We start from the raw sequence: 144,179 nt of genomic DNA, 5'->3' as shown, positions 1-144,179 counted from the left end.
TGCACGTATCTGATAGGCACCAAAAATTCATCAGGACAAAAAGTTTATTGAAGATTTATACCTCCTTCCCTGTTCTTGCTTCAGAGCTTTGCATTTCACAAAGGCACCACTATCACCCAGTTACTCAAGTCAGAAAACCAGGAGTCAATTTCAAACTCACAGTCTTTCTTCTGCCATTAGTTAATAACCATATCCTATTGATTCTGCCTCCGACGTCTCCCTCAAATCTGTCCACTTCTCTCCATCTCCATTGCCAGGACTGTAGGGCAAACCAACAGGTATCACTGCGCCTACCTCTAGCCTTGCCTAGCTCTCTGATCCATTTTGCACACTATCCACCTAGTGACCTTTTAAACACATAAATAAGATTGTGTCATTCTTGAACATGAAAACCATTCAGTGATTTCCTATGACTCTTAGGGTAAAGCCCAAGAGCCTTTACTCACTATCCTTGAACTATTCTGGCCTTCTTTTACATCCTTCAACGTGCCAAGTTCCTTACCAAGTCAGATCCTCTGCACGTGCTGTTCTTTTTGGAATATCCTTCAACACCCTCTCCTTCCACTCGCAGTTTAGTTTTCAAATGAACAAATGAAGGAATGAATGCCACTAGAATTGATACTATGTAAACTATGAATGTTGGCAATTAGGAAATCTTTGGTTCACCTAATAGCAAACACATCAAACAGAAAAATATAGAAGCGCTATAGGAAGTTCTTCTTCCTGTTAGGGCCTGACTTAGTATGAATTAATATTGTCAAACTTGGCTTGTTGCTCTTGTTGGTACAGCAATAATCTCTTCTATACAAAGAAATTAATAACTTTAAAAAGATGTTTTTGCAGCGTCCACATGGTTACAGCAAAAATGTTGCGTGAAAAATGGAAATTTTATTCTGTCATCATGTAGACATAAATCCAGATTTTTGACTGAATGTTTCCATTTTTATCTAAATATTTGTGGTTGTCTGTATATATTATCTGCTTTATTAAACTATCCGCTTACTCTCAGAAATCTTTAGAATATGGTACTTACATTATCAAACTAGATTCCTGTGGATCTAAACCATCTGTGAGGCTAAAGATGAAAGAATTATTTTAACAATAACATCTGGATAATAAGATTTCCCCAAATTCTATTTAGTGGCAAGATAGGACATCAGAAAAGGTTAACAGTGAGATCACATTTGAGTTGGATGGTTAGTGGCTCAATAATTTTCTTTTTCTTATATTGTTTACATTTTACACATGTATTTTCAAAGATAAATTGCCTTTGCTTTGTGTTTATATATATATATATATTTCTTTGTTCAGTAATACAGAAAGGATATTGCCAATAGGAAATGTTAGAACAATGCCCCATCTTAGTCCAATTTTATCCCTAGATTGCTCAGAGTTTAAAATAAATAAGAGGCAAATTGTCCTAGGCATGTAACCGGATACTGTCCAAGGCCTGTCTCCTACTATAACAGGTGTGCTTTCAATGGCCTTTTATTGCTCTTTTTATCCCCCTCTTGTTCTGTTGTCCCATAGAGTCAACAGCTGTGACTACTGTTTGGTCTCTATAGCACCCAGATTCCTTTCTCCTTTAGTCTTTCAGCAACCTCATTTTCCTAATGTCTTCATTTACTGCTATTGATTATGCTGCAGTGTGTACTGCAGTGGCTATTAGACTCTGAATCTCTATTTAATTTAGTTTTAATGCAAATAACTACATAAATTTGTGTAGATTATATGGAAGCTAACCCTTTCTGGACATAGCCTAGAAAACCCCTGGCTCCCTACATCATGCTCTAAAGCCCCATGGCCTCTTCGTTGGGAATGACCCAGAACCCCAAAGTAAAATAGATACCCTAAGCCTACCCTAGGCCAGACATACATTCTCCTCCCAAACATTCATCCCTCATTTGTTGTTCAAAAACTAGTTATTGGGCTTCCCTGGTGGCGCAGTGGTTGAGAGTCTGCCTGCCGATGCAGGGGACGCGGGTTCGTGCCCCAGTCCGGGAAGATCCTGCATACCGTGGAGCGGCTGGACCCGTGAGCCATGGCCACTGAGCCTGCATGTCCAGAGCCTGTGCTCCGCAATGGGAGAGGCCACAACAGTGAGAGGCCCACGTACCGCAAAAAAAAAAAAACCTAGTTATTGAAAACTACTTTGTGCAAGGCGTTATACTAGGAAATGGAGCAACAGAGATAATGAAGATACAGTCCCTGCCCTTAAGACTGACAAGACTTATGCTCTGCTTGAGGAAAGCATCCTAGGAACTTGTTTGGAAAACAATGATTTTTGAGGAATGCACTAACCAACTCTGTCTCTAGACTGAGTTTCCAGCCTGCTATTTGAATCTACAGACCCCAGACTTGAGCTACAACATCCAGCTGGATTTCCAGCCTCCAGCCAGCCGTGCTCACTTTGTGGCCGGCCGCCACAATCCGAACTGGCATGAGCGAATTCCTTAATCTGTCCTGTTGCTAATGTCTCTCCTGACAAACAGGGATTTTGTACAAATCAGTGGTTTGTGTATACTGACAAAGACTTCTTAGTTTGTCTAAAGTGTGAAGTCAAGAGGAGATTCTCTCAGCAACCAAGGACCTCTCAGTTCAGTCCTGAATGGATTTTTCCTCTAATTGCAACCCAAAGTTTTACATGTCTTCTTGTCCCGATAGTGTTTACTAGTGCCACTAAATGTGTAAATGTATATAGGCAGAAATTTACCACCCCCTGGATTCTCTAATTGTTTAATGTATTCTGCAGTGTCTAATATATTACATCCTTAAAGCCATCCATCCAATTATCTTTACATCTCAAAAATCTGGACATAAGGCCAGCATATACTTATGCACGTATTTAATGGTGAAATTTAAATGTAAGTACAATAAAACATGAAAACTGTATACCCCCTCAAAAAAGACTTAAGAGTCTTATGGTAGAGACAAACACAAACACAGACAATTACTTTGAAATGTGGTAAATAAGGGTGGAGGAGAACTATGTGATCACAAAAGAAAATACCTTTAGTGTCAGAAAAGCTTCCCAGAAGAAGTAACGTCTAAGTGGGGATATAAAGGATCTGCAGGAATTAAGCTCACTAAATACTAGAGAACAGCTATCTCAGGTAGAGAGGGCAGTGTTTATAAAGGCACAAAACCTTGAGAAAACATGGCTTTCTGGTTGAATCATCAGTAATTCTGCACGACTACAACTTAGGATTCACAGGTAAGGTAAGGAGAATAGTGAAAGAAGCCTGAGGAGGAAAAAAGGACAAGTTAGCTAGACTCAGAATCATGGGGTCTGTCATTTAGGGCAATAAGATATGCAAAATGTTGTAAGTAAGGGCATGATATGATCAGAATATGGTCTTAGATGGGTCACCTTTGTGGCAGTATGGAAAAATAGATAGGAAGAGTCACGACCGGATGCTGTTGCCATGATCGAGATGAGAGATGATGATAAACTGAACTAAAGCATTGGTAGAGGGAATGGAGAAGAGAGGACATATTCAAGAGATATTTAGAAAGTTGAATTGCCAGTACATGTAATAATAGAGTTATGGTACAGTATGGGAAGTGCTGTAAGAATAGTAAATACAAAAGACTATCTAAAAGAGAAAGAAAACATCTTTTGTCTGGAAGGGTTGGGTGAGAAGATGAGCTTTGTTTATCCCAGGCAGAAGAAATAACATGTGCTAGGACACAAATAAGGAATGAAAGTAATTGCATGTTCAGTGAATGGCTTGGGTGCATGTATGTGTGTGTGTGTGTGTGTGTGTGTGTGTGTTTTCAGCAACAGAACACTTTTTCCCAACGAAATCTTTCTCTAAACCTTAATGTTTAAAATAGAAGTGATGAAACAATTCCTCAGGAAGTTTAAATATTTTGGCAAAATATGCCATTGTTTGCAGAACTCTGGAGCACTCTGCCCTGAGGGTCCCTTGGAACACAGTTGAAAACATGCTGGGGTAGAACTTTATCTACTCAAGTCCAAATCACTAAGCCAGGCTAGAAGTGGATCGTTAGATCACTTAAAGAGAAATTACATGAGCTGCCTCTGATAGGTCGGTTGTTCCCTGAATCTAAGCTGTGTGCCATATACTACCTAAAGCATTTCAAAGAGATTTATTTAACCCGTGCAGTTAAGGAGAATCTGTGAAACCAGGTAAATGGGTAACTTTATTTGTTGTTCTCACCCTCCCTTTTCTATACTGAGCTCCTTGGTCCAAAGGGCCAATGGCATTTCTGCAACCATCTCCCCCTCCCACCTCTGTACCATCTTCTATACTTGAGTCTGAATATAAGTAAATGAATCCTAGTCCCAAGGACATGAGCAATGTGTGCATGTTGTGTTCTAGATTGAGTATATGAGTTTTGGGGTCCCCTATCGCAATGACTCAAGACTGACTTCTTTAAAAAAATCATATTATAGTGTCTTGATGGAGTCAGTAGGGATACTGCCTTCCTCCTTACTCCAGTCCCCTGCTTTTCACATTATTCTGTTCTGTGGGTCAATGTTGTTCCAACTGGGTACACATACTTCTAGGATACATGAAGACTTTAAAGAACTACGTAGGCAGGTTTTGTTTGCGTCTCTGTTTGTTTTTAACCAATTTCCAGATTTTCAACTTCCGTGTGTACTCTTTCCTGAACTTCATCTGCATGAGAACATACCTGATGGTCCTACTTCCCCACCTTCCCTTTTCCCACTTTATAAGAGAACAGCATGTCTCTAACTCAGGTCAAGGCTTACCTTGGTGCCTGGTCCCAAGGTATAAAAACCTCCTGGACACCAAACAAAGAGACCATTGAAAATATTGGTGTTGATATTGAGAAAATATATTACTTTAAAGATGCAATAACAAATCCTTTTGTAAACCAAGTATAGCTGGCCCTCTCTAGCCACAGATGCGGAACCCGCAGGATATGGAGGGCTGACTGTAGTTTTTAATGCCTTGCTTTCAGCAAAATCAGAGGAGAGTCTAACTATGTTGTCATTTGATAGGTCATTACATATAATTTTGATGATAGATCATTATGTAATTTTTTGAGATAGTATTCAGATAGTGCTCAACTGAACGATATTATTTTTTTATTATTATTATTTTTTGCGGTACGCGGGCTTCTCACTGTTGTGGCCTCTCCTGTTGCGGATCACAGGCTCCGGACGCGCAGGCTCAGCGACCATGGCTCACGGGCCCAGCCGCTCCGCGGCATGTGGGATCTTCCCGGACTGGGGCACGAACCCGTGTCCCCTGCATTGGCAGGCGGACTCTCAACCACTGCGCCACCAGGGAAGCCCACGATATTGTTTTAACTAAACTCTGTTCATTCCCATCCACTTACTTATGTAAACAAGATTTCTCAACACTTAAATGTATTGAAAATGCTGAGCTTGGTCTCATTCTAACAGTAAGTAACATTCATCCACAGAGAAAAGAGCTACTTTTTAAAAAAATCCCCTTCGGGGACATCCCTGGTGGTCCAGTGGTTAAGACTCCACCCTTCCACTGCAGGGGGCGTGGGTTTGATCCCTGGTCGGTAAATAAGATCCTGCGTGCTGCACGGTGAGGCAATAAAATAAAATAAAATAAAATAAAAATCCCCTTCCAGCATATCGAGATATATCCCCAATAATAGTCTATTTTATGTTTATTAATTATAAAGTTTTATCATGTATTTGTGTTATTTTAATTATGTACTAATGATTATAATGAAAACAGTCCCAAAGACTCAGAGCCTTACAGTCACAGGAAATAAGTATTTTTTTTACAATGTAAGTTTATGTATGTTTCTATAACAGAGATTAGGATGCGATGATCAAAGACTTTCATGACTAAAAATATATTACATAAGGATACAATTCTGTGGAGTGAGTAGAATGAAAATAAGAGTTCAAGAGAAAAAGGTATACAATTTCTGACTATGCAGAAGGAGTTTGTTCATGTATCTTTTGAATGGATAATTGTGGATATTAAACGCGATGGGATTTGGTTCCACCTAAAAGAGGGATGCAGCAGTTTCTTTTTGAATATCAATATTTGCAATATGCCAGAAATCGCATTATTGGCAGTATGTAAACTTTCATAAATCCCTCCATAAAAAGTTGGTAGGCGTCAACTTTAAGATATGTTATGGGGCATATAGTTTTTCCAAAATTCTTTTAGAGGCTATGCAAGTAAAAACGCTTGAAGGTGACTGTCATAGGTGGAGAATTAGGTAGGGGCCGTTTTAATGCACCTGCAGTGTGGGGTTCTTTGGTCCCGAGAGTTGCCAAGAATGAAGCAACGTGGAGCCATTGTGTCACAGATGTATTCGCTTTGCAAGCCAGAGACAGAGAATCTTCCCAGGCCAGCCACAGGACCATCTTTCCCACTTACTTTTCCAATGTCTCTACCTTGAATCCCCCTCCCTGCTGCCCTGCCAGCCCACCCCCAAACCTTGTGCCTTCACTCCCATTCAGCCCTCTCTTAGCTATCCTGGCCTCTCTCTCCCAACTCAAACTCTTCCACCAGGGCCTCTCTCCTCCCATTGCCTAAATACAAATACTCCTACAATTAAGGAGAGGATAAATTCAAAAGAGCTATATATAAGTCGATGTGTACAGAAGTCCAAAGGGAGAGTTTTAAGGTTACAGTCCCTGGAAACATTTACGAGCAGCTGCTATGAGTGTCTGTCGGCTGCTGAGGGCTCACAGTTGCCCCTCTTCTCTGGAGACCTGGCCTGGGCTGATAGGAGCTGCCCACTAAGAAGGGTACACTCCAGTCTGGAAGGGCCAGATAACCAGAGATTGAGTGATAAGAGCTTCAAAAGGCTGGTCACCAAGGAGCAGCACCGCTGTGCAGTTTCTGCCATCAATCAATCAGTGTGGGGCTGTCCTTTCCAGCTCTAAAACCAAGCACACCCGTCTCCTCCTTGTTGATCTGTTCTATCAAGCATCTCTTCCTCCAAACAGACCAGTTTCGAATATACTGAAAATCTGTTCAGGTAAATACCCGCTCCCAACACCAGCCCCTATCTTGCACAGTAACTGGTGTCATAGAGAATCCTGTAGCAATCATTAAACTTTCACCACCTGATCTCAATTTCCTGACTAGATTCAAATGACCCTGAACTCGGGGAACCTAGAGCATAGGGAATAAGCCATTGCTTGTGAAGCATTCATTCATCTCTTCATTCATCAGAAATACATATTGAGTACTTAGTACGTGTCAGAGACTGTTCTAGGTTCTCAGGATAGGTGTATCAGTGAACCAAATAAAGATCCTTGCCCTCATGGAGCTTACATTTTAGCAGGGGGGAAACAGGCAATAAGCATAGTACATAGGTAAATTATATATTGGAAGGAAATAACTGCTGTAGAAAAAGAAAAGATAGAGCAGGGAGAGAGGTGAGAGAAAGAGGCTGCAGTATTAAATAAAAAGGGTCATCATATTAAATTAATGCAAAATATCTTCATTCACAGCATGTTTATCGGGCTTAGCTTTTGAGGTTTTGAACTTCTAAACTAGCCTTCTAAATTAATAGTACCCTAACAGGCATAGGACACTGATCCTGGGCCCTCAGTACCACATTCAAAAGCTTTCCATTTCCTCAATAGATTTCCATGTCCTCTCCCTGATTATCGTGGATTGCAAAGGCACAGAACTTTTTATATCTGTCATTATTTGCTATTTGTCATTCACAGTTGTTTCTGTCACAGAAGGAGTTAGTCCATCAAATACTGGTCATTTCCCACCAATTTCAATTTTTTTATTCTCTACTTTTATTTTCGTCATGAATACACTGATCTCGTGACACAACACTTTCTCTACATTTGTACTCATGATGATGCAGGATTAGAGTTGCCAGCTTTAGCTAATACATTTAAATTTAAATGGGAATTTCAGAGAAACAACAATTTTTTGTATAAATATGCCCCATGCAATATTTGGGACATATTTATGCTTTGCATTTATATTTATATTACATATAAACATATATTTGTATATGGAGTATATGATAGAATAGTTGTATTTATACTAAAAATGATCTGTGGCTTACATGAAATTCAAATTTAACTGGGCATCCTATATTTTATCTGGCAGTCCTATGCAGGATTCAATTAAATTCATCAAGGTTGATTGAATATCTATGATGAGATGTTATTCTGTATAAAGCACTGGTTCCCAAAGTATGATCCTGAAACCAGCAACCTCAGCATTACCTGGGAACTTGTTATGAATGCAAATTCCTGGGTTTACCTCAGGCAAAACAAATGAATCAGAAACTCTGAGCTTGGGGCCCAGCAATCTTTTTTAACAAGCCCACCAGGTAATCCTGGTGTATACTAAAATTTGAAAACAACCGCTATACGTATGATATCGCTTATATGCGGAATCTTAAAAAATGATACAAATGAACTTCTTTACAGAAGAGAAACAGACTCACAGACTTAGAGAACAGAATTTATGGTTACCAGGGGGGAAGGGTGGGGGCGAGGGATAGTTAGGGAGTTTGGGAATTGACATGTACACACTGCTATATTTAAAATAGATAACCAACAAGGACGTACTGTATAGCACAGGGAATTCTGCTCAATATTCTGTAATAACCTAAATGGGAAAAGAATATGAAAAAGAATAGATACTTGTATACATATAACTGAATCCCTTTGCTGTACACCTGCAACTAACAACACTGTTAATCAACTATACTCCAATATAAAATAAAAAAATTTTAATTAAAAAAAAGAAAACAAGTGATATAGCCAGCTCTGTTAGTGTCCTGCCCAGATCTCACCAGTGCACCCACCAAGCAGCTGCTAAAGTCTCACAGTTGTCCCCCTTTCTCGGGGGAATTGCCCTCAGCTGTCAGAGCCGCCTCTCCCGGGCAGTTGTGCCCCAGGTTGGGGGTGGCCCATAACTTCTGAACCACTGATAGAGGTGTGAAAGGCTGACTTCTTGACAAAAATGGGAACAACTCTGCAGTGTGGTTTATGCTCCAGAATCCTAATCCCATGGATCAGATCAAGGTTTGACTTTAATCTGAGACCACAGCTTTTCCTGGTTCTTTTCCCTTTTATCATGCTTCTCTCACTCACTGATAGGTGTTTCCTAAAGAGCATTCCCTCAACATATTATTTACAACCAAATCCCTGCTTCTGCAGAATCTGACACAAGACGGATAGGGCTGAGAATATTCATAAAAGACTGTAATGTTAGGCCTAAACACAGCAAATTCAGCGGGTAGACTAAATAACAAGACTAAAATGATCACATGTAACCATGAATACTCTTTGAAGACAAGGAAAAACTGCTGCAATATTTTAAGCATCAGGTTTTAAGAGTTAGGATTTAGATAGTAAGAAGGAGAGAAGAGGAGAGAACTAAAAGAATTAATGGAAAAAAATCAAAGACAATTAAAAAGAATTGATGGGAAAAGGAGAGAAGAGGATGAATCCAACACATTAAAAAAACAACACTGGCAATATTAAAATAAGAGCAGCCAACATTCATTGTTTTCTATATGCCTTCGTGTAAATCAGGTAACAATTCAACTCAGTTACAATCTGAAAATAGAACTTGAGAGCTGACACCATACCCCAGCACTTTGCATGGGACCTGGCTCACAGTAGATGCTCAATAAATGTCTGTTAATGGAGGAAAGGTGGGTATTCAAGGTGACACCAAGATTTCTAGGTTGGAAGCATAGATGAACAATAACAAGAGAAACAGAAAGCTGGGGAAATCATGAGTTTATTTTTAAATAAAGGGTTTGAGGAGACCCAAATTTGAGAAACTCAAATGAAGATAACTATAGATAGCTGAAAACATAGGTGTGGCCAAAAAAAGGTGAGAGGTCAGGGCCAAACATGTATATTAGGGAGTAGGTTTCTATGGTTACAATGTCATTCACATAAGCTCAGTCTTCATAATTTGGCACAAAGCCTAGCCATCTGATCATGGTTTTAAAAATCTAAAAAGAAAATTGCTAAACACAAGTGTCTAGCTGCTCTTTCTTCTGCATGATCTTTTAGAAATTTTATTTAAAGAAAACTTTTTGGTCAAGGACTCACAATTTAACAAAAGATGCTTCTGTGTAGCAAGTTATTGTGGAACAAAGTTATTCTCACCAGGCAGCAGCTTTAAGAACATTGGAACCATCAAGATAAGATATCATTGGTATTTAACTTTTACCTTGGGAGAACTTTGCGTTTCAATTAGCTTGTGGGTTTTCTCATATTTTTTGGCAACTTAGGTTCCCCAAAAGAGATCTGAACTGATACTTTATGAACCAGCTGCTCCTGAATCTTTGCACTGAAAAATAAGATCTTCAGTTCACTGCTTGAGATTTTTTTTTTAATGCTGCTTTTAAGGCTGAGTTAAAAAACAGACATTTCCTGTGGACTTCCGTGGTGATCCAGTGGGTAAGACTCCATGCTCCCAATGCAGGGGGCCTGGGTTTGGTCCCTAGTCGGGGAACTAGGTCCCACATGCCGCAACTAAAGATCCCGTATGCCGCAACTAAACATGCTGCAATGAAGAGCCCACGTGCCACAACTAAGACCAGGTGCAGCCAAAATAAATAAATAAATAAAATATATTTTTTTAAAAAAACAGACATTTCCTGTAAGAGTCCTCCTCTCCTCTCTGGGTTTTGGTATACATATAATGGTCTGAGACCTTGGAGGCGTGTTTCTTTGATATTATGCACCAATTACATTATGTACTGAAGATATGATGACACACGCCTCCCAAGAACAATCTGTATTATCTATGTAGCTCCATTTTATTTTAAGAAAAGCAATGTTATGTATGTTGAAGAAAATTCAGGCAGCATGGATGCTGGCTCATGAGAGAGAAAATACAAATGTGCAGACAACCGAGAATTTAAGATGACTCTGAGTCAAATATAAACCATATGATGACAAGAAGAGAAAGGACTGAAGTGACAAGAAGAGCACACTAGAGAAAAAGTAAGATACAGAAACTGGGTGACTGATTCATGAACAGCTCGTGTAACCTGACCTAGGTCAAGTGTCCAAGCTAAGGTTTTATTCAGGGGATTTGAAGGAGAGTGGTCCATCTGGGCTGTCAGGGCAATTGCTATTTTATCATTGGTCTAGAATCTTAGGCTTATGCCTAAAGTCCAGTCACAAAGACCTATTTTTCTGTAGTTACCATGGGCTTAATAGTTGTCCTGGTTGGCGTAAAGATGAAGGAGGCTGAAACTAAGAAGACAAATGTAGTCTTGGCTCAAGCCTTATCTAGGCAATTATCATTTGTTTTCCTGGGTATGGTTTGGAACCTGAGGTTTTTCACGGTGTGGCTGTTCATGCATCCTTCATGGTGGGGCGTAAAGGTCAATTCTGAAGGGGTACTGACATCCAAAAGGAGAATATCTTCATCCTCTGAGGAATGGGGATGGGAAGCCAATGACAATAATGGCGAATGTTCTGTTACTTGAGTAGTCCTGACATTTTTGGCCAAAGAAAGTGTGTTAAAAGAAAAGTCTCAGACACTTTTCTAGTGAACATCTCCAACACTCTGCTCTTTTAAAACTGTGGAGATCTCAAGTTTTGTGAAGGAAATTGAAAACAGAATGATTAAAATACATTTGTTTTTCAAAGAACAGTTTCTGGAAGTAATCAAAAGTACATCCTGAAGAACAGCAATTCTCTTTCCTTTCTTGTATTAGGTGCTGATAGCAAATAATGCATCATTTGGTATCAACTGATGCTTTTCCCCCCACAGTTTTAGATATATCATCTTTAATGATGTATTTTTATTATTTGTGCTGCTTTTTATTTATTTATTTACTTACCATCTTTATTGGAGTATAATTGCTTTACAATGGTGTGTTAGTTTCTGCTGTATAACAAAGTGAAACAGCTATACGTATACATATATACCCATATCCCCTCCCTCTTGGGCCTCCCTCCCACGCTCCCTATCCCACCCCTCTAGGTGGTCACAAAGCATGAGGTGGTCTCCCTGTGCTATGCAGCTGCTTCCCACTAGCTATTTTACATCTGGTAGTGTATGACAATCTCAATAGATGCAGAAAAAGCTTTCGACAAAATTCAACACCCATTTATGATTAAAACTCTCTAGAAAGTTGTTCGAGGGTCAACTATATTTTGTTTTAATTGCATCTTTTTCTTTTTTTTAACATCTTTATTGGAGTATAGTTGATTTACAATGTTGTATTGGTTGCTGCTGTATAACAAGGTGAATCAGCTATACATATACATACATCCCCATATCTCCTCCCTCTTGCGTCTCCCTCCCACCCTCCCTATCCACCCCTCTAGGTGGTCACAGAGCACCGAGCTGATCTCCCTGTGCTATGCGGCTGCTTCCCACTGGCTATCGATTTTACGTTTGGTAGTGTATATATGTCCATGCCACGGTCTCATTTATGCTTCTTTTTAAAATGTGTCATTTTCTTTTATAGTTGGCGGGCATTGTACCAGGCATTTTATTTCACGTATTAGGCTAACTTGCTATAAATAATGAAGAGACTCAGAAACAGAGTGGCTGAAACAAAATAGAAATTAGCGGCTCCCGTGTAACAGTCTGGAGGTAGATGGCTTTGCTCCACAAGGTCATCCAAGTCCTTGGCGTTCTTCTATCTTTGTTTTCCTTGCTCACATGATTGACACTCACTCAATTCTCATGAGAAAAGGAACAAGGAAGTGAAGGGCAAGGAGTTTCCTTTCAAGTATGTGACCTGGAGGCTGCACTTGCCACTTACACGTGCCAGATGGTGGCATGGCCAAACCTAGCTGCAAAGCAGATTGGGATACGTAGTCTTTGGCTGAGTCAAACTCAGGTAGTTCTGTTACTAATAGAAAGAAGGGAAGAATGAATATTGAGGGACAAATAGAAATCACAGATATCACTCATTTTATGTATCCAGAGTAAACAAACATTTTTCCAGTTTGACTTTCCCCTTTTGATTTTTTTTATGTACCTTAAAAAATCTGAATAATCTTTGAGAACACTCCAATTGGCCATCTATCCATCATTAACATCATCCTCATCATCACAAAAGTAATAGCTACCTCTTACTCATTGCTTACAGTGGGGTGTTGGTCAGTATTAGGGTGGTGTTAAGGGCATTTAAGTATTCAGTGATTCCCCACAAAAGTATTGGGGTTTATAGTCATAGTTGACCCCAAATTTTAAAATTTTACTGCCTACTTTCTATGCAATCTCCTTTTCTGTTAAACAAACCACTTAATCCCAAAATGTGTCAGCATTCCTCCCTAGTGGATGTCTAAGATCTATACTAATTTCGAGTACTTGATCTGCTAAACCTGGAGCCGGGTGAAGGCTGAAGCTCTAAGACATCTAGTAAGGAACTAAAGCGGGAAGAAAAGTCATCCCAGAGAAACATATGTGAGGTAAACCAGAATTGACACAGTGGCAAGATGAAAGGAAAGGTTTTTAACTTTCTCATATAAGCATTTCAGAATATCGATTTTGAAGCAAGATTAGAGACATTCATGCTCTGTTCTCCATGTGTCCTATCCATTCCAGATATCACTAAAATGGTAGTATGGATGGCAGACTGGATGGCAGACTGGCCTATCTTCACATGTCCCCAAGCCTCTGAAGTACCTTAGAGTCTTTGCAATGTCACTGGTGATAGTGTATAAGTTCTCACAGTAGTTCTATGATGGGAATATCATCAACTGATGCTTTTAAATGAAGCTCAGAGAGAGAAAGAAGTGCAGCTAATTACTATAAATCATCCCGAGGGACAAAAAAGACCATGTTACTATGGTGTGCAAAAGAATATTCATGGACTATTCGGGGGAATGCACGTATTCATCAGCTTATTTTCTGTGCTCAAATCCATATTCTAGAGGCTGTATTTAATATTGCCCACTTGTCACATAGGCATGTTTTCTATTAGCAAAATTGTTCATAAGGAGAGACAGTAGATGCATTAGTTACAATCACAAACTTTGAAGTCCAGAGTGCAAATCCTGGTTGTCACTTCCTGGTCGTGTGACCCGGGGCAAGTGTCTGAATATCTCTGAGCCTACATCTTCACATGGCACACAGCGCACATGGTTATAGTCACAGGCAAATAAGGTCATGCACGTACAGAGGTTTGCAGAGTGCTTGGTACATAGTAAGTGCTGCCAATGACAGGTGCTGTGATACAGCTATTACTTCATTCTCATGGAACCAAATGAAAAAATATTATTTGTTAAAGTCCCACAAAGAGCACCATGACTTTCAAGTACTCTAACACTTGAGCAAGTTTGAGAATGACTTCCCTAGTAAAGCATAGCCTGTGCCTGAATCCACCATACTATACCTTAGAAGAAAATTGGACTAAAAGTGAACCTTGGGATGATCAAAAGACATGAAGAGGAGGCTTCAGGGAGGAAAACCACAAGAGAAGAGATAGTACTAGAGGAAAAAACCCACATGCAAAGGGCAGAGGGTTATGAATCACTTTGCTATATAGCAGAAATTAACACAACATTGTAAATCAACTGTACTTCAAGTAAAGAAAGAAAAAGGGCTTTCCTGGTGGCGCAGTGGTTAAGAATCCGCCTGCCAATGCAGGAGACACGGGTTTGAGCCCTGGTCCCAGAAGATCCCGCATGCCGCAGAGCAACTAAGCCCGTGCGCCACAACTACTGAGCCTGCGCTCTAGAGCCTGTGCTCTAGAGCCCTCGAGCCACAACTACTGAAGCCCACGTGCCTAGAGCACGAACTCTGCAACAAGAGAAGCCACCGCAATGAGAAGCCCGCGCACGGCAACGAAGAGTAGCCCCCGCTCCCCGCAACTAGAGAAAAGCCCACGCGCAGCAACGAAGACCCGATGCAGCCAAAAATAAATAAATAAATAACTTAAAAAAAGAAAAAGAGGGTTATGAAGTACACAATCTTCAGGAAGAGTAAACATTACTACTTTGCACCTGAGTTTCCATGATCGCACTAGGTTTGCAAGAAAGCGGGAAATCACAAGTCAGTGTTTTTCTGGCTCCATTCCTATGTAATCTCTAGGAGCTTCACTCCCCATTCCGTACCCGTACATTCCCATATGTCCTCTCTCTCACCCTTCCCCACCGCCCTCCCCACCCCCTCCCCGCCAAAAAAAAGGAAAAAAAAACCCACCTCTGTCAAACCAAGACAATATCTCACAAGTTCTCTGGGAACTGGTACTCATGGCCACCATGTATCTCCCATTTCTCTTCTTTTCTTCTGGGACTTGCTCTGGGTACATATACTGTCTTGGCCAATGGCCATCAAAAGCAAGACCTCTACTGGTGCCTGCCAAGGGCAAGACTGGTGGCCAGGAGTATCCATGTCCAGGCTGTCAGTGCCCAATAAGGAAGGTGCTATCTTCCAACGCTGCAGAAGCCAGTGCTACAGTCTCCCAGGGTGCCACAAAAGCTAGCACTGAGGATGCTGACATATTACAGTAAAGCTCTTTTCCTTTACATTTGTTCTGTATTGGAGATCCTTTGACGTTAGATTCGGGCCCGGGTTCAAGGGGGCTGGGCCAGATGGTATCTGTGACAGACACCGTGCTGGGCTCATAATCTAGCCAAGCTCCTAACATGAGCCCAACTACCCGTGAATCAAGTTATGTGTCACCCTTTAACTTTGGATGATTTATTTCCCAAGAGGTTTCTTTTTTTTTTCCTTTTTTTGGCTGCACCGTGGGGCATATGGGATCTTAATTCCCCGAGCCCCAGGGATCCAACCCGTGCTCCCTGCAGTGGAAGCACGGAGTCTTAACCACTGAACCTCCAGGGAAGTCCCTCCCAGAAGGTTTCTTGATGCTCATGTCTTATCAAACCTCCTGATGTGACTAACCAGTCGCACATGACTTTTAGAGTAACCGCCACTAAATTTGATGATGGGGTTCTTTATTATGACGGGATGGTCAGAAGAAAGGAAATAGGGACAGGGAGGTGAAATTCATTGAGCGGTTCAGTTTATCAGGCATCACCGGATACCCACTGTGTGCTTCACAACAACCGTGCAAGGCTGGCATTATTACACTCATTTTCCTGGTCTTATACTGTTTTACTGATGCTCAAAGTAACAGGATCAAGGTCACACAGACAGTAAATGACAGAATTTGAAACCAGGTCTTCCTACTCCAATTGTCCCTACCTGCAGTAATATTCTGCATTTTTATCACAAGGAGTAATGTATTTCGCCCTAGGGGTTTAGGGATAAGTGTATAAAGGGATACAAATGCACACATTCGACTCTATAGCATTATATCTTTACAACAGACTGTGGCCACTCTGACCTGGGGTCAGCAAATTATGACCTGAAGGCCCACAGCCTGGTTTTGTAGATGAAGTGTTATTGGAACACAGCTGTGCTCATTCATTCACTTACATATAGTCTACAACTGCAGAGATGAGTAGTTGTCACAGAGACTATATTCCTGCAAGCCTAAAATATTTATTTTCTGGCCCTTTAACAAAAAAGTTACGGAACCCCTGCTGACCCATCAAAATGTCCTATAGGCTCAGGAGATGCCTTCATTAGTAAATGAAATTCCCTGCCACCCCACCCCCACCCCAGCCTTTAGAACCATAAGGAATCTGAAGATCTAGTCTTGTATCTGGGGAGAAATCATCAACCCAAATTACCCACAGAGCCGTAGCTCATGCTGAAGAACAGTGCCACAGCACAGCGGTTCTTAAACTGGGGCTGGTATGTATTTGCATAATTAATTTTTCTGGAGAGAAGATCCATAACTTTTATCATATCAAAAGTTAGGAATCATCAATGTAATTCTTATCAGACAGATATAGGTTTAAGTCTTAACTCAGGCACTGACCAGCGGTGTGATTTTAGCTAATTAGATAAACCCTTGGAGCTTCTCTTTTCTTATTTGAAAAAATGGCGCATATAGATGATCTCCTAGAACCAGGTCATCCCCTGAATATGTGAATCTACCTGTAACTTTAGATCACTAAGGGATTCCTAACCTTTGTCCTCTCCCTGTTCCCTTAAACTGAATGTGACCACTACTCATATTCTTAGATTACATTTGTGACTGGACCATCTCATCCGGTGAAACAAACTATGATATAACCATACAATGAAATGCTACCTACCCCACAATAGAAAGGAACTATTTATCCATGCAATGTGTGGATAGCCAGACTCAAAGACTATATACTGTATAATCCTATTTATATGACACTCTGGAAAAAACAACCTATAGGGGCAGAAATCAGATCAGAGGTTGCCAGAAGCTAGAATGGAGCAAAGGGATTGATACAAAAGGTAAGGGTAGCAGAATTTTGACCCCTGTGACCTTCAACCCTGGTTTTATGCCCATGAATATGTTATAATATGTTACGTGGCAAAAGGAACTTTGTAGATATAATTAAGGTTATTAGTCAGTTAACCTTAAAATGACAAGATCAACCTGGATTATCTAGGTAGGCCCAATGTAATCACATGAGCTCTTGAAGCAGAAGAGGCAGGCAGAGAGGTATGAGGCCCAAGAAGGATTCAACTTGGCCGTTGCTGGCTTGAGGATGGAGGGGCCAAATGTCAAAAAAATGGGGAACCTCAGTCCTACAGCCACACAGAACTGAATTATACCAACCACGTGAAGGAGCTTGAAAGCAGATTTTCACTCAGATCTCCAAAAGGAGATCTGGGCAACACTTTGATTTCAGCCTTGTGAGACCTTGAGCAGAGAACCCAACACACTGTGCCTGGACTTCTGAGATACAGAATTGTGAGATAAGTGGGTGTTGTTTTAAACCACTAAGTTTGTCGTAATTTGTTTTGGCAGCAATAGAAAACTAATACAATAGGGCATGAAGGAAGTCTTTTAGGTAGAGGAAATACCGTATCTTTTGTTTTAGACTTTTTTTTCCAGCTTTATTGAGATATAATTGACATATAACGTGTAAGTTTCAAGTGTACAACATGGAGATTTGATAATACGTATAGATTGCGAGATGATTATCACAATAAGGTTAGTTAACTTATCCATCACCTTACATAGTTACCTTTTGTTTTGTGGTGAGAACTTTTAAGATCTACTCTCTTAGCACTTTCAAATACTCTATATCTTGATTGTGGTGGTAGTTACACGACTGAGTAAGTTTGTCGAAATGCATAGAACTGTACACCTAAAAAGGTTAAAGTTTATGTAAATTTTACCTCAATAAATCTATAAAAATAAAATAAATTAAAACTCATCAAATTGATTTTAAATGGATATATGGCTAAATTTTTATCGTATGTAAACTATACCCCAATAAAATGGATTTTAAAAGTCAAATTCAAGGGTCATCTATTAGAGAGCTTTGCCCTTACTCTCATCTTCCCCCCACTAGAGATAATCAACCACTTTCTTTCTTACTACAGCTGCACTTTATTATTTACTTCCGTTTTTCTCCTAACACTATATTGTTATTTTGGACTATATCTGTATTACTAGTAGACTCTAAGTACTGGGACAGTGTCCTCAAGTCTGGATCATGAGTGCCCAAAATACAGAAGGTGTTTTATCATCTTTATTTGATTTACATTTTTATACATGAATATTTCTAGAACTTTTAAAACATTTTTTTCAAAAATGTTCTGGCTGGATCTTTTCCTGGAGGTAATAAATTCCATATGTTTATTACTGCATTAAGCATTTCAATTTTTTTAAATTCAAAATCACTTCCTTAAATTTCAAGGGAGTACTCCCTATTTCTGGTATTTTTGAATACAGTGAAATAGTCCAGGTATATCTTATTTGTAGACTCTGATAATCTATTCCTTTTACATACAGTTTTTCTAGAAAATAATCAAGTTGAAAATGCCCTTTCAACAATATCTATGTCCATCATAGGTAGGGTTGCCAGATAAAATACATAATGCCTCAGTAAATCAGAATTTCAGAAATACAACAAATAATACTTAGTATAAGTATGTTCCATGCAATATTTAACTGGGTGCTACTGGAATGGGCTGCAAGACGTGCCCAAAAGTTGTACAGTAACAGAAGTAAGAGATTGCCACTTAGGAAAACACATTCAGGCAGATAGGTCTTTGAGAAGAAATATTTGATAAGGAGTAGCCAGAAGGATTCCACAGGAAGGTAAAAGTTTGAGAGTTAGGCAGATGGCTTCTAAGAAAGAAGTTTTAATTCCTTAATTTGAACAAAAATTATTGAGCACCTAATATGTGCCACACTCTGTTCAAGAGGCACCATTCAAGGTACAGAGAAAAGCTCCTATCCCCAAGAAATTTACATTTCAGTTGGGGAACAGGGATACACAGGGTGTACAAATCAATAAGGAAAGCATACAGTATATCACTTGATCAGTGCTATGGAGAAAAATGAAGCAAGGAAGGAAGATAGGAAACGTGGATGGGAGAAACTTAGAGTACCCAGAGAAAGCCTCACTGACAGTGACATTTGAGCAGAGACCTTAAATAGGCGAGGAAAAGGGTCATGCTTCTATCTGGTGTAAAAGTATTCCAGCAAAGAGAACATCTATGTAAAAGCCCGGCTTTGTCTAGGAGAAGCAAGGAGGTCAATGTGGCTGAAGCCCAGTGGAACTAGTAGGAGAGGAATAAGGGAGGGAGATGCAGAGCCTTCCTATGGGGCCTTATTGGATAGTGTAAGGACCCGGTCTTTTACTGTGAGTATTAGCTGCTGGAGATTTTTGAGCAAAAGAATAACTCATTAAAAGGGTCACTCTGGCTGCAGCGTAGAGTATAGAATGTAAAAGGACAAAGGACAGAAACAATATGACCAGTTTTAAGACCAAATGAGGTGCACGTATAACTGATTCACTTTGCTGTACACATGAAACTAACACAACATTGTAAATCAACTATACTCCAATAAAAAATTTTTAATAACAAAAAATAAAATACCCTAAATAAAAAAACCAAATGAGGAAGGGATTGAAGCTTCCTTCTTTGAATTATAGCTAAAAGTGGTGAAAATAAGTTTTGGGGTTTTTTTTAGAAGATGTTGGGGGTAGGAGTTTATTAATAAATTTATTTATTTTTGGCTGTGTTGGGTCTTTGTTTCTGTGCGAGGGCTTTCTCTAGTTGCGGCAAGCGGGGGCCACTCTTCATCGCGGTGCGCGGGCCTCTCACTATCGCGGCCTCTCTTATTGCCGAGCACAGGCTCCAGACGCGCAGGCTCAGTAGTTGTGGCTCACGGGCCTAGTTGCTCCGCGGCATGTGGGATCCTCCCAGACCAGGGCTCGAACCCGTGTCCCCTGCATTAGCAGGCAGATTCTCAACCACTGCGCCACCAGGGAAGCCCGAAAGTAAGTTTTTATTAAACAGTAAAATGACACCGAGGTGCTATTCTTTAAGTAAGAGATAGTTTTGTGTAGCAGAGTCCTCTAGCTCAGCTAGGTGCTTTGTTAGAGACCTGAAGAAGTAGGATTGATACGTTGCCTTACAAGGGTATTGTAAGCTAATAGTCTATAAATTATATAACTTGTCTGGGCCCACATTTTACTTCAACTTCTGTCTATCCCAAGCCTCCTTCAGGACAGGCTGATAAGGTTACTGTGAAAATGGTCTAACTAAGGTAGATGTTGTAGAGAGCCATAGAAACTGAATTGTAGAGAACAGGACTTGGCCTGGACTAATGGAGATGCTTATGTAAGTGATTATTTGCCTCTGCTCTTGGCAACTAACTAAAGCCAACCTTGGCTTCTGAGCGTGTTCAACGTTGCATGCCTTTCTATTTGAGAAACAAATACAACATAAAACTAAAAGCAGTTTTCTATTTACCAATGCGTTTTCATTGTTTAGTTATGTTCTATATTGAAGAAACACACATATGACATTACGAATTTACACAATAGGTAAATCAAGTGCTGAATGATTTATAGCACCACAGTTCCCCTAGGTGATTCCGATGTACACAATTTGGTTGAGACACATGGAATCTAAAGAGTAAGTCAATTGGCCTGGAGGGGGATTCAAACCAGAACCTTTATGAACCGGCTTTCAAACTCATTAAATAAGACTGTTCACCTGCCCTTTGGCAGAATATAAGGACATCCTGACATTCCCCATACTGTAATGAGAAGCTCCTTCTAAGTGAGGTTGTATTGGACTAAGGAAGTTTCAACTGAAAGAACATAGAGAAAATGGAAGAGCAAAACTTCAGCCCCAAGGCCGAGGCCATTTGGAGGAGAATCTGTTTAGCTCGCATGCTCTGGCAAGACACCAGTAACAAAGACTGCCAGCCACATGGCTCTCTGATGATGTTTACCCTTACCCAGTTTCATTAAGAAGAGTTGTCATGTGCTTCCCTGGTGGTGCAGTGGTTGAGAGTCCGCCTGCCGATGCAGGGGACACGGGTTCGTGCCCCGGTCCGGGAAGATCCCACATGCTGCGGAGTGGCTGGGCCGGTGAGCCATGGCCGCTGAGCCTGCGCATCCGGAGCCTGTGCTCCGCAACGGGAGAGGCCACAACAGTGAGAGGCCCACATACTGCAAAAAAAAAAAAAAAGAGTTGTCATTTTATATACAGTTTTCCCTTGGTATCCAGGGGGGATTGGTTCCACAACCCCCACGGATACCAAAATCCATGGATGCTGAATTTCCTTATATAAAATGGCATAGTATTTGCATATAACCTAGGCACATCCTCCCATATACTTTAAATCATTTCTAGATTATTTATAATACCTAATATAATGTCAGTGCTATGTATATAGCTGTAAATACAATGTACATTCTCTGTAAGTAGTTGCATGTGTCTGGAAAATTCAAGTTTTGCTTTTTGGAACTTGCTGGCATTTTTTTTGCATATTTTTGATCCGTGATTGGTTGAATCTGAGGATGAAGAACCTATGGATACGGAGGACCCGACTATATATGTAGCCTTATCCCTATCCCCCCACCTGCCTTGCTTTCTGTAATCCTCTTCATCATTTGAGTTGCTTTTCTCTGCATCTACTCCAACACTATTATTCCTGTCTTGTACACAAACCAGGACTACCAAAAAAAAAAAAAAAAAAAAAAACGGCCCAGGTGCAGACACCCCAAGGATTTATGAAAAAGTAGGATGACTACTTACTGGTTTTTTTTCTCCTATTTTTCTTAACGATATTCAACTTTTTTCTGATTATTTTAGCCAAAGCAACATTTGGGCAGCTGTCTTCAGGGAACAAGCTATTAAAGACTTTTGGCTCCCTTTCCTAGGATGCAATAGGTCAGAACTCATCATGTTAAAACATGCTTGAAGAGGTGGAGAAGTGAGGAGATTGGAAAGGTGGAAATATAGATGTAATTTGAAAAACCAATTTGAATGGAGATAAGTTGTTGGCAACGTTAACTTGGGTGGCTTTTCGGAGAAAACACTTCATATTTGTATAGTGCTTTATAGTTTAAAGGGTCTTTCGCATATATTTGCCCTTAACCGTCACAATAACTCTGATGAGAAAGATGAATGGACTTTTCCAATACTACATAGTAATTGTGCAATGAAGCTGCTATTAGAACCAAAGTCTGGCTCCTTATTTCATGCTAAAAATAGAATTACCATATGATCCAACGATCCCACAATATTGACATCACAAAACAAATGGTATATTTAGAAAATTTTTTATTTGAAAAAAATATCTAAAAGTTTATAAGGTAAATTTGTAAAGAATTTTATGAGGTTGAAGGTAATTAATCATGTTTCAGGCTCTAAAACATTAGTAGTCAAAGACAGTACAAGGGACCCAAGGAGAATTTTATCTAAGATCATCAACTGTCGAAAGCAGCTACAGCTGGAGGACTTCTAGAATTCTACTTCATTCTTGGTGAAAGATATTTTCATTTCATGCTGGAAGCTGTTCTTTCTCCATCACTCAGATTACTTTATGAGCCATTTGCTTTGCAAGTAAGTATTTTTTTTCTCTTTTAATGGAATGAAATGATACACGGTGAAGGCTCATTATCAAATTGGAATGCAGAAACAACCTTGGCTCATAATTTAAATGTGCCACTGTAGAAACTCTAAAGAAGAAAAAATATATACTATATAAAATGAAGTTTGTTACCCATTGAAAAACTCTGCAGAGACCAAGGCTTTCAACTTTAGTGAAATATTCAAATCATGAAAAACATGCAAATGAAGCAAGACATTTCATATTTCTTGAAATTTGAACTGTTCAAAAGGCTTTGAACTCTCAGACAATCTCCCTATCTATAGATGTCTATGAATATGAAATCACTTAGCAATCTAATAAATATAAACCAAACTTTACTACTGGATATGAGTAGGTGAATGGAACAAATGAACTGGTATCAGCGAGTAGGAAAAGAGGCTGATTCTAAAGAAGTAAGAAAAAGACAATTGTGTAGCACATCACCAATTCTAAGGTTCGTATTCTATATAGAACGATGCATACATCACTTTTAGTTCTTTTGAAAACAATATATTCAAAGAAAGTGACTATAACATCTGAATGTGTTAAAGAAAACATAGCAGGGAAATAAAAATAACATTGTTGGTAAGGCGTGTAACCTGACAACTTGGCTATCTACTTGGTTGAGTATAAAGCTTTATGTGTCCTCCAAACAGGGCCCAAATATATAGCGTAAGAACAAAACTGCTGGTACTTTTTAAAAAAATGTTACTTTAAGGCCTTTGTAATTATTTGTAGTCTGCCCTGTGAATGCCTTGAAAGTCTAAATCATAAGACCATAAAAAAACCTTGTTGTTTGCTTGTTCCTAATCATCTGATTTGGGAAAGTACAAAATTCTGGGGATTTTATTTGATTTTTTTAATATTACTAGCACACTGTGGATGGATCTTTAATGCCAATTGATAAGTAATCAATTATCTGAAATGAGCCAGGCAAAAAGCTCGCTCTCGCCTGCATTTATAAAGCATTTTTCTCTGCTCGTCAATGCTCAAGGTGCAGCAGTGAGGCGGTGTCTTAAAATTGTTGATGATAATAAATTTGATGTTAAACTCACTATGTCTTAGATAATAAGTATTAGAAGCGGGACAGGAGTAAGCATCTATTAATCACCTGATTGGAGATGTAAGTTGGTGCAGCCACTGTGGAAAACAGTATGGAGGTTCCTCAGAAAACTAAAAATAGAATTACCATATGATCCAACAATCCCACTCCTGGGCATGTATCCACACAAAACTATAATTCAAAAAGATACATGCACCCCTTTGTTCATAGCAGCACTATTCACAATAGCCAAGACATGGAAACAACATAAATGTCCATCAACAGATGAATGAAGAAGATGTATATATAATGGAATATTACTCAGCCATAAAAAATGAAATAATGCCATTTGCAGCAACATGGGTGAATCTAGAGATTATCATACTAAGTAAACCAGACAGAGAAAGACAAATAGCATATGACATCACTTATATGTGGAACCTAAAATATGACACAAATGAACCTATCTATGAAACAGAAACAGAATCATGGACACAGAGAACAGACTGGTGGTTGCCAAGGGGAAGAGGTTTGGGGGAGAGATGGAGTGGGAGGTTGAGGTTAGCAGATATAAGCTATTATATATGGAATGGATAGACAACAAGGTCCTACTGCATAGCACAGAGAACTATATCCAATATCCTATGATAAACCATAATGGAAAAGAGTATTTTTTAAAAAGAATGTATGTATGTATATATATATATATATATATATATATATATATATATATATATATACTTTTTTTTTTTTTTTTTTTTTTTTTTTGCGGTACACGGGCCTCTCACTGTTGTGGCCTCTCCCATTGCAGAGCACAGGCTCCAGACGCGCAGGCTCAGCGGCCATGGCTCATGGGCCCAGCCTCTCCACGGCATGTGGGATCTTCCCGGACCAGGGCACAAACCCGTGTCCCCTGCATCGGCAGGTGGACTCTCAACCACTGCGCCACCAGGGAAGCCCAAGAATGTATATATATTAACCACCTGATTTCATAAGAGAGGAACTCAAGCCTAGAGAGGTGAAACAATGTGCCTGATATTACAAAAGTAAATGCTGGCACAGTGGGAATACAACTAGGTCTCCAGTTTTCCATTGTAGTGTACTTGTGACTTCAAGAGACTGTCTCAAGTTTTAATTGGTTACCACCAAAAGTCTATAATGATTTCTGTTTTATAGAACTTTCTTATTTTAAAGTGATAACAAGAGTAACGATTCACTGACCACCTGGTAGATGCCCCCTCTCTGTGCTAGCCACCTTATATTATTTGGAAGAATTGACGTCATTGACAATACTGTGTCTTCTGAACAATGAACACGGTATATCTCTCCATCTTTCATTTCAGACAATATTTAACTTCTTTTGCCAGCTAAGTAAAATCACTTCTATCTGATAACACTGTTTTCTTGGCCTCAATTATTCCAGTTTTTCGGAACAGTTGCTAGGCCATTCTGCTCTCATTTTTAAGATGAGATGATAATTCAGGAAAGTACAATGCGTTCATTCAGAGGAGGCCTGTCATTTGGCTCTAAGTTAACATAGAAATGCCAGCAAGACGCTTATATGACATTCACTATGAAAGCTTTTCAGGAAAAAAGTATTATAAGCTAATATTTAATTTTTAACAGCTTTATTAGGATATAATTTTACATTTCATAAACTGAATATAATTAAATTGTACAATTGGTAAGTTCTGACACGTGCGTATACACATGAACTCATCACCATAATCAACATAGTGGACAAATATACCACCCCCGAAAAGTTTCCTTGGCGCCCCTTTGTAATCCTTTCTTCACACTCAATCCCTACCTTCCACGTTCCCAGGCAACCACTGATCTGCTTTTGTTCACTGCAGACTCATTTGCATGTTCTAATATTTTATATAAACATGGAATCATACAGTCTGAACTCTTTTTTTAGCTAGCTCATTTCACTCAGCATAATTATTTTGAGTTTCATTCAAGTTTTTGCATGTATCAAAAGTTAATTTCTTTTTAGTACTGAGTAGTATTCCACTGTATAGATATATCACTTTGTTTATCCCTTCACTTGTTGAAGGATATTTGGGATGTTTCCTGTTTGGGGCTGTTCTACAAATAAAAATACTATGAACATTTGTGTAAAAGAATTTGCATGGACATATGTTTTAATTTTTCTTAAATAATTGCTTAGGAGTTGAATAGGTATATCATATGTTAAGTATATGTTTAACATTTTAAGAAGCTGCCAAACTGGTTTCCAAAGTGGCTGTACATTTTACATTCCTACAAGCAGTATATGAGTGTTCTGGTTCCTCCACATCCTCGCCAACACTTAGTATGGTCAGTCATTTTCATTTTAGTCATTCTAATACAGGCATACCTCAGAGATATTGAGGGTTCAGTTCCAGACTACATCAATAAAGTGAATATCATAATAAGTCACATGAATTTTTTGGTTTCCCAGTGCATATAAAAGTTATGTTTACTCTATACTATAGTTTACTAAGTCTTTAACAGCATTATGTCTTAAAATATGTATATATACAAAACTCAAAATACTTTATTGCAAAAAAATGCTAACCATCATCTGAACCTTCAGTGAGTCCTAATATTTTTGCTGGGGGAGGGTCTTGCCTCACGTTGATGGCTGCCGACTGATCAGGATGGTAGCTGCTGAAGACTGGGGTGGCTGTGGAAATTTCTTTATAAAAAAAAGGATTAAATGAAGTTTGCTGAATTGACTCTTTATTGAAGTACAGTTGATTTACAATGTGTTTCTGCTGTATAGCAAAGTGATTCTGTTATACATATATATACATTCTTTTTTTAATATTCTTTTCCATTATGGTTTATCATAGGATACTGAATATAGTTCTCTGTGCTATACAGTAGGACCTTGTTTTGATTGACTCTTTCACTTGAATGCTTAGAGGTCACTGTAGGGCTGTTCATTGGCCTAGTTTCAATACTGTTGTGTTTGAGGCAATGAGGAGGCCCAAGAAGAGGGAGAGAGATGGGGGAACATTTGGTCGGTGGAGCAGTTAGAACACACAAAACCTTTATCGATTAAGTTCACCATCTTATATGGGCACTGTTTGTGGCACCCCCCAAAAATTACAGTAATAACATCAAAGATCACTGATCACAGATCACCATAGCAAATATAATAATAATAAGCAAGTTTGAAATATTTTAAGACTTACCTAAATGAGACACAGAGACATGACATGAGCAAATACTATTGGAAAAAATGGCGTCAGTAGACTTGCTAGATGCAGGGTTACTGCAAACCTTCAATTTGTAAAAAGAGCAATATCTACAAAGTGCAATAAAATGAAGCACAATAAAGTGAGGTATGCCCATCAATGTGTGGTGGTACCTTATTTTGCTTTTAATTTTCATTTCTTCGATGACTAATGATGAGTATATTTTCATGTGTCTATTTGCCATTCACATATTTTCTTTGGTGAAGTGTCTACTCAAATCTTACCCACATTTAAATTGGGTTGTTTGTTATTCTGCATGCAAGTCTTTATCACCTACATACAAAATGTTCACCCAGTCAGTGGCTTGTCTTTACATTCTTTTAACAGTGTCTTTCAAAGAGCAGAATTTAAAAATTTTGATGAAGCCCATTTTATCAACTTTTGGCTTTTATGGATTGTACTTCTGGTGTCATATCTAAGAAATCTTTGCCTAATCCAAGGATGCAAAAATTTTCTCTTATATTTTCTTCTAGAGGTTTTATATATTGAGGTTCTACATTTAGGTCTATGACCCACTGTGGGTAAATTTTCTTTTATAACGAAGGTGTGGACCTGCATTAATGCTTTTGTGTATAGATGTTTGTTCCAGCAAAATTGGTGGAAAAGACTATTCTTTCTCCATTGAATTGCATTTGAGCCATTGTTGAAAATCAGCAGTCTATGTATGTGGGGGCTTATTTCTGAACTCTATTCTGTTCCACTGATCTACATGTTTATAAAGATAAACTAGTGTAAAGACACTAGTACCATAACGTTTTGATTACTGTAGATTTATAGTGAGTTTTGGAAACAGATACTCTTACTCCTCCAACTTTGTACTTTTTTTTCAAAGTTGTTTTAGCTAGTCTAGATCCTTTGTATTTCCAGATGAATTTGAGTATATATGGATCTATACAACAATTTGGAGAAAATTGACAAAATGACAAAAATGAGTCTTCTGATCAATGAACACCATATATCTCTCTATTTATAATTTTTTAAAATAAATTTATTTATTTTGGCTGCGTTGGGTCCCCGTTGCTGCACGCGGGCTTTCTTTTAGTTGCAGGGAGCGGGGGCTACTCTTCATTGCCGTGCACAGGCTTCTCATTGTGGTGGCTTCTCTTGTTGCAGAGCACGGGCTCTAGGTGCACGGGCTTCAGTAGTTGTGGCACGTGGGCTCTAGAGTGCAGGCTCAGTAGTTGTGGCGCACGGCTTAGTTGCTCCGTGGCATGCGGGATCTTCCCGGGCCAGGGCTCGAACCCATGTCCCCTGTATTGGTAGGCGGATTCTTAACCACTGAGCCACCACGGAAGCCCTCTATTTATAATTTCTTTAACTCCTCTCAGTAGTGTTTTGTAGTTTTCAGTATACTAGTCTTTTACAGCTTTTTTTAGATTTACACCTATGTATTTCATGTCTTTTTATGCTCTTGTCAATGGTATTGTTTTATTTAAATACAATTTCCAATTGCCAGTTTCTAGTATATAGAAAAAACATCAATCTTTCTATTTTTATATTGTATCCTGAAACTTTGTTAACTCATTTTTTTATATCTAGTAGCTTTTTTGTAGATTTAAGATCCTCTATATAGATGATCATGTGGTGCGTGAATAAAGACAGTTTTACTTCTTTCCTCCCAATCCAAATGCCTTTTATTTCTTGCCTTATTACACTTACTAGAACATCCAGTACAATGCTGAATAGAAGTGGAAAGAGCAAACCTCCTCCTCTTGTTCCTGATCTTAAGAGTAAAGCATTCAGTTCTTTACCATTAAGTGTGATGTTATCTGCAGAGTTTTCATAGATGAGAACGTTTTCAAATTGAGAAAGGTTTCTATTTCTAGTATTTTGAGAGTTTTACAAGAAATGAACCTTTTCGTTGTTGAGTTGTAAGAGGTCTTTGAAATTTCTGAATACTGGACCCTTATCAGAAATGTGATTGCAAATATTTCCTCCCATTCTGTGGCTTGTCTTTTCACTCTCTTAATAATGCTCTTTGATGCATGAAAGATTTTAGCTTTGATGAAGTCCAATTTATATACTTTTTCTTTTGTTTCTTGTGCTTTTGGTGTCATATTTAAGAAGGCATTGCCAAATCCAAAATCATGAAGATGTGGCTTATTTGTTTTCTTCTAAAAGTCCTTAATTTTATCTTTTATGTATAGATCTTTGGTCTTTTTAGTTGATTTTTTAATATATGTGAGGTAAGTGTCCAATTTCATTCTTTTACATGTGGATATCTAGTTGCCCCAGCACCATTTGTTCAAAGGACTATTCTTTCTCCATTGAATGTTCTTGGGGAAAAATAAATTGATCATAAATGTGAGGTTTTATTTCTGGACACTGTATTCTCTGCCATTGATCTATATGTCTACCCTTATGTCTTTTGATTAATGTAGCTTTGTAATAAGTTTTAAAATCTGGAAGTGTGAGTCCTTCAACATTGTTCTTTTTCAAGATTGTTTTGGCTATTTAGAACCTCTTGCAAATTCATATGAATTTGAAAATTGGTTTTTACATATCCGGAAAAAGGCCATTGAGATTTTGGTAGGGATTGCATGGAATCTGTAGATCATTTTGGAGAGAACTGCCATCTTAACAATATTGTGTTCCAAACTATGAACATAGGCTGTCTTTTCACTTATTTAGAGCTTCTTCAATGTCTTTCAGAAATGTTTTATAGTTTTCTATGTAGAAGTCTTTCACCTCCTTGGTTAAATTTATTCCTAAGTATTTTATTCATTTTGATGCTATTATAAATGGAATTGTTTTCTTAATTTCCTTTTTGGACTGTTTATTGCTAGTGTATAGAAATACAACTAATTTTGGCATGTTGATCTTATATCCTGTAAGTTTGCTGAATTCATTTATTAGCTGTAATTTTTTGTGGATTCTTTCAGGATTTTCTACATATATGATCACTTCATCTGCAAACAGAGATATCTTTACTCCTTTTTTTAAAACATCTTTATTGGGGTATAATTGCTTTACAATGGTGTGTTAGTTTCTGCTTTATAACAAAGTGAATCAGTTATACATAGACATATGTTCCCATATCTCTTCCCTCTTGCGTCTCCCTCCCTCCCACCCTCCCTATCCCACCCCTCCAGGCGGTCACAAAGCACTGAGCTGATCTCCCTGTGCTATGCGGCTGCTTCCCACTAGCTATCTACCTTACATTTGGTAGTGTATATATGTCCACGCCTCTCTCTCGCTTTGTCACAGCTCACCCTTCCCCCTCCCCATATCCTCAAGTCCATTCTCTAGTAGGTCTGTGTCTTTATTCCTGTGTTACCCCTAGGTTCTTCATGACATTTTTTTCTTAAATTCCATATATATGTGTTAGCATACAGTATTTGTCTTTCTCTTTCTGACTTACTTCACTCTGTATGACAGACTCTAGGTCCATCCACCTCATTACAAATAGCTCAATTTCGTTTCTTTTTATGGCTGAGTAACATTCCATTGTATGTATGTGCCACATCTTCTTTATCCATTCATCTGATGATGGGCACTTAGGTTGTTTCCATCTCCGGGCTATTGTAAATAGAGCTGCAATGAACATTGTGGTCCATGACTCTTTTTGAATTATGGTTTTCTCAGGGTATATGCCCAGTAGTGGGATTGCTGGGTCATATGGTAGTTCTATTTGTAGTTTTTTAAGGAACCTCCATACTGTTCTCCACAGTGGCTGTACCAATTCACATTCCCACCAGCAGTGCATGAGTGTTCCCTTTTCTCCACACCCTCTCCAGCATTTATTGTTTCTAGATTTTTTGATGATGGCCATTCTGACTGGTGTGAGATGATATCTCATTGTAGTTTTGATTTGCATTTCTCTAATGATTAATGATGTTATCTTTACTTCTTTCTTTCTAACTTAGATGCCTTTTATTTCCTTTTGTTGCCCAATTGTTCTGGTTAGAACTTCCAGTATGTTAAAATATGAGGTTTTTATGTTTAAGAATGTACATTAAGTTAAACTAACCTAATAAGCTTTTCATTGCAAGGCTCTGTCAAGACATTCTTTATTAAAAAGAATGTTTTACAATCAGCATATTAATATATAATCTATGTATATATGTGTGTGTGTGTGTACCTGCTTGAAAAGTTCTCAGAGTACCTGTGTTAAGGATTGTGGACCTGATTTAATTTGCTTGGCACATTTTTTTAAATGATAGTGGAACTATATACTTAGGGCTAGCCTATAACTAATTTATCATGTATTTTATGTTATTAGAATCTTAGTTACTGTAGTTTTATAGTACATACTTATTTAAATGCCAGTATTATTGTCAAATATATATATATTTCATAGTGTGGGAAATTTTAAAATTACCCTTAAAATATCTTTTTATCTGCATGTAGGCATCTATTTAAATTTAGTTATTATAAGTGAAGCTCCCTTGGACAAAAGACATACTGTATAATGTATATGGTATAAAGTCACATACAGAAAAATATATTTTAATCAACCTTGAAGCTTGATCTGAAGTTGTGCTTTTGCATCTTGAGGACATGATACCTTTTTAAGCCTGTGGAGTGTTTTGGGGGCTGAACAAAAGATTTAATAATCATCATAAGCAGAAGCACACCAACATTTTTCCATTAAAAGATTCCTGACGAGGGCAGACAGTATATGTAAAATTGCCTAAATAGAGTTCTAACTCGTTTCTAGAGGCAGCTCAGGTACTTATCGCTGTGTGTCCTTCTGCAAAACACTTAACCTCTCTAAATCTCAAGATTTTTCATCAGTAAAATAAAGTAATATTACCTACATAACTCAATAATTCATGAGGTTTCAAGTAAGTATAGTATACATACAAACATACTGTATGTTTTAAGAAAACATATAAACAAAAGACAGGAGTATGTAAATCACTTTTTTTTTTTTTTGCGGTTTTGCGGTACGCGGGCCTCTCACTGTTGTGGTCTCTCCCGTTGCGGAGCACAGGCTCCGGACGCGCAGGCCCAGCGGCCATGGCTCACGGGCCCAGCCACTCCACGGCATGTGGGATCTTCCCGGACCGGTGCACGAACCCGTGTACCCTAGCATCGGCAGGCGGACTCTCAACCACTGCGCCACCAGGGAAGCCCTATCCCATTTTAAAATTAAAAGATTAAAGATTTATAAGAAATGTTTGAAAAGCAATAATTAAAAAATTTGAATATGATGTTTAAGGTTATTTCATCATGAAGGTTATCTGTCATAATATAGTTAAAACTTTGATAAGCTGTCTCAGGGTTTCATAAGAAGGTTTTCTTATGATACAGTAAATTAACAACTGAAAATCTGTAATATTTCTTTCTTACAAGTTTTTGTTTGCATAATTTGATGCCCCTCTCAAAATTGTTATAAACTTAGGGAACAGCCCATGTTACTAAGATTCATTTGTACTATTTGTCATACTTAGAATCTGTCTTCAGAAATAGCCTGAGGTGGAGGGAACCAATCTTTTTTTTGAGATAAGGAGTAAGTAAGTAATCCTGGAAGCTGACATCAAGGTATTCAAATGTGAAGAGAGTGTATTTTTCCTTGTAATTTGTTAAGAACTAAATGCGGAACCATCAACTTTTCAGACGTTTTTTAACCTTCCGATAGAAGTGTGGATTGAATGTTCATTGAAATGATCAGAACAGGTAAACCATCTGAGTTTTAGTTGGGGAGGTGAGATGCTTTAATTAAAGAAAAATTCTAAATGAGGTCTACATTCTGGCTCACTACATATGCATTTCGGGCGCTCTCCAAATTCTCATTTAAAATATTTCTACTTTTTTGACTTGGCTCCTAGCCTCCTCCCTTCCCCGCCCCATCCCCACCTCATTCTGGTTGAGACTTCATACCAAAAAGAGTAGAGTTAAGGCACTTAAAGTTGAGACACATATCTGGATGGTTCAACCCAGATCAACCGTGAAGAGCAACTGGGACAGCACAAAAAGGGAACCAAAAGGGGGCTTTCTGTTCACTTTTTTTTGCAGAGGGATGCAGGGCTTTAAAATAATTCATTTATGAAATGAATAGTCTTCTTCACTGAAGATTTTTCCAGTCATTCATCTTGTATGCTGTGGAGACATGCAGGAATGGGGAAAGTTGAAAAGCCGGAGACTAAAAGCAAACAGGCCTCCTAAAAATTAACCAGCCCACTGGAATATTATATAATCAAGCAACGCCTCTAAGGTTAGAGTTGCCAGGTGTTGTGTGGGTCATAGTTATACTAAAGAATTATTTTGTTATCTCAGATTCAAATTTAACTGGGCACCCTATAATTTTATTTGCTAAATCTGGCAACCCTATTAAGGTGCTACTTATCACATCTGTGGCATTTAAAATTCAGTCAGGTTTTCTAATTTAGCATTCTTTAGAGAACAATCAAAATATCAAATCATTACGTTGTACACCTGAAACCAATATGATATTCTATGTCAATTCTATCTCAATAAAAATGTCGTCCAAAAAAGTTATTCCTCAGCATACTTGAGTTGATAATGACTGTACAGAATATCAACTATTTATTCAGTGCTTTTGATAATTCTCTGCATTTTCATAGGACATTGTAGTTTTGGAGAAGCTTGGTTTAATACCCCAGTCAATGGTATTCAATAAATATTTGCTAAATGACTGAAAAAAAAAAAAGAACAGTCAAAGAGTTCTTACACTGCTATGTGGGGGAAAAAAGTGTTTTTTCCTTAACTGTAAAAAAAAAACTGTGAAATCTGACTGTTCCATTACTTTTCTAAAGGTTTAGGATGGTAATAATTTCATCTACAGAATTTAGACTCTAAGTTCCTACGCAGTGTCAACATCAATGTAAGAGTAAGTTTTAGGTTTATAAGTTTTCTGACCATCCATGGATCCTCTGCCTTCTCAGTCAGGACCCTATATCAATACCGCCCTTTCTGAGCTGGGGGAAGGGGGAAAACCCAGGAACACCCCTTTGCTATTAGTCCTGGCTCAGTGCGTACAATGTGGCCTCTGTGTCTGCTTCATGCTTGCTGAGCAACAGAGGGTTAAAATCTTTTTCGATATCGCCACTCAAATTGCTGTTTACCATCTAAAGTACAGGGTACAGAGTGAGGAGAAAGGCCACAAGGGTCATTATGATTTGGTGGCAAAAGACCTATCATTATTTTCATTCTATTCAGTGCCAACAAACCATTTATTAAAGGACAAAACTGGAAATTCTCCACTTTGCTCTTTTTGAAGACTGTTTTATCTTATTTCCACAACCTGAGGAAAAGAAAGACAGCTTTACAGACGGAGCACTGCAATTGTCAGGGTCTTCTGGTGCCCACAGGGTGTCCTCATCCAATGACACTATGCTCATTGTTGAGACAATTGAATTTCATTTGTTTCCTTATATTAAGTTGAAATATTTTAAGTCTTGCTGAATCTGGCTTCATGAGACTGTCATATCATTTGGTCAGTCACTGAGGGAAGCTAATCACATGAGGTTTTCAGCCTGGAGGAACCTCTGCCTTCTCTGAAGATACATTCTCTTTCATTTGTACAGTGTTTATCCCTTTATGCAGTGTATTGTAGTTTTTTGTGGCTTATCTCCCCTATTCAACGATAAACTGTGAGATCTCAGCAGGGCCCATGTTTACTCATCTTAATGCCCTCATCCAGAACTTTACATTGCATATTGTAAATTCTTGAAAAATATTTGTTGAATGAATGAATGTGTGGACTGTTTTTATTTTGTACTAACTACAGCTATAGAATGATCATACCCAGATGTGTGGCACTTCCAGGCAAACATCTCAGAAAGGAGTTTCTTCCCTTTTATTAACTCAAAATAAAAGACTTTGCAGTTCTGTTATCCGAAACTACTTGGATGCAGAAAGAAAGAGGAGAAAGATTTTGGCATTTTTCTCACTGACAGTCTAAAATGTAAGTAACGCTCAGCAACTAGACTCCTGGGCCCCTGTGGGTAAGTAGAGAGGTTTAGCTGAAGTTAGTATTGACTGTGAGTACAGTGTAGACTAGAGTCTTAAAACAGGCCTCTTATCCTCTGAAAGCTAAGCGGTGAAAACTCCAGCCTGGTTGGGATCTCATCCATAATTAGTTGGGTTTTAGGTCAGCATGTTTTTGCATATCTGTAGGAAGACTTGAATGTGGCCAGAAGAGGATGAAAAACACTGAAGGGCTAGAAAAGTTATTCTGGCATAAGGGGAGGGGAGTTTTTTTTTTTAAGTCTTTGATACAATAGCAGGATAAATCACGCAAAATAAGAAAGTGGCCACGAAAAAAGTGGGCGGCTAGTTTTCTCTGAGTAGAAAATCAGGGAAATATATTCAATATTCAGGAGGCTAAGGAGAGAATTTTTCATCTAGAGAGAAGTGGTCCTAGATTCCAGAACACAAGAACTTGGATTCCTTAGAAATAAACGTGGGAGGGAGGGAGAAAACATAAAAGAGAAAGAGTAGAGATGGACCAAGCTAAAACTGGGGAGGAAGAATTGTGGATCCCATAGGATCAGGGCTAAAGGAATGAGTTTAGGTACTCTATTAGAAAATCAGATAAGAATTGTTGAAAGTTGATTAATCAATTAAACAAGGATACCAGGTACTTACTATGTACCAGTCATTGTACCAGTTTCTTTTGCCAGGATATCTGATTTAACCCTCAAATAACTATTCAAGTAGACATTTTAATCTCCATTTTCCAGATTTAAAAAACGGTAGCTCATATACAATCATATTCAAGATCTCACAGATAGTAAGAAATTGAGAGGGAATTCCGGAAACCTCAGGGGTAATTCAGGTGATTCCTGAAAGGCAGAAGCCCATGCTCTTTCCACTATACTTAATGAATAGAGTTTGCATCGGGAGGGTTCAAATAACTATGTATATCTATATTGACTGCTATATAGTCTATTTGTTACCCCCTGAGATTTTAATAACACTGGAATATATTTAATTTTGCAGTAAATAAAGTCCTTCAGAGGAGAGAAGTCAAAAGGGAAATTAGATTGTTCAGAAAGCAAATGTCCCATTTCCTGAGGTTGCAACAACAGAAAAAGTTCATACTTGGGCTCCTTTCACCTCCCCTTAACCAATGTAGCCCTCAATCCTCTAATTTACGGAACAGTTTAACTTAGTCACCTCTTACAGGGGTGCCCTCACCTCATACCCTGGCCCAATCCTGATTCTAAATGGGGTTGCGGGGTGGTGTGAAGCCTGATAAAAGAACTTGGTGGCTATTATTCACATCACTTGATGAGACTGTGACCACTGAAAGAGCCACTGAAGGCTTTGTTCCTTCTCTGATGTAGGTCTGCCAATAACTTGCACTCCTACTATAGCCCTTCAAATGTTGTCCTGCCTTCTCTCTCCCCTCACATCCCTGCCCCCAACTTCAAGTCCTTCCAGGGACTGGATTTCTTGACCTTGAACTCTAATGACTCTAATGAATCACTGGTACCCAGTGCCACATCTTCCAGATGCTGACCACCACCAGCACTTCCTTTTTGAGTCTATCATAAACAATAAAACCTATGAACTTTACAAAGCATTGTTACATTTGTTTATTTCACCTGGTCCTCACAATCCTGTATGCTTGGGTACGTGCATGTCTTATCTTCATTTTAAGGATAAGAAGCCTGAAGAGTTTTGACTCGCCCTGGGACACAAGGATATTAGGTAGCAGAGCTCCTTTTTCTGATTTCCTGGCCAGTGCTCTTTCATCTCTGCCCTGTTGCATTCTGACTATCCTTTCTGCCCATTGGCCGATATACTGATTTCAGATCTATTTTTGACTTCAAGTTCGCAAATGCTTGCTTTTTGTTTTTTGCCTCTGGGGGTCCACTTCTCATTTTCCTCTCTAGCCCAGAGATTCTCAAACTTTACAGTGGACCAGAATCATCCGGGATGCTTGTTAGAATGTGGCTTCTGAGGCCTCAACCCCAAGGGATGTGATTTAGTATGTTTGAAGGGAGGATGCAGGAATCTCCATTTTAACAATTACTCTAAGTGATTATGATGGAAGGGAGTCCAAAGACCACCCTTTGAGAAATGCTGTTTTAACTATTCTGAAATAAGGCTACAATCAGATAATCCTCAAAGTGAAAACTGCTGGGGGATTCTTCAGTTTGAGTGTTGTGTTGCCTTGAGTTACAGAGCTCTTACACAATGTGAAGTGAATAATGTGGAACATTCAATCAACACAGTTGTTCACCGCAGTAAAATGTCAACATTTCAAGTCTTTTCTTCAAAAGACTTCTTAAGAATCACTCTCTCTATACACGGTCCTGTTTAAAAGGAATTACAGCTGCTCCTACTTTTGTAACTAACACTTCCAAATCTGTCTATAAAATATTTAAGATGAACAAAGTGCAGCTATAGCTATATTTGCAGTCGTGTAGAACAAATCCATTGCCTTCAAAATTATAAATCTGACTAATTAAAACTAACCAAAAACTCTACTCAATAAGAATGGAATTTTTAAGCACATAAGCAATGGAAGAAACTGCAAATGGAAAAACCAATAGATTTGGACTACACAAAAATGGAAAAACTTGAAGCTCAAAAGCCATTACTAAATAAGAAAACTTAGAAGACAAGCCACAAACTGGGAAAAATATTTGCAACGAACATTAAAAAGGGATGATCGATTTAAAATACTAAAAAGCTCACAAAAATCAAAATGGAAAATGGGTAAAGCACAAGAAAAGAGATAAATACACATGAGGCAAGTTCAAGAACCTAATGGATATATTTTTTTAGATGCTCAATATTTTAAAATACCACTTTTGTCAATCAAATTAAGAACTTTTAAATGATTATTTGGGAGAGTTCAGTGAAAAGGACAGGCATGCTCAAACACTGCTGGTGGCTGGGTAAATTGGTACAAACTTTTTAAAGATACTTTTAAAATTCTTATCGTGAATGCTTTTTGAAAAAAAATCACACACTTAGACCCAGTAAGTTCCTTTGTAGGATTCCACTCTAATGAAACAATCAGAAATTCAAAGATTACAGAATTATTTTTAAGATGGAAAAATTGGACTCACACTGAATGTCCAACCATAAAAGCATGTTATTTTTAATAAACAGCCCGTGGTATATTCATATGACAAAATGTTATATAACAATTTAAACTGGTGTTTTCAAATACTTAATGGTTCTTGAAAATGTTTCAGATGTAAGGACACTTTGAAAAGCCAAGATATAGCATTGTATATATAATATGATCCCAATTTTCTTTTAAAATATTTTATATGCACATTAAAAAGCTGTAAATAACTACATCAAAATGCTAACAGCTGTTATATCTGGGTGTTGAGATTTTTATTCTCCTCTTAGTACTTTTCTGTACTATCAGTTCTCTACAATGACCATACATTACTTTTATAATCAGAAAATGCAACAAATGGTATTTCAAAAGTCCCTCTGAAAGCATAACATAAAGAAGGAAAAGTTGTCAACGTAATTAATTTATAGTTTGCAAGTGACAGAGAACATTCACCACTTGTTTCTATAGCAGGCACTGGAATCCATTTATGGAATGCCAGTGACCTTATATTCTGAAGACAACTGCTTATCTGTCTCCTTAATTGAAAGAGGGGGATATGGACTCAAGGCAACAGTCTCTGGGAACAGATGTCTGAAGGAAAATAAAACAATTATCAGGATAAAGCAAAAGGAAATTTTTACTAACAATCCTTGTCTAACTATATTCTAATTTAGGAGCCTTAGACCAAAACACTTCTCCTTGTACAATCCGGTACCCGAATTGACCAACGTAACACCATTAACACTTCTGAGTTTTTTGTTGTTCTTTTTTTTTTTTAACAGAAAAGACTTTCCTTCAAGATATTTAAATTGTAATCATAAGAGAAATGTCGTATTCCTTCCTTGACAGTTGAATGGTTGGACAGGGGTTAGTTTTGGTAAGTAAAAGACTGAAAAGGAAGATGACACAGGCTGGGATACTTGACCCGACCCATCAAAGACCAACTTTGCAGGAGAAAATACCAAAGAATCTTAGGCATCCATATTAATTTTGTTTGTATCATGCTTGATAGACTGATAGGACAGAGATAATTCTGGTACACTACTTGCTAGCTGAATACCCACCCAGAGCCCAAATTTCTTCATATTAAAATCAGCATGGAAAATGGTCCCTTCTTGGTTACTGGGCAAATGAAAACTAAGTGGGGGTCACTTCAGGTAATCTGGAAGGGAGTTAGAGCCAAGATTTTTCTCCCAGCTCCACAGGAGGTCACTACTTGAGCATTCCCAAACTCAAAGTGGGGAATTAGACTTGGTGAGTTTAATTCTCCATGTTTAAAAGGGAGTTTAATTCTTCATGTTTAAAAGGATAGGTTCAGAACTGAGGGATTTCAGTTCGATATCTAATTTATCGAACCTCTGTCCAGGGCTAGACATGCCAATTAACACACTGAGTAGTCACTGTATACAGTGTAATTTGAAAGATATTTTAAGGATTATGCATCCAAATCTCCCCTCCCCTAACCCCTTGAAACTGGCTGTCCTGATATTCTACCATTCGCCAGGACATTTACTGATTGGGAGGGATGGCAAGGAGTTAGCTAATAACACATTAACAGTGATGAGTTTATCTAATTCAAACCTATCCATTGGTACTTAGGGAAAGAAATCAGAGACTGAGAGCACACAAGCAAAGGCAGATATTGTAGGGATCCTATGAAGTGGGGGAAGAGAGTTACTCAAATAATGGAAAAGAATGGGTGAAAGAGCTCTAAAGATGGATTTTGCCTACATTAATTCAACAGACATTTATTGAGCCAGATACTGTGTCAGCACTGCAAATACAAAGCAAGGGGCCTTCCCTTAGATTTCATGGTCTACTGGGGATGTGGGGAATATGTGAATTCAGAAGTTTAGTCCAATCTTACATTCTAGTAAAAAGCTTTGGCAGACAACTCAGCCTCTTCCTCATCTTTCATCAAACATTTATTTGCTCTATTATGTACCTGGGACTTAGAAACTAGGGACACAAAGCCCAATAAGGTGGAATCACTGCCCTCAAAGAGCTCCCTATACCTGGTCGGAGACATAGACAACAATGACAGCACCATGCTCTGGGAGCTAAGTATGAGATGTTGTGAGAGTGCAGAGATAGAACAATTAGCTCTGCCTTGGAGGGGCTGGAGAAGTCATCTCCAAAGATGTCATTTGATACAGGACTTGAAGGATGGTTAGGGACCTGCTAGGTTAAAAAGGAACATGAAAGCAGACCTCACAGAGGAACAGAGGGTAAATGATAGATGTACTACGTACCGATACTTTATTTATGTTATATTTGATCCTTCATTCAATAACAACTAATGGAGCACATGCTATATACCTGGCACTGTGCTCAAGTGTTAATCCTCTGAATTTTCTTATGAGTATACCAAGGCAGACAGAGACTAAATAACTTTCTCAAAGCCACACAGATAGCAAGGGACAGATTCAAACCAAGTTCTGACTCTCCTTAAATACACGTTTTCTATTCCACTGTCAAAAGTGGATTATATAGGTACACAGGCATATTTGGGAAATGATGAAATAGTTGGTTTAGCTAGAATATGAGGGAATGCGTGGGTGGGGTGAGAAGTGGCGGCAGACAATCTGTGGAATGTTTCACTAATTTGCATGTTAAGGTTTATATATCTGATCATTTGCATTCAATTTTAGAAAAGGAGAAATAATTCCTTTTTGTGCCTTTTCAAGAAGATCCTGGAACAGGTATAATAATAACTTTTTAAAGTTTTTAGAAACTTATGACCCCGCAATGTTGAGAGGAAAACAAACCAAGAAAGAATTAAAATTGATTCTCAATGCAACCATTTTTTACTTACAATTACGTTAAAACACCATGAATATTTATCACCCAGCTTTCCAGACAATATGCCCGAACCCAACCGAGGAGCAGGGAACAGCTGTCTGAAGCAAATATGAGGATACCAAATAAAAACCACAACCTTCATGTTGCATCATAACTATATTGTATTTATATAATCTCATGTTTTCATTTTCCAAAAACCATTGCCAAATTGTGCATACACCTTGAAAATTCATTACTTATAAAATTAAATCTCATTAAATGATCTATAAATGTATTAAGAAGTGTTACAAAAGAAAGTGTTTTGCAATAAAGATTAAGTTGTTGTGTGGTGCAAGCCACCAGTTTCATAGGATTTCTATTAAGCCTTCAGGGCAGTAATTGAAATGACCTATCTTAGTGATCATGGGAAAGAATTGTCCCCTGTACTGAGATTTAAGATGTCGGTTTTAAGATTGTAGATGTTAATGTTTAAGCAAATATTTAGCTTCCATGAAGCATCAAAGCATTATAATTAATTTAATGGCTTTTAATAGGAATAACTGAAAACACAGAAATTAGCTCTGAGCATGGCACTTTCATTTTAAAATTTTAAGTAACTGAAAAAAAACCTACTAATGGTTATGCATTTTTTGGATTTCGATAATACTTTATCCTTTCATACACAGTTTTGTAATTTATATATCAATTTCCCTTTTAGAAACAGAATTTTTTAAACATCTTTATTGGAGTATAATTGCTTTACAATGTTATGTTAGTTTCTGCTGTATAACAAAGTGAATCAGCTATATGTATACATATATCCTCATATCCCCTCCCTCTTGAGCCTCCCTCTCACCCTCCCTATCCCACCCCTCTAGGTGGTCACAAAGCACCGTACTTCTAATTATTTATAAAGCTCTATGAGGGACTTCCCTGGTGGCACAGTGGTTAAGAATCTGCCTGCCAATACAGGGGACACGGGTCTGATTCCTTGTCCGGAAAGTCCGGAAGATCCCACATGCCACGGAGCAACTAAGCCCGCGAGCCACAACTACTGAGCCCGCGTGCCACAACTACGGAAACCCGCACGCCTAGAGCCTGTGGTCCGCAACAAGAGAAGCCACCGCAATGAGAAGCCCACACACTGCAACAAAGAGTAGCCCCCTTCGCCACAACTAGAGGAAGCCCGCACACAGCAACAAAGACCCAATGCAGACATAAATAAATAAATAAATATATTAAAAAAAACCCCAAAACTCTATGAGACATTTGGAAAAAATTATACTACTACCGATAAGCATTCAATTAGTCCACTTTTCTGGCCTGAACTTTGGAGGCTGAGCTGTTCCAAACCTTCAGAGGATTTTCTTTCCTCCACACACACACAAAAAAATACTAATGGAAGTATTGGTTCATTTTTGAGAAATTTATATTTACTTCAAAACGGAAAGTAAGATTGAGAAAAGACCTTAATGTTCTGAATCATTTCTGGTAAAAAGAATGATATCTATTACTATTTTAAATATTTCAAGTTAAATTTTAAAGACGAAAGACTCCCGAACGACTGCTTCTAGTCTGGCACATCCATCCGTTCTGTGCATCTGGGGAGCTCTAACGCATAATCATATGTCACTGGGAGGTAGGAGAGGCTGGTATTCATATCTGGGTTTAAAGGAAGTACTGCCAACCCTTTGCAATCTGTTAACCTATGCCTCTCTCCTTGGTGGGTTTTCTGCTCTTGAAATTTACACTGATCCAGAATGATTAAGTCATGTACTTGACTGAGAAGTACCTGCTTCAGACAAGGTAACAAAGAAACTGGAAAGGATAAATAAGCCTAGAATCTGTTTCTCAGATTTGAAGAGAAAGGGCTTGCCCTCCTTTAACAGAAGAGAAGGACTTTTGTATACTCAACAATAAGGAAAGGGGGAAATGAGAATTAAAGAGGCAAACTAGGTGAAGTCTTTCCATTGTGGCGCAGAATGACCTGTCAAGTGACCTCTTTGCAGACATTGAATTGTTCCTCCTGTTGTGAATAATTTACTCCAGCTTCCCCAGGAATAATGTACTGACTTTCATGCCTCTTAGAATCAGACTAATTAATTAGAGAGCCGACTTAAAAAAGTAGTCGGAACAAGGGATCTTTGCATCGTGTGACCTGTAGGGGGCACTGTCTCAAAACCAGCAAATCATCTCTATGCTGAGCTGCTATTCAGGTTTTCCTTGTCTTCACTTGCCTCCCCTTGCCTCCTTGTCAAGCCCTCATCTTGGACTGGGTCCTTAAAACTTGGATTTTGCATTTCTTTTGGTTGACAGGGTTCCTGATCTTGGTCAGTCCCGGCCCTACTTTTGCTCTGTAAGTGCAAGGTTTTGGAGACCCACTTACACCCTACCTGCTATTTGGGTACACTCAGGTAGTACCTTATTGTTGACTTCCCTTCTCCAGGAAACTGACAGCTGGAAGGGACTCTATCCTGCTACATGGCCTGAGTTAAGGCAGGGTCACTGGAATACATCATTATCTAGCATATTTGCAAATCCACACTTAAAATTGAATTACATAGAAAGAAGATTATAATCCTGAAAATGCCATCTGGTAAGGTAACTATAAAAGGACTTTGAAAGAACCAAAAGATTACGGCAAGTCATTTTGCTCCTGTGGGCCTCTGTTTTACTAGTCAGTAAAGTGAGGGAGATGGTCTATAATGTTCCTTCTAACACAAAAATTCTATGATTTTCATTCTCAAATTATTTTATTTTTTTGAATTTTATTTATTTTTTTATACAGCAAGTTCTTATTAGTTATCCATTTTATACATATTAGTGTATATATGTCAATCCCAATCTCTATTTTAGTTTTTAAATGTGATGCTTCAGGAGACCCTATATTAAACAAATTAAAGAAAATGTCGGCCATATGCTATGGGTGTTTTGTTATCAACACATTTATGTTGAAATATATTTCATTTGTTTAAAACTACCTCCCTCCGACACACGATTTATGTGACTCGTAATTCAGGGTTCATCAGGTAGGACAAGTTGGGCTATAATAGTATATTTTCTGGAAAATTTGATAAATTAGGCCTCTGTCTATATCCTGCCTAGAGGATAAACTGAATATCTGTTGTTTTCTGTTTGTAACAAATAACTGGTTTGACTAAGCTATCCTATATTTTAATATCCTGTAGAATATAGCCTGAAAATAAACTCTCTTTATTTCCAGTCTTCAGAGTCCTAAAATATCTATGTTATTAATCCTGGACATCACCTAAAATATTGCTTAAGAGGAAGACAGAATTATATTTTTCCTGCTGCCATTGGCATGAATTTCTATTTCACGGATCCACTGACTTACTCTTCAAAGGTGACAGTGTCATTTGGTGGAAAGAAAACACGATGTGTAGAATTATAAAAATAAATACATGCTACTATACACCATCAACATTAGATTAGGCATAAGTGTAATAAACATGCCTGCTTATCAATGAGATTTACCACTAGTGGGCTAACCAATTTTCCATGGAATTGAGAAGAAAGGTAAAATCATCAGCTGCATTCCCATGCTTTATTTATTTATTTATTTATTTGCGGTACGTGGGTCTCTCACTGTTGTGGCCTCTCCCGTTGCGGAGCACAGGCTCCGGACGCCCAGGCTCAGCGGCCATGGCTCACGGGCCTAGCCACTCCGCGGCATGTGGGATCTTCCCAGACCAGGGCAAGAACCCGCATCCCCTGCATCGGCAGGCGGACGCTCAACCACTGCACCACCAGGGAAGCCCCCATGCTTTATTTTTTGGGATAAAGTACAGTGAACGTTTCCTGTAATATCCTATGGTTCTATTCACAGGCTGTAGAGTCAGATATGAGATGGAATATCTCCTCCCCACTCCTGTACCTTCCAGCTTCTACATTACAATCCAAATGATCTTGGGCAAAAGTTACTAATTAATTCTATAAGCCTTATTTTCTCATTTGAATATGGGGATAATAACACTTCCATTCATGGAATAGTTATTAGCCTTAAATGAGATAATATACATAAAGTTCCTAGTACAAGTCCTGCCACATAGCAGGAGCTCAATAAGAGGTAGCTGTAGTTGTCATTCCCCCCACCCCCGTGGAATTCCGCAATTGTGATTACATTCAAATTTGAATAGTGATAAAGAAATGAGAGTAGATAGAATACAGCTATCCATCAGTTGCTTGGTATTAAAGATTGTAAAGACCTAAGATTGTAATGTGCAAAGGAGCTAATTTCTATCTTAATCTGTTTCATATCTTCAGTCATGAACCAATTCTAACGTAAATATACCCCTTTAAGAACACAACTCCACCCGGATACCAAGTCCAAATTGGGGCAAGCACAGGAACCCAGATGGAGTCAGCAAACTAAGCTGCTCCAGGCCCAACCTGTTGCTGCTTGTTTTTGTAAATAAAGCTTTATTGGCACATCACCAAGGCCATTTGTTTACTTATTGTCTGTGGCTGCTTCTGTACTCTTGACAGCCAAGTTGAGTAGTTGTACCAGAGACTATATGGCCTGTGTGCCAAAGATATTTACTATCTGGCCCTTTGTAGACAATGTTTTTGACTCCTGACTTAGAATATTCCTACGAGTCTGATCTCATTTCACATGGTGTACTTTCCTGAAGACTCCCAAATATTTTAAAAAAATTCAAAGTTTACTTAAGCTTAGTTACTTCTAGGCCTACTCCATTCCATCCACTAGATGAGATGTATCTTACTATAATGGTGCCAGTGTGTGAAAGGGAATCCTCTCTGAATGGACAGGTTTACACTCTATTTACACACTTGTTCAGGTGACCCTATGACATTGACGAAGAAACAAACCAGTGGATGCATTCTTGGTTCTGAATTATCAAAGAGATGTTTGTTGGTTCAAAATGAAACTTCTTGTCCTCAGCCCTTCTGTGACATTTTATAAGGAAACTCTTGGTTATTTAGACCAAATGTCCAATTATCTTTCTGACTGCAATTAGTTATGAAAACATTGGCATGATATAATCCCTAAACCAGTATAGTCACATGATTACTTAAACCTTTCTAAAAGTATCAGAGAAGAAATATATCTTTTTTTTTTTTTTTTTTTTTTTTTTTTTTTTTTGCTATCCAGCTTCTGTTTCTGGCTTATTTGATTTGTTGAAATCAAATGTTTTTGCAGTGTTGAAATCTCTTTTGTGGTAAATTGAAGCACTTTGTCCTTCTTGCAATGACAGTGGCAAACAAGGGATCATGCTGAACAAGAGGTAGATGACTTTATCTCCCAAGGCCCTTTTGATTTCTGAGTTTAGTTTGTCTCTTGCAATACCGATCCTTTCTATACTTGTTTCCTGCCGTCACATGCCATATCTTCACTAGTGTGGTTTTCCTGTGCTTAAGCAGCCTAATTGTGTCAGTCTCTTTTTTAATACCAGCTTTATTGAGATATAATTCACAACACCATACAATTCACCTGCTTAAATGGTACAATTCAATGGTTTTTAGTGTATTTACAGAGTTGTGCAACCATCAGTTTATTTTAGAACATTTTCATGGCCCCAAAAGGGAACCCCATCAGCAGTAACTCCCCATTTTCCTTCACATCCACCCCTCCCCACCCCAGCTCCCAGCAACAATGAATCTACTTTCTGTCTCTATGGATATTCCCTTTTTGTACATTTCAGATAAATAGAATCATACAATATGTGGTCTTTTGTAACTGGCTCCTTTCACTTAGCATAATGTTTTCAAAGTTCATCTATGTTATAACTCTGTCAATCTCTTTTTAAAGTCACATTTTGTTTGTTTAGTAGACACAGACTCATATATTTATGGTATTTAACCAATGACCTATGTGGTGAAAGCTAGTTTTTCAGTCTCTTGATCCATCCATCTGCCTTCAAATACTAATATCATTTAAAAATCATATTATATTCTCTCTCTCTCTCTCTCTCTCTCTCTCTCTCACACACACACACACACACACACACACACACATGCTCTTATGCACACAGACACTTTTAAATTCACTAATATCTGGCCTAAAATATTTGAGAATCAAACAATCAAGAATAATAGGCTAACTATTATTCAACATAGTTTTGGAAGTTTTAGCCACAGCAATCAGAGAAGAAAAAGAAATAAAAGGAATCCAAATCAGAAAAGAAGAAGTAAAACTGTCACCGTTTGCAGATGACATGATACTATACATAGAGAATTCTAAAGATGCTACCAGAAAACTTCTAGAGCTAATCAATGAATTTGGTAGAGTAACAGGACACAAAATTAATGCACAGAAATCTCTTGCATTCCTATACACTAATGATAAAAAATCTGAAAGAGAAATTAAGGAAACACTCCCATTTACCATTGCAATTAAAGAATAAAATACCTAGGAATAAACCTACCTAAGGAGACAAAAGACCTGTATGCAGAAAACTATAAGACACTGATGAAAGAAATTAAAGATACAAACAGATGGAGAGATATACCATGTTCTTGGATGGGAAGAATCAACATTGTGAAAATGACTAGCTGTACTACCCAAAGCAATCTATAGATTCAATGCAATCCCTATCAAACTACCACTGGCATTTTTCACAGAACTAGAACAAAAAATTGCACAGTTTGTATGGAAACATAAAAGACCCCAAATAGCCAAAACAATCTTGAGAAAGAAAAACGGAGCTGGAGTAATCAGGCTCCTGGACTTCAGACTATACTACAAAGCTACAGTAATCAAAACAATATGGTACTGGCACAAAAACAGAAATATAGATCAATGGAACAGGGTAGAAAGCCCAGAGATAAACCCACACACATATGGTCACCTTATCTTTGATAAAGGAGGCAAGAATATACAATGGAGAAAGGACAGCCTCTTCAATAAGTGGTGTTGGGAAAACTGGACAGCTACATGTAAAAGAATGAAATTAGAACACTCCCTAACACCATACACAAAAATAAACTCGAAATAGATTAAAGACCTAAATGTAAGGCCAGACACTATAAAACTCTTAGAGGAAAACCTAGGCAGAGCACTCTATGACATAAATCACAGCAAGATCCTTTTTGACCCACCTCCTAGAGAAATGGAAATAAAAATAAACAAATGGGACTTAATGAAACTTAAAAGCTTTTGCATAGCAAAGGAAACCATAAAAAAGATGAAAGGACAACCCTCAGAATGGGAGAAAATATTTGCAAATGAAGCAACTGGCAAAGGATTAATCTCCAAAATATACAAGCAGCTCATGCAGCTCAATATCAAAAAAACAAACAACCCAATCCAAAAATGAGCAGAGGACCTAAATAGACATTTCTCCAAAGAAGATATACAGATTGCCAACAAACACATGAAAGAATGCTCAACATCACTAATCATTAGAGAAATGCAAATCAAAACTACAGTGAGGTATCACCTCACACCAGTCAGAATGGCCATCATCAAAAAATCTAGAAACAATAAATGCTGGAGAGGGTGTGGAGAAAAGGGAACCCTCTTGCACTGTTGATGGGAATGTAAATTGATACAGCCACTATGGAAAACAATATGGAGGTGACTCAAAAAGCTAAAAATAGAACTAACATACAATCCAGCAATTCCACTTCTGGGTATTTATCCAAAGAAAACAAAAATACTAATTTGAAAAGACATATGCATTCCTATGTTTACTGCAGCATTATTTACAATAGCCAAGATATGGAAGCAACCCAAGTACCCATTAATAGAGGGATGGATAAAGAAGATGTGATGTACGTACATACAGTGGAATATTACTCAGCCATAAAGAAGAGTGAAATCTTGCCATCTGTGGCAACATGGATGGACCTGGAGGGTATTATGCTAAGAGAAATAAGCCAGATAGAGAAAAACAAATACCGTATGACTTCACTTATATGTGGAATCTAAAAAGCAGAACAAACGAACAAACAAAACAAAACAGAAACAGACTCAGAGATACAGAGAACAAACTGGTAGTTGCCAGAATGGAGGAGGCATGGGGGAATGAGTGAAATAGGTGAAGGGGAATAAAAGGTACAAACTTCCAGCTATAAAATAAATGTCACAGGAATGTAATGTACACGTACAGAATATAGTCAATAATATTATAACAACTTGTATAGTGGTTGATGGTAAGTGGACTTATTGTGATGATCATCTCATATAAAAGTATCAAATCAACATGTACACGTGAAACTAATATAATATTGTATGTTAATTATAACTCAGTTTTTAAAAGATGAATTAGGCCCTACGATCTGCCTTTGAGCTTCTGAAAGGAACCCTGAAGACCAGATGTGCAAGCCTCTTTTTTTTTTAATATTTATTTATTTATTTTAGCTGCGCTGGGTCTTAGTTGAGGCACGCGGGATCTTTTAGTTCTGGCATACAGGATCTTTTAGTTGCTGCATGCAGCCTTCTTAGTTGCGGCATGTAAACTCCTAGCTGTGGCATACATGCAGGATCCAGTTCCCCTACCAGGGATCAAACCGGGTCCCCTGCTTTGGGAGCGCAGAGTCCTACCCACTGGACCACCAGGGAAGTCCCTGCAAGCCTCTTTATATAGATAGGAAAACTACCAACTTTGGGTTACTTTGTGAATGATCCTATATGGCTTAAATTGATGGTGTGATAGATCAGAAAGAAATGCAGTTTGAATAGAGCTTTGAGTCTGAGGCTCCTTTCTTAGAGCAAAATGTTAGCCTCTGAAAAGGACTTTTAGATTTTGCGTAACACGAAAGTAGCTTAGTTACATCAAGATGGCTATCATAGCAGTATTCATTAAAATGGAGTTCTACTTTGTTGAGCTTGTTAAACAGGAATCTCAACCAGCATCCAAATAGGGCAAGTTTTATCTGTTGGAAACTACCGAGGCACTGAGACACAGTGCCATTACCTGGGCACCCTGTGGCTTTGAAACTGTGACCACTGTACTTCCATTAAAGTGACATTTCTTGACCACAAACTCTTACTGAATTCTGACATCAGTGTTAGTAAATAAAGTAAAGCTTCTATGTAAGCTTTTTTGAAAAGAAAAAAACAGGAAAGTGTAAATAGCATATGCATAGGATTCTTACTATTTTGACTTATTCTAAATTCTAACACTTGAAAAATAAACTAAAATAGAATACTAAGTTAAGTAATTGAGACAAATATATCCATACTCAAAAATTTAGCTTGCACAGTCCCTTCATACAGACATTCTAAGTCTGTAAATTTAAGTTTTAAAGCAGGTGGAAGCTCTTCAGTGGCGACTTAACAGACGCCATAAAATGTAGAAAACTGAAGTACTGTATTAGTGTATCTAGAAATTTTGTGTAAAGAATTCCAGAAACCATACCAAACCTTGGGCCAATTACTGAAAGCCAGAAATCTCACTGTGGATCCTCTCGTAAATGTGTGTGGCGGTACACTTCACAGTCCACACAACACGAACATGTTGAAATCAGTATTTTTGTGCTGACCCAAACCTGACCCAATACAAAATCTCTCATACCAGAAATTTAATATTTCCGATAGCCAGATTGCTCTCTCATTTCTTTTTCACCTTTCTGTGCCTTTCATATGTTCTTCCAGTTGGTTAATCATTAATTAATATTTAATGAGCCTTTTTCCCAGTGCCAATTCCTTCTCTGCTAGTGTAGCCTTTAGGCAGTATATGAACTCCCCTCTTCTGCCCATTCAAGAAGCGCCAGCACTCACTATAGGTTAATTTCTCTAAGGAAATTCATAATAGCAGATGAAGTGAGGGTTCCTTGACAAGATCATTCGATTTTCAGGCCACTCTTTTTTTTTGGCCGCGCCCTGAGGCATGCGGGATCTTAGTTCCCTGACCAGGAATGGAACACATACCTCCTGCATTGGAAGTCTTAACCACTGGACTGCCAGGGAAGTCCCAGGCCACTCTTAATTTAGCAATTTTCGTAGTGAATATAAAATGAGAAGTAAGTGAACCAATTTTTAATTCTTAAAAAACTTTCCAAGCACACATTTCCTGAACAAAATGGTTGTGACTGAAACAGGAAAGGGCTTAGCCTTTCTCTTCTACAGCTGTGCCACAAGCTCTTGACCTGACCCTGGAGAATCCGTCAAACTCTGGTCCTTGGAGCTGATTTTGGACCTGGAGTGAGCCAAAGGATTGGAATGCACAATAAGGAGGGGAAACCTCCACGTGTATTAATGAAAGAGGTCAATTATGACACAGAGGCCGAGAAGAAGAAAGGGTCCTCTGGGAACCAGGAGGATGTCTCCAAGTTTTCTCTGGTGAAAGGAGACTGATGAAAATTGACATCCATTTCCAGTCAAACGAGTGGGAACCACGTTATTTCCACCTTCCCTTCCCACCTCCACCTCTCATTCCTTTCCGCATGGACAAACAGACCAGACAGGTGATTTGGGTCAACAATTTACTTGGGCACGAAGCCAAAAACATGAGAGCCTCGTCCTGTCCATATATCTGCTCCCTAGACCTCGCTGGAAAGGGAAGATTGCTGAGGTTTTCCCTCTGCGTTGTTCCGCACGCAGGCTGATTGGAGCAGAAGAAACTAAGTACTAGTATTACTAGTCCCTTCCCATGCCGAGATTCTCTTTACGATTCTGTGTTGAAACTGTACTCTCCAGAGACTTAAATAGGGGCTTGGTGACGTTCAAACTCTCGCTCCAACATTCTCATCTCTTCGTTTATTCCATACGATTTTTTGGAACGTGGTCCCCGAGCCAGGCTCTGAGGACTTCTAATCTCTTCATAGCCAGGGAGGGGAAGTAACAAGAGCGGAGGACCAATCTCCGCTCCCAGCCGCAGAGTTAGTCCCCATCCCTCCAGGGCGCCCATCCCGGTGCCTATTCTCCCAACTCCCCACCCAGTTGATGTGACAGGCTCGTGGCCCAATCCCCTTCCTGGTTCCCAGCTGACTGCTAGCACCACCGGAGCCAATGGCGGCGGCCGAGGGGCGGAGGGGGCTGGCAGGAGGGGAGGGAGCGCTGGCTTTAGAACCACAGCCGCAAAAATTCCGAGCGGCAGAAGTTGTCTGAGTGCGTCGGTTGGAGGCTGTCTGGCCAGATCCGGTACTCTGCGACTTTATGTAAGTGCTCTGCAGGCGCGGGAGGGCACTAGGGGAGCGGGATCCCTGGGCGTGGGCATAAGTGGGTCCAGGAGAGAGCATCTCCGGGAACCTCGGCAGGAACGTGCCTGGCACGGGAGGCGGGGGACTGAGAGGGAGGCTGCAGAAATTTCTGTCCTAGACCTTGGGCGCCAAAGCGGTCGTTCGCATCAAGAACGGGTGGGAGTGACCGAGTGTTCCCCACGACCACCGCCCGCCGCAAACACGTTTTCTGCTTTTCACTGGAGAGATGGTGCTTTCTCACTAGTTGCTCTTAACTTGTTGCCAAACTTGGGCTGGAGTCCTTGACGCCAGCCCTTGCCCTTCTCCCCTTCCGTGGCGGCGGCCCCGAAGTGGAAACCAAGCGCCTAACTTCCCTCTGTCGTCCTTCTTCAGCTACTGCCACCCTCCTCCCCCGCTCCTCCGCCGGCTCCGGACTCAGGAAATCCCGGAGCCGGTCGCCGGCGACGCCTCCAGCCCTCGCTCGCCCTCCTCGGGTGACCTCACGGGCTCACCCCGGCCCCCGGGCTCCACGGGGTGCGGTGGCCCAGGGAAGGAACGAGGCTCCGGTTGCCTGCCTGCCGCCTGCTTCCCTTACCATTAGCGAGCGAATCGCTATCGCACCGCGTCTCCCTATGAGTAAGCACTTTTTTCCTTTCTGTAGCAGGACATCTCCGGGCCATTAGGGCAGTACCTTTCCGTTCTCCTCTCCTCAGATCCCGAGCCGCCCGTCTGCTCCCTTCTCAGCTCCTTTGGCTCTGCAGCCTCGAGCGCGTGGTCGGGGCAGCGGCCGCCCGGCACCTCCCGGGGCTCCTCTGGAGGCAGAGCCGAAGGGGCGGGGGGCGAGGGCAACATCCCCTCCTCCCACAGAGCTGCACTTGCCGGTGTTTACATTTCCCGACTCGCAGTACTTAGCGGTCTAATGAGAGGCCGGGGGACGCCGACCACCCCCGCCCGGGCTTCTCGCCAGTCCCAGAGTTGCCGCCGCCGCTGCTGCTACTTGCTCTAATGTGCTGGCGGCTCCGACGGCCAGGCTCCAGGGCAGAAGATCCCAACCTGGGAGGTGGAGTGGGCTTAATGCTTTCTGACGTTTCCTGTACGCGACGCAAATTCTTGCTCCACACCCTATCTGCACAACATGCCGGGTGGTACTCAAGGTTGAGTTTAGAACTAACTGGGTTGGAGAGCCTCGCCGTTTAGGATCAGATAGACGGGATGCTCGGGGTGCCCGACCTGTTACCAGGGATGGGGGGTGGGGAAGAGAGCCTGGCTGACTGCACAGTAGGTAGAAAACCTAGGTGAAATTAAAAACTACTGAGACGTAAGCGCACACTCCACTTTACAGGATGTCACAGTGTATTTGGGAGCTGAAACTTGATCCTGAAGATCCAATTTACAGTGAATTCCAACATAGTGGCCGAAGCCCCACATATGTCAATTGGCATCACGTGCCCCAAGTCTCTGATGCCCCTAGGGTAATGGTCACATGACTTCTTTTGACTTTAAAACTGGAATGTAATGGCTGAAGTTCATTTTCCCAAAACTACCGTGACAAAAAAGGGGAGGGGGCGGTGTGAACTAGCCTCTACTCAAGGGAGTTCTACTTGGATTTGGATGAGGGGAACAGAAAGGGAAATTGGATGCTCAGATTTTATCCAAAATAAAAAACGGAAGCTGTTTTTAAAATAAGTGCTTGAAATATGTTTGTGCTGGGATATATATCTCCCCTGTGGCCCTTCAATCTAGTTATGGCTTTTCTAAATTTTAAAAATATCTTACTAATTATTTTCTAGAAAAATCGTCCATTTATTCATGCCCTATTTCATTCCTAAATGATAGATTTGAAGCCATATCCCATAAGATAGTGTTTTTTAAAAAATTAGGCTTTGTCCATGTCCCTGGGTCTGGCCTATATTCCAGTTGAACTGTTCTCTATATTAGGCATCTGCTTGAAGGTGGTGGATAATCTCTTGGCTAAAATTAACCATCAGTTATTGTGGTTTGGAATTAATTGGATCAGAAATCAGGCAGGGAAACAGTGGACACTAAATTTAAGAAATCGAGCTAGTTGGGTTTTTACCTGTCAGTACTTTAGTAGAATAATGAGAGGCCACAGAAACAACTCCCATAATGACCAATACCCACCCAAGTAGCCCAAGTTAAGGTTGCTGTTGGAAAAACATGGCAGTTTTTGCTATTCAGATTATATATTGCAGAGTGTAGAAATGGGCAGAGGAATCTCTGAGGTTGAGAGTTTAAAAGCTTTACTTATTTACAAAAATGGATCCAGTTGATACGTATTCAGTCTGAAAACAACTAGGGCAGCTAAAAATGAAACTGGGAATATATAAGAGATTTTGGCTTTGTATGCTTCAGCCAAAAATCCTTGTCTCCTTACTGCAGCAACCTCTGAATGACTTGAGCACTACATTGTCATGCTGTGCATGGGTTTCTGAGCCTAAAAACTAGAACAACTTTAAAGCACATAGTTCTGACCACAAGGCTAGCCTTGCGGCACAGATTAGCTGGAAGTGGACTCAAACTGCACCTGAGTTAATTGGAGTTAACTACACTGGGAGATAGACCCCCCTAGTGGAAGAGAGGTGATAATATAATTTTAGATGGAACTCCTAACAAATATTTAACCTTAAAAAAAGAAGAGCACAACTATCCAACTAGGTTAAAGTGGTAGGGAGATAAGTTCTTTTTAAAATAGTATTAACTCATGTCAAAACAGGATCCTCTCTAGGCTCTCCAACCAGTCTTTCATTGTCTCGGTGTGTCCACTCATTTACAACTACTGACTTCATTTTTTAGTCATATGATCTAATGAACCCAGGCTTTCATTAAAATTAGAGGATTATGAGTCTAATTCTTAGTTTCTACAATTAGATCTAGAAAGTTATCAGACTCTTTACCTGGGGTGGGAGAGCCAAATAAATTATGCTCTGCCTTGATTTAACACAGACAATCAACACTGAGGTCCAAGGTCTCTAGTCTAGTCTGATGCCATCATTTAGAATCAATTGCTAAAAATGTCTAGGCTCAATGCATTTTGGGTAGAAGGATTAATTATAACTAGTGAGTAATATTTGGGTTGAGATTAAGTCTCTTCTACCAATGGTTACAAGCACATTAGACTTGACTGTGACTGTTTATACTGGCAGAATGTCAATATCCAGGGCACTATTAGGAACCCCATGAAATTTTGCTCCTAGGCAAACAGCGTGACTGTTACAGAAAAGAAGGGGGTAGTAACTTGGTAGTGGTGCCTGAGCACTAAGGAGATTCTGTATGGTGAAACTGATGACAAAAGGAAGAAAATTCACTTGCCATTTTTCCATATTCTGTTTTAAGCATTTCTACTTGCCTTTCCAAGAAATTTACTGACATAATATTCTTAGCACATAAGATAAATTCATGAATTTGCTATTGCTATAATCTAGGTGGAATGAATATGCCAAACTGTTTGTTTTTGCTGTTTAGTACAGATTCCAAAAGTAGCTGGTATAAAATTGAAAATGAACATCTATCAATACATGAAAACTTGGGTAACTGTTTTTGGAATCATTTTGTACTTGCTCATGCTCTTTTGGTGAAAAGTAATCCAGGGGGGGGAAGTTTAATCTGTGAAAATAATAAAACTCAGTTTAGAAGAAAACAGCTAGATCATGTTTTGAGTCTGTAATTATTCTAGAGAGTGACACACCATATGATGTATGTTCATTGTGTTGGAGGTTTCAAAAGTTTTTTGGATACATTATACTGTTGGAAGGTCTTTTAGATACCAGTGGTCACGACTAGCTGTTTTTAGTGATGAGAGCTTTGGTTAAAATTATGGCCTAGAAATATAAAAAACTGTCTGATCATGAAATGTCAGTCTCAGGAGAAGATCTGATAATACTTGGGCCAATGGTAGTTATGGAGGTGAGACAGTTTCCAAAAATTCAATATGCTTAATAACATTGAATTTGCTCTGTTCTTAGCACTTGAAAGATAAATATTGGTGAGTATAAACTGTTTTAGGGATGAAAAAGCATTGCTGTTAAATGAAAATTACAATGCTAAGGGGGACGTATGTTGGACTTGCTTCAGAAGAACTAGATTCTAGACATGGCTCTGCCACTGACTCATAGTTTGACCTTGAGAAAGTCACTTAAGATTATTATATTGATAATTAACATTGAGTACATACGTGTGCCAGACACCATGCATTTTCTCAATTATAAAATGAGGGCATGGCTCAAGGATTTTGGTTTGCTGGGATTTTTTTTTCTTTTATAAGATATATCTTTTATATAGATATAGTCTGGCTTATTTCAGTTATATTTATCAGTTGATTTTTTTCCCAATTTTAATGCAATTATATTGAACCAAGCTAAATACCTTGTAGGCAAATTGGTGACTCTCCGGTCACCAGTGGCTTATTCCGTGACTAATGTTATTTCTTTAAAATATAGAGGTACCATTTATATCATTCCTTATCAAGGATTTTTGGCACATTAAACTTACTGATTTTATATTATGACAAAGCTTAATTTCTCTTAACGGTCTAGAAATTTGTTTGATGATAAGGAGGTAGTGTTGTTTATTGGAAAAGGCATTGAGTGTGGACTCCAGGATCTTTTAGGCTACTACAGTTTGCACAGACAGGCCATCTTCAGTAAATCATGGAAGTTCTCTGTTTTCATATCTGGATTTTACTTTATTTGTAAGCCATCTGTTTTCAATCTGTGTATTTCACAGGCATGCTGAAAGGATAAATGAGCTATGTAAGTCTTGGTTCTTCAGCAGACAGGTGCTATATAAATTCAAAGTACTGTAGTAGTATATCATAGAAACACTAAAGCTTTAATAAGAGTTTACAGAAATGGTAGAATTCTCATCACTTAAGCCTTGCCACATTTTTACTTGTCTGTAAATGTTCTCCAGCCATCCACTTTTACAAGCTAAGAAGAAATAAAGCCAGACATAATGTAATGAAAAATAAGAGAAATGGTTGATAACAAGAGAATAAAAACCTATATGTGTAATACTTTCTTATAATTTTTTTCCCTCAAATATTGTGCCAAATAGCCTGTAAAAGCCATTAATGTGGTGGTGTTTTTTTTTTTTAACCTTTCCCAAGTAACTACTGAGCAGTATTTTGGCGTTCATTGGTAATGGTTACAAAATACTTTGGCTTATCATACTTCATTCTTAGTTTTGTGATTGCCCGTAATAGGAGGTTTTGTGTAAAATTACGCATGAAAAATCAAATGTTTCTCCTTATAATTGCACTCTAAATTGCACATGCAGGTATGGAAAAGTGCATAATGGAGGAGATAAACTTATGTTTAAGTGGTGTGCCATCATTAACAGAAAAGGTGAGAAGTTAATGCAGGTCTTCATTTGAAAAACAAACATGTTGGGCTAGATGGGGTCTTTGTTGCTGTGCGTGGACTTTCTCCAGTTGCTGCGAGCAGGGGTTACTCTTTGTTGCAGTGCAGGCTTCAGTAGTTGTGGCACGCAGGCTCAGTAGTGGTGGCTCACAGGCTGTAGAGTGCAGGCTCAGTAGTTGTGGCACACGGGCTCAGTTGCTCCGTGGCATGTGGGATCTTCCCGGACCAGGGCTCAAACCTGTGTCCCCTGCATTGGCAGGCGGATTCTTAACCACTGCACCACCAGGGAAGCCCCTTAGGGGTTATTTTCAACCCCCACCCTCAAAACTATTAACTTGGAATTAATTTTCACTGTGTATTGTCATCTTGCCGATTACATGATAGTTCTTTAACTCTGTCATTCTTTGTGTTATTATGCATTTTTATTTTGTTAAAATTATGTTTGCTAACATTTGTTAAAATAGCACTTGTGAAGTGATAGCACTTCATGAAAATGGAATAAGCAGAAAGCCTTGAGTTAAAGGACTTTTGAAATAACCTGATATCCTATGACTAGTTCTGAAGAGAAGTTTCTCTTTGTTAAAAGAAATCATTTTCTTTTATAAAATCTGACCTCTTATTTCTACCATCTCTGTTTTAAAAGATTAAATAGGAAATCATTTTTTTGTAATCTTGTAACCCATATATTGAAAATACAACTCTGATTCTCTTAAGCTGTTTTAAATTTATATGCATACAGAATACTTGTTTACATAAAAAGTATATATATAAAATTTTTACTTTCTATAAAATAGAATTTGAGAGGGCAGCATAATAGCTTTGAATATTCATATTATTGCATTCTACATTATATGCTCTAATTACATAGTGTTGCTCTCAGATTGACATTCTGCTATTGACACTGAATAATACATTGTCCTTTATAGACGAATGTAATTTTTAAGCTTTTTTTCCTGTATTTCTTTACTTGCCTGCATATTCCCATTTTTGCCATTTCTTATTGTTGTTTTTGACATCTTGGTGCTTGTATATCAGGTGGGGGAGAATTACCATTTAAGATTGTTTTCTCAGAGGTGAAAATGATGAGACATGATTCCTAGGGTATATCCTATTGCTATTATAGTCAATAGGTATATTTAGTTAATCTGCTGGAAAAGTGTCTTAAGTAGTGTGTACTTAGGATATTTTTTAATCAGTTTACTTTGGATTAAAAAAATACAAGACCACTTTAAAAATATGAGAAGACTCCAGCCATCGCCGCCGCCGCCGCCGGGGGGAGGAGAGCCATGATTCAAAGGAACCAGAACAGTTGAGAAAACTGTTTCTTGGTGGTCTGAGCTTTGAACCTACAGATGATAGCTTAAGAGAACATTTTGAGAAATGGGGCACACTTACAGTTTGTGTGGTGATGAGAGACCCCCAAATAAAACGTTCCAGGGGCTTTGGTTTTGTGACTTACTCTTGTGTTGAAGAGGTGGATGCAGCAATGTGTGCTCGACCACACAAGGTTGATGGGAGTGTAGTGGAACCAAAGAGAGCTGTTTCTAGAGAGGATTCTGTAAAGCCTGGTGCCCATCTAACAGTGAAGAAAATTTTTGTTGGTGGTATTAAAGAAGATACAGAAGAATATAATTTGAGAGACTACTTTGAAAAGTATGGCAAGATTGAAACCATAGAGGTTATGGAAGACAGGCAGAGTGGAAAAAAGAGAGGATTTGCTTTTGTAACTTTTGATGATCATGATACAGTTGATAAAATTGTTGTTCAAAAATACCACACTCTTAATGGGCATAAGTGTAAAGTGAAAAAGGCCCTTTCTAAACAAGAAATGCAATCTGCTGGATCACAAAGAGGTCGTGGAGGTGTATCTGGCAACTTTATGGGTCATGGAGGAAACTTTGGAGGTGGTGGAGGTAACTTGGGCCGTGGTGGAAACTTTGGTGGAAGAGGAGGCTATGGTGGGGGAGGTGGTGGCAGCAGAGGTAGTTATGGAGGAGGTGATGGTGGATATAATGGATTTGGAGGCGACGGTGGTAACTATGGCGGTGGTCCTGGTTACAGTAGTAGAGGAGGCTATGGTGGTGGTGGACCAGGATATGGAAACCAAGGTGGTGGATATGGTGGCGGTGGTGGAGGATATGATGGTTACAATGAAGGAGGAAATTTTGGAGGTAACTATGGTGGTGGTGGGAGCTATAATGATTTTGGAAATTATAGTGGACAACAGCAATCAAATTATGGACCCATGAAGGGGGGCAGTTTTGGTGGAAGAAGCTCGGGAAGTCCCTATGGTGGTGGTTATGGATCTGGTGGTGGAAGTGGTGGATGGTAGCAGAAGGTTCTAAAAACTCAGAAGAAAAGGGCTACAGTTCTTAGCAGGGGAGAGAGTGAGGAGTTGTCAGGAAAGCTGCAGGTTACTTTGAGACAGTCGTCCCAAATGCATTAGAGGAACCGTAAAAATCTGCCACAGAAGGAACGATGATCCATAGTCAGAAAAGTTACTGCAGCTTAAACAGGAAACCCTTCTTGTTCAGGACTGTCATAGCCACAGTTTGCAAAAAGTGCAGCTATTGATTAATGCAATGTAGTGTCAATTACATGTACATTCCTGAGGTCTTTTATCTGTTGTAGCTTTGTCTTTTTCTTTTTATTACATCAGGTATATTGCCCTGTAAATTGTGGTAGTGGTACCAGGAATAAAAAATTAAGGAACTTTAAACTTTTCAAAAAAAATATATGAGAAGAAAACAAAAGGGTTTATAAAGAAGAAAAATAAAAATTACTCATAATTGTACCACCTGTTCATATTTTTCATCTGTTTCCTGTGTAGAACATTAGATATTTTAAAAATTGGGATCATACTGTATATACTGTCTGTATCCAATTCTTTTAACTTGTATTATAAATATGTTTTCATGTAATCAGATATTTTTGAAAATATTTAAAATTACTGCATGATATTCTATATAATGGATATTTCATAATTTATTTCGCTAATTCCAGGTTGTTGGAAGTTTTTGTTCTTTCCATATCTTATAGATAATGCTTCAGCGAACACCCTGGGGCAAAAACCATTTCATGACTCTGATTATTTCTTTGAGATAAATATCTCTTTGAGATAAAGAGAAATTGGAAAGATTTTTGTTTTAAAGATGAATTCCTTTGACAATCTCTGAAATTTAAACATTGGTGTAAGCAAAAAGAGCCTTGATTTCAAACAGCGGCTCTCAAAAAAAAAAAGCCATTCTTTATATACTGTTTCGTATGGAGCTGGTTTAGGTAAAGTATATGTCTTGGAAATATTTTGGTTTCCTCTGATCTAGTTAGCAGGTGCAAAGGAGGATGAAGTAGAATCCTGTGGGGTGTACAATCATAGGAAGTTCTATTTTTTGAAACAGAACTGTTAATTGGGGAAGGGAGACAGGTTTGTATTTAATTAGCCTTTAGATTTCAGATTGCTGTAAAACTCAGTTCAAGTACAGAAAGCTTACTTGTGACCATAAACTTTCAGTATCATGAAGAGACTTTTAATCCTGAAGTTGGTTAAATTGCTGTATATATATAAAGATATATATTTATATATTCTTTTTCAGCTTCTTTGCCATTATAGGTTATTACAAGATATTGAGTGTAGTTCCCTGTGCTATACAGTAGGTCCTTGTTGGTTATCTATTTTATATATAGAGTGTATATATGTTAATCCCAAGCTTCTAATTTAACCCCCCCTTCCCCTTTGGTAACCATAAGTTTGTTTTCTATATCTGTGGAGTTACCATATTAGCCAGCAATCCCACTCCTGGGCATATAGCCGGAAAAGACGAAAACCCTAATTTGAGAAGATACATGTACCCCAATGTTCATAGCAGCTCTATATACAATAGCCAAGGCATGGAAGCTACCTAAATGTCCATCGACAGATGAATGGATAAAGAAGATGTGGTACATATACACAAGGGAATATTACTCAGCCATAAAAAGGAATGAAATAATGCCATTTGCAGCAATATGGATGGACCTAGAGGTTATCATACTGAGTGAAGTAAGTCAGACAAAGACAAATATCATATATCACTTATATGTGCAATCTAAAAAAATGATACGAATGAATTTATTTACAAAACAGAAGTAGACTCACAGACATAGAAATGGCTGTGTTTGTTGATAGGCTTCTTTATCTCAGGCTGTCAGCCTCTTGAAGTACAGCCACTCCTCAGAGATACTTCAGTTGGTTCCAGACTATCGCAATAGAGTCACACCAATTTTTTTGGCTTCCCAGTGCATATAAAAGTTATGTTTACACTATACTGTAGTCTATTAAGTGTGTGATAGCATTACAGCTAAAAAAATGTACATAATTTTAAATACTTTATTGTTTAAAAAATGCCAATTTTCATCTGAGGCTTCAGTGTGTCCTAGTAACGTCGAAGATCACTGATCACCAATCATTATAACAAATATAATGATAATGAAAAAGTTTCAAATGTGGTGAGAATTACCAGAATGTGACACAGACACAAAGTGAGAAAATGCTATTGGAGAATGGTGCCAATAGACTCACTTGATGCAGCGTTAGCACGAACCTTCAATTTGTAGAAAGTGCAATATCTGGAAAGTGCAATAAAATGATGTGTACCTATACGTTGACAATGCTCAATAAACTCAAAGTTTTATGTTTCATTCGGGTTGCTTAAATAACTAAACGGAGATCCAATAGTGGTAAAACTGGCGCCACCAGTTAATTTGTGCCTAGTTTCAGTATATGGTGAATCCCCAAATTACAACACTTGACTTAACAAATATTTTGTGTATTTAAATGGCTCATTGTACACTGCATATCTCTCCCTAAACTTATCCCATGCTGCTTCACAGACCCTTCCTGGATGTCTGTCTCCTTACCCCAGTTCACTGGTGGCACTAAGGACCATGTTGGTCCGGGCATCCCATGATGACCCGGAAGTGATGTGGAAAGTTTTGTCTGACTGGACAACTCGTTCTTACCACCTCCTTTTTTTGTTCTCAGAGGGATCATGTACATGCTATATTTCATAGTCAGAATGGATTTTAGCATAAAATATGGGTTCCCGTGGTTTTGCTATTTTATATCTCTGTGACATTGGGGAAGTTCCTTAATTCCTCTAAACCTCAATTTCACTATCTATAAAATGGGGATAATATCACTTGTTTTCAGTCTTGTCTTTAAAATTAAAGGAGAACATTTATAAAGAAACTGGCATATATTAGGTGCTCAATCAGTGTTCCCATTTACAGGTCAATTAATGTTGCCTTAGGTGATCTTTATCAGGTCTCTGTAGCTACCTCTTCATTTTCCTCTAATTTAAACGTTTTTTTCCTTAAGTATCACCATTGAAGATAAATAAGATAGTTTATTTTTTCTGTTTTATTTAATGGTATTGTGAAAATATGACTTTCCAATGCTTTTCATTACAAATGTGGAGGATTTTAACAATGTTCCAGGTTGAAGAAGCCTCTTGGCTTATCTAAGAAACCCCTTTACCATTAATTTATCCTTTTATGAGAATATGCCATCCAACAGTGTAAATTCACCCTCAAAGGAAAATTGGAAACGTGACTCTTTTAATACATTACGGACACCATTATAAAGTCACTGCCACTAACAAATTTAGCTTAGAGCAGGGTGAAAGGTAATAGGTAATGTTGATGCCTGTTTTTGGGGGGAGGGAAAAAAAGCTTCAAGTTCTTCAGTGTTTCTACAATAGTAGAAATAGTATAAACATGAATGTTTAGAAGTTTACCTTTGAAAAAATAGGAGAAAAGAGAAAATAAGTTAGTGAAAACTTAAAATGCTGGGGAAGGCAGAGTTATAAATTAAATCAGTATCTTTCCAAGATGACATGTAGCCTTTAGACATGGGTGAATCCAAAACATTAATTTAAAATTTACGATGCCCATTATTTCCTCTAGTGGAAGTTTTCAAAAGCAAAAATCAGGAAATGATGAAGGACATTGACACATTCAACAAATATTTTGAGCAGTTTGTGGGTCTCCAGTTTAAAGCTGCAGTTGAATCAGTTTTGCAAGTGGTTATGAATAATTAAAATTTTATATTTTGTCTTATGATAATTAAAAAACAAATATAGCCAAATTACCATGCAGTATAGATAACCAAAAAGTAATACTGATAGATTTACATGTTTAAAGGTATAAGCCAACCCATACATTTGGTATCTTATCCTAAATCAAAGTTTTCCAGCATTAGTTGGGCCCCCAGCCCCGCGAAAAATAAAAGCAAACTAGAATATATTGATAGGTGCAAGCAGAAGGTGGCAAACTTCCCTAACCAGAGAAGGTTTGTGTAAAGATGAAGGGAGGATTGATTGCTGTGTCAAGTACCTTGAAATGTGTAAAGATTATATAAAAGGCGGCCTATAAGGCATTTATAAAGAGATGTAACCCTCAGGAAAACTTTAAAATGTGCCCAGAGTTCTCAAGTATATATTGAGATAGTACAAACTATAGATGGAGTAATAGCCAAAGATAGTAACATAGACAATGCCTTAATTAGTCTATTTGTGGAATGGCTTCATCATTCAACTAAAGTAAGTTTAGTGAAGACTGTTAGGTGCTAGGGCTACAAAGATGGTAAGATACTCCTGCAGTCTGGAAGAAAAAAACGTAATATTGGATTTCATGAAACCTAAAAATATTCTTACATGTAGAAAAGGAACTTAAATATGGCCCTTTTTCTCAACATAAAATAATTTCTAAATTTAAACCTTGTGTGAACAAAGACATTCATGTATAACCCAATATAATCAAATCTAAACTAAGAACAAATCAAATTTAAACATTGTTATTTCTTTGCAATAATTATTGCATCCTAAAAAAAGTGCCGACCATGAGTTAATTTTACTTAAATAGAACATTGCTCAGCCTATAAATGAAGGTCAGCAGACACCAGTGTCTTGGAATAAAATAGCCCTTTGGCAAGAAAATGAGCCACACCCCATTTAGTTTTTACAAAAATAAAATTCTTTCCAGCTTTACTAAATTGTAGATGTTGTGCACAGCGTGTACTTCTGCAGTAGTTGGTTCTGCAGCTGTGGAAATACCCATGCATGTAGAAGCCCTAAAAAACATTGATTCGCCATTACTTGCACATGCAGCTCTCATACTTTCTGTAGTACAGCATTCTGTTAAGTTTTATCTGACTCAAGGATAATAGCGAGTAACTACAGGTATAGCTGACACCTTAATTTTCTGCCTTGAACTTCTTGATGGTCCCAGACTTTAAAATGAGCTGGAAAACCCAGGATTCCAAATCTGGTCATCATTTCATTTGGTGGGAGGGGATCAAATGAATGCAGTATATCTGGATGTACTGTCTGCTGTACATGGTTTTCTTCAAAGACGGTACTAAATTCCTGCCATGTACCATGGAAAACACTGTTCTTCTAGGGAGAAAAGAAAATAAACCCATTCTCCTGGTTCTTTCACAGTACACCTGGCACACAGCAGGTCTCCATAAATATAATACATTTGAAAGAGCGTATAAATGGCCATGGATGGCCCTTGCTGATAAAGATTAAATTGTGAAAACCTAATCAGCAAGTGGGTAACTTATGAATCATATTGAATAAAATACATATTGATGTGAACCTGTCAGAAAACTAAGCAAATGGCTTGCTTGGTTTTCTTCCTCCTTTACTTGTCTTAAGTGAATGGTCAGGAGTGAATGTTACACATAGATGGCACTTTCATTGTGAGAACTGCTTAACTTTAGAATCAACGAGGATATTAGGACATATTAATATTTTTTCACTTTTTAAAGCAGTGTTATTGAGAGAGAATTCACATTGTGTACCAACCATGTAAATTGTACAGTTCAACGGATTTTAGTATATTCACAGATACGCACAACCATCAGCAAGTTTTGAATATTTTCATCGCCTTGGAAGGATGAAGGAGGCTTAAAACTCCAGAGTTTTAAGCTATGCCTCTCCTCAGCCCACCACCTCCCCATCCCTAAGCAATCACTAATCTACTTTCTGTCTCTATAGATTTCCCAGTTCTGGACTTTTATGTATAAATGGAACATACGGTCTTTTGTAACTGACTTCTTTCACTTAAGCATATTGTTTTCAAGGTTCATTCACATTATAGCATGTATCAGTACTTCATTCCTTTTTATGGCTGAATAATAGTCCATTGTATGGATATGCCACATTTTGTTTATCCATTCATCCATTGATAGACATTTGGGTTGTTTCCACATTTTGGCTGTTATGAATAATGGGATATGTTAATATTAAATGTCTAACCATGGGTCAGCTAATGAGTTAGAAATGGTACTGACAAGATAACATTTCATTTATCACTGGTCTGCTGTTAATGTAGATACTTGCTTTGACTCTGAACAATATTGATTTCTACATCTAAGTGTAGCTGATTTTTTCCTGATTCTTTCTTTTTTAATTAATTTATTTTTTAAAATTTCACTTATTATTATTATTATTTATTTTTGGCTGTGTTGGGTCTCCGTTGCTGTGCGTGGGCTTTCTCTAGTTGCGGCGAGCAGGGGCTACTCATTATTACGGTGCACAGGCTTCTCATTGCGGTGGCTTCTCTTGTTGTGGGCCACAGGCTCTGGGCATGCGGGCTTCAGTAGTTGCAGCACGCGGGCTCAGTAGTTGCGGCTTGCGGGCTCTAGAGTGCAGGCTCAGTAGTTGTGGCTCACGGGCTTAGTTGCTCCGTGGCATGTGGGATCTTCCCGGACCAGGGCTCGAACCTGTGTCCCCTGCATTGGCAGGCGGATTCTTAACAACTGCACCACCAGGGAAGCCCCGTTTCCTGTTTCTTGATGCTCAGTAGCTTATTATCATCAACTTGTTCCCAACACTACCTTATTCCTTAGTAATATTTCTGCTTGAATAATGGAAAGCCTGTAAAAGTTCTATAATCACCTTTTTAAAAACTTGTATAACAGATTTATACAAAATTCCTTGTTTATACACATTTATTGAATACCTAGTATAAGGAACAAAAGTAAGCAGTATTAAGTATTGCAGAAGTAAATGACAAATGCTTTGAAACACAATGGTTTTCAGTCAACCTAAAGCATTATTGAGCACATCTAATATTTAATTTTTAAATTTACGCTTCAAGGGCCTTCCCTGGTGGCGCAGTGGTTGAGAGTCCGCCTGCCGATGCAGGGGACGTGGGTTCATGCCCTGGTCCGGGAAGATCCCACATGCCATGGAGCGGCTGGGCCCGTGAGCCATGGCCACTGAGCCTGCGCGTCCGGAGCCTGTGCTCCGCAACGGGAGAGGCCACAACAGTGGGAGGCCCGCGTACCGCAAAAACAAACAAACAAACAAAAATTTACGCTTCAAATATGAAATACATACACAGAAAAAAATTCAAAAGCTATAAAGGGACATAAAGAAAATAAACCTCCTGCCCCTGACTCCGATCCCCCATTTCCCTTCCCAGGATGTGACCATTAGTACTGGTTGCTTGTCTATCCATCCAGAAATAATATTGAGTACATTTGACACTTGACGTTTTCAGAAGAGCTTGGTGTTTTACATTTAGAAAGTTCAGCAGTAAGTTTGAGGGAGTCTTTACCTTTTGACTCTTCAGGAATGAACATGAGAAGGAGGGATTATCCGAGGATGGTAACAAGAATCAGTTACAGATCAGAGTTTTTCTTTCAAGAACCCTTCAGGTCAATATAGCTAATGACACCTAGAACCGATCTCTGCCATTGTCTTCTGTATTCAACCCACAGAGAAGTTTCTGGACCTAGTTGCCTTATTCTGGGCAGGCCAACTAGGAAAGGCTAGGCCTCCCTGAGAGAGGAGGGCTGCAGTTCAGTCAAGAAAAGATACAATTTCCCGGAGACCCATTTAGAACTTCCTATTTAATTACTTAATTCATTTAACAGGCCTTTATTAATCATCAACAGTGTGCTAGACAGTGTTATCACTAAGATAAATAACATAATGTGCCATCGTTTGAAGAGCTCAGAGTCTAATCCAGCCACCGATTTTTGCAGATGAGGCGACAGAGGTCTAATGCAGTGTTGGACAGTGGTGGGGCATGGGGTCTCCTGATACCTAATCCATCACTATTCTTGCCATAAATTTAAATACCACATCCAGAGTCCAGCGTGGTTCACTAGGAATGCCTCTTCCACCCTGAATCAGTTTATACAATCTGGAGTTTTCTTTCAGATGTTAACAAAATGGCAAATGCCATGTCTTTAAAGTTGACATAAACTCTCTGAAACTCACTTCACCTATAACTTAAGCAACATTATTTAACTCGACCAACTCTTCCATAGCTAATGAAAATTCATTAGTAATAGCTTTGAAGTGGTAAATTATTTTCTAGGTTGTATCTTCAACCAAAGTACTCTTATGCTTACAAAGCTGCAGTCCTAATCATTGATCTTAAAGAGTTTCCTACGTTGTATTGCATCCAAAGGATTTTTTTTTTTTTCAGTACGCGGGCCTCTCACTGTTGTGGCCTCTCCCATTGCGGAGCACAGGCTCCGGACGCGCAGGCTAAGCGGCCATGGCTCACGGGCCCAGCCGCTCCGCGGCATGTGGGATCTTCCCGGACAAGGGCACGAACCCGTGTCCCCTGCATGGCAGGCGGACACCCAACCACTGCGCCACCAGGGAAGCCCCCATCCAAAGGATTTTGAAAACTCTAATGCCAATATATTGGATATACATTGTAGGATTTATCACTCTTTTTTTTTTTTTTTTTTTGCCATACCGCGTGGCTTGCAGGATCTTAGTTCCCCGACCAGGGATTGAACCCGTGCCCCCTGCAATGGAAGTGCAGAGTCCTAACCACTGGACCTCCAGAGAATTCCTGGATTTATCACTCTTGGTTTCTTCCAAACTGGATTTTCTCTCTCAGAGAGCATTTCCCCTTTTGTACACTCCTCACCAAGAAAAAAAATTCCATTTTATTCATTGATTCATTCACTTATTCAGATATTTACTGAGTGCCTCTATAGGTCAAGTTATTTTCTAGGCACTGGGGATTATACCTGTGACTGAAACAAATGAAAATTACCATCCTTATGAAGCTTACATCCTACTAGGGGAAGATACAAAATGAACAACGATATAGTATATTCGATGGTAATGTATTATGGAGAAAATTAAAGTTGAGGGTATAGGGTGTGGGAAGAGTGCATTGCCATTTCAAATCATGTGGTCACAGGAGGCCTCACTGAAAGGAAGATATTTGATGCAAGACATGAAGGAGATCAAGGAGTGACTATCTGGGGAGAAGTGTCACTTAAGTAAATATTTCTAATAACAGATACCAAAATTGTCATGCATTGGTGGGTTCTTGCCCTGAAATTCTCCTTTATATCAGCTTGTTATTTTGGTATTGAACAGAAAAAATATCGTTTACCCAGATCAAATACTCTAGTGGAGTCATGAATTGACCATATATGCTAAGACTATAGTGTCAGTAGTTATGTCTATAGTATTTTGGAAAAATTCGTGGCAATAATGTTTAAAATAGGATATGAAATTATTGCATATAAGTTTTCTTCCCTTTTCCTATCCACTATATACTATATACTGTGTATATAGTATATATATATATATATATAATATATACTATATTCTGTGTTTAATTCTGAGTTGGATTTTTTAATTGAACTTTTTACTTTGCAGAAATTGTAGACATGTACTTGTAAGAAATAACAAAGAGATCCTGTGTGCCCTTTACTCAGTTTCCCCCAGTAGTAACCTCTTCAAGACCATAGTACAATATACCCAAGCCAAGATGTTGACATTAATACAGTCAAGATGCCGAACAGTTCCGTCACCACTAGAATCCCTTTTGTTACCCTTTTGTAACAGCATGCACTTCCTTCCACCCTCCCCTGCACCTGCCCCATCTCTACCCCTGAAAACCACTAATCTGTTTCCCATTTCTATAATTTTGTCATTTCAAAAATATTATGTAAATGAAATCAGAGTATGCAATCTTTTGGCTTTTTTCATTCAGCATAATTCTCTAGAGATTCATCCAAGTTGTGTATATCAATACCTTCCTCCTTTTTGTTGCTGAGTAGTATTCCATGGTGTAAATGTACCATAGTGTTTTTAACCATTCACACATTGAAGGACATCTGGGCCATTTCTAGTATTGGCTGCTACAAATATTTGTGTATAGGCTTTTCTGTGATTGTAAATTTTCATTTCTCTGGGATTAATTCCCAAAGAATGCAATCTCTGGGTCATATGAGAGCTGCATGTTTAATTTTATAAGAAACTATCAAAATGTTTTTCTGTAGTGACTTGTACCATTTAATCTCCTACCAGCAATGTATGAGTGACCCAGTTTTTCTACATCCTTGCTAGCACTTAGTATTGTCACATTTTTATTTTAGCTATTCTGATAGGTGTGTAGTGATATCCCATTTTTGTTTCATTTTGCATTTCCCAGTGGTTAATGATGCTGAGCATCTTTTTATGTGTTTGTTTCCCATCTGTATATCCTCTTTGGTGAAATATCTGTTCGTGTCTTTTGCCTATTTTCCAATTGGATTGTTTTTTAATGTTGAGTTTTGAGAGGTCTTTATATATTCTAGATAACAATCCTTTGTCAGATATGTGGTATACAGCTATTTTCTCCTAGTCTGTAGCTTGTCTTTCCATCCTCCAAGCAAGGTCTTTCACAGAACAAAAGTATTATTTTGACAAGGCCAAGTTGATCAATGTTTCCTTTTATGGATTGTCTTTTTGATGTTATGTCCAAGCCCTCTTCACCAAACATGGTTCCTGATGAATTTTTCAAAAAATTTTTTCTAAAGTTTTATGGTGTTATGTTTCACATTTAAGTCTGTGGCCCATTTTGAGTTAATTTTGGTGTAAATCTTTACACAATATTACACAAAATGAGGTCTAGGTCAGAGTTCTTATTTTTTTCCCCTATGGTTGTCCAGTTGCTGTAGCACCATTCCTCCACTGATGAGCTTTTGCACCCTTGTCAAAAATCAGTTGAGCTTATTCGTGTGGGTCTATTTCAGAGTTCTCTGGCCTGTTCCATTGTTCTGCATGTGTTGCTCTGTAACCACACTATCTTGATTGCTGTAGCTACAAGGAATGACTTAACACCAGGCAGAGTGAGTCCACCCAGTCTATTTTTCAATAAAGTTTACCTGTTCTAAGACCTGTTTCTTTTCCACATAAATTTTTAGAATAAGCTGGTCTATGACCACAAAAAACTGTGCTGTCAATAGGAGTTACATTAATAAATTAGAATTTTGAGATTGCATATGTAATGTTAATTAGGTTAAAAATGGTAATTCCATTAAGGAAGACAATTTAATTTCTTCTATAGTCTCATGCTAGGTCTTATTTTCTAAAGTGGTGCCTACTTTTATGATTTTTAAATCACTGAACAAATATTAATTGGTCATTTCTCTTCAGATATAACTTGGATATCTTTTTTTTTAATTGCCAATATTGAAACTTTTTCAGAGGAATGACACATTCTTGATTTAGGTATATAACTTTCAAGTTCTAAATCACTGATATGTTTTTGAATTTTAAAATTATTTGAAGAGTTCTTTCCAGAATTTTTAAAGACTCCTGCCCCCACCTTAGATTTCTCTTTGCAAGACTCCTAAACCTACTGCCTTAAGTATGGTTTACCTCTTCTTTTGTTTCAAACAAATGCATTAACCACATAGCAAAACAGAATATGCCACTAAATCATTGGGATTTAGGGTATTGGAGTTTAGGATGTGTTTGTTAGTCATGAATAGTAAATCAAAACATTTTAAATGAAAACTTTTGTGCATACTCATGCTTTGATCTTTGATTCTGAAAAATAAAATCTTAAAAATTACAAAAAGAGGGCTTCCCTGGTGGCGCAGTGGTTGAGAGTCCGCCTGCAGATGCAGGGGACACGGGTTCGTGCCCCGGTCCAGGAAGATCCCACATGCCGCGGAGCGGCTGGGCCCGTGAGCCATGGTCACTGAGCCTGCGCGTCCGGAGCCTGTGCTCCACAAGGGGAGAGGCCACAACAGTGAGAGGCCCGCGTACCGCAAAAAAAAAAAAAGGGCACTTGGAAACTTACTATTAGGGATTAAAAAAAGAGGACTGTTAAACTGATTAGGGCTGAAGAAGAAAGGAACAGAAAATGTCACCTTGTTTGGGTGCGGGAAAAGTGAATGAGATCATGCTTTAATTTCTGTCTTGCTTTCTCAAGATAAAGCTTTTCCACCCTTCTTTCTGCTTCATGATTCAGGGTGGAAGCACCAAAAAAACTTGGCTCTCTTTCCCATCCTGTTTTAAATTGGCTTTTATTGTTTTAATAAATATGTCACTGGCAGCCTATAACATTATGAATATGGCATTAAGTGGTTATACTCAGAAAGCAGGAATTTGAAAATCACAGTCCAGATATACTACCTTAAACACAATTAACAGAATTACTTCTCAATAAGGAAAACTTACCTAAGTTATAGCATGTGGCTCATATAGTTTTAGTATAATTATTACAGTGAAATTTACTACCACTAAGCATTGTGTACAGAGTTCTGAAAGGACAAAAATGCGATCCAAGAATAGTAAGCCAAGATGTCATTCAAAAATAAAGGTACTAGGCAGTTCCCATGAATATAAAAGAACTCGTAGAAAAGAGAAATACTCGAAAGTGAAATTCAGCCAATTAAAAAATAGGGCAAAATTAAGATTTTAAGAATAGAGGAGTTTTGGTAAAAGGATGTATGATGATCATTTAAATACAGAATTAATACTGAAAAAAAATTTACTACCACTAATATCAGTGATTTGTTTCTTCCCCATCTACTCCTAACTTTGTTTAGGTTAATAGTCACAGCTACAGCAAAACCTATCCTGTGATGGAAAAAAAGTGTAATTTAAGGAAGAATGCAGTATAATGGTACTCATCAAACAGATATTCCAACTTCTTTCTTCACATATCGCTTATCTGCATTTTTGTATTTGGTCTAATGAGAGACCTTTAAAAGCTCATTCTCTAAAGCAGCGAATTCTCAGAGCCAGCGAGCCTACCATAGTCTACCCCATCAAAAGAACCCTGCTAATGGCTTAGCCAATTTCTGAGGTAAGAGTACCAGGGAGAGGGATAAACTGGGAGAAGGAAGAAGTTGCTCTTGCATGGATGACTTTTTGCTAACAATATGATTTTTAGCAAGCAAAGGCCACAAAAGTTGTTTGATTTGTGGCAGAATTAATTATGAGACTTTTTAGCTGTACCAGGTTAACAGATTGCCAAATAAAATACTGAGCAAGCAAAACTGGTCAGTTATAATTCAGTGTCTAGAAATCTGAGCCAGCATTAGTGTTATGTTTATGGATTCAACTCCATCCTCAAAGAAATGCAGTTGGGGTATCAGCAAAAATAAAATAAGAGTTATGGGGTATCTCCCAGACATTTGAATAGAAAGGGCACATAACACTGTGTGAGACCACAGTATTTTTGCAGCCAATCTTAAGGATAAATCTACATTGTATTCAGGATGCTGTGTTGGGCCAAAACTTAACAATGACCATTATGTGTAGAAAATAGCAACCATTGTTGTTGCCTTAAACTCTCTCTGGAGATTAAAAAACATTTTTAATTAACCTAATAAAACCCCAATGGCAACATAACCAAAGAAATTAACATAACAAGAGAAGAATGTGTAGAAGCAGAAAACCTAGTGCAATTGTTGAGTTATCCTGGCAAAGGAACCCTGAACTATGTGAAGCTAGTGACCGTTTACTGTTTTGTCTAAAAAAGCAACTCCAAAAGTATACACATACACACAAACACACACACATTTGGATTTTTCAGCTAGATCTTTAAGCGGGCTGTTTCATGACAAGCTCCCAAAGAAATGGAATTAATTTGTGGTGTGTTTTTGTTTTGTTTAATTTATTTATTTATTTTTGGCTGCGTTGGGTCTTCGTTGCTGCACATGGGCTTTCTCTAGTTGCGGCGAGCGGGGGCTACTCTTTGTCGTGGTGCACGGGCTTCTCATTGTGGTGGCTTCTCTTGTTGGGGAGCATGGGCTGTAGGCGCGTGGGCTTCAGTAGTTGTGGCTGGCGGGCTCAGTAGTTGTGGCTCGCGGGCTCTAGAGCGAGGGCTCAGTAGTTGTGGCGCACGGGCTTAGTTGCTCTGTGGCAGGTAGGATCTTCCCGGACGAGGGCTCGAACCCGTGTCCCCTGCATTGGCAGGCAGATTCTTAACCACTGCGCCACCAGGGAAGTCCCTGTGGTGTGTTTTTAAAGTGTTTATATATATATGTGCTTGCAAGAATTACACGGAGGAATTAGACCGACAGAGTACTTGGTGATTCTTGATGTGAATATTGGCAACCTTAAAGATGTTTTATTAGACAACAAGGCAACAGTTTTCCTCTGTCTTCACAATAATAGCAGAAGTCAGAAAATATTCCACATGCAAATATATCTGAACCTCTTCATGAATGCATTTAACACTTTGAAGTGATGGCAACATCTGGTAACAAGTAGAAACCAGCGCCTTATAAACTGGTTTCATGTTACCACTTCATCTGAATTAGTCATTTAAAGGAGTTTTATAAGTCTTCCTAAAAACTGACAAGGTTAATCTTGGACTAGGGCAGACAGGCAGGAAATGCTGAAGCGGCTGTTTCTTTTGAAGGTTTTGTGATTCCTTGTGAGGTCAAAAAGTAGTCGTTTTAAAGTTAAAAAAGCTAAAGCATTGAGATCTTGACAGCTTAAGTGCGATTTTTCTTTTTTGTGTGTGTGGCAATTTTGAAGGAAAACTTGATAAAATTCAGAGTTCTTTATACCTTCCATTCCACTTTTCTCTGAAATGCCTTTATTTTCGAAAAGTGGAGAATTAGAAAATCATTCAGCTGCCAAATATGATCATGGATTCGGTGCCACTAGAAAGATGTAACCTACCGTTTCTTTGGCTGGATTACTTCTTAGGAATCACCCTGTTTTGTAGGGTTACCCAATGGGACAAGAGTAGATGTCTTTTATGTTTATTTATGTGATTTGCATTAAAAGTGCTAAAAGTTTATTCTTTATTATGTAATACACCACTATAGCACATGACAGTGAGTTTAATTCCTTTAGCATGCAATGTTATTATCACAAATTTATTTAACAGATACTTTTTTTCATTTGAAAGTAAATATTTGTTCCTGAATTTTTTTCTTCATTTTGTTGAGACATAATTGACGTACAGCCTTAAGGTGTACAGTATAATGATTTGACTTACATACATCATGAAATGATTATCACAGTAAGTTTAGTGAATATCTATCATCTCATATAGATACAAAATAAAAGAGAAAGAAAAAATTTTTCTTCCTTGTGATGAGGACTCTTAGGATTTGCTCTCTTAACTTTCATATATAACATACAGCAGTGTTAATTTCTCATATTGTACATTACATCCCTAGTACTTATTTATCTTACAGCTGGAAGTTTGTACCTTTTGATTGCTTTCATCCAATCCCCCCACCCCCACCCTCCTTAACAGATACTTATTGCGTGCCTACTGTGTGCCAGGCACTGTTCTAGATGCTTGAGATAGATTGGTGAAAAGACAAATCACTGCCCTCATAGAGCTTAATAAATATTAAAGATGAAAACAGTGGAGCAATTTTAAATCCTTTAATCTATCACTCAGCTTTTAAAGACCTACATTGAATGAGTTTTGAGAACTCTTGCACATTTTACCTGAAGTTTGAATAGGGAAAAATTGATAATTTGTTTGGAATATATGGCAATAAGCTGGAAGATGATAGTTAAAGTAAATGTTTGATTTTTTTGATTCTCACTTTTATTTTTCATTTATCAGTGTTAAAATTAGACCCCTTGAGTAACTGAGGAATGTTATTGATTTAACTTGTGGATTTATTCTTTAGGATGGTCTTAATTTATATGGGGGGGGCGGACGGTGTGAATGGACATAGTAGCCCTGAAAATTAAAATATGGAATCTGTAACTGCTGTCTTCTTTCATTGGAAGAATTATAGAATACTTAATGTATTTAATGTTCACCATGGGAAGTGAATGTATTGCTCAGTTATTTTTGCCTATGTGAGTAGTACAAGAGCTGACTCAAAGGAGATGACATGATGGTTCCTGTCCTGAAGTAAAATAAGATGATGGGGTTGTGGTGGAAAAATGATGTGGTCATGCCCATATTTGCTCACATCTCTTGTTGGTTTCCTTTTATAGAGGAAAACCAAAGAGAGTCTCATTTCTTATTTTTTAAGTTTCCTTTTTGTATTTTCTTTTCATGCCAGTTTCCTTTTTTTTTCCCTTAAAATTGCATTATCCTGATTTGCAGTTCAGTTGGCTCAAGCTGTGCTTTGTAATAGTATAAGTACCCCTTAGAATGGTCATAGTGGAGGCATTATACCCATTTTAGGGAATCAATTACATATATGGACACAGACACTCTGAGCTCCTTGAATGTAAAAGGCATATTTCATAAATCTTTCTATTTCCTGATGCCATCTAAGTACAGTGCCTTTTACAGAGTGGATGTTCATTCAGTGTTCGTGGTAACGAATGAATATGAGTCAGGAATTTTATTTTTGCTTTCCAAAATACAAAATACTTTTTTATAAGCTCATGGAATTTTTAAAAGCTTACTTTTATGGAAAATTTCAAACATACAAAGTAAAATAGCATAAGGAACCCCCCCACAGTTTCAACAGTTTATCAATATTTGATGTTCTTATATTTCATCTTTTCTCTCCCCTTTTTTGTTGTTTGGGATTTGCTTTCAAATAACCTGCATATTATTTTACACATAAATACTATAGTTCACTTCATTTTTAATATTTTAAAAGTTATAATTCTGCATTTCATACAGAGTCTAACTTTCAAAGCCTTTCTTTTCTAGTATCAGAGAAAGAAACTGTTACTGATTATCAGAAGAAAAATCTGATTTGCTACATATGAACTGGATATTTTTAAGTAGTTTTATAACATATTGTCTTTCTTAATCTTTTAAAAAATGTATTAAAAGTTTCTAAAAACTACACTATCGTGATAAATTCCCATCTCATGGACATGAACCTGATTCTGCAAAATATTCTTTGGAGTAAATAAGCTATAGATTGGTCCCCTCAGAATTGATATTAATCAATGAATTCTTCTTTTCACAGTTCAACAGAACAGAACTCGCGTTAAAACCTATTCTGGTAATTGCATTCTCAGTTTTGAAATTTCTTGTTAAAAACCTATGGACCTTATGTTTTTTGTCTCTAAAATTAGATGACTCCATCATAAATATTACCAAATAAAGCACCAGTTCTCAATAGAAAAGTATGCCACAGAGTCCCTTGGAGATCAAAATTACTTGTATAATAACACTAAGATGTTCTTTGCTTTTTCACTATACTGACAGAAGCAATGGTGGGTAAAACTGCTAGTGCCTTAGCCCCACACTGTATGAGTAGTCTTTGTATTCAACACCATACCCTTCCTGTTAGAAACATACCTATAACATGCAGTTCATTAATGAATGTCCTTGATTAAGCAGGAAAAATTAATTTTATTAAATCTCAACTCTTGGGTATACATCTTTTCAATATTCTGTGTGATGAAATGGGAAGTACATAAAAACATTTCTGCTGCATATGAATTTACAATGACTGTCTTGAGGAAAAGCACTTGTGCAGTTTTTTGATTTGCAAGCTAAACTAGCTGCACTTTTAGAAAACAGAAAACCATTTTTACTCGAAAGAGCGAATGACGCATTAACTGATAATTCAGACCTGAATATTTGGCAGATATGTTATCAAAAGTGAATCAAGTGTGCTAGTCACTGCAAGGAAAACGGCTGGGAGTATTTGTTGCCAATGATAAAGTTAGAGATTTCAAGCAAAAATTCAAATTCTTGAAAACTTGCATCAGCCACCATACATCAATACTTAGACTTTTCTAATGAGGTTGGTGGTGTTTTTAATGGAAGTGATTTGTTAGATATTGTAAAATGAAGTGTGACAACACATCTCTACTAGTCAAACAGTATTGTTCCATATGATCAGTGCATGATGTTCTGAAATCAAGCATGGGTAAAAGGTCCATTTAAAGTGCAAGATAGGGGCACGGGTTCGTGCCCCGTTCCAGGAAGATCCCACATGCCGCAGAGCAGCTGGGCCCATGAGCCATGGCCGCTGAGCCTGCGCGTCCGGAGCCTGTGCTCCGCAACGGAGAGGCCACAACAGTGAGAGGCCCGCGTACCGCAAAAAAAAAAAAAAAGTACAAAAAAAAAGTGCAAGATATGGATTTTAACGTTAACAGAGTATGATAACGTCATTGATCTGATATCAGATTCCACACTGCAACAACTATTTAAGAAACTAGCACTTACCCAGTTTTGGCGTGGTATTATAAAGAAGAATATCCATAATTATCCGAAAAGGCTCCTAAAATACTTCCTTTTTCCAAACAACGTATCTGTGGGAGGCCCTGTTTTCTTCATATACTTGAATCAAAACAACATATTGCAACAGACAATGCAGAAGCAGATATGAAAATCCAGCTGTCACTGTATTTAGTTAAACAAAGATGTAAACAATATACTCTTCTATTTTTTTTTCCTGCAAAAACCTTTGTTTCCATTTGGCCCACGGCTTAGGTGAGGGCCCCAGGGTGGTCAAAAAGCTGCCTAGGGCTGCAGAGAGGGGCTTAGGCAGAAGCCCTGACACCAGAGGGATGCAGAGGGGCCCCTCAAAGACCGTTGGGCTGCAGAGGCCCCTGTCGTACTTGAGGGTGAGCCTTTGGAAGGGCTACTGGCTCAGCACCCCCCCCCCCCCGCACTCCAACCCCGGCGGCAGCCTGCGCTAGTGGGAGGTGAGGTTAGTCAGGTGGTCGCCATCTGCTTGATGAGTTTCAGCTGCTCCTCCAGGAAGCGGCTCTCCAGGAAGTCACGGGTGGGTGTCTGCGCGGCCAGAGCCCAGGGGTGCAGGTCCACAAGGGCCTGGCTCAGGTTCTTCTCCAGGGCTGTGGCAGCTTCCTTATTGTCCAGAGTTTTACCCCATTCATTTTGGGACGGCTTCTGCGCTCCTGGAAGAGGGCACAGCCACTGTGCTGGTTTTGCATCTTCAAGAGATGCTGGGCGCCCTTGCCCTTCTCAATGGTGGACTCAGCAAAGAACTGGCCCACGTCCTCCAGAGCCACATCATCGCGGTAGAAATAGAAGCCCAGAGAGAGGTAGGTGTAGGAGGACCCAGATGCAGGTTGACCCCTGTGGTTGACGGCTGCTTCCACCTGGGTGGAATAATTCTGACAAATCTGGGAGCTCATGGTTGATCAGCAGTAAGGAGCTAAGCTCCAAAAAAAACGGTGCTGGCTGGTTCCGGAGGCTGAGGACGGCATAGTGGTTGGTTCCTAAGGGTGTGACTGGAAAAGAGGTTCCAGGGTGATTGGAGGCTGGAAAAGGGGGCGTCCCTGGGTCTGTTCCATTCAAACAGTGTTGAAGCAAGAGACATCCGCAGGAGCGAGGCATGCCCTGCCTCTTCCCACTACATTTTTTAAAAATATAGTTTTCATTTTAATATGTTATTTATATTAGCATGAGGTGGGTTTAATTTTTTTTAAATAAATATCTTTAAACTTTCTTAGTTGTAACTTCTAATATGATAAAGACACTGATCTAACCCATATATCAAAAAGCTCTTTGGGGTCCTCAGGTCCTGAGGCCAAAAAGTTTAGGAGCTGCTCGGTTAGTTGGGTTTTTTTGTTTCTTTTCCTTCCCTATCCTTTTTTTGAATGAGAGACTCTCAGGATAGGAAGGTGTAGAGCATATGAGTTATTTCTTTGTATGATTTTATTAGCTATGAACAGAACACAATGTCCCCCCCAGTTTCATTGAAATATAATTGACATATAACATTGTATTAGTTTAAGGTGTACAACGAAATGATTTAATATATGTATATATTGTGAAATGATTACTACAATGAGTCTAGTTAACATCCACCACCCCACAGTTACTTTTTTATTCTTGTGATGAGAACTTTTAAGATTTACTCTCTTAGCAACTTTGAAATATGCAGTTCAGTGTTGTTAACTGTATATAGTCACCACAGATGTCTTCCAAATCACTTCCTTATCCCATGTGTAGTTCAACTGATAATTTTTGGAGGACCCATGCTTTAAATCCTTCTATTTATTTCAGCCTTTTTTTTTTGCGGTACGCGGGCCTCTCACTGTTGTGGCCTCTCCCGTTGCGGAGCACAGGCTCCGGACGCGCAGGCTCAGCGGCCATGGATCACGAGCCCAGCCGCTCCGCGGCATGTGGGATCTTCCTGGACCGGAGCACGAACCCGCGTCCCCTGCATCGGCAGGCGGACTCTCAACCATTGCGCCACCAGGGAAGCCCTATTTCAGCCTTTTGTTTTAGGGCATTAGGGCAAGGTATATAATTTAATATATAATAAGACATCCTGTTTTAAAAGGTTGATTACTTTGTTATGCAAAAACAGAGCTCACAAATATTTACTGTTGGGGAGACAGCCCTTGGAATATTGAAATTAAGATGTTCTTGTGGCTTATTTAACCCCCGCCCAATCATCACGTAAACCAGATCTACCTGATTGTTAAAACTGACACAGCCACGCAACAGGAAGTTTGTGTACCTAATACTGTTCCTGGCATAAATTTCCTAAACTTTCCAATATAGCCCAAAATTACAGTAGCAATATCCTCCGTGTTAATTTGGTACCTGTTTTACGTTAGATCCCTTTGCTTTGATGTTTCACTCACTGTGAGTGTTATTTGTTTGTTTACTTTATAAGTCATGAAGATGGGTAAAATCCTGTTCCATTAAAGGACGATAGATCACTGTTACTGAAGTGTGGCATTAAGCACAGTGGGAGAGGCCTCCATTGTACGTGTCACACATGGAAAGAATATAACCCGTACTGGGTGTGGTGGGGAGAGGATGATGTTTGAATGAAAGTTTGAAGAGACTTTAAAAATACTGTGTCTAGGTCTTGTGTCCTAACTGCAGATTACACTGATACGTCTATGAAATGCTCATGCAGCTTTGGGTGTGCCTCTTTCCTTCCTTTCCACCCTGAAGGGTGTATGTGTCCATAGGTGCATGTGTGAACTTTTAACTTTATGGATTTGTTTGTAACATTTGAGAGAGAGTGAGAGCTTGTGCACTTTACATGTACAGATAAAACATAGGTTGGTTTCTGTTGACTTTCCCCAGCATTCATCATGATGAATTTGGAAATGTAAAAGTTGTTTTCATTCTGTGGCCTGCTTATAAAAATGTGCAATGGATTACATAACCCTTGCCACCATCTTCTGTTCCCAGAGCAATTTTCATTACCCATAGTAAAAACAGAGATGCTGTTCACACACATACTCACACACATACACAAACGCCAATACCCCCCCTTGGCCCCGCACACCTGCACATACGTCATATGATGAGACATTTAGAAGGTTACAGCATGGGCTGCAGGCCAAAACTGGCTGAACTACTGATGTGATACAGCAGTCTTTCAGGAAATGTCCTGGTATTTACTAAGTAGAAGATGTCCATTTTTAAAGGGAGTATCCATTCCTAGAACTTTCACCACAATATTTTGCAGTTGAAGTGAATTCTATCATGTTATGGTGAATAGACTTTAAAATCAACAACTGGGTGTTGACAGATTTCACTGTGATCAAAGATTAGCCTTAGAGTTCAGAAAGCTAGAAAGCATATACATTCCAGATGACCAAGAAAGGGAAAGACAAGGAAGCTGTTTCTGGGTAGCGTGATCATTGAGGAAGTTATTTTTTTTAAATTTTTGGCTGCATTGGGTCTTCATTGCGGCGAGCGAGGGCTACCCTTTGTTGCGGTGTATGGGCTTCTCATTGCCGTGGCTTCTCTTGTTGCGGAGCACAAGCTCTAGGCACGCAGGCTTCAGTAGTTGTGACACACGGGCTCAGTAGTTGTGGCTCGTGGGCTCTAGAGTGCAGGCTCATAGTTGTGGCACACGGGCTTAGTTGCTCCATGGCATGTGAGAACTTCCCGGAGCAGGGCTCAAACCCGTGTCCCCTGCATTGGCAGGTGGATTCTTAACCACTGCGCCACCAGGGAAGCCCGAGGAAGTTAATTTAATAGCACTTGGGACAGACCCATATAAGTGTTGTGAAGTGACAAGTGTGGCTAAAGAAAAGTAAGGCTGGGGAAACCCAACATTGCTGGCCTGTCACTGATACTGTCTTCTTACCGGAGGCAATTGCCTGTGCCCCAGTTTTCCCTGGAAATGCATGATAATACATACACGTATACCCTTTCTTCCAGTTAGCTCAAGGTGCTTGAGCATTCCTTACTACCCCACATATTCCCTGACTGGCTACAGGCAGCTAGTGCTATGCTTGTTTCAAAGATGGTGAAACTGAGACTCAGGAAAGTTGAAGAGACTTCATATAGTGAGTCAGCAATGAAAACAGGTGGAAAAACACGTCCTCTGACTCCTGACGCTCTATTCCTTCTGTTCGGGATTGCGTTGCCTTTTGATAGTTCATGCAGTTTTTGTGATTGATGAAATAAAGTGCTTCCATTAAGGAGACAAAATGTAATCCAGTGTCTGCTAATGGTGGTTAGTGATGAGGACAGGAGAACACTCTGCCTCCTGATGTGGGCTGTCCTGATGCTTTTTACAAGTGACTGCAATGTGAGTCGCCTCCTTATTCTGAGATTTCAATGTTAGCATAAAACGCTTCACTTTGTTTTATATTATTTATAAAGGACTGAAGGATCTATTATCTCACTTTCATACTTATTAGGTAGGTAGAGCAGATTAGGTAGGTAGAGCAGATGGTATCATGCATATTATATCCCAGACAGATTATAACGATGGCCGCCACTTACTGAGCACCTTGCTGGAGCCAGACCCCCTTATGCATTTATCTCACTTAATCATCATCGCAACCCTCTGAAGTTCATGGAATTAGTTCCATTTTTATAGATAGGAACCTGGGGCTCAGAGAAGCTAAGTGATGTGTTCATGGTCACACAGAGTTGAAGTCAGTCTGATTCCTAAGGCCCTGATGCTCCCATTGCACTCCATTTCCTTTCAAATGATTGACTTGCCCTATGTCAGTATTAGAAATGGTCTCCTGAACCTAGCACAGTACTCCTATTGATTTATTGTTCTCTCCCATAAAGGGTGAGAACTCATAGCTAACCAGTTGCTTCATTTAACAATTAACTGATTAGAATTGCTAGACCAGTTAAAAAAACAAATTGCAATAATAAGAATATAGCAGTTATCACATACCTAGTGCTTACAATTTACCAGGCTATGATCTAAAATTTGAACGCACATTAAATCATTTGAGCATCACAACAATGTACAAAATAGTTATCATTATGTGATGTAGTTACTATTATCATCCCTGGATGAGAAAACAGGCACAAGAGCTTAAGCAGTTTGTCCAAAGACAACCTAGAAAATTGTGGAGACAGGATCTGAACCCAGTCTGGCTCCAGAACTCTAAACTACTCAGCAGTACTGCCTCTCAATAGAAAATTCAGTTCGTCAAGTATTGGTTTCGTTCCTGTATGCTAGGCTGGTAGAAAATATAGTTCCTACACTTAACAGCTTATGTATTCAACAGAAAACAAGATATAGATACTCGCAGTTAATGCTCTGACACCTAGCATATGGAGTGTAAGTGTTGTATAAAGACGTAAGTATGGATCGAGATGAATAATAGAACGAAAGTGGTCTGGGACAGTTCATTTGCCTTTCTAAGTAATGCACTTTCCTATGGACGAGTGACTTGGCCTCTGGGGAGAAGCTGGTTCCATGTGTTCTAAAATAAGCAGGTTACTTGGCTAATGTTCAAACTTTAAATAGGTATGTGGGTTGTAGCTATTCGACCTGAACCAACTTTAAATTCCCTTGTGTTCTTGCATGATTTCAGTGGAGCTGCAATGAAAAAATTCACTTTTCTCTAAATGTTGTGAAGTTCCAATTTGTTAATACTTGGCAAAATACTGTGAGGCTGACAGGAAGGGGATTCGTAAGTATTGTATCATAGCTTTGTCAGGGTGCTCTCTCTCTCTAGCAGGAAGTGTTATGACTTGCTCTCTAAAGTTGCAATTGTGAGAAGAATGTTGGGTTTCCAGATTGGCGTTCTGGGCGTGGGAGGTTCCTTCTGTTTAGTGCTGCGAGAAAGAAACAACAGGTTTGCTCTCATCCCGGAAGGGTAACAATTTTAATATTATTTCGTTAGGCACTAACTTTTATATTATGGAATATTTAAGCAGAAATTTACTTTAAACATCTCGAAATCCTTATTATGTGTTTGGGTAGTTACACATTTGGAGACGCTTTCTAAATCTTATGTATTCAAGTAGAAGCAAATTTGTTTTAAGAGAAAAATTTGAAGTTTAGAATCTGACTTGTTCTCTCTCTATATATTGTCTTTTCTTTATTTGGGGAATATTTTAGGGACTTTGTACTTTTTAAAAATTGGTTTTGTAATCCTAATTATATAGCTGTATCTATCAAGTCAGATGCCAAAGGTTTAAATGACAGAAACTCTTACTTTGTATCTTGGGGGTGGGGCGAAGGGGAATGGAATTTCAAATACTTTTGATCACTGTTAAATGGTTTTTCAAAATTCTGTGAAATAGAAGTTGAGGGTAGCTGTCATGACAGAATATGGCAAACAGATTGATATTCTACTCTTACAAAATAACTTATGACAAACAGTTGTACTGGTGTTTATTCATACTTGCCAAAATACATGAAAATCATTGATGATGAGATTTTGGTGGTGTTACTATAATATGGTAGTGATAGTGATTTCTGATGCTCACAAACTCACCAGAGTTTTCTATCACATAGTGATCATATGTTTTATTTCTCCTATTTCAATATAGCTGGTTGTATAAATCTTGACTCCGAATCAAGGGTAACCTCTCAAATTAGTTGTACTTAACTACACCCGTATGAGGTAAAAAGTGAAGTATGAAACAAAAGAGTCTAGTTTTCTCAATTAACAAGTACCATATTTGAGAACATATAAGCAGGGTATGTTACACTGCAGGAGGCCATTTTAGTGACTAATAGATAAACTTCCAGCTTAGCTCAAAGTCTAAGCTGAAATTTTATCTCTAGTGATTTCTGAGTTGTACATCATAATATTTTGTCTTGAGTTAACTGGTCTGATCTTGCCTTGTGAGAGATATATACCTGAAGGTTGCCCTTGGCTTCCGTGTTATTTTTCACAGGAAAGGAGAATGGAACTACTCCTCAAGTGTGATGGTTAATTAATTTCATTAGCAGCAGATATGTTTTTTTCATAAATTATTCAGATATTTTTGGAAAATGTCAGAGTTTACTTAGGAAATAAAGGGATTGGACCTTTTAAAAGAAGAATGTGCTATTTCAATCCAAGGAGTTAATACTTCTTAGCTTTGTAAAGATGGGGAAGTAGAGGTATAACTTTGTTGTGTCTTTGGGTTTGATATAGTATTCTTCATAATAGGAAAGGGGGCTTTTAGAATACGGTTAAGATGTATATTAAATATCTACAAAACTCTTGTCTAGCAAGAATTTAAAGAATGTCTTCAATCTGACTTAATTGATGTGAATGTTTCTATGGGAAAAATTATTAACTTATTTTAAAATAGCCATTGCTTAAAGATCTTATCTTTATTAAGACAAAAAGAGGAAAGTAAACTTTTACTTAAAATGGAAGTAGTTGATATTCCTCCAGGAAATGACACAGGATTGGGCACCCTTTGGAGTTTAAGTGACTCACAGATATTGGTACTTGAAAAAAAGATCAATTAGAATCTAGCTTATGCTAGATCCTAGAACAGAATAGAGGTGTTTCCAGGAAATGAACTCATTTAATAGCTAAGTAGGGTGAAATCACTCATGGGATGTCTGGGGTTTGCTTTACAGTAATTCAGGAGGTGGGGGAGAGAGAGAGGGTAGGGGAGGGGGAGATAGGGAAGGGGGGTCGAGAAGGGAGGGAGGGAGGAAGCAAGGGAAAAGAAGAGGACAGGAAGAGAGAATCAGTGTGGAAATCCTGATAAATCTGATAAATGTAGAATCTGGATGATGGGATTATGGGTGTTTGCTGTACATTTTCTCTTTTGTATACAATGAAAATTTTCATAATAAAATTTTTAAGTACAGCTTTAGTTTGCAGCAATTTACATTTATTTCTAAATGATACATTTATCTATAAATTGCACGTTTGTCAAAACATGATGTGTGCGTGATGTATATTATTGTAAAGGTGAAATGTGCTGCTTGATTGCCAAAATTGTTGCCAAGTAAAAACTGTTTCTGAAAGAAAAAAAAACCTTTGTTTGACTTTCAGCTAAATTCAAAGAACAGGTTGCAAACATCTTGAAGAGTTTTGTAGTATCTTGAAGTATTAAAGACCAGTAGATAGTTAAAGCATGCTAACAGGCCAAGTGCCTGTGAAGAATGTGGGAACATTATTATGTCTTGACTATTTTGTTCCCAGCTTTCTCTATAGAGTATGCATGTTGAAAACCACGCGTGACAACTACTTAGCCTGCAGTATGTTTAAGTCTGTTCACTTTCCCTACTTTCGAACATCAGTTCATTCAACAAACATTTAGTAGGGGCTTATTGTGAGCCAAGATACAAAGTCAAATGAGGTACCAGCCCTGCTTTCAGGGAGCTCACAGCCTAGCGGAGGAGATAGAGAAGTAGATGGTGGGACACGCTGGGGGGTGGGGAGCTCCTGTAATTGGGGAAGGGGTGTCACTGGTTAGCAACCAGAACCCTATGCTGCATCTCCTTTAAAACAACACAGACAGAACATTTGAGGTGGCTTAATTGGTTGTAGGTATTAGGGAAGTAGGAAGAGGGCTAGTTTAACTCTGTGCGCATTACTTGGCAAATAACAGCCGCCTCTGCTCCCTTGCCCTTCTTAATAAACCTTCACCCTCTCTCATGCATCCATGGGCATTGTTGGAGCAGCATACACGCAGGAGATAGCAATCCCTTCTTCACATTAAATATAGTGAGCTAATGTTTCAGTCTCCTTAATGTTTTTGGGTACATCCAAAGCAAAATTGCACTTATAGGCAGGCAGCTACTTGAGGTTGGATAAAAGGGAGAGTTAGCCTTCAGTCCCTGATAGAACCTTCCAGAGTTCATTGCTCAATTGATTTGGAATTTGAAACGTATTTTGTCATGTAAATAGTAAGTAAGGCTTTTTAGGTCATTTCACAAATGTCCCTGAAATAGTGTGCTATGTTACCAAAATGATATGTTTTTGTGTTCCTATTATTTTAATCTAAATGAATTGTAGAAGCATAGTTGCTAAATGTATCCAGATGTGTGTTCCATCAGCCAGCTGCTTTATTCTCTAGTCCCGAATCCTGTACAGCCTAACAGCATATATAACAGTGCCTCATGGGAAAATACTGTCTGTTCTATTGGGGGTTATCTATCAATGTCCTCTGTGTAGTTTTACCAATTTGCAGCTGAAATGTCAAGTAGAATTACCAGAGGGTCTAGGCCTGAAAAACAACCTCGTTAAGTAAAGTGTGTTCTACATGTTGAATGTTGCTTTCATCACAGAAGTCTGCTCTCCACGTTGACTATAACGAACAATTTTTAATAATGCTGAGGTGCTGGAATAATAAACAGTAAAATCCTTCACCACTTCTTCTGTCTGCTTTTACCTTTCCTAAAGTTTCAGGACTAGAAACCTGTGACACAGGTGAGACCAGTTAGAGTTTGACTCACTTGTGACTTTCAGAGCAACAGATCATTAAATTGAGAAAGAGGCATATAACCTCTTAAATTATTACAGTTGCTCCTTTACCAAGATTCCATTAAAGTTTTCTAAAAGTAAGCAAACAAAACTCCAAGCCGCTTGCCCCTGGAGAAAAATCAGCGGTAAGGTAAAAAACTAATCACTAAAAAAACTAGGAGTACCACAGTGATGGCTTATGTATGAAAAAAGAAATCCTAAACTCAAAATCAAATCGTCACATTGATACTTGAGTGTTTGCTTACATTTGTACTAAGTTATTAGCACTGATACAATGGGAATGGTTGTTTACAGTAGTTAGCATGGAAGTGGCTGAAATTAAGGGATATTAAATACAGGGAAGCAGAAACATGTCATATATAGGAATGAATGTGCCACAAGAGAAGGTCAGCATTCATGTCCTTCTTTTTAAAAAGTATGGCCTGTTTATTGTTTATTTAACACCAGTATTTTGAAGAAAGAAATTTTAGAACTCTATAATATATAGTATCTACTGAACCCGTTGCCAATATTCTATATATTTTACACAGTTACAGTTTTGGTGATTTCAGTTCAAGGATTAAGTGAATCCCTCCTTCAAGTAATAAAAACGAATTAGCTGAAAGGAACTGCATTTTCTGGCAACCGTTCATATTTCTCAATATGATGGTCACATTTGTTAGGAGGTTTTTTTTGTTTTTGTTTTGTTTTTTGGCCGTGCCATGCAGCATGGGGGATCTTAGTTCCCTGATTAGGGATCCAACCGGTGCCCCCTGCAGTGGAAGCACAGAGTCCTAACCACTGGACTGCCAGGGAATTCCTGGTTAGGAGTTTTTAAATTATCTTCCATAGGGTATAATAGGCATGAGCCTTCTTTCCACAAAGCAGTGTGTAGCCTCTTTGTTTTTATTTTTACGGTACGAGTAGTTAATTACCTTCTCTCTCACATACTCTTTTTTTTTTTAAATTTTACATTTGCTGCACAGCTCTGTGTCTTGGGCAAAGTCACTCAACTACCCTAGGCTCTTGTTTCTTCCCTAATATAATTTCAGTAATCATTGAATATTGGGCATGTTGCAGATTAGCACCACCCTCAAAACATTGCAGTCAACTGGAATCGTTTTTGAGCCATACCTCTGTACCCAGCATCCAGCAGTGGATTATCATTGTGGGAGTATCCGAGAGGAAGATGAAGTTTAGACTCTGTTCTTGAGAAACAAACAATCTTGAAATAAGACTTGCAGAGCAAGTAATTAGACAAGTATTTGTGTGCTCTTGGTGAAAGAATGGTTGTCTTTGATTGGGGAAGACTATTCTCTTGGACCAAGTTTGAGGATCAGTGTGGAGGAGGCAGATGAACTGAATCTAGTAGGATGATGGATGTCCCAGCCAGACTGTACTCACATCCACTTATATAACTATAGGAGGAAGTCTATAATTAAACTGCTAAATTTTGTGGCAAGATTCTAGATCCTGTGGGAGTTGAAGAGAAAGGTCAGCAGGGGTGTGGAGTCACTGGGAAATGTGGTTTGGGAGCGGATGAGGCTTCTGCCGAGACTTGAAGGATGAGTAGGATTTGGATAAGAAGATAAGAGGAATAAAGAGGAGGGCATTATAAGTGTGAAAGGTAGATACAGAGAGAGGGAGTTCTTACTAGCAGGGAGGGCAGGAGGTAGTGGCGGCAGGATAAAAGATGCTGATGTAAGAGTTAATAGGACGGGTATCGTTCAGGAGGATGGTTGTGATCAAAAAGCTAATTTTGAGTGTTGTTGAAAGGTTAAACCGGTTAGATGTGACTCGTAGGAACACTAGAGGACCAGGAATACCAGGCAAAGTTTAGACCAGCTGTTTAGGCATAAGAAATTATAGCTTCCTGAAATGGGACTGACATGATCAAAATTGTTGTGGGTACTAGATGTGGACCTTTTTTGATTCAAGATATTTACTGATAATGCATTGTGTCTCTGCGTAGAGTGCTGTGGTGAATACAGAGATGAGTAAGCTGTGTTTCTACTTTAATAAGTTTATAGTCTGTGGGGAGATAAATTCATTCACTAAGCCGTGGTTGAGGAAGCTATGCAGTACAGCATAACGATTGAGAATGCTGACTTTGGTGTCGGGTGGAGTTGGGTTTGAGACCTGGCTCTGCCTCTCTCTAGCCATGTGACTTTGGGCAAGTTACTCAACTTCTCTAATCCTGTTTGCTTTTCCGTAAAATGGAAATAACAATATTACGTGGTTCATAGAGTTTTGCTGAGAAATAACTTACATAATATATATAAAGCATTTAACACAGTCCATATAAACAATTAGTCCTCCAAGAATGTTAGCTGCTATAGTATAAACTTACAATGATATGTTATTATATTAATTATTTATATTACCTACTCTGTAGGCACAGTGAGAGGGGCTGGGAATATGAAGATGAATGGGAAACGGTCCCTTCCATCCCATCAGAGAGCTTATGTATAGTAGTATTAAATGCTATCCTTGTGGTGACTATATTTTCCCATTCAAAAATTAGTACATATGGTCTGACAGTAAGATATTTAAAATTGGAGCTGTCTGGAAGGATCCAGCACTGGCTGTAACAGAAGAAAGCATGCAGTTCTGTGAGAGTCCTGGGAACAGAGAATTTTTCTCTCAGGTGGGGACACTCCAAAGAGACTTTCTCAAAGATGCTTTTGAAAAGTACATAGGAGACAGGTGAACAGCATTCCACTAGAGAGAAGCACAGAGGAGAAGGAACAGAGGTGGGAAAATACATGGCCTGTTTGGGGAATAGGGTGTGAAGAGAGTGTGATTCCAGGGTGTGCAGTGTGTGTAATCGGAAGAAACATTGGAAAGATAGACAGGTATCAATACAGAAGAGTGTAGGGCTTAGGATGTTGTGCTTAAAAGTTGGGACTTGGGCTTCCCTGGTGGCACAGTGGTGGAGAGTCCACCTGCCGATGCAGGGGACACGGGTTCGTGCCCTCGTCCGGGAAGATCCCACATGCCGCGGAGCGGCTGGGCCCGTGAGCCATGGCCGCTGAGCCTGCGCGTCCGGAGCCTGTGCTCTGCAACGGGAGAGGCCACAACAGTGAGAGGCCCACATACCGCAAAAAGAAAAAAAAAAAAAAAGTTAGGACTTGCTTTTGTAGGAAACATACCTTAGATCTGCTCTTCAGGAAGTTAGCAGCGTAGAGATTACATTGGAGGGAGACAGGACCATAGATAGATCAGCTAAAAGGCCTTTGGAAAAGGCCAGACATGAGGTGATAAAGGGGTATGATGGAAGAATCCAGAGAGCTTAGTGATTTACTTCAATCTCCAGTGGTTTCTTGTGGCCAAACTTCTCAAATTTGTAAACCTGGAGACTGAGGAAAGTAGGGAAGTTGAAAAGGAGACCTGATTTGACAGGAGAGATATTTGAAAAGGGGAGAAATAATGTGGCAGTAAGTTCAAATGTAGACACTTAGACTCTCCTGACTGGAATTTTCCTCACTGACCTTGCTTCTCCCTTGACCAGAGGGTCAAGTCCAGATTTTAAGTGTGGCCTTTCTAAATTAGACCCTGACCTTCTGCTCCAATTGTGTCTCTCTCAAACCCTAGGCACAGTGCTCCAACCACACTATCTTTCTACAGCTCTAGAATATCATCTTCTCTCTGCCTGGAATGCCTTTACCAGTGATATCTGTCTGAGGAAGCCCTACTTATGTTTTAAGATAAAGTTCAAAAGTCACCTTCTCTGGAAAACTTTTCCTGAAGCCCACCACTGTCACCCCACCACTCAGTGAATAGGATGATGGCATTAATATTATGTCTTTGTTTTTCCATCTTTCTCCCCGCTGGACAGTAAGGTCTTTGAGAGGAGGCTTTGGGTCCTAAATCTCTATATCTGCAGCACCCAACACAGTGCCTGGTACATATTAAGCCTTCAATTAAGGCTTGAATATAAATGAATAAGTGGGTGAATATGATAGACATTCAAGTTGAAATCTTCTCAAGTCATTTGGAAACGCGGCACTAGAGCTTGAGTAATCATAGTGAGAGTGGGTGAGCTTTAGCTGAGAGTGTTGCACGCCCATCTGACCTGGAGACTAGTGCTGTTGACTTACCTACTAGTGAGGAGGCAGGGTGGCGGTTTCTGTTGGTACAGGTAGGTATGTGAAGTGTGGCTGCTCCAAAGTGCTGCCTGTTTTGGACAGAGGAAGGTGACAGATACACAACTACAAATAATGTATTCTTCCATGTTTTGTCCACCCTCTCTTCTTCATGATTCGAGCTTACCAGCTTCAGTGTGTGTGGCCAAATCGCTGATTTTAAGTCATCAGCCTCACTTTACCAATTCTGTTTACCTGGCATACAAGTGGCTGGATAATGTCTATGGTGAATATGCCCTGCTTTTATCTTTTAGTTCCTCTCAACTTCAAGAAAAAAATATAAAATTCGTAATCAACTCTTGATTATCTATGGTTAAGTTTCCCATTGTGTGCCCTGCTTCCTGACCCGAGTGGTTCTGAATGACACAGATTAGTAAATAGATTATTTAGTCAGCAGCATTCCTAACGTGAATCACCTTAGGGGATGAAAACAGGCACCACCCCCCCTTTCCTCATCTCCATCAAATACCTTTTAGAATTTGAGTAATAGTTTCAGGTAGGTAGTTGTAGGTACACCTTTCTCAGCAAAGATTTGTGTTGAGGGTTTAAGTATAGTTAAAGGAGCCAGTGGAGTGGTTTTATAATTGCTGTATTGTTAGTCAAACTCTGTAATTAGGGATGACTTCATAGGCATAAGATTCCTCTATGGGTGACGCCCTGAATTCAGACCCAGTTATACACCATATCCTTTTATGACAAAACAAACAAACAAGGTTTTGTTTGCTTTCCTTTCATTCCCTTATTTGAAAATCTGTTTTCCTGTGTCTCAGATGTTTAGGGAGAGGGTTTGCTTTTCTCCTGATGCTTTCCCTTTATAGCGAACGCAGGCATAGGAGCTAGGGAGGAAACAGAATTGGGGACAGATCAAAGTGCTCTGCAGATGAGAGAATTCAGAAAAATGCAGAGACCCTGGAAGCTTTTACTTTTGATGGTATTTCATTTGGCTAAATTTAAATGGAGGGAAAATATATTTCTTTTCTTTTCTTTTCTTTCTTTCTTTCTTTCTTTCCTTCTTTCCTTCTTTCCTTCTTTCCTTCTTTCCTTCTTTCCTTCTTTCTTTCTTTCTTTCTTTCTTATCGGCGCCTGCTCTCTCCATGTAAATAAAGTTCACTTTTGTGGGAAGACAGACTGGGGAAAAGGACACATTTCAACATATTTCAAAAGTCAGACTTTCTTTTTACTTACCAATCACATACTGTGAAATTGAGGTTAAACTTTTATTCAGCAATAATATTTACTTTTTACCTCTTCACCTTTTATTTTGCATTGCTTATGAAAAAAATGTGCAATGTAGGAGGAATGTGACAATATTGACAAGCTGTTAGCTATTTTTTTAAGTGGTCCTGATATAAAGTAAAAATTGTATTTAAAAAAAAAATCTCCTGGCCGTTCTTCAAGTTGTGTTTAGAAACTGGTCTTATGCAGGAGCCAAACTGAGTCATGGGTAAAAAATGGCTGACAGATTTTTGTTAGTCCCATCCTTCTTAAATTACTTCGACTTAAAGGCTTATAATTTTTATATATGAAGGAGATCTATTATACTCTGTAGTCAATAATTATAGGGCAAATGACATAACTTTTCGTACATTCCATTTAAAAGGTTCTTAGTAGAACTCATGCCTTATATTTATATAGCCTCTTACAATTACTTAGGCATTGATTTGTTCACCGTTTTCTTTCATTAAGGATTTGAAGTTGCTGTATAATACTTTATAGTTTACAGTGTGCTTTCACATGCCATCTTTAATCTTCACAAGGACCCTGGGGAAGTAGTTATTATCGCTGTTTTCAAAAGAGGAAACTGAGCCTTAGCAGGATTAAATAAACTCGCTCATAGACACACTGCTAGGAAGTAGCAGAGCCGGGGCATTAATTGATGTCTTCTGATTCCACATCTCACAATCTTCCTATCATAACATACTGCATTCTTGGGTGGGGAACAACAGTTTGCCGCAAGTGTTCAGGATTGAATCAACGTGTCTATAGGGCAATAATGATATCATCATCTATTTTGCTTCCTAAACCCCAGTCTGGGATGTTTTACTTGCTTTGAGAGAAAAAATTCAGTGAATGCCCAATGAAGAGGGATAGAGCTTTCAGTAAATTCGCAAGGTTTTCTAAAAATCTGATGTTCCTGTCTTCCCTGAATTATTTAAATGTGATATTTTCTCCCAAGATAGTATTTCATTGCTTGATTTCCTTAAAGATTCCATCAAGTACCTTTGAGTAGTCTTAAGGACAAACTTTTTTTATTCATAGTGGGAAAAAAAAGTCTGCATTAAGTAGCTAATTTAAATATTGTGATTTTTGTCAACTGAAGTGTATATTGTAAGCCTTTTAAACTTTATGTTGGATTTCTTAGTTTTAGCTCAGGTGCTTCAGGGTAGCATTTATTTATTTACTTTCAAATAATTGTAAATAAATGAAATTGAATTTATTCAAGTGAGAGACTCCTAAATTAAGCTATTTTGTTATCCTGGATCAAACAAATGTTGTTTTGGGAATATATGTGTATTGCAGTTCTTTTTACTCTTACTCAGTTGTGCCTCTTCATGTCTTCTGTAGATGAAAAATCTGAGTTATAGGTGTAAAAGGGGACACTTTAAGCTTTCATTATGATAATTAGACAGGAATAAGAAATTAGAAAACTTTAAACTATATTTTGGGGACTTCCCTAGTGGTCCAGTGGTTAAGACTCCACGCTCCCAATGCAGGGGGCCCAGGTTTGATCCCTGGTCGGGGAACTAGAGCCCATGTGCCACAACTAAGACCCAGTGCAGCCATATAAAGAAAGAAAGAAAGAACAGAAAGTATATTTTGGGTTTTTTAAATGCTGCATTGTGTTAATATTTTTTTAAGTAAACAAGTGCCTCGAAATCATTTCTATGAGATCTATGTATTTCCTAATTTTGCACAAAGAACAAAAGTACTACTTTCTTGGCCTGCCTGAGATGGAATTAATAATCCTTAAGGTCTCCAGAGTCTTTCTCCTTCTCTACCTTTTATTACAACCACTAATTCACTTTGTGTCAAATTATAATTATCTACATTTTTTTGTCTTCCCCAGATTGTAGATTCCTTGAGGGCAGGAACTAGGCATATAACAGACGCCTTGGTAAATTGTGTGAGGGTAGAGGTGTGTGTTGGGGGAGGTGTATAAAAAGAGGAAAGAGATTTCTACCCTGTTCAGACCCTCTGCTTGCAAAGGGGAGAAGTGGGAGGGAAGGATTGAGTCAGAACCCACTGTTCAGCAGGGATAAAGGGTGAGGTGGGGCGGGGGGTATGTCCAGAACCATCTTTGTCTAGTTTTCTCTTTTATAGAAGTGATATAGTAGTATGAGAATAAAATCGTCTTTAAAAAAAAAAAAAGACTAACTACTTTAGATTATTATTGACTCACGAATTGCCCAAACTAGAAAGGACCTTTAGAAGTAAAGGAGAGGGGCTTCCCTGGTGGTGCAGTGGTTAAGAATCTGCCTGCTAATGCAGGAGACACGGGTTCGAGACCTGGTCTGGGAAGATCCCATATGCCGCGGAGCAACTAAAGCCGTGCGCCACAACTACTGAGCCTGCACTCTAGAGCCTTCGAGCCTCAGCTACTGAATCTCGCGAGCCTAGAGCCCGTGCTCTGCAACAAGAGAAGCCACTGCAATAAGAGAAGTTACCGCAATGAGAAGCCCGTGCACTACAACAAAGAGTGGCCCCCGATCTCCGCAATGAGAGGAAGTCCGCACACAGCAACGAAGACCCAACGCAGCCAAAAATAAATAAATAAATAAATTTATTTTTTAAAGAAAAGAAGTAAAGGAGAGGCCACATGTTTTGGATTTTCTGAGACAGTCTCACTTTCAAACTTTCTGTGCCATTGTTCTGAGATGGGCAATAATTTTAAATTGAAAACATCATTACTTAAAATATACATGAAGAAAATTGGAGTAAATCCTATATAGTATTTTTGTAATGAGAGGTGTTGAACACCATGTGAATAAAATATAGAATATTTTTTTTGGGCCACGCCACGGGGCATGTGGGATCTTAGTTCCCCAACCAGGGATCAAACCTGCAGCCCCGGCCGTGGAAGCGCAGAGTCTTAACCACTGGACCTCCAGGGAAGTCCCTACAATACTTTTTAAAAGTACTGTTATCACTTTGCAGCTTAACGTATGCAAAATCACTTTTTACTCTTAATCTTTAAAATGTCTGCCTTCGTGTCCAACTGAAGGTCTTCACCTTATAGATCCCGAGACTGCTCTGAAAGGTGTATTTACCCAACTTTCTACTGAGAAGTTGTCCCTCTTTAGTGACATTTTAACACCATAGGTAAGAAAAGTTTATGAACCGGCAAGTTCGGTTTTATGTTTTTAAAAAGTCTGTTTTTATTTAATTTTTTAAAAATATGAGTCATTATAAATGTGTTACATTATGGTGGAAACTTAGCTAAAACTTCCCAGGGATTTGAGAAACCTGAGTTTGAATTCCAGGTCCATGGTCTCTCTGAGCCTAGGTTATCTCTAATAAGAAAAAAGGGAGTAGGAATATTTACCTCAAAAGGCTGTTATGAGCATTCAGGGAATTAGTAGGAATATGAATTTGTCTAATGTAGGCCTTGACGCAAGTTGTTGAATGGATGAATTTATGAAAATACGATTTTATTGAGTGCCTTACTACCTGCCTGGGACTGTGATAAGTTCTAGAAGTGACAGCTATGGGTGTGCAAAAGACAGATGTGGCCCAGCTCTCTCTTGAGCGTCTCTGTACTAAGTATTAGTCATCATGGCAAAAAAGATGAGTTGGCGAGTAATTTTTTAACTCTTAATAAAGATGTCTAAAAGGGGGAATTCCTTGGTGGTCCAGTGGTTAGGGCTCCATGCTTCCACTGCAGGGGGCATGGGTTCAATTCTTGGTCTGGAAACTAGGATCCCACATGCCGCGGTGCGGCCATAAGTAAATAAATAAATCCCACAAATACATATGAAAGGCTATTCAAAAATTATTTTTGAAATGTCTAAAAGGGGTAAATATAAGATCTCAAATTGGCATTTCACAGTTTGTGAAATTTTACACAGACTACTTTTCTGAAAAGGCAACACATTTAGAACAGTGAAGCTATTCTGTATGATACTATAATGGTGTCAAAATGCGTAATATGTATTACAATGCCAAGAGTGAGCCTAATGTAAACGATGGACTTTAGGTGACAATGCTGTATCAAAGAAGGTTCATCAGTTGTAACAAATGTACCCCTCTGATGGAAGATGTTCATAATGAGGGAGGTCGTGCGAGTGTGAGGGCAGGGGGTATATGGGAACTGAATTCTCTGTGCTTTTTGCTCAATTTTGCCATGAACTGTTCTAAAGAGTAAAGTTCTTTAAAAAGATTAAAAAGACAGAAAACAACAAAGCCAAAACAAAAAAGGACAACACATAATCATTTTCATTTCCTTCTGTCTAAAAATTGTTAATAGGTTGGTATGTGGGAATTTTCCATTGTGGTACAGACCTCCTTTCTCTGTTGCAGGGCTCAGTCAAGTTTTTCTGTAAAGGTCCACATCATGTATATTGTACGCCAAGAGGCAAAATAAGAATATTATATTATTAATATCAAGGGTTTAAATATTATTTCCACAGATTTTTACTGACAAAAGTCAAAATATAATAAATATTTGAGTACCTTTTTTGGTAATACAACTCTACTGATGAGAAGAATGGAATTTTTTTCACCCCCTGGGGTAACATTTCACTTAACTGAGGTTCAAACATTTGACTTAACTGAACTGAGGTTCAAACATTTGACAGCAAATGTTTATCTGTAAAAACCATACTTAGCTTGGGGACCATACAGAAATAAGCAGTGGGCCAGATTTGGCCCACAGGCCATAGTTTGCCAAGCCCTGACTATTGGTTAAATAGGTAAAATAGGGCCAAATCAGAAAGAGTATAAACTCAAATAATATTAATAAGTTGTGTACACAAAGATGTGTTAATTAGCCTGCTCTTGTGTGTGTTTCTGTATCAAAGCCAAAAATAATTTGTTTTAGTTGACTTCTCCTTTTTTTTTTTTTTTTTTGCGGTACGCAGTCCTCTCACTGTTGTGGCCTCTCCCGTTGCGGAGCACAGGCTCCGGATGCGCAGGCTCAGCGGCCATAGCCCACGGGCCCAGCCGCTCCGCGGCATGCGGGATCCTCCCAGACCCGGGGAACGAACTCGTGTCGCCTGCATCGGCAGGCAGACGCTCAACCACTGCGCCACCAGGGAAGCCCAGTTGACTCCTCCTTTAATGGGAATGATTGATAGCTGTTTTTATACTACCTGAAAATCAGTTTTTTCACAGTGAAAGATTTTTAAATGGCTTAATGGAAAAAAAATGGTGATATATGGAAATGGTGATATATAAATGGAAAAAATGGTGATAACTATGTGAGGTGATAGATGTGTTAACTTTTATTGTGGTAATCATTTTGCAATATATATGTATATCAAATCATTATGATATACACCTTAAACTCACACAGTGTCATATGTCACATATCTCAATAAAGATGGGAAAAATGGAAATAGCCAGTAAGATAGATAGATATGTAATGCTAAATGAAAACGTTATTTTTTTTAACACTTATTCATTCATTTATTTATTTATTGGCCATGCCACATGGCATTCGGGATATTAGTTCCCCAGTCAGGGATCGAACCCGTGCCCCCTGAAGTGGAAGCTTGGAGTCCTAACTACTGGACCGCCAGGGAAGTCCCAAAAAAGTTATATTTTACACGAATCTTTGGTCACATAATTTTGACTTAGTTTTGGCACATGTAACCAAGAATTTCTGTCATTACTTGGTACCTTCCCCTTCCTTACATTCTTTGAACGTAACGTAAGATTTTGTCCTTGAAAGGAAGATTCACAAGTATTTTTTTCTGAATAACTTTTGGTAAATGATAACTTCTCATTTGTTTGTTTTCTTTATTATGGCTGTAGCTAGAAATATGAGGACCTATTCAGATGGTTTTAGTAGTTTGCATTTCTAGAAAGTCTAAATTATCCCTAAAATGAGAGTTTGCAGGAGCGCTTATAATCATCACAAAATTTTTTTAAGTCTTAAAAAATTTTTTTCTTCCGGTTTCATTGAGATATAATTGACATACAGCACTGTATAAGTTTAAGGTGAACAGCAAAATGATTTGATTTCTATACATCATGAAATAATTATCATAATAAATTTAGTAAGCATGCATTATCTCATATAGATACAAAATAAAAGAAATAGAAAAAAATTGTTTTCCTTGTGATGAGAACTCAGGATTTCCTCTCTTAACAACTTTCATATATAACACACAGCAGTTTTAATTATATTTATCGTGTTGTACGTTACATCCCTAGTGCTTATTTATCTTATCGCTGGAAGTTTGTACCTTTTGATCACCTTCATCCAATTCCCCCTCCCCTTACCTCTGCCTCTGGTAACCGCAAATCTGATCTCTTTTTCTGTGAGTTTGTTTTTGAAGTATAATTGACCCACAACACTGTTAGTTCCTGTTACTCAACATAGTGATTCGATATTTCTGTACATTTCAAACTGATCACCATGATAAGTCTAGTTGTTATGTGTCACCACACAAAGATATTACATAGTTATTAACTGTGTTCCCCACACTGTACATTTCATACCTGTGACTTATTTATTTTCCAATTTATAATTGGAAGTTTGTACCTCTTAAGCTCCCTCATGTTTCTTTCCTCCCCCTCCACCCTCCCCTCTGGCAACTACCTGTTTGTTCTCTGTATCTATGACTCTGTTTCTGTTTAAAGTCTTAAACCCTTCTGGTTTCTCTTTAGATCTTTAAATGGATGAGATGGCTACCACTCAGATTTCCAAAGATGAGCTTGATGAACTCAAAGAGGCCTTTGCAAAAGTCGGTAAGTGTTTTTTGTAGAGTAACTATAGTAAAGCAAACTTTATTTGGTACTAATCAAAGTTATTTCTCTGAAAAATTATATGAATGGTTAATCATGAAACTTAGGGCAAGATGGTTAGAACCAATGGAATAAAGTTTTAGAAGCTACACTTTAAACTGTGTTATTGCTAATTATATCTAGTGTCTAATATGGTCAAAGGTTTTTAGTCCAGGATCCCAGTCTTTAACTGGGGGCTGCTGTGGCTCCTGAAAGTTTTAGACAAATTTTGTGTTGTTATCGTATTTTGTTTATCATATTTTTCTGAGGAGAGGATTTGGAACTTTCACCATATTCTTAAAGGGCCAGGTGACCCCTGAAGATGTTAAGAACCATTAGATGATGTTTTACCTTTCCCTAATCAGCGTGGCTTTCCTGCCTTTTTCATGGATCTTATGTGCCTTTGGAGAATGCACACTGTTCGACCTTCTTAAATTGAATTAGCATCAGTATAAGATGGGAAGGATTAGCCTGCCACTTGGTTTATCCTTAAACATCATATAACATGTCTTCGAATTCAGCAGCTGAATTGGAAGCAATTTATAGTATTTACATTCCAAATTTCAGTGCTCAGTTCAAGTCGGTGGAGATAATGAGAAAACAGGGTAAGACCTGATCATTGATGTGTGTGCTCACATGAGTCAACATGTGCTTTGCGAGGAAGACTAATACTATTTGGTATCTCCTTGATTAAAGGGTATGAAGTTAAATCAAAATGATTTGTTATTTAAATCAGAATCTACTCTTTGACCTGTGTTGGGAACCCCATCAGTGAAAAGTGAGGAAATACACATCCCTATTCCCATACATTTATGAGCAACATTTTCTATGAAGTCATTTAGTAATAACAACATGCCTTGGGAAAAATAATGATGCCCCCAGCCAGCGTGACTATTCATAATCCCATCAGAATTCTAACTAGGAAAAAATAAGTCCTGGATCTAACACTTTTGTGTGTGTGTGTGTATGAAAAAGAGGCAGTCAATTAACTTGCCATAGATACCACTTACTGGAAGAAGTGTACTACTCAGTTTAATATAGATTGATTATGAAAAACAGCAGGTGAATTCTTGGCTGCAAGACTTTTTAAATCGCATTATTCTGTAGAAATTGTTCTTATCATAATTGTTTCCTTCAAACCTTCTGTTTTATTTATATTCATCTTTCAGTGTTTGGGACAGCCTGATTTGTTTTTTTTACGAATAGGATTTGGGGGTGGGGACCTTATTGCTATTGCTTAATCTTCAAGGCCTCACCTCCTCAAATCAATGTTTATTGTTGAATACAAGCCTTGTTCTCATGTGCAGCATCTTGGAAATATTTGTGTGCAATATTTTTTAAAAATTAAAGCTAATTTGAATATGGTTTACCTGATGGCACTGGGATACTTTTATCAGTAAAAGAGCTTAATTGCTCTTTTAAAGCTTAATGATATAAAGAGGGTTGACCAGTTATCTCCAAGGAGGAAACAGGGCTAAATTGGTCTGAGAGATCAATTAGAGCTTGGACTGCAAGAAAGGGTCATTGTGGAACTACTGCCTTACTTTAAATCATACATCTTGGAGGGTTTAGGGTAGGCAAACACCTTCCCAAAGGCGGGAGATTGAGCCGTGTGTCTTATTGAAGCCCTACCAGGCATGTACTTCTATGATATGTAGACTCTTATTACTCTATATGCTGTAAATAGGAATTCTGGAGTCCAAAATTTCTGCCTGTTCCACATATTATTATTTTGTATTCCCCCTCAGTATCTAGCTCACTGTTGCACATGTTAGGTTTTCAATACATAAATAGTTAATTGATTGAATTCCAAGGAATTATAGGTAGTCTTTTCATGTACTGGGACTTTGTCATTATCACAAGCGGTCTTTGTTATGAAGATTTTCATCATGGCGGAATTTATTCTGAAGGCTTTGTCCGTTACAATGTAACACATAAAATTTATATTTTTCAGCATATTTTTAATATGCTTGTGTATAGTCTGTCTTTTAGAAAAGTGTTTAAAGACCCAGCTGAATCTTTTGATTTTCCCTTAAAATATTTGTAGTTTTTAGTTATTCTTATTTGCAGAGCCCTTAGGCAACTGTCAAAGGTGTTATGGAAATCCTTTTTTTTTTTCATTCAGGGAAACTTGATTTTAAAAACAAGCTCTATAACCTATTTTCCTGACAATTCTTTCTTATGGGGAGGGGAGGGGAGGGAAGACTACTTTGTCTCAGTTCAATTGTGACACAATATGGAAATCATTATATGATTTTTCCCATCTATTAAAAATAATAGCCTTGATTATCTCTTTAGAAATTCAGCAAAATAATAGTGTGTGGAGAAAATCTCTGTAATTACCACTAATCATGGGTTTTGTTCAATCAATTAATAGTGCTTTGAAACTCTCTTTACTAGCAATAAAAATCGAGTATTAAGATTTACATTCTCCTTTCACTCACTTTCTGCACCTGCTTAGTGTTAAGTTCCAAGCAGTATATTTTCATTTAATTATTTTCGTTTTCTCAACATTTGTTTCTAGTATTTTCCACTGGGATAGCAGAATCCTTGGCTCTCATTTTTTCCTACTTCATAATGTTTCTGTTTTAATTTAAAATGCTGCAATGCTGTATAAGTTCATTCTGAAGAAGAATAAATAAAACTTTTCAGAACACATAGGAAGTAAATATTTTACCAAGGAGAAAATGTCTTTTACACTCTGGGACTTTAATCTTGTTATAGAAGCTAAAGGTCATTTGAATGATGCCTTGTCATAAAGATAAATTCATGTATTGTAGATCTTCTCAGATTGGCTTTAATCCTGCAAACGCTTTTTTCTCTCCTAAGCAATAGCCGCTCAGGTTTTTTTTCCAAACAGGAATTCAACACTTCTGAAATAAAATAATGGGGTTTCATAAATGACTAGGAAGAATGTGGGTTTATTCCTTTGAGGCTGCCCACCAAACTAAGACAACAATTTTTGGTTATGGTGATTGTAGCTGTACCAGATTTTCTCATCTCAGGAAGTTGAGTTATTTCAAATTACTTGATATTCTCTAGTATATAAAAACCACATCAGGATGATGCCGCAAAAAGCATGGTGGTTTCTTTTAATTTACTTTTAGTATTCAATAAGATGACACCAGTGCATATTTGTTTAATTATGGCTTAAAAAATTAAAACTACAGCCCAACCAAAATAAATAAATAAACCAGTGCTCTTTCACTGTGCCATCTGGTTAATTATTGATGGAATATTAGAAATGAAGGTCTCAGGATAGTCTGAAAACCATGTTTTGACTGTGTGGAAGATAGGAACACAGATTGGGGGTGTGCGAGAATGCGCTCGTGTGTGTGTGTATTTTTTAAGTGGGAAAGTGGCAGCAGGTGGAAAATGATAGCCAAACTGCTGGAAATTTTGAGTTGGAAAACAGTTGATAGACAGCATTTTTGATTGCCTGGTCTCAGCCCTCTAACCTTGTCCAGCCTTCAGCTGTAATTGACCTCCACCTTTGGGGATCCACTATTAGGATGAACTCTTTGGTAGCGACCTCTATTCTATCCTTAGCTGGGACTCATTAAACTGCCTCTTATATGTATTCGCTGGAATGAGCTACCTCAAAAGGTATAAGCTGTGAAAGGCAAAACCCGTGTTTAAGCATCTGGAGATGTTTAGCAGCTGCCTTTTCTAAAGTTTTAATGCCTAATGAAAGCTCGACTTTATTGCTTAGATCTGAGGGTGGAATATAATCTAAATTCTTCTGCACAAGTCTTTTGGCTGAGTCTTTTAAATTAATATTTTGTGTGCTTTCATAGGCAATCAGGATCGTGTGTGTGTGTGTGTTTAAATCCATTATTGTTAGATATATAGATTCCTTTTGTCATTTTTTTAGTGCAAAAAATTTGTGGAATATATTGGTTAAACTAAATGGAACTTTTAAACACAGCTTTTCTGAAAGGATGTGCATCTGCACTTGATTGGTTTTCTTCTTTAAGTCCTAATGAGTACTGTCCGTAGTGGGTTTGTAAAGAGGTTGCATATGTATTGCAGATGAGGACACACATACGTGACCTGTTTATAAAGAAAGACACTAGATTTAACAGATTCAAGGAAGAATAAAGCAACACACAGATACACACAAAACCCAGGGGTCAAGGGAAATCTCGTTCTCTCACTGTCAGATTTATAAGACAAAGTAGCACCCCAAAAGATGCATTTGAAGTGATAGATTGTACCACATACCACCTGGACATGGGCAGTGTAAAACAGAGGTAAAATCAAAACTACTTGAATTCTGGCTCAGCTTTCGCCAGACAAGTACTTAAAATAGCTTAAATAACAGGATGCAAGGGGAGGGAAAACATTTCCTTTTAAGGATATGCATTCTTGGTGTGATTCAAACTTCTGCAGGAACATGGCTGTATAATAAGTTTATTTACTTTAAGGTTACTTGGGGGGAGGGTTTTGGGAGAGTTAACTGGCATCTAAAATAATACTTGGTAAGAGAGCATAATGAGGTTTCTTTCAAAACAATGCAGATGTGAATCTACACGTGTCATCATAGAGACAGACAGACAGACAGAGAGGATCTATTGTTAAAAACATTTGGTTCCTCTCTGATGAATTCAGCAGCCAGTTTGAAAGATACTGAGACACTGGCCTCTCTGGTACAGCACTGGGAGTGTCTTAGTGATTTTTTTTTTCAAGTCTAGCGATCTTTCTTTAAAAATAGAACACTTGATCCATTTCTTGAAGTTCAGCTCTGGACTCCATGCGGGAACTTTGTTCATTGAGTAGGTGGAGTTTCTTCTTTTTCCCTGCAGCCCGTCAGTGTCTGCCCACACTGGCCATATTTTCTGAACCGAACAGTTGAGACCTGTGTTTGCAGAAACATTGAGAACACTGTAGATAATACAGGCTGTATGATAATATCTACTTTATCGGGTGGTCGAAAATATGATGCTGGAACGGAAGAGTCTTCGAAATGCAGAACCTGTTCCACCCCACACCAATCTGTAGTTAATGAGGAAGGGGCAAATGAGCCAGAAAGGGCCTTCAGAATATTGGCAGCTTTAATGAGTAAATAAAGGACTGCCATCCTGCCAGGAGGTTGTGATTTCCAGTTTTTAAAACTGCTTTCAGTCTAGAGCTGTGTTTTGGGGTCCATTTGTTATTAAATTCTCATGTTTATGTCAAAACTCAGAATACGAAAAGTTCACCATCAAACATAGTCTCGAGCTCCTGGTTAATAACGTCACTGAAGAGGGAGAAGCTCTCTAAAATGCCTTTGTGCTGTCCCATATTCTAGCCTTCCAAAGTGCAGCACATTAGATCTCTGATATTGTTTAAGGGTGTGTGTGTGTGTGTGTGTATGTGTGTTTTGGCTGGGGATTGGAAATAAAATTAGCATAAAACTCTTTTAAAATAATTGCACCCTGTTTTGTCTTTCAAGTACTTTAGCAGCTGGGAGATTTTCCAAAATTAATTGCAAGCTGCCTTTTTAGGCTCCCTCTGCCTTATTGAAATTAAAATTGTTTTCTTCAAAAGGTATGATTTGGGGACTCTAAGAAAACCTTGCAGTAATTTACTAGTACTAACACTAAAATGCCTTTGATCTCGGGAGGTAGTACAAGCCAGATCTGCTGTTAAAATATGGAGAAACAGAGTAGATAAAACTTTACAAATATGTAAAAGTAGATGACACATGGTCAGTGATTCTTTTCCCATATCAGGAAGTATACAGGAAAGAGATTCAAAGTGACTCCAAATTTTTATAAGTATTTTGAAGCCACAGTTTCAAGAAAGAGCCACAGATTCTGTCTGATTAATTCTGTATCTTTGGTGTCTAGCGCTGTGCCTGCCACAGAGTAGGTACTCAGTTTGCTCTGGAGGTTGACTCCTGCTATACAAATGCACAGGTATTTCTTAATAAAGTCAAAGCAGGTTTCTACATTTAGAATGAGAGAGAGGTCCTGACCTGACAGCCATCACTGGTAGTCTACTTGGAGACTCCTTGGTGGGTGTGTTCAGTTAGAAAACCAAATTACAGATCTGAAGGCTGCTGGGTGGGGACAGAATTAGAACAAAGGGAATGAGATTGAATGTTATTTAAGGGATATTTCTGTCCTCAGGGTTTCCTGATGAATTGCCATTCAGTTTTTCAGTGCTATTTCTGCATTTTTTGGTCATTGTTGTTTGCTTAGTTCTGTTTTTTAAATGCTCATTAGATTAGAGCATTCTTTTCCTGGTTTAATACTTGAGGATCCTAATAAGAACCTACTGTATGGCACAGGGAACTCTTCTCAATACTCTGTAATGAGTACTGGGACCTACATGGGAACAGAATCTATAAAAGGGTGGATATATGTATATGTATAACTGATTCACTTTGCTGTACAGCAGAAACTAACAACATTGTAAAGCAACTGTACTCCAATAAAAATTAACTAAAAAATACTCGAGGATCAATGATTCCACAAAAATTACTTTTCCCTCTGCTTATTCTATGCAAGGTACTGTGCTACATATTGGGGTGGGAGATAAAAAGGTTTAGAAGAATCTTCATCAAGAGATTTACAGTCTCATAAGATTGTCAGGTAATGACAAATTCTTATTCCTCCAACCGCCCTTTAAAACGTTCCTGTCCATTACTAAAAGCATCTGTTATTACTACACTTACTTCAAAATGGTATTTCCACATGTGGCTATTTTATGTTAGTTATATTTTAGGGTGGCTACTTCCTGGCATCTTTTAATCACATCAGTGAGCTTCTAATTAATGCTCAAGAGAGGTTATTTCAGAGAGGGTGCGCACAAGTGGTAGTTCCCCCATTGCCTGCACCTCTCTTCTACCTAAAGCGAAGAAACTGCCAGATAGACTAGACTCTCAGGGCCTTTGTCAGTTTCATGTAGCCCTGAATTCATTATAGTTCTCCAGTATTTATTTTTAAACATCTCTACCTTCCACTGCTGTTGTATCCCTAAGAACACAAAAAGAACAACACTCTAGCTCTAAACTGGATTAAATAACATGCTTAAATTTTGCTCAGATATGTCATTTCAGAAGTCAGAGAAAAGTAGAATACATTTAAAAATATCGTTCTATCAGAAATTGCTAGCGGGGAAACAGGTTTTTTTTATATTTAATTTTCTTCTTGGTAACTCATTTTTTTAAACATCTTTATTGGAGTATAATTGCTTTACAAATGGTGCGTTGTTTCTGCTTTATAACAAAGTGAATCAGCTATACATATACATATATCCCCATATCTCCTACTTCTTGCATTTCCCTTCCCCCTCCCGATGCCACCCCTCTAGATGGTCGCAAAGCACTGAGCTGATCTCCCTGTGCTATGCGGCTGCTTCCCGCTAGCTATCTGTTTTACATTTGGTACTATATATAAGTCCGTGCCACTCTCTAACTTCATCCCGGATTACCATTCACCCTCCCCGTGTCCTCAAGTCCATTCTCTATGTCTGTGTCTTTATTCCTGTCCTGCCCCTAGGTTCTTCAGAACCTTTTTTTTTTTTTTTAGATTCCATATATATGTGTTAGCATATGGTATTTGTTTTTCTCTTTCTGACTTACTTCACTCTGTATGACAGACTCTAGGTCCATCCACCTCACTACAGATAACTCAGTTTCGTTTCTTTTTATGGCTGAGTAATATTCCATTGTATATATATGCCACATCTTCTTTATCCATTCACCTGTCGATGGACACTTAGGTTGTTTCCATCTCCTGGCTATTGTAAATAGAGCTGCAATGAACATTTTGGTACATGACTCTTTTTGAATTATGGTTTTCTCAGGGTATATGCCCAGTAGTGGGATTGCTGGGTCATATGGTAGTTCTATTTGTAGTTTTTTAAGGAACCTCCATACTGTTCTCCATAGTGACTGTACCAATTCACATTCCCACCAGCAGTGCAAGAGTGTTCCCTTTTCTCCACACCCTCTCCAGCATTTATTGTTTCTAGATTTTTTGATGATGGCCATTCTGACTGGTGTGAGATGATATCTCATTGTAGTTTTGATTTGCATTTCTCTAATGATTAATGATGTTGAGCATTCTTTCATGTGTTTGTTGGCAGTCTGTATATCTTCTTTGGAGAAATGTCTATTTAGGTCTTCTGCCCATTTTTGGATTGGGTTGTTTGTTTTTTTGTTACTGAGCTGCATGAGCTGCTTGTAAATTTTGGAGATTAATCCTTTGTCAGTTGCTTCATTTGCAAATATTTTCTCCCATTCTGAGGGTTGTCTTTTGGTCTGGTTTATGGTTTCCTTTGCTGTGCAAAAGCTTTGAAGTTTCATTAGGTCCCGTTGGTTTATTTTTGTTTTTATTTCCATTTCTCTAGGAGGTGGGTCAAAAAGGATCTTGCTGTGATTTACGTCATAGAGTGTTCTGCCTATATTTTCCTCTAAGAGTTTGATAGTGTCTGGCCTTACATTTAGGTCTTTAATCCATTTTGAGTTTATTTTTGTGTGTGGTGTTAGGGAGTGTTCTAATTTCATTCTTTTACAAGTAGCTGTCCAGTTTTCCCAGCACCACTTATTGAAGAGGCTGTCTTTTCTCCATTGTATATTCTTGCCTCCTTTATCAAAGATAAGATGACCATCTGTGCATGGGTTTATCTCTGGGCTTTCTACCCTGTTCCATTGATCTACATTTCTGTTTTCGTGCCAGTACCATACTGTCTTGATTACTGTAGCTTTGTAGTATAGTCTGAAGTCCGGAAGCCTGATTCCTCCAGCTCCGTTTTTCTTTCTCAAGATTGCTTTGTCTATTTGGGCTCTTTTGTGTTTCCATACAAATTGTGTGATTTTTTTCTTCTAGTTCTGTGAAAAATGCCATTGGTAGTTTGATAGGGATTGCATAGAATCTGTAGATTGCTTTGGGTAGTATAGTCATTTTCGCAATGTTGATTCTTCCAATCCAAGAACATGGTGTATCTCTCCATCTGTTTGTATCATCTTTAATTTCTTTCATCAGTGTCTTATAGTTTTCTGCATACAGGTCTTTTGTCTCCTTAGGTAGGTTTATTCCTAGGTATTTTATTCTTTTTGTTGCAGTGGTAAATGGCAGTGTTTCCTTAATTTCTCTTTCAGATTTTTCATCATTAGGGTATAGGAATGCAAGAGATTTCTCTGCCTTAATTTTGTATCCTGCTACTTTACCAAATTCATTGATTTGCTCTAGTAGTTTTCTGGTAGCACCTTTAGGATTCTCTATGTATACTATCATGTCATCTGCAAACAGTGACAGCTTTACTTCTTCTTTTCTGATTTGGATTCCCTTTATTTCTTCTTCTTCTCTGATTGCTGTGGCTAAAACTTCCAAAACTATGTTGAATAACAGTGGTGAGAGTGGGCAACCTTGTCTTGTTCCTGATCTTAGTGGAAATGGTTTCAGTTTTTCACCATTGAGGGTGATGTTGGCTGTGGGTTTGTCATATATGGCCTTTATTATGTTGAGGAAAGTTCCTCTATGCCTACTTTCTGGAGGGTTTTTATCATAAATGGGTGTTGAATTTTGTCAAAAGCTTTTTCTGCATCTATTGAGATGATCATAGCTTTTTATCCTTCAATTTATTAATATGGTGTATCACATTGATCGATTTGTGTATATTGAAGAATCCTTGCATTCCTGGGATAAACCCCACTTGATCATGGTGTATGATCCTTTTAATGTGCTGTTGGATTCTGTTTGCTAGTATTTTGTTGAGGATTTTTGCATCTGTGTTCAACAGTGATATTGGCCTGTAGTTTTCTTTCTTTGTGACATCTTTGTCTGGTTTTGGTATCAGACTGATGGTGGCCTCGTAGAATGAGTTTGGGAGTGTTCCTCCCTCTGCTATATTTTGGGCGAGTTTGAGAAGGATAGGTGTTAGCTCTTCTCTAAATGTTTGATAGAATTCACCTGTTGTGGCCTCTCCCGCTGCTGAGCACAGGCTCCGGACGTGCAGGCTCAGCGACCATTGCTCACGGGCCCAGCCGCTCCACGGCATGTGGGATCCTCCCGGACCGGGGCATGAACCCGTGTCCCCTGCATCTGCAGGCGTACTCTCAATCACTGCACCACCAGGGAAGCCCTTTTGGAAGATTTTTAATCACAGTCTCAATTTCAGTTCTTGTGATTGGTCTGTTCATATTTTCTATTTCTTTCTGATTCAGTCTCAGAAGGTTGTGCTTTTCTAAGAATTTGTCCATTTCTTCCAGGTTGTCCATTTTATTGGCATAGAGTTGCTTTTAGTAATCTCTCATGATCCTTTGTATTTCTGCAGTGTCAGTTGTTACTTCTTTTTCATTTCTAATTCTGTTGATTTGAGTCTTCTCCCTTTTTTTCTTGATGAGTCTGGCTAATGGTTTATCAGTTTTGTTTATCTTCTCAAAGAACTGGCTTTAGTTTTATTGATCTTTGCTATTGTTTCCTTCATTTCTTTTTCATTTATCTGATCTGATCTTTATGATTTCGTTCCTTCTGCTAAATTTCGTATTTTTTTGTTCTTCTTTCTCTAATTGCTTTAGTTATAAGGTTAGGTTGTTTATTTGAGATGTTTCTTGTTTCGAAGTAGGATTGTATTGCTATAACCTTCCCTCTTAGAATTGCTTTTGCTGCATCCCATAGGTTTTGGGCCGTCGTGTTTTCATTGTCATTTGTTTCTAGGTATTTCTTGATTTCCTCCTTGATTTCTTCAGTGATCTCTTGGTTATTAAGAGGTGTATTGTTTAGCTTCCATGTGTTTGTATTTTTTACAGATTTTTTCCTGCAATTGATATCTAGTCTCATAGCACTGTGGTTGGAAATGATGCTTGATACGATTTCAGTTTTCTTAAATTTACCAAGACTTGATTTGTGACCCAAGGTATGATCTATCCTGGTGAATGTTTCCTGAGCACTTGAGAAGAAAGTGTATTCTGTTGTTTTTGGATGGAATGTCCTATAAATATCAGTTAAGTCCATCTTGTTTAATGTACCATTTAAAGCTTGTGTTTCCTTATTTATTTTCATTTTGGATGATCTGTCCATGGGTGAAAGTGGGGTGTTAAAAGTCCCCCACTATGATTGTGTTACTGTCGATTTCCCCTTTTATGGCTGTTAGTATTTGCCTTATGTATTGAGATGCTCCTATGTTGGGTGCATAAATATTTACAATTGTTATATCTTCTTTTTGGATCAATCCCTTGATCATTATGTAGTGTCCTTCTTTGTCTCTTGTAATAGTCTTTATTTTAAAGTCTATTTTGTCTGATATGAAAATTGCTACTCCAGCTTCCTTTTGATTTCCATTTGCATGGAATATCTTTTTCCATCCACTCACTTTCAGTCTGTATGTGTCCCTAGGTTTGAAGTGTGTCTCTTGTAGACAGCATATATATGGGTCTTGTTTTTGTATCCATTCAGCCAGTCTATGTCTTTTGGTTGGAGCATTTAATCCATTTACATTTAAGGTAATTATCAATACATATGTTCCTATTTACCATTTTCTTAATTGTTTTGGGTTTGTTACTGTAGGTCTTTTCCTTCTCTTGTGTTTCCTGCCTAGAGAAATTCCTTTAGCATTTGTTGTAAAGCTGGTTTGGTGGTGCTGAATTCTCTTAGTTTTTGCTTATCTGTAAAGGTTTTAATTTCTCCATCGAATCTGAATGAGATCCTTTCTGGGTAGAGTAATCTTGGTTGTAGGTTTTCCCCTTTCATCACTTTAAATATGTCCTGCCACTCCTTTCTGGCTTGCAGAGTTTCTGCTGAAAGATCAGCTGTTAACCTTATGGGGATCCCCTTGTATGTTATTTGTTGTTTTTCCCTTGCTACTTTGAATATTTTTTCTTTGTATTGAATTTTTTGTAGTTTAATTAATGTGTCTTGGCGTGTTTTTCCTTGGATTTATCCTGTATGGGACTCTCTGCTCTTCCTGGACTTGATTAACTATTTCCTTTCCCATATTAGGGAAGTTTTCAATATAATCTCTTCAAATATTTTCTCAGTCCCTTTCTTTTTCTCTTCCTCTTCTGGGACCCCTATAATTCGAATGTTGGTGCGTTTAATGTTGTCCCAGAGGTCTCTGAGACTGTCCTCAGTTCTTTTCATTTTTTTTTTGCTTTATTCTTCTCTGCAGTAGTTATTTCCACTATTTTATCTTCCAGGTCACTTACCCATTCTTCTGCCTCAGTTATTCTGCCATTGATCCCTTCTAGAGTATTTTTAATTTCATTTATTGTGTTGTTCATCATTGCTTGTTTCCTCTTTAGTTCTTCTAGTTCCTTGTTAAATGTTTCTTATATTTTGTCTACTCTATTTCCAGGATTTTGGATCATCTTTACTATCATTACTCTGACTTCTTTTTCAGGTAGACTGCCTATTTCCTCTTCATTAGTTTGGTCTGGTGGGTTTTTACCTTGCTCCTTGCTTCTTCATCTGCTGTGTGTTTCTCTGTCTTCTCATTTTGCTTAACTTACTGTTTGGGGTCTCCTTTTCGCAGACTGCAGGTTTGTAGTTCCCATTGTTTTTGGTGTCTGTCCCCAGTGGCTAAGGTTGGTTCAGTGGGTTGTGGTGTAGGCTTCCTTGTGGAGGGGACTAGTGCCTGTGTTCTGGTGGATGAGGCTGGATCTTGTGTTTCTGGTGGGCAGGACCGCGTTTGCTTGTGTGTTTTGGGGTGTCTGTGACCTTATTATGATTTTAGGCAGCCTCTCTGCTAATGGGTGAGGTTGTGTTCCTGTCTTGTTAGTTGTTTGGCATAGGGTGTCCAGCACTGTAGCTTACTGGTTGTCGAGTGGAGCTGGGTCTTAGCATTGAGATGGAGATCCCTGGGAGAAGTTTTGCTGATTCGTATTACGTGGAGCCAGGAGGTCTCTGGTGGACCCATGGCCTGAACTTGGCTCTCCCACCTCAGAGGCACAGGCCTGACACCTGGTTGGAGCACCAAGACCCTGTCAGCCACATGGCTCAGAAAAAAAGAAAGAAAAAAAGAAAGAAAGAGAAAAATAAAGTTATTAAAATAAAAAAAAATTAAGAAATTTAAAAGTAATAAAAAAAGGAATAAAACGAAAGAAAGAAGAGAGCAACCAAACCAAAAAACAAATCCACCAATGATAACAAGTGCTAAAAACTATACTTAAATAAAAAACAAAACGGACATACAGTACCCTAGGACAAATGGTAAAAGCAAAGCTATACAGACAAAGTCACACAAAGAAGCATACACATACACACTCACAAAAAGAGAAAATATAAATATACACATATATATATGTAAAGGAAGAGAGCAACCAAATCAATAAAGAAATATATATATTTCATTGTTCCCAAAGTCTACCGCCTCAATTTTGGGATGATTCGTTGTCTATTCAGGTATGCCACAGATGCAGGTACATCAGGTTGATTGTGGAGATTTAATCCGCTGCTCCTGAGGCTGCTGGGAGAGATCTCCCTTTTTCTTCTTTGTTTGCTCCTGAGATTCAGCTTTGGATTTGGCCCTGCCTCTGCATGTAGGTCGCCTGAGGGCATCTGTTCTCCATTCAGACAGGACGGGGTTAAAGTAGCAGCTGATTAGGGGGCTCTGGCTCACTCAGGCCTAGGGAAGGGAGGTGTACGGAATGCGGGGAGAGCCTGCGGGGGCAGAGGCCAGCGTGACATTGCAACAGCCTGAAGCATGCGGTTTGTTCTCCCGGGGGAGTTGTCCCTGGATCCCGGGACCCTGGCAGTGGCGGGCTGCACAGGCTCCCCGGAGTAGATGTTGGGACAGTGACCTGTGCTCGCACACAGGCTTCTTGGTGGCGGCAGCAGCAGCCTTAGCGTCTCATGCCCGCCTCTGGGGTCCAAGCTGATAGCCGTGGCTCGCACCCATCTCTGCAGCTCATTTTGGTGGCACTATGAATCCCCTCTCCTCGCGCATCCCAACACAGTGGTCTCTTGCCTCTTAGGCAGGTCCAGACTTTTTCCCGGACTCCCTCCCGGCTAGCTGTGGCGCACTAGCACCCTTCAGGCTGTGTTCACGCAGCCAACCCCAGTCTGCTCCCTGGGATCTGACCTCCAAAACCCGAACCTCAGCTCCCAGCCCCGCCCACCCCGGCAGGTGAGCAGACAAGCCTCTCGGGCTGGGGAGTGCTGGTGGGCACCGATATTCTGTGCAGGAATCTCTCCGCTTTGCCCTCCGCCCCCCTGTTGCTGTGCTCCGTGGCTCCGAAGCTTCCCCCCTCCGCCACCCGCAGTCTCCGCCCGCGAAGGGCCTTCCTAGTGTGTGGAAACCTTTCCTCCTTCACAGCTCCCTCCCACTGGTACAGGTCCCGTCCCTATTCTTTTGTCTCTGTTTTTTCTTTTGCCCTACCCAGGTATGTGGGGAGTTTCTTGCTTTTGGGAGGTCTGAGGGCTTCTTCCAGCATTCAGTAGGTGTTCTGTAGGCGTTGTTCCACATGTAGGTGTATTTCTGATGTATTTGTGGGGAGGAAGGTGATCTCCATGGCTTACTCTTCTGCCATCTTGAAGGTCTCTTGGAAAGAGTTTTGATAGTTGCAAGGAATAAGCTATCTCCTTCTCTAAAGATATCGTAAAATGAAGGAATATAGTATTTAGATACTGAGGAATAGTAGTGATCAGAATGTTATTACTCTATATTTGTTTTTCCTGTGTATGATGGTTTTTATCTCCAGTTGGTTTTTTTTTTTTTTTTTTTTTGGCCATACGCGGGCCTCTCACTGTTGTGGCCTCTCCCATTGCGGAGCACAGGCTCCAGACGCACAGGCTCAGCGGCCATGGCTCACGGGCCCAGCCGTTCTGCGGCATGTGGGATCTTCCCGGACCAGGGCACGAACCCGTGTCCCCTGCTTCGGCAGGTGGACTCTCAACCACTGCGCCACCAGGGAAGCCCTATCTCCAGTTTTTTGAGCTAAAAGGGGACGTTAGAGATCATTTGATCTAAAGTCCTCCTTTTACAGATGAGAAAACTAAGATCTGGAGAGATGACTTGGGCAAATTAGTAGCCAAGATGAAATTAGATCCGGTGTCCTATTACTCTCTCTTGTTGTGTCCCTTCATCTATGCTGTGTTTCTTTCACTTTGTCACACTTAACTCTCTAGTACTGAGCTCTCATTTAACTTTTTAAAGAAAATGGGAGAAATAGACTGGTATATGCATAGGAGAAGGTGTATTGAAACCCACGAATTTCACTCATCAAAAATTGCTAAAATCCTGCCACAGTGCCACGTGGATTACTTTGTTCCTTTTAGCAGCTGCAGATGTTGTTGCTGGATTGATTTCTGCATATAAACACTTTACTAATCAAGTGTTTGATGTATGGCCTTTTATAAGTTCAAAGCAAAAAAACTTGAAGATGTGCCCTAGGGGAATCAAGTGCTTTACCTCAAAGGAAATGTTAGTGGTTTTCAGAAGTGTTGGGTAGTTTGGTGATGATGCTTTAAAAGTATAGATATTTTAATTGATAGATTAAAAATATGGTAATCTATGTTTAAGAATATTTGACTCTAAAATCATATACTTCATTAAAAGTAAACATAACAATATCATCAGCTTTCAATGTATTGGTTTCATACAGGGGATTTAATATTTTAATAAGAGCTTTTATGATCAGTTCCCTGACCTCATCTCTCATTTTCTCCTTTGCTCACTCTGCTGAAGTCATACTGGATCTTTGCTGTCCCCAAAACACACCAGACACTCTTCCACATCAGAGACTTGGCATTTGCTATTTCCTCTATCTAAAATTCCCCCCCCCCGATAGCCATATGATGTGCTTTCTTTCCTCACATAAGTCTTCGTTCAAATATAACCTCATCAAAGTGGCTGTCCTTGAACCTTCTATCTAAATAGCACCCCCACCACCACCCACATCCCCACCTGTCACTATAACGCAGGGTTCCTCAACTTCAACGTTGACATATTGGGCCACACAGTTCTGTGGAAGGAGGGTCATATGCATTGTGGGATATTTAGCAGCATCCCTGGCATCTATGTACTGGATGCGGGGAGCGTCTTCCCCACCCCCAGCTGTGTGTGCTAATCAAAAACGTCTCCAGACATTTCTGAATATTCCCTGGGGGGCAAAATAGCCCCTAGTCTAACCCCTAACCCCTCTTTATTTTTCTTCATAGCACTTACACCATATTACATTATGTTTATAATCATCCCTTATGTTATATGTTATTTGCTTATTAGTTGTCATTAGAACGTGAGCTTTTGTACAGCAAGACTTTCTTTCATTGATTGCAGTATCCCGGATCCCAGGAACAGTATCTGGTACAGTTTTTAAGCAGTAATATGTCAAATAGATTAACTTCATAGTACATTTTCTTGAATGGTGTTGTGTTCATCTTGAGTCATTTCTCTATTCAGATTGCTTCCCTTTATTATAATTAAATTTATATATGAAAATCAGTGGAGGACCTAAGGAATAAAAAGCATTTTTGAACAATAAGTATTTGAAATTGCTGTTGAAAGTCCAACTGTCTTTACTAAAAAAATATACCCAAGTGATTATAACCCTCAGGACATTAGCCCTCTTTTCCGATAAATTAACTTTTTGTCATTGATCAGTTTTTTTCCCCCATTTTTAACAGTTTCAGAATAAAGCTCATTAGCACTTAGATACAGTGTTAAGTTATGAAAGCACAAAAATTTAAAAGTTATTTATACATTTGCATTACTCATGACTGCATTTATTTTTATGAACTCTATATTTGTTTTGGCTAAACGTTTATTTACATTAACTCTTGAAAAAATTGGCACTGAAGATGGTATTGTAATTTCAGACGTACTATGTAATATAATCAGGATTAATTCATAAACTGTTCTATTAGACTAAGGGGAGAATAAGGGGCATAAAGCTTCTAAATAGCTACAGTAGAAATTGTTTTATACCATGGCAGTGTTTTATTGGTGTATAATATATTAATTGTTTAATTTTTAAAGTCCTGTCAGCTTTATGATTTAATAATAATTTTATTCAGCAGCTATGCTTTCTTAAAATTAGGGATGCTATTTTTAAGTAAAGCTACTTATACACTGTTTAAAACATTAAAAACATGATGTAAACCATGCCCTTTCAGTTAAAATTTGCATTTCCCTTTCAAACAGCCTTAGGTACCAAACAATAAGAAAGAAAAACATTGTATTTAGGCGAGCTTATGAACTGAGCCTAAAATGAAGAAAAATACTCTAATAGGTTAATTTGTTTCCGTTTTTGCTTGGTCTCCCTTTTTACAAAGATCTCAACAGCAATGGATTCATCTGTGACTATGAACTTCATGAGCTTTTCAAGGAAGCTAATATGCCATTACCGGGATATAAAGTGAGAGAAATTATTCAAAAACTCATGCTGGATGGTGACAGGAATAAAGATGGGAAGATAAGTTTTGATGAATTTGTTTATGTAAGTATGTGAAAACCTACCATTATTAGAAGTGATGATTGCTCCTTTGTCTTGTGGGGTCTTTTAGTAGTAAGTCCTATTAAGTTCCTAAATATATCATAGTAGTATTGTTATAACTAATAAAATTTCTCTCATCCCACCCACTACATTTAGTTCATTCTTTTAGCCATTAGAATATCTTAACAAAAGAATCAAGAAAAGAACACTTACAGAATCAAAGATATAATGCTCTGCTCACTGTGTAAGGTGAACAGTCTCCTTTGGGGGCATCATTAAAGGGCATTTTTCAAGGTGTGAAATGACATCCTCCAAGTGCTTTTTCTATCGGGAACAGTGTACTCCCAAATTTTAACGATACACCCTGACTCACAGTCTTGGATGCTTCCTGAGTTGAACTTTCTGATTAAAAAGATGTTTGCTACTCTTGTGGTAGTAGTATTTAACTGTACCGTTTTCCCTAGGATGATGATTTTGATAATTAAAAGTTAGAAGCACATCTTTTCGGTCCATTGGAAGAGGCACTTAAAATTCTTGTTTTCTTCTCTAGTATCATCAAATACTCTTCAAGGTTAGGGGCTGATTTCTTAATTCCTCTACCCCCAAGCACCTAGTGTTCCATACTCAGTGCGTAGAGAGTGTATGTGTGGTACTCACTATTGAAGCCTAATGCTTTTAGCTGCTAACTAGCAGGGTCAAGGTTTTTCTAGACATACGGCATTTTCCATCCATATTCATTAACAAGGTATTTGAGATATACATTAAAGAATAGCTGTTGCCTCTCCCCTCAGTTAAGGACACTTAAGATTGTATTGTTTTTATTTATTATTCATTTAAGGCTGAGTTTGACTAGATCGAATTTGGCATTCCTTATATATATTGCAAATAGGTAATTAGTGCCTAATACTTATCACAAACTTTCTAGCACTCCTATCCTTTTCCACGTTTGTTTTTGCCCCAAGACACCTGAAATGATAGCATATACTCCCATCAGTAACCATAGCTCAGTAAAGGAGGTGCAATTCTGATATGTTTTTTCCAACTAGAATTAACCCCTTTAGAACACCTTGAGAGTTCCAGAAGCAAATTGACTAAGTAGTGGTGTCTACTCAACTGATAGCATTTGCCTGGGGGTGGGGCAGGGCAGGGCGTGGCTGGGAGGAGGGGAGTGTTACTTTTTTTAAAAATGCAGACATATTTCATAACTACAATGCTATAGTTCTTGCCATCTCCTTTTGAAATACTGATCTCCTCCCCACCATTTTTTGTCTCCAGTTATTGCCAAAGCCTTTTGTTTCGAATCCTATGTTCAATAGTAAGTTGCAATTGACTTGCAATATGAGCGCTTGCATGTCCTCTGATGTATAACTTGCCTCCCTTGTAACTGCATGTTTAATTGTGAGTTTAAAGCAGCTTAGAGCAGTAGATAACTATGATCACTTATTTTTGATATAATTTTCTGCTCAGAATTTTTTAATCTACTAAAAAGAACAGACTTAAATAATCAAGATTTGCAGTGTGCCAGTATTTTGAAGGACACAGTTATGAAATTGTCTTTGAGAAAAATCATCTTAGGGAAATATTTAATTTTGTATATTTTGAAACGTTGCTGATTCCACACAGCTGTTTGTGGCTCTTAAGTGAAGGCTGTGATTACCCTAGTATTTTCTTAAAAAGTGAATAACAGGCATAATAATTTTGGCATCACCAGGGATTTTTTTAAAAAATAAAATACTAATGAGGACCTTGTTGGTTAAAATGTATATTTTAGAATTGGAAGAAATCAATATGTTTATACGCCTTCATTTTTCAAATTAAAAAAACCTGGGTTCCTGAAAAAGGAAGTGACTTGCCCAACATTACACAGGGGACTACTGGCTTTTTCCGGTTACCTCCCTTCTATTCAAGAAATTTGAAATCTGAAGGACAGTAAAATAACCCACATGAAGTTTCAGAATGATACCACCGTGACTGTACTGAAAGAAAGATGGGTATGTAACCAACCAAATGTCTGTCCACTCCCATCTGCCTTGTCATCAATGAAACATCTTACAAATTGTCAGACAAAGTATGGGTAGATCCTAGTTACCTGAGCAAGAGGAAGCACATTATTCCTGTCAGGGATTAACCTAAGGAAATAGAAGTAAACATGTTCTTGCATGTTAGATTTTTGGTTTTTATTTTAAATTGCTACCTAAGAGGTGTTAATTGCAAACCAGGTTACAAACAACATGTTTATATTAATTTTGGAGAAGAATATATATATATATGGCAGAAAAGAGCCCCCAAATCATATGTAAACTTCACGTGTTAAAATTAAATATATTAACTGATCTTATTTCTTCTAAGTATTTCAAAACTAAATTACTGGATTTTTATACTTCCGAGGTAATAGTGGGGTTTTTGTTTGTTTGTTTGTTTTGTTTTGTTTTTTGCGGTACGCGGGCCTCTCACTGTTGCGGCCTCTCCCCTTGCGGAGTACAGGCTCTGGACGCGCAGGCTCAGCGCCCATGGCTCATGGGCCCAGCCGCTCCGCGGCACGTGGGATCCTCCCGGACCGGGGCACGAACCCACGTCCCCCGCATCGGCAGGCGGACTCCCAACCACTGCGCCACCAGGGAATCCCAATAGTGGGGTTTTTTACTTCATCTGTAAAAAGATTGGTATGGCGATAAGGTCTTTCAGCAGAGAAATCTGCATTAAACTCTTATTTTCACAGTGAGAACCTTGCTCTTACATAATGGTAATAAGTTATTGACCTGTTTTAGAACTTTCACTAATATTACCGACCTCATAGAATTAAGTAGCTTCATATAAGTAAAGTGCTTAGAACCATACCCAGTATATAGCAAATGCTATACAGGTGTTAGTTGTTGGTAGTTATTTCTATTTATTAAAAAGGCAGTGTTCTTTCCCTATTATTACTAAGTTTAGGCCTACAACAGATTCCCCGAAAAGTAAAAATTCAAACCTGCTGCGTTGGAAACAAGCCTCAAACACTGGAAGCCAGTCAGTATTTTTTTGCAATTCATTCTAAAATCTTTCCTTCTTAAGTCCTGTGCCTCTGCATTGCTTTGGTTTGGCCACTAGTGCTGATCTAGGAAGGTGATGACACTTTTGAAAGGAATAAGAAACATATACGTTTCATAAAAGAGACTGGAAAAGATATATAGAACCAGAGTGAGCAGTGTACACCAGGAGTTTGTTCACACATGATAAAGCAAGTCCCTCCTCATGGAGGGAAAACAGCATGAAACAGTGAGCTCATTAGTATCACCACGGGCAGCTTTGAAAAGATTCATTGACAACTCTCCAGCACAGTAGTTGGCCTGGTGCTGTCTCTGATTTCAGAGATTCTTGTAAAGCCAAGGCTTATACTCAAATTGCTTTATCATCCACTCGACTGATTCCTTTACTAAAGTAGAAAATAAAACGCAAATTCTCACGTAGTGAATCAATTTAACAGATACATAAATCTTCAACTATCACTTATCTTTTAACATTTTTTTAAACCTAAAGAACAGAGGAAAATACTATGAAACTGAAAATTTGAGCCCGGCTAGAAGAATTTATTTTAAAATATTTAGAGAAGGAAGGTCATGTAACTTTTGTAAGACAATTGAAAATTAACTCATTTAATTGCAACTTTGTATTCAACATGTTGTTCCCAAGCATCAAGGGTTTAAGTAGAGCTATGTAAGTAATTGCGTTAGAATATTGTACAGTAGACATTCTTCTTTAAAAGTTATTATTATTTGTATTGTTCCTCTTTTCCATGATGTTTACAAAGTTTTTCAGCTGAAATAGTGATCATGGAAACAACCTAATTTTTAGAAGCTAATGATCCTTAAGGCAAAAATAGTCGTGATAAGAAAAATAACTTTTCATATGTCATTCTGAGGGGAGTAGCTTCGAGGCAATCACATTTTGGAGATTTTTGTCGTTCCAGTGATTTATGGTATCTCAGTCAGGAGAAGCACACATTTTATATTTTAATTTACTACACAGTGTTATACTAAATGAAGTAAAGTTCAGAATGAGGTAGAATAGTAAATATTGTTTTTCCACTGAGCAGATACGTATAGTTATCAAAGAGGGAACTGTGGGAACAGAATGCATCACAGTTAAGATTGCTACATTCCCAAGTAACCATTTTGTTGTCTAATCTTGGCTTGGAAGGTAAGGTAAATTAAATGAAATTACAGGTGGAATCAGTGTGAGTAAAAATAATTTTAATAATTTGAAATTACCCAGAGTACATGAGTCAGTTCCACATTATGGATACTTAACAGGAGTCAGTATAATGGCCAGAGAGGAGGAAGAGTGATTTCATTGGCTGTGTGTAATATTTAGAGTAGTCAGTGTGTGTGTGTCTATATACATATACAGACATAGACGCGCGCGCACACATTCTGAGTCTACCTCTGAAATTACAGGTATAGCACAAAATCACAGCTATGGAAATTGAGTAAGCTTGATTTTGTAAAACTTACTGCTTACTAACTATTTTCCTAAATAAAATTGGGTTTATAAGTCCAAGGAAGGCCAGGATTTCAGGACGGTAACAGGAAAAGATGACTTTGTGATGGGGCTACAGCAACTTTCCTACCAGTTAGAAAGAGTCTGTCTCAGTTGATTAATTACAAAAAGATGCTCTCCTGGAGAGACTAAATGTAAAAAGGCACTCCTCTTTCTGCCTGCCACAGTCTTGCACTAGACACCAGGCCTGCTTAGGGGAGCATGGGCTGGATTTCAGCTTCTACTCATGCCTGCTCTCATAGACACAGCCTGAACTGCTAAATACGGTGACCCTGTTCTATGACCTTCAAACATAGGCTACCCCTCCTGAGGTGTGTTTGTGAGTATGTACTTGTCAGTAATGTTAAAGGCCTTTGGGTTATCTTCTGTTTGCTCAGCAACTTTTCCATTAGGGCCGTAAGTTTCTTTCGATAAGTCTATTGTGTTCTAAACATGTTTTAAAGAAGTTTTTATGAAAATGCTACATCTTGCTCCTGTTTTTCTGGCAGTGGCTAATTTAGCCATGCACATTGGTAGCTCAGGAACAAATTGGAGATTAGGTAAGTTCCAGTATTTCAGACATGTATAGGCAGACCTTTGGAATGTCCGGTCATTCAGTCAAGCGGTTAGAGTAGGGTATGAAATTTGTTTCGTTACAGCCTGCTTTTGTACAATTAGAATGTGCAGGTTAATTTCATTAGCCATGTGCCTTATTGTGAAGAGAAGCTTGATCACTGAAAAGCCTCTTTTCTGGGTTTATTCTTTTTTTTTTTTTTTTTGTCTGCATTGGGTCTTAGTTGCTGCGCACAGGCTTTCTCTAGATGCAGCGAGCAGGGGCTACTCTTCGTTGCAGTGCGCAGGCTTCTCATTGCAGTGGCTTCTCTCGTTGCGGAGCATGGGCTCTGGGCACACAGGCTTCAGTAGTTGTGGCTCTCGGGCTCAGTAGTTGTGGCTTGTGGGCTCTAGGGCGCAGGCTCAGTCGTTGTGGCACACGGGCTTAGTTGCTCTGCGGCATGTGGGATCTTCCCAGAGCAGGGCTCAAGCCCGTGTCCCCTGCACTGGCAGGCGGATTCTTAACCACTGCGCCACCAGGGAAGTCCCAAAATTTTCATCTTTCTTTGCACTATGAATCGTGCTTAAAGAAGGGGGAATCCTTCAGTCTTTTCTCTTCAGGAAAGGAACAAAGCCTTCCTTGTTCTAGAAAATTAACAGATTTACCTGTGCCTTTGAACAACACTAGTCTTTGGCTTAAAACGGATTCAGCGCATGTGGCACTTGATGTTTTTGACAGGTGTGTGCAGTTGACCTCTGGCACTTCATTTTTGGTAGCAGTATTGAAGTACTTGTTTAGCATCTTAAAACTCAAGCCTAGTTTGCCTTATCTTTTAACACTCATCACCTATGGGGGAAAATGTAGGTTACCACAGTATAAAAGAAGATAAATATGCTTATGGTTGTACCTGATTGAAAATTGTGAATCAACAACATATTTTCGTTACTAGATTTTCCAAGAGGTAAAAAGCAGCGATATTGCCAAAACCTTCCGCAAAGCAATCAATAGGAAAGAAGGGATCTGTGCTCTGGGAGGAACTTCAGAGCTGTCCAGTGAAGGAACGCAGCATTCTTACTCAGGTAAATAGTTTCACATGTGTTAGGTGAACACAGTGAACTAAGTAGGTTGCCTGCTATAATATCAAGGAGGGGCTCTAGAAATACATTGCCTCCTAATTAAGAATACAGTCGAAGTCGTTGTGACCTATATTTGGACTTGGGACTAATACTTCCCATAAAGGCATTACAGGTATTTATTGTACGGCTTCGTTAGCTTGTAAGAGCCATGATACAATACGTGCACAGATAGGCTTTATTACAGCAGAGCCCTACAGTAATATCAATAGAATTTCTAAAGAATTTTGTAACTAACTTCTAAGGATCAGTTAACCCTGCTCTATTCTTTTTGTTTATTTTATAGCTCCTAATAGCCACTGTGTTGCATTCACTTGTCTGGGTTTCCAAAGAGGATAACAACAGGCTTGTGATACATTAACGTACAGCTCTCCTGAACAACTATTTCTGGCTTTAGAGTCAAATAGTTAACCTAGAGTATGAACTAATGTCTTCTTATTCCACATAATTTTAGAGGAAGAAAAATATGCTTTCGTTAACTGGATAAACAAAGCTTTGGAAAATGATCCAGATTGCCGACATGTCATACCAATGAACCCAAATACCGATGACCTGTTCAAAGCTGTTGGTGATGGAATTGTGCTTTGGTAAGATGTCCAAAAATAGTCTTCCATGTAATTGACATAGTTGTTTCTGGATGCTTGACGGATTCATCTCGGGGAATAGCCAGAATTGAAATTTGTCTAGGTTCTGCCCATTTCATCTCTAGGCCTGTCCGTGAAAGTACCACCAAAGGTGAATCTAAAACTCAGTCATTTAGACCAGAGACCTCTTCCTAGAGAAGCTCTCAGCTTCCAATTTCTTCTCACCACTGAGTAAGCTAAACAATACAACTTAGTTGAACTTTTTATGTCAGCATCTCTTTATTCTCAAGTACCATAGGTTCCAAAAGAGAAAAACAGGCCACTCGTCACTTTTCACCCTCCAATTACTTATTTCTGAAAAATGCATTTGTCACTCCTGCTGCCCCAGACCCAACAGTGTCTTGGCAGAAATGATATAAGATTATCAACAGTTTGTCAGTAAACGCAACTCTTTTTTGAGGCAGTGGCGTACAGTGGTTAAGAGCATGCTCCATAATCAGTCTGCCCGGTTCCTATTCAGGCTCTGCCACTCAGTAGCTATTTATCAATAGCTGCAATCAAGATACTGACCCCTTTGAACCTTCTTACACTGTTGGTGGGAATGTAAATTGGTGCAGCCACTATGGAAAATACTATGGAGGTTCCTTAAAAAACTAAAAATAGAGTTGCCATATGATCCAGCAGTCCCACTCCTGGGCATATGTCTGGAGAAAACAGTAAGTCAAAAAGATACATGCACCCCAATGTTCACAGCAGCACTATTTACAATAGCCAAGACATGGAAGCAACCTAAATGTCCATCGACAGAGGAATGGATACAGAAGATGTGGTACATATACACAATGGAGTACTACTCAGCCATAAAAAAGAATGAAATTATGCCATTTGCAGCAACATGGATGGACCTAGAGATTGTCATACTGAGTGAAGTAAGTCAGACAGAGAAAGTAAAATACCACATGATATCACTTATATGTGGAATCTTAAAAAAAATGATACAAATGAACTTATGTACAAAATAGAAACAGACTCACAGACATAGAAAATAAACTTATGGTTACCAAAGGGGAAAGGGGGAGAAAGAGATAAATCAGGAGTTTTGCATTAGCAGATACACACTATATATAAAATAGATAAACAATAAGGTCCTACCATATAGCACAGGGAACTATATTTAATATCCTGTAATAAACCATAATAGGGAAGAATTTTTTTAATAAATAAAAGGTACTTGATCACTTTGCATTTCAGGATCCATCCATTATGGTCCCCATATTATTGTACTTGCCTCACAGGGCTGTTGTGAGCTTTAAGTGACTATATATAGAGCACTTAGAACAGTGCAATGGGTATATTTCTGATGACAGTGTACAATATATAAAATTCTTTTTTCTTTCAGTAAGGTCATTTTGGTTGTTTGAAAAGCTGATTTTAAAAATGTGAAATATCCCCTTACTTGCCACTTATCGGCTGTAAAGAGATATTCCCGATATGTTTTAATATAGAGACTCATATGGTACTATTTATTTAATATTTAAATTTTGCATGGAAAGAAGCATGGTTTTCCCTATGCAGAATAACTTGTTTTAGGGCAGTATTATAAACATCTAAGATGTTAGAGTCTAACTCCAAATTTTACCAAATGAGATTCTTCCTAAGTCAGATTCTAACCTAATTAAGATAACTTTTCTTTCTCTCTGTATTATCACTGTATTTCCAGCACCAAATATAGTACCTGGTACATCATCTAGGCACTCAATAAGTATTTGGTGAATGAAAGAATCTCGTGCTCAACTAATTTTACCTCTTTGTAGATAAATGGTCGTTTTAATTGTGCATTGTGTAATCTAGAAGAGAGATTCAGTTTCAATGTGCGATATTATCTGTTTTTAATATTTATTCAATAAAGTTTTTTTTAATATCCGAGTAATTCATTCTTCTAAAAGAATGTGGAAGTTACAAAAAATTAAATAAGACAGTATACCCTAATGCCCAACTTAGAAATACTCAACTACTGTAAATACTTTGGTCTTTTTTATTTGCATTTTTATATGTATAGTTTTTTTGAGATCAACATGTTAAAAGTCATATGTTGCATTTTTTTTCAGATTATATGAGAGACATGTTATAATAAGCCTTACAGTATTTGTGTATATTAAAGATTATTTTAAAATAAGTCAACTCATTTCAAAATTTGTTTCAGTAAAATGATCAACCTTTCAGTTCCTGATACAATTGATGAGAGAGCAATCAACAAGAAGAAACTTACACCCTTCATCATTCAGGTATGCACCATTCTCCCCTCCTTCCATGAAACTACTGTTTGAGGACCTGTTCTACAGACCATAGGCTCTGCACTTTTCATCGTCTCATTTAATTCTTATAACAAGTCTGAGTTGAGGCTTGTTTTCCAGATTTCATAGAAAAGAGAAACTGAGACTCAGAAAGGCTTCTGAGCTGTACTGACGTTGCTGCTGGAAGTAAAGTTCAAATCCAGGTCTAACTGCGAAGCAGTTCTGTGTTCTTTTCATTGCATTTTGTGTTCAAACATACAGAAATAAGCTCTTAATTAATTAGCATGCTTAAAGAACAAAGGGCTTTTATTTTCCATTTAGTGAGTATTAGACTGTTAGATAGCAAAATTCCCTCAGGCAAGAGCATCTCGGGATGTGGAGATTGAGAACTTCTAGAACTCTCAGGTGTATTCAATAGACCTCTCATTTAGGCATTTTTAGAAATACGACACTTAACCCATATGGATATCCTTACTCTAGTAACTCAGCCTTTCCCTTTACTGTCAGTGTCCTTAAGAAGGGACCAAATAAAAATACCGAGTTAACTTCCCTTGTAAATCTGAAAAAGACAATAATAATGAGGCTAGATTTGTTTTAGCTATGCTTTTTTTTTAAATATTTATTTATTTAGGCGGCACCAGGTCTTAGTTGCGGCACGTAGGAACTTCATTGAGGCATGTTTAGTTGTGGCACGTGGGTTTCTTAGTTGTGGCATGCATGTGGGATCTAGTTCCCCAACCAGGGATCAAACCCGGGCCCCCTACATTGGGAGCGCAGAGTCTTACCCACTGGACCACCAGGGAAGACCCTAGCTATGCTTTTAACACCAAAGCCTGGATATTGCTTTCTGTGGATCACGTATGGGTAAAATTAAGACATAATTTCCTTGCTGAGTGTTATTTTCAGTGAAGGGAGAAATAGACTGCAAAAACGCAGAAAGGTTAAGAAGCAAGTGTTGTAAATTGGCTGTCTTGCAGGAAAACTTGAACTTGGCACTGAACTCTGCTTCTGCCATTGGGTGTCACGTTGTGAATATTGGTGCAGAAGATTTGCGGGCTGGGAAACCTCATCTGGTTTTGGGACTGCTTTGGCAGATCATTAAGATCGGTTTGTTTGCTGACATTGAATTAAGCAGGAATGAAGGTAATGGAACACAGTCCTAATTTTGAAAGTCGTTTATTGGTTATTTTTTTCTAGTCATGCAGACTGTCATGCTTTCACTTAATTGAGGTGATTAGATGATAACTAGAATTAAACATAAGGTAATGTTATAGTGTTATTCAGGAAAATAGCCTAATTATAACTTTCTTCTTTAGTAGTAATTAACATTTGTCTGGCACTTTAGAATTCATTGTACAATAAAGGCACGAAAGCACAGAGAGTTTAAGGAACTTGCCCAAAGTCCCCAAACTTAATATGTATTCTTTTCTGCTCTGACCACACAGTCCCCACCCCATCACCACCCTCAGCTCCACTGCTGCACACCATCTCCTATTATTTTCCATACCTTTTCTATTCTATCATAGATTTAGGCCTCTTCAAAACTATTCTAAATTGCCCCTGGTGGTCTCATGTTTCCTGAATTAGCAGGAGCATCATTCTTATAGGATAGGTTTTGATATCACATCATAGACTTCTAGGATATATAAGCATATGCAATACAATTGTCCTGGGGTGCTCGGAAGTACTACATTATCTTCTCCTTTTGAAGTTTAAAATATTAAGCATCACTCCAAATATTCACATTTTCTTCTGGAAATCACCATATCAATCCTCAGTTACTTTGGGGGAAGAATATATACTGGGGGTTCTCAGTATTTCAGGGTCTCACAATGCCTGTCAACAGTCTTATTTTGCACATTTATCCAAAACTTTATTACACTTACACTTTCAATCCACTCAAAGGGGCCTATATTTAAACAAATAAAATTTTTCTAATTGCTGGCCTCTTCTGAGCAGAGGCTTCTGCACAAGTAAGAATGTTACCTCTGCCCTTGCTTAAATCCCTCAGTGCCAGAGTGACATGGCATGAAGCAGAGTCCATGAAAGATGAAATTTGCCTGTTAGAGGTATCGCTTAGACCTCTTTGGAAGTCAGGCAATTTCAGTCTTGTTCAATGTAAATCTCCTTTTATCTTATGGGAGGTAGTTATTGCATAAGGACTACACAACTTCTTCATAAAACAGTGCTTGAATTTAGACAGTGCTCTGTACAGACACCCAAGCTTCTACCTCTTACCTCTGGGAATATTTATCAAAAAACCCTTGGCTTCTTCTAGGCATTCAATTCAACAACAAAAAATTGTTGAGCAGCCTTTACATGTTAGATGCTATAGAAAATGTAAAATTGAATTCTATTCCTTTAAAAGTAGGTTTAACACTTCAAGAGTTAATTAGTTATACTTAAATATAAATACCTTAGGGTTTGTATACTCGTTTAATCAAAAGGTTAAGTAAAGGGCTCCAAAATTTTAAACATACTCCCCCAAGTCTCTGATTTTAATATTATTTAAGAACAATTTATGTAAATATATGACATAATGTGAAAATGTTCAACTTAAAAGCTAGAACATTTGGTATTTGGAATGTGAAGAATAATAAAGAATATGTTATAATAAATATTTGCTGTGTATTCTCATAATACAATGTTTCTATCTGTATCATAATTATCTACTTTTATTTATCTTTGTTATTAGACTGTGAGTACCTGAAAACCAGGCACTAGGTCACAGTACTTTTAGTACCTCTCTTACTTACTTAATAGAGTGTCAAAAGACTCAATAAACTTGTAATAACTGTTACATGGAATATATTGGTTGTGGGTTTTTTCCTTATAGCCTTGGCTGCTTTACTTCGAGACGGTGAGACCTTGGAGGAGCTTATGAAATTATCTCCAGAAGAGCTTCTGCTTAGATGGGCAAACTTTCATTTGGAAAACTCAGGCTGGCAGAAAATCAACAATTTTAGTGCTGACATCAAGGTAACTGTGCAGTTATCGACACTTTGGGGGAATATAATGACTCGGGAGATTTCATGCCAGCTTAAAGGAGGGGGTCATTCCTATGAGTTTATCACCCAGCCTTGTTGCCTCTTGGCCCTGACGGTAGATTTCAGTAGAGAGATGGAGCCAAGTAAGGAGCACTAGCGCCAAGTCTAGCTTTCATTTTGCGGAAAGGGGTAAAAAGTATTATATTATAGTCCTAACATTTTCTATTCTACCTACTGTTCAACATGGAGTACGAAAGGACAGGCAGTCATGACTCTTCTGTTGCTAACTGCCTTTTCCAGGCCTCAGTGTACCTTTTAGTAAAGACCTGGAAGAGAGAGGGCCTCAGGATTCCCTGTCTCCTTCTGTCATGTGCTCCCTCCTTCAGGCACTGAGTTCTTGAGGGTAGTTACATACTTCTATTTATGTCTGTGTCTCCTACCTCAGCGTCCGCCCTTGCATTACCGCCCTCCTACTAAAGCCCACCTCTAACACAACACCTGGCACATAAAAGACCCACAAAGATTTCTTGCGTTGAGTTGAATTTTGGCACTCACTGCTCACCACGAGCACTAGGGAAAACTCGCAAGGGCGGGAGACATCGGTAGCATTCATTTACCACACGTTGCCTCTGGCATCTCGGGGAGACAGGGCCAAAATCACCAGGGCAGATATCTTGGCATTCTCATTAACCAACTCGACTCTCCAAAATCTGGATGTTGGAACACAGGGAACAAACTCAAGGATCTTCACCAGATGTCACTGGCCAATAGGGCTGTGAAAATAGTCTGTGACCACATCAGTTTATTCAGTGGTGAGAGAAAGTAATGGGATATATTTGCATTACTGATTTCATCAGTGAAAATTAAGGATGGCCCCAAAATTATAAAACCAACTGACCCCACCTCTTCTTTTAATTTATGCAACATGCTTAGCCAGCTATATTTTGCTTTACACATTAGATACGTTCCCAAAAACCATTCATAAATGTATTTTATGTTCGGAGCACATAATTTAAATGTATAAAAGGGTATCTTATATACAAATGAATATTTTTTTAAAAAATATTCTGCTTTGAATATTTTTAAAAAGCAGAGGATTGTTAGGTAATGTATGTTCAAGTTCAGATTTTCACCTGTACAGCCCCTTTTCAGGGTAGTAAGTACAGACTCTGTGGGGTCTGCTCTTTACCTGTCTTTCTCAAGTACATAGGGTTAGATTACGAATTGTTTCTGCACCTTTAGTAGGTAATTGTAAGCGAAAGCACTTTCACAACTGTAATGCACTACTCCTTGGAAGGAGATAACCCCTATGCCCACTAATGGTATGATCTGGGTTTGCATTCCATGAATTGCTCTGAAGTGGCTTTCACTCACCTGATTCTCCCCGATCTTAGAATCGTTTCTGGCGAGTGTATCAGACTTATTGGGGTGGCTCATTTAAGATGCAGCTCTCCGGGCAGCTCCCAGAGATCTGTGCTTGGTAGGTCTGAGGTGGGATCCAGCAATCTCCATATTGAACAACTTCTCCAGGGGATTAGGATGCACATAATCCGTAGGGTTTACCACAAGAAACATTCCTTTATAATCTGTCTGGACTGTCAAGGCCTAGTAATAGAAAACTGTCATAGCTGGGAAGGTGATCTTCAAATATAACATGATTAAGGAATCTTCACTCCAGTTCCTGTCCTCTGGTACAATTTGACATGTGTGTTGAAGACCCTTCTAAGTGTTCGCGCTTGGTACAGTGGTTTTCACGTTTTGTTCTGTGCAGTGTCCACACAGCCTGCATTCACCCAGCGCACACCCCGTATGAGCAGTGCCATTTTGTTTTAGGTATTGGGATTCCAAGTGAAAGTGTTCAAGTGGTGAAAGAGTTCAGGGGCTTAAAACAAAGAGAAGCTTGTTTGGTTAAATATATTCAGATAATTAAGGGTTTAATGTTATTTCACCACCTCAAGTGTTACTCGTTTTAAAATTTTTGTCATTTAAATACATCTTTAACACAGCTAATCTCTTCTCCATACCTTATGGTATATACATATTGTGCTTTGTAATGATGTAACCTGTTTATTTTTTCTTTCCCTATGCTTCCTGGATTTCTCCTGTCCTACTTTTTTCTCTTGCTTGTTTTATCTATCAAGCTTATTGACTTCAGTAACTCAGTGAAGGTACAGAACTAGTTACGTGTTTACTAGCATTATTGTATTGATGACTTCAATAAATTGTAAAGTCATGACAAAATCCAGTTCATCCATATTCAAGGCAGACCTAAGGCCAGAAAAGTGGACTTTTCTGGGGAAAGGAGCTGTTAAATTAGAAGATAGAGATTTGTGTCGTACATTCTCACAAAATCCGATGCAAGTATCCTTCCAAACATGGGACAATAGGATACATTCATTCTTTATAAATGTGATCTCACTGACATTTTCAATTCATTTGTAGGATTCCAAAGCCTATTTTCATCTTCTCAATCAAATTGCACCAAAAGGACAAAAGGAAGGTGAACCACGGATAGATATTAACATGTCAGGTTTCAATGTAAGTATAGGTGTTCTTTTGAATTCTACAAGCTTACAAAGTTGTTGTCAATTTCTTATAAATAACAAGAATTTTTATAATTGCATGTTGTGGTGTTGACAATTTTAAGCATTATTTTAAAATTTATTACTGTAGGTGTAATTCAGAGGCAGAAAGACGCTTTGATTTATGTTAACAGTTTATTCGTGAGTTCTGTAATTATGGTGGCATTGGTTCATATGGATGGCATAAAATGTTCAAAGCAAGTGTGGGGAAATAAGCACTAGAGACTAACGTTTTCCAAGTATTTGGATTACAATCACAGTGATAGATTTAATGACTACATATTCATATATGCATCTGTAATATTCCTGTGTTGAGAGTAATGTGAATATGTTTACAAACTGCTGCTCCCTGAAATCCAGTTTGGGGAATTACTGTCACGGAACATGTTCCCTGATTACATCACTTATTTGTTCAATGACCTTGGACAAGCTCCTTCCCGAAATTGGATTTCACTTTGTTCATACATGAAGTAAAGAGTTGGCCTAGACTATTTAGTCCCAACTTTCTAGGATCCTGTTGTTGCTAGTACTCATTAGATGTGGAATGTATTCTACTGGTTTTTAAAAATCCACATTTCTAGCATATTTCACAGTAGGATTGAGTGGATTACACTGGCTAAACCATTTATGCTGCCCTTATCAGAACTGAATTTGTAACTGACTTTGTAGTGCTTATATTTCTGTCTGTTTTTAACTGTGAAATTCTTCAGTTCAGGTCACTCTTGGCACGAACAAGGGGCCCTCTTGTACACTAAGGGAGCTGTCTCTATCACTCCTCCGTAGTTGATCTTAAAGCACTCCCTTCATTGTCTCTTACCTCCTCAGAATCCTTCAAGGTTTCCCCGTTGACTCTAGAGTTCAATCCGAAATGTTCTGCTGATCATGTAAGGCCCTGCTATACCAGTGCAATTTCCCACTACTCTGTACCCACCACACACACACTCATTTTACCTCTGAGCCTTTCCTCTTGCTTTTCCCCTTGTTTCTCAGTGTCCTTCATCTTTTTCAGTCTTATATCTTCTTCAGGGGTATATATATATATATATATATATATATATATATATATATATATATACCTATCCATCACCACATCAAGTTTCCTCATGATCCTTTGTAATTCCTCCCTGCCCCCATACTCCTCCATCCCAGGCAACCACTGATTTACTTTCTTTCAGTTTAGTTTGAATTTTTGAGAATTTTATGGAATCATACAGTATGTATTCTTATTTTATCTAGCTTCTTTCACTCAGCATAATTATTTTGAGATTCATCCATGTTGTTGCATGTATCATAAATTCATTCCTATTTTATTGCTGAATAATAGTCCAGTGAATGGATATACTATAATTTGTTACCCATTCACCTGTTGATGAACATTTGAATTGTTTCCAGTTTGGGGCTATTACAAATACAGCTGCTCTGAACATTCATATACAAGTCTTTGTATGCATATACGCATTCATTTATCTTGGGTAAATACCTAGGAGTGGAATGGCTGGGTAGTGTGGTATGTGTGTGTTTAACTTTTTTAAGGAGCTGCCAAGTTGTTTTCCAAAGTAGTTGTACCTTTGCACATTGCCGCCAGCAGGACGTGAAAGTACCAGTACGTCCACATGCTCACTGACACCTTAGTGTGGTTAAACATGAATCATTTTAACAGGTGTAGAGGTGTCTCATTGTGATTTTAATTTGCATTTCCCTAATGACAAGTGATGTTGAACATCTTTTCACGTAGTTATTTGCCATCCATATATCTTTGTTTAAACACTTTACCCATTTTAATTGCATTGTTTGTTTTCTTCTTGTCAAGTTTTGAGTGTCTTATATATTTTGAATACAAGTCCTTTATTGGATATGTGATTTGCAAATATTTAGTCCCGGTGTTTTTCAAAGAACAGACGTTGTTAATTTTGACAAGTCAGATTTAGTTATTTTTTTCTCTTACGAATCATGCTTTTGGTGTTGTATCTAAAAATTTTTAGCCTAACACAAGGTCACAAGCATTTCTCCTTATGTTTTCTCCTAGAGGTTTTATAGTTTGGGGTTTTACATTTAGTTTTACATTTGGGTTTTAGATTTATGTGTTGGGTTTATACATTTGTGTGTGTGTGTGTGTGTGTGTGTGTGTGTGTGTGTTTGGGGTTAATTTTGAATATGATGTGAGGTATGGGCTGAAGTTCTTTTTTGCATATGTATATTTTTTATTTGATTATTTTTTGTTTCACTATTCTACAATGTATTTAACTATTTGAATTTTTTAAATTTTGGGCTATTTTAAAGCTTCCTTCTATTCCAATATTATCAATGCTTTTTGTTTAGGAATGCCAAGATGATCAATGAATAAGGGATTTTAAAATAAAGATGGTAAATAGCATAAACCAGAGGCATTAAAGTAACAACTGATAGGTTACAAGAAATAAAATAGGCTCTGTGAGAGGAAGTCACTAGGCTCACAGAGAGTCCTGAAGAAAGGCTGAATCCCACTCAATTGCCTATCTGCTCGTGGTTACTGATTGCTCTGCAGATGGTAACAGAGAAGGGTAACACAATAAATACACATTGTTCTGGAGTCCCAGACAGTCAAGGCACCTCACTGGAGATTAAAAAACTAAAGATACCACCACCCATTAAAGACAGAGTTAAGACTCTCAAACTATACAATCTGCATGCACCGTGTTGGTTTAGAAGTAACATTCCTCAAGTTCCCTTTCTCTCTTTTTTCCTCCCAGTTATAAAATCCCTTTTCTTTTCACATGACACTGTTTTCCAGAAGAGCTACTTTTGCCCTGGGGTAGACTGGGGTGGAGATGTCTGTTGTAGCTGCCAAGAACAGTCTGGAGGGCAGGTCACTAGAAAGGAATAATCCAAAAGCAACTGTTTCTCCTGCAGCTCCAGGAGGAGGAACTTTTATTGGTGGGAGGTGGGAATGGTGAGCACCTGGGAAACTATTTTTACATTGGTCTGAAATCATCAGATCTATAACTTAAAAATCTTCACCAAACCATACGTTAGTCAAGAGATCAGCATGCATCTTTCCAGAAGAAAAAAAAGGCAAAATGGAGAAGAAGAAAAGTTAGGAGTCCTAGGAATTAGTTGAAAGTAAGTATTTTTTTTTAAAGAAATGGACAACTTTGCTTCCCGGGTGGAAAAGTAAAATAAAACAAACAAAAAATAGTTGAAGAGAAAAACAACGATTTAAAATATGCAATTTAAACTTGAAATAAAATTATCGGAACCTGGTATCCCTGATTATTATTTTTAAAATATTTTCTCATAATTCCATCATCTTTTTCAGCCTTACACCTTCTTTAGGGCTTAATTTAAAAATCTGAACAGGTTTTGCTTTTTTCTTGATGAATTTTGCCATGAGAGATGTAATCTCTATTGAGTTAAATGTATTCTGTCCTTAGATATACGATCTGGTGCCATCTAGGGTATTTTCAAGGTACTGCATATCCAGCACAGCCAACTTTTTTTTTTTTTTTTTTTGCATTCAAAACAATAAGTACCATATATTGACTAAGAGAAAACAGAATTGTATACCCAGCCTACCATTGTAGGAAAACATTTCTATATTTTTAGTATGGTTTTTTAAAAAATGTCTTCTTATTTTACTTCAACAGGAAACAGATGATTTGAAGAGAGCCGAGAGCATGCTTCAACAAGCAGACAAATTAGGTTGCAGACAGTTTGTTACCCCTGCTGATGTCGTCAGTGGAAACCCCAAACTGAACTTAGCCTTTGTGGCTAACCTGTTTAATAAATACCCGGCACTAACTAAGCCAGAGAACCAGGATATTGACTGGACTCTATTAGAAGGTAACTAAAGGTTTCTTAAATTATGTTTGGGACTACAGAGTAGAAATACATAGGCCACAGTGATTTCATAATCTTGACTTTAATAAGTTTCCTTATCCCCTTTAGCAACCGTCTGCTAGAAGTAGTCCCAAGGGCTGAGTAAAAAGTGGCAGCTGATAGAAAGGAATGATACAAGGGAACTTTTAAAGTAAGCTAGCCTAGGGTCACTTAGTTTAAGGCCACTTAGTAAACCAATGTTTTATTTTAATATTTTAGAATTAGGTCACTTTTTAAACCTCTCACCAGAAAAATGCCTATATGCATAAAATTTACACACATTTGCACAAAGTTTATAAATTTACAATATTTATGTTTCATTCTTCCAGTCAGACTAACTGAAACTGGCCCCAGTTCCTTTCACACTTAACCTACTCAAAAAATAATAATAATGCATGGTAATTATTCGTTTAAGTTCAGGAAAGGCAGAGTTTACCTTTGCCAGATTATATATGCATGAAGTATAGTACTTAAAAATTAACAAATGTAAATAGTAGTTCATTGCATGTCTACTATCATTACTATAAAATCTTTAAATTTTATGCTTTTGAAGTTTCAAATAATTTGTTGCTCTAATATAGGCACGTAAAAGGAGTACATATATGTAGTTTAGTATTTGTTAAATGGGTAGAGGGAAGATGTAGATTAATATGAGTATAGAGGTTTATATGATATGACCCTAGCAAATTTTTAAAATAAAAACTAAACTGATAACATCAGTTACTTTAGAGGTATGGGGATTTGGGGAGATACTGGAGAAGGATTAGACAGAGGAGGAGATTTTAAAAACTTCATACACCTCTAAATTGCTTAACTGGTTATTAATAAGGTTGTATTCTTTACTTTTAAAATAAATTCATCCAGTTTAAAAAAGAAGCATGTATCTAGAGAGAATGTATTTAGAGAGGCTGCTTAGAGACTCACAATGGAGAAAAAGCTCTAGATCTGTAAAGAAGAAATAAAATAATCTTATATGTGGGTTGATGTTATATGCACATATACAAGGTATTTAATGAATATATAAACATTGTGAATATTTTTAATAGGAGAAACTCGTGAAGAAAGAACCTTCCGTAACTGGATGAACTCTCTTGGTGTTAATCCCCATGTAAACCATCTCTATGCGTAAGCCTTCCTACTGCTATTGTAAACAGTTATGAACATCATGAATGGACGCTACACAAATAATTACAGCTCTAAACCTTTCCTAAATGTTAGTTTGTAGCATATTACTTATATTGGAAAATGTTGAGTGGTGACTCCCATTTTCATTTCCAAATACACAAAAGCCCAGATTATTTCTTTACATGATCATTAACATTAAGTGAAAGAATGTATAAATGTCTTTCTAACACCGTAGGGAACAGATATTTATATTTTGAAACAGAGACCAGAGGGTGCCTTAAGCAGACCATCCATGATGCCTTGAAGGCTTTGTACTCACTGTTCTCTCAGCCCGGAATGTTCTTTTCCACATCTAATGCGTTATTCCCTTGCTATATTCAAGCCACTGATTCAGATCTTGACCACCACCTACCACTACCTAACCCCTAACCTCGTTCTTTTTTTTTTTCATAGCAATTAAATACACCCCAAATCATATTATCCATATACTTGTTTCTTCCCTCTCTCTGTCCCTCTCTCTCTCTCTCTCTCTCTCTCTCTGATTTAAAGGCCAGGGATTTTTGTCCTATGTGCCCAGCTTCTAGAACAGTACTTTTCAAACGATAAGCTCTCAATAAATATTTTTAAGAGAATTGGATGGTGTTAGCTCTACTTTCAGCACAGATTGATTAAAAAATAGGAGTCTTGGGTATTATCTATGGTTTTATATATCTTGTTTGGCAGTGTAGTGTTATTGTTTTTAAGGAAACATAGGCCCAGCTGTCTGAAAGCATTGATCAAATTCTTTTTAAATCATTAGTGACCTGCAAGATGCCCTGGTAATCTTACAGTTATACGAACGAATTAAAGTTCCTGTTGACTGGAGTAAGGTGAATAAACCTCCATACCCGAAACTTGGAGCCAACATGAAAAAGGTAGATAATTAGGTTGCTGCACATATTTCTTACAGACTTTTAATTCACAATTTGTTTCTTTTGTTTGGGAAACTCGTTGGCTCTGAGCTTCTTAAGGAAAGGAACTGTGTCTTAGTTTTGTGCACACGTCCATATACAGATTAAACAAATGAAAAATCTTTTAAGCATTTGCTTTTGTGTGTTTGCAGCTAGAAAACTGCAACTATGCTGTTGAATTAGGGAAGCATCCTGCCAAATTCTCCCTGGTTGGCATTGGAGGGCAAGACCTGAATGATGGGAACCAAACCCTGACTTTAGCTCTAGTCTGGCAGCTGATGAGAAGGTATGGTACACAATTTTAGCTGTTTAAGCTTCACTATAATACAAGTCTGTGATCTAGTCCTTATTATTTTTAAGCAAATGTATCGATGACTACATCTTTGAAATTTCTGTGTTTAGACTCTGAAGTGAGCTTAAGTAATGAATATATGTTGGATGGCCAATGAGAGATGGCTTCTTGAAAGTGAGGCAGCAGAACTGTGACTATTTCCCTTTTTGCATAGGAAGCCTGACAGACAGACTTGAGCCTCATTTAGTGTCGGTGACTAAAAATAGCAAAAATTATGCATACCCCATGTATACATTTGAGAAAGATCTCTTAACTGTAATGCTGAAAAGCATTCATTATAACTGGGTACTAGCCAAAGCACAGCTTATTTTAAGTCCTTACCATGGTTGGACTAGTACAAAATGAGACTGCAGTAGACTGTTGGGCTTACTCATTAAAGCACTGAGAATCTTCCCCCCACCAGTGCAAAAGGCAGCTCAATGGCAGGCCACTACTACTTGAAATGTTGGTTGTTTTTTTTTCATACAGTGCAACTCTCTTTCCATGAAATCTAAACCTAAAGAGAAGAAATTAAAGATAAAGCATCTTTCTAATTGAATTTTTTCTCATGAAGTAGATCAGGACCTTTTCTTCTGCTTCTTTTAGATATACCCTCAATGTCCTGGAAGATCTTGGAGACGGTCAGAAAGCTAATGATGACATCATTGTAAGCTGGGTGAACAGAACATTGAGTGAAGCTGGAAAATCAACTTCCATTCAGAGTTTTAAGGTAAGAATTCCATGTTTGACTATTAAACACTGTTTGCTCTAGAAAGTATCTATAATTTGGAAGGCTAGCTTTTGGTTTCTTTGTGAGTGAGAATCATTGTTGGGCCAATGGCGTGATTCTTTTTTAATTCACTGGACTTTGTTTCTGGCAGCTTTATATAGGTAATCCATGTTAATTTGTACACATTGAAATTCTCAGATGTATTGTCCTTTTACACTAGGACAAGACGATCAGCTCCAGTTTGGCAGTTGTGGATTTAATTGATGCCATCCAGCCAGGCTGCATAAACTATGACCTTGTTAAGAGCGGCAATCTAACGGAAGATGACAAGCACAATAATGCCAAGTAAGGGATGCTGCATAATATCCTGGCAAGAGCACAGGCGTTATAGTCAGGCAGACCTGCATTCTCATTCAGGTTCTGCCACTTGAGAATGATATCACCTGGGGGAAACCTCTTCTAGCCTCAGATTCCTCATCAGTAAAATGGGCTCGATCATACTTACCTTGGAGGGCTTCCCTGGTGGCGCAGTGGTTGAGAGTCCGCCTGCCGATGCAGGGGACGCGGGTTCTTGCCCTGGTCTGGGAAGATCCCACATGCCGCGGAGTGGCTAGGCCCGTGAGCCATGGCCGCTGAGCCTGCGCGTCCGGAGCCTGTGCTCCGCAACGGGAGAGGCCCCAACAGTGAGAGGCCCGCGTACCGCAAATAATAATAATAATAATAATAATACTTACCTTGGAGATTTTGAAATGTATAAAATCTGTAAGAGCCTAGCGTTGCACCTGACCTAGTAGGTAGGTGCTCAGTCAGTCGTTGCTTTAGTAGATTACAGAAATAATGTATGTTTTAATGCAACTTAGCTGCAAACTCACAAGTGAAAGATGAGCTAAGAATAACCATGCCTTTGATAAGAGTATTCTTCTGTCGCACTCTTTTAACACACATTATCTAGTGATGTCTCTCTTACTTGCATAGACCAATTTACTATGTATGTTGAGTTTATTATCTTGGTCCCTTAAGTGGGTAGGATGCTAAACCCTCAGGTGGAACTGTGCCTTGAAAGTTTCCTGTGTTTCAACAGTATTGAGGTCTTTTCCACCTGTCTCTTCCCTTCTCCAAAGACCTAGGCTGTGATCTGGTTTCACGGGTAACCCATGAAAACTTTCCCAGTACACACTGAAAATCAGCCCCCAGCTGGGCTTCACAGGATAGCTAAGAAACATTACTGCAAAACTTCGTGGTTAAGCACGTCATTTCTGCCCTCCTTAAAAAAATATTTGTAGCGTAATATGATAAAGATTTAATATCCATAATTTATAGAGAACTCCTGAGGCTTCTTTTTCCAGATGCTTGATCATCTTTAAAGATTCCTGTTACGGAACACCTAGAAATGCCTTGTGTATTAATTGAGGGAAGCTCCTGCAGATTTCCCCAGCTGGACATGTCATGTTCTTTTCTCCCTTCCTTTCTCTACACTTTGCATTCCTTGCTTCGGCCACTCTGGCCATGTACCATGTAGGCTCTCTCCCCTCCTTTGAATATTTGGAAGTATTCACTGCATCTACCAACTTGTATTTTGCGTCTGGCATAATTTTTTCCACCCCAAATCTCTAAGATCTCATGAGAGTTACTATTATCTTATTACATGCTCAACGAGAATATCAATCTGGGTAATTATATATTCTAGAAAACTATTTTTTTCATATCAAATCAGTGCTCCAAAATTATTTCTCATTTTATATTGTAGAAAAAGAGTGAATAAATATTATCAGCCCAAAATAGTAGAGCTTAAAAATCTGGTGTCACTTATAAGTGACCTCGCAAACAAAATAAAACAGAAAACAAAATAACGAAAAATGAAATCATTCCGATTTGAACTTTCACTATAGAAGTTTTGCGTCCTAGACAAATGATTATATAAGAGGAAATAGATGTCTCATGTTGTGCCCTTGACTGACCAGAATTTCACCTTAATTATTGTTTCCTCCAAAAATAGGTACGCAGTGTCAATGGCTAGAAGAATTGGAGCCAGGGTGTACGCTCTCCCGGAAGACCTTGTGGAAGTAAAGCCCAAGATGGTCATGACTGTGTTTGCATGCTTGATGGGCAGGGGAATGAAGAGAGTGTAAAATAACCAATTTGAATAAAAACAACCTTGCTCCCAAGTGCATGATTAGCAGGTCAGCAATTTCCAGGTGAAGTGCTCATGGCTTAAGGAACCATTGGTTATTTAAAGGACTTTTAACAAGACTAAGCTCATCATGGGAGCCCTCAGGGGAAAGAGTTTTAATAACAACTCCTCTTTCCCGTAGTCAAGGTGGATTTGTCATGCCCACCTGAAATGTGCTCATAGCCAAATCATTTACTCGCTCCTCCTAGATCGCTGCCCTTGACGTTTCCCATTGCTGTACGTATTTCTCTCTGTTTCTGTTTCCCTCTTAGAATGTCCACCTCCTGGGACTTGCTTAGATGATTGGATATGAATATTATTAGACAATAATTCTGCTTTTCATCCAGTATGCTAGTTCTTATTCAAGAACTGTGGTCAGAGGGTATTTGGATATGAGTATCCTTCGCTTATCTCTCTAGTACTGAAAATTTACAGAAGTAACTGGCTGTGTAGAATGTAATAGAAGCTTTTCATATTCGTTTATTCTTAAAAATCAGTATCTTTTTACAGTATTCTTTCTACATGATCCTTTTTTGTACATTTAAGAATATTTTGATTACATTAAATAAGACTGCTGATTTTGCTACTTTTTTTAAGGGGTCTTCAAGTAAGTAAAAAACATACATTATAGGTAGAAGAAAAATGTACCTTGAATTTCCATCTTCCCTCTCACACCGAAGCTGTAAACAATTGACATATTTTGTCTTAAAACACTTGGTTCAATATATGCTTATTTGTTTTAAAACCTGTATCATCAAACTCTCTCTTTAGATTTAAAGTGCTGTTGAATATGACACTTTTGAGGAGAGAGTGGGCTCAGAATTTAGGCAGGATACGGTAGGCCAAGTATGCTAAGTGTATAATAAATTTTCTAATTTTACACCTAAGACAAGGAGATGTGGTCACTAAAAAATAAACATATATGTAGGACTTAATGTACTTTTGCTTTGTCAAGCTGTTTGCTATAGTTTTCAAGATCACAATGTTACTCTAACTCTGAAAAGTGATGTAATCTGGTAGCAATGTATTAGTTCAAATAAAGGCATTTACATAATAATTAGTCTCTTCATGCTTCTGTCCCTTAGTAGTATGCCAGTAATGTTTGCCAGGTTTTTTCCTCCAATATTCTAACTCTTTTTCTGGTGTACTTTATAATGATGTTTGTTAAATTTAAGCTTTTGCAGCTGAATTACAGGGGCTGACTGAGTTAAGGATACGATCAGTGGGGTGAGATGGTTTTCTCCAACTTACCAAAATTTCCTTATCCAATTTCTCCCTTTTTCTTTCTCTTCCATCTCATTCACTCTTTTCAATGTTTGATTTTATACAGAAGATCGAAACAGTGGGTATCAGAACAACCAGGGAAGAGAGATGGTTTACGTTAGGTTTTCTCAACCTCATCACCATATGGACATTTTGAGCTGGATAATGCTTTGTTGGAGGTGGGAGGGAGCTGTCCTGTGCATTGCAGGGGTTTAGCTCTATCCCTGGCCTCTACCCACAGATGTCAGTAGCACACCCCCAGTGTGTAGATAAAATATGTCTCCAGACCTGGCCAAATGTTCCATGGTGGGAGCAAAATCATCCCTAGTTGACAACCTGTTGTTCATGGTACCATTTCAAGGTTTTGTGTGAATGAGTAATATGAAATGTAGTCCTTTGAGGAAGTGCATGGTGATACTATAAAATAGTTTGTATTTATAGTCTTAAGAATAAGAAAGACCTCTCTTAGTATGATACAAACCCCAGAGACATAAAATGAAAGAATGATAAATGTGACAATTCTGCTTTTGCAATAAATAAATAAATATAATAAAGTAAAATATAGATGACCAAGGAAAAAAGTTTAGTCCCATATGTTAGTCCATTCATAGACTGGGTGACATAAATAACAGAAATTTATTTCTCACAGTTAGGCAGTCTGGAAGTCCAAGATCAAGGCACTGGCAGATTCACTGTCTGCTGAAGGCCCACTTCCTAGTTCGTAGATGGCTGTCTTTTAGCTGTAGCCTCACATGGTGGCAGAGGCAAGGAAGCTCTCTGGAGGCTCTTTAATAAGGGCACTAATCCCATTCATGACTTCACCCTTATAATTTAAGGCCCCACCTCCTAATACCATCACACTGGGAGATTAGGTTTCAATATATGAATTTTGGAGGAGACCCAAACATTTGGTCTATGGTGCCCATATCATGGATTTTCTTAATATAAGGACACCTTTTACGAATAAATAAAAGACAAGTCTTCTGCAAACATATGCCAGGGTAACTGATGAGATGGGATGACTGTATCTTACGACCTATCTTCTACCTTATATTTCCAATGCTTATCTACATTGTTTCCTTCCAAGTACAAAAGTTCTTCTCTGTAGGTAACTACGTCCCAAATGCCTTGAAATGCCTTTGAAGCAAGAGAAAAGGCTTACTCCATCTTGTCCTTTATTCAAAAAAAGAGCTGGTTTCTTGGGTGGTTCACTGTACAAGGCCCACAGTCTGTAGGAATGCACCTTTGGTCTGTTAAGTGTTCACATAAAGCAATTGGCCTGAACACACCATTTCTTCTTTCCTCCAAATAAAGGGCTAAAATCACTAATATATTCAAAGCACTAACAAATCTATGAAAGAGAAAGTTCCTTTAGAAAAATGGGCAAAGGAGGTAAATATCCAACTTAAAACCTATAATTAACCAATGAACATAAAAAGCAAATGCTGATTCTCAAAAAGTAATGAAACCAACAAAGAATTGCCTTTTTTAGTAGACTTTCTTTTTTTTTTTTTTGCCACACCACACAGCTTGTGGGATTTTAGTTCCCTGACCAGGGATTGAACCCATGCCCTCAGCAGTGAGAACGTGGAGTCCTAACTACTGGACAGCCAGGGAATTCCTGTAGACTTTATTTTTAGAGCAATTTTAGGTTCATAGCGTGAGTTTATTTCTGGGCTTTCTGTCCTGTTCTGTTAATCTATATTTCTGCTTTTGTGCCAGTACCATACTGTTTTGATTACTGTAGCTTTGTAGTATAGTCTGAAGTCAGGGAGTGTGAATCCTCCAGCTCTGTTCTTTCTCAAGATTGTTTTGGCTACTCAAGGTCTTTTTTGTTTCCATACAAAATTTTAAAAATTTTATGTTCCAGTTCTGTGAAAAATGCTGTTGGTAATTTCATAGGGATTGCATTGAATCTATAGACTGCCTTGGGTAGTATAGTCATTTTAACAATATTGATTCTTCTAGTCCAAGAACACAGTATATCTTTCCATCTGTTTGTGTGGTCTTCGGTTTCTTTCGTCAGCATCTTATATTGTTCAGACTACAGGTCTTTTGCCACCTTAGGTAGGTTTATTCCTAGGTATTTTATTCTTTTTGATATGATGGTAAATGGGATTGTTTCCTTAATTTCTCTTTCTGATCTTTCATTGTTAGTGTATAGGAATGCAAGAGATTTCTGTGTATTAATTTTGTATCCTGCAACTTTACCGAATTAATTGATGAGCTCTAGTAGTTTTCTGGTAGCATCTTTAGGATTTTCTTTGGTATAGTATCATGTCATCTGCAAACAGTGACAGTTTTACTTCTTCTTTTCCAATTTGGATTCCCTTTATTTCTTTTTCTTCTCTGATTACCGTGGCTAGGACTTCCAAAGCTATGTTGAATAAAAGTGGTGACAATGGAATCCTTGCCTTGTTCCTTAGAGGGAATGCTTTCAGCTT

The 144,179-nt window shown here is 38.4% G+C and overlaps 2 protein-coding genes and 1 pseudogene across 4 annotated transcripts; 2 read left to right on the top strand and 1 right to left on the bottom strand.

The window, feature by feature from the left end:
* The first annotated feature begins 51,876 nt into the window (after positions 1–51,876).
* PLS3 (plastin 3) lies at positions 51,877–141,529 on the top strand. 3 transcript variants are annotated; one of them, XM_067723729.1, is made up of 16 exons: positions 51,877–52,027; positions 99,182–99,262; positions 116,500–116,663; positions 122,681–122,810; positions 123,319–123,451; positions 125,652–125,733; positions 126,720–126,885; positions 128,579–128,721; positions 131,172–131,267; positions 134,935–135,130; positions 136,213–136,291; positions 137,091–137,205; positions 137,394–137,527; positions 138,179–138,302; positions 138,523–138,647; positions 140,299–141,529. In XM_067723729.1, the coding sequence occupies exons 2-16, from the start codon at positions 99,190–99,192 to the stop codon at positions 140,429–140,431; spliced, it is 1,893 nt and encodes a 630-aa protein (XP_067579830.1). In that variant the 5' UTR covers positions 51,877–52,027; positions 99,182–99,189; the 3' UTR covers positions 140,432–141,529. The 3 variants fall into 3 exon arrangements, with proteins under 3 accessions (XP_067579830.1, XP_067579831.1, XP_067579832.1); XM_067723730.1 differs by lacking the exon at positions 51,877–52,027 and adding an exon at positions 83,610–83,660; XM_067723731.1 differs by lacking the exon at positions 51,877–52,027 and adding an exon at positions 83,616–83,639.
* On the top strand, positions 53,261–60,076 carry LOC137216595 (heterogeneous nuclear ribonucleoprotein A3-like). The gene is made up of 4 exons (XM_067722686.1): positions 53,261–53,326; positions 56,032–56,051; positions 57,344–57,411; positions 58,671–60,076. Exons 1-4 carry the CDS (start codon positions 53,261–53,263, stop codon positions 59,756–59,758), a joined length of 1,242 nt encoding a protein of 413 aa, XP_067578787.1. The 3' UTR covers positions 59,759–60,076.
* Positions 78,281–78,743, bottom strand: LOC137216594 (ferritin light chain pseudogene; annotated as a pseudogene).
* Positions 141,530–144,179: the final 2,650 nt, after the last annotated feature.

The sequence above is a fragment of the Pseudorca crassidens genome, chromosome X, assembly GCF_039906515.1.
Source record: "Pseudorca crassidens isolate mPseCra1 chromosome X, mPseCra1.hap1, whole genome shotgun sequence".
NCBI lineage: Eukaryota > Metazoa > Chordata > Mammalia > Artiodactyla > Delphinidae > Pseudorca > Pseudorca crassidens.
This window is presented reverse-complemented; position numbering and strand designations above follow the sequence as displayed.

Coding starts and splice junctions, on each gene's coding strand:
- LOC137216595 (XM_067722686.1), top strand. CDS start 53,261: ATGCTCGGGGTGCCCGACCTGTTACCAGGGATGGGGGGTGGGGAAGAG. Junction 53,327..56,031: donor AGAGCCTGGCTGACTGCACA/GTAGGTAGAAAA, acceptor CTCTGTTCTTAG/CACTTGAAAGATAAATATTG. Junction 56,052..57,343: donor CACTTGAAAGATAAATATTG/GTGAGTATAAAC, acceptor TTGCACATGCAG/GTATGGAAAAGTGCATAATG.
- PLS3 (XM_067723729.1), top strand. CDS start 99,190: ATGGATGAGATGGCTACCACTCAGATTTCCAAAGATGAGCTTGATGAA. Junction 136,292..137,090: donor CATGTAAACCATCTCTATGC/GTAAGCCTTCCT, acceptor TTAAATCATTAG/TGACCTGCAAGATGCCCTGG. Junction 138,303..138,522: donor CTTCCATTCAGAGTTTTAAG/GTAAGAATTCCA, acceptor CTTTTACACTAG/GACAAGACGATCAGCTCCAG.